The 144179-nt window shown below is 40.3% G+C and overlaps 2 protein-coding genes across 18 annotated transcripts; one reads left to right on the top strand and one right to left on the bottom strand.

The window, feature by feature from the left end:
• Nucleotides 1-12174: 12174 nt before the first annotated feature.
• phox2bb (paired like homeobox 2Bb) lies at nt 12175-16172 on the top strand. The gene is made up of 3 exons (XM_067517835.1): nt 12175-13256; nt 13867-14054; nt 14390-16172. Exons 1-3 carry the CDS (start codon nt 13016-13018, stop codon nt 14816-14818), a joined length of 858 nt encoding a protein of 285 aa, XP_067373936.1. The 5' UTR covers nt 12175-13015; the 3' UTR covers nt 14819-16172.
• Nucleotides 16173-17119: 947 nt separating this feature from the next.
• LOC137133842 (LIM and calponin homology domains-containing protein 1-like) lies at nt 17120-89540 on the bottom strand. Of its 17 annotated transcripts, XM_067517842.1 has the most exons (29): nt 89285-89526; nt 77369-77610; nt 66264-66334; nt 63559-63628; nt 58369-58475; nt 52347-52377; nt 48443-48553; nt 47485-47683; nt 43168-43423; nt 41473-41715; nt 38222-38614; nt 35401-35527; nt 34622-34779; nt 32271-32751; nt 30062-30373; nt 29422-29521; nt 29128-29225; nt 28944-29046; nt 28283-28357; nt 27073-27098; nt 26156-26269; nt 24073-24165; nt 23706-23870; nt 23447-23541; nt 22091-22249; nt 21451-21549; nt 20553-20661; nt 19862-19964; nt 17120-19015 (listed from the first exon to the last, which is right to left on the bottom strand). In XM_067517842.1, exons 2-29 carry the CDS (start codon nt 77378-77380, stop codon nt 18990-18992), a joined length of 3936 nt encoding a protein of 1311 aa, XP_067373943.1. In that variant the 5' UTR covers nt 77381-77610; nt 89285-89526; the 3' UTR covers nt 17120-18989. The 17 variants fall into 17 exon arrangements, with proteins under 17 accessions (XP_067373943.1, XP_067373939.1, XP_067373940.1 ...); XM_067517838.1 differs by lacking the exon at nt 77369-77610 and having other exon boundaries at nt 35401-35524; nt 89273-89539; XM_067517839.1 differs by lacking the exon at nt 77369-77610 and having other exon boundaries at nt 89285-89538.
• Nucleotides 89541-144179: the final 54639 nt, after the last annotated feature.

Genomic DNA, 144179 nt, shown 5'->3' on the forward strand with positions numbered 1-144179 from the left:
GCTGATGGTCAATAATTACCGTTAAATCTAGGTAAATAGCTCACGTTTTGTGATTTACGATAGCTGCCATGCTAAAAATGGCTGGCGACAGTGTTGAGACTGAAATGCTCCTTAAAGGGGCCATAAAAGCAAAAATGACGAGCTACGAGAGGTTTAGCCTGTTGTAGCTCTGTGGCGTTGCAAAGACGGTCATTATTCTTAGTGCGTGATGATACACACAACATCACATGCTGACTTTTGATTTAATGGGCAAAGAGCAGATTTATGGTGAGGATTTCATCATCGGTGGTCGGAGAATGAGATCCTCATAGTCCTCATAAGAATAGCGGAGCTTATGTTTCCGTGTGTGTGTGGTTACAGGCAAACAGTATCAGTGCAGATGGACGACTTATGCCTCACCTCACAGCATGCTGCTCATTACCTAATGCTCAGATCCCTGCACAGATTATTCATCTCTGACAGCTTGCTGCTCTACATAAAACAAACACACACATGAACACATACATACTTTACAGCTTCTAACATGCTGCACAGAATAAAAAAGACCTCAACACACACACAAACACACACACACACACACACACACACACACACACACACACACACACACCATATGAGTAATGAACAACCTCAATAACACCTCCAACTTTTCCTCCTCTCTCTGCTGGCTGTTTAAATTCACATCCCCCTTTAACATTGCTCTAATCTGATTACCGCCAAGCTAATGGCTCTCCTTCTGCTCCTCCCAGACGCTCTGCCCAGACCTTGAAACACACACAAACACACACACACACACACACAAGCACACACTCGCATACAGGGTGTGTGCTGTTGCTGCAGAGGAGCTACATCTGCAAAGAGGGGAAAAGAGCTGAGAGAATGCGAAAGAGGCAGAAGTTGGTGCATGGTGTTTATATGCATGCCAGTGTTGTGGGGCTGAGGAGGCAGGGGGGGGGGGGGAGGGTAAGTGTGGATCAGCAGCCAACTCCACTCTGAAACCCTCCCCTCACTTTCCCTTTCTTCTCTTCCCTGCAATACCACCACCTCCTCCCTCCTCCCTTTTGGCAAATCTATAGGGAGGGAAGGCAGAGACAGGTGCATTTCTCCACAAATTGAGTTAGCCAAGACATGCCACATCCAATTGGACTAAATTGATGTGAGAGTTTGTGATGTCTGCCGAGGGTATTACAGCAAAGGTCAGTGTGCCGAGACAATGACATCAATCTGGTCCACGTGGCCGAGCGTTCGGGCCCCTGCCAGCCTCCTGATTCAGATGCAAACCTGCAAACACAGCCAGGAGAAGCAGAGGGCAGACGAATGCTGGTTGCAAACTGGTGGATATTTTGTGATTGCTTTTGAATCGGGGCCGAACGCACCCAATCTGTTGCCTCTCAGGGTTATACGCTGCTAAAGGTCAACAAGTACTAGCTACTAACTGTTGTTGTGCACATTTATTCTGACTGTAAGAAACAAAAGGTGTCTTAGGGATATGCTTATCTAGATGGGCCTGGATATAAAGTTACAAACTTAAAGGCGGAAAATGATGACACCATAAGTTTATCTGAGCAGCATTACAGCCAGTAAGGTATGATGAATGTATTTTCAACAGAAACGTAGGACTAATCTTGTTGAAATAATCCTTTCTGCCACGTACAGGAACATTTACCCCATAGCACATGCAGTGAACACCGTTAATAAGTGAATGGTGTTTGCATGCTACAGTAATAAAACAGCCATGTGAACTGAGTTTGTCATAATCTGAATATGAGATTAGCCATCACTCTAATCAAGTTACAACCTGAATCACTCTGATTCCCTGAATTAATGTAAACTGTCATCACGCTTTCTACTAACAAAACAAAAATTGGATTTTCGTCACACTTGTGCGGGAGCCGTTGATGGCGGGGCTGGTCTCCTCTTGGAAGGTCCGTCACGATTTATGGTCGTGATTTACGTCACGCGACTTAACACATAATGACCGACTGACCCTGAGTCTTGCAAAATAGCAACACAGCATGTTTTACAAATTTAATGAGTCCAAGTTATCATGATATATAACTATGTATAGATCATGTCTATAAAATGGAAACCTCTGCTATAAGAGGCTGCATGGATATCACATAACGTAACTATTTGTTTGTGTTTGCTGCTCATGTATAGCTCCAGGTTAATTATCAGTATCTGGTTTTGCTAGTAAACATATTTTATAAAGGCTTTGCAAGTGGAGATTAATTACTGTCGATTGCTAATAAACCATTTCCCAATGCAGATTACTTTGCAGATCAGTTATAAGTCATTATCAATGACGGATCCAATCATATCCAGTCATGGAGTTATAAATGTTGGGATGACGCTAAAGCTTCTTGCTTTACCTTCAATTAAGTAAAAATTTGTTAAATTAAATTAGATGTTCTCCTGTTTGCAAAACTGCACCATAACATGAACCCTAGTGCAATTGTTTGTTTGAGGACACACTCGTATGCTTATTTTTATTGTTGTTATTTTTTACATAGATGTTTTTGTTTTCATGCTGCACATTTGCACATTTTGCTGCTGTCACATGTAAATTTGCCCACAGTTGGATGAATACATTTAGTTGATTTATCTTATTCTGTTGCTCCACTGAAATCGTTTGGGATGACTGAGAATTCCAAAAACTTGGTGATTTTTCTTACAATGGACCTTTACACTCTTCTTGTCCCCCTCCCCCTGCTGGAGGGGACTGAGTACTGAGCAGAACCCTGTTATTCTGGCAGTTCCTGAGGCTTCATAGACAAATCATAGCTGTACAGTTTCACATACTTGAACTTTTTTTTAATCATGTGAAAAACCGGAATCAGAGCTGGAATCAGATCCAGAATACGACAGTAGACAATGTGAACAGCTGCCTCGACAAAAATAACAACAGGACAGTAGTGTAATCACAACAGCTCATTTTGTGTTGGAATTTCTGTCTTTAATCAAAAATCCCAGTTGAAGGAAACAAGGAAAATAACGTGACTTCACCGTTGACAGCAGAGCCGACCTGAGCTGGTGGGTGCAACTACTTTGTGGGGAAACAGAGCTCTCTGTTTATGGTCAGTGATGACGGACGTGCTCAAGACTGTCCAGAGAAAGTCACTGGGACGCTTTGGGAAAGTCCCCCGGCAGAGTTGACAGGGAGCAGGCTGTCGTTTGATCTGGACACGATCATCCCACCAGTGAAGTTACATCTAAAAACAGCCCCTTTAAACTACTATCGCTGCTAATGTGGTTCTACCGCACTGAACTTCCAGTACTGCAGCTCACTACTCATAGATTCAGATGATGCTTACAACATATTTCTCCCATTTCCTTGACTCTGGGTTGTTGTTTACATAAAAGCCTGCAGTCTTGAAAAGTTAGACGTAATTCACCTCACAAACAAACGTCGCCTATCAATTTCATGCCCAGCACGTGGTGCCGTAGTGGTTTAGGGCTACTTTGCTTCTACTCGCAGGAAATCCAATAGAAGGTTCATCACGCTGTCACCTCTGCCAGGGCCTTGCAAACCCAGATATCAGAGGTATGGGCTTTCATCCCACCTCTATTCAGAGAGCCATTTTCTTTGATCACATTAGCTTTATTGCTCCTCTTACGGTTCCCTTCCGTCTTCTCCCTGTTACTCTATATCAGCCCAGGGCTATTGGTTTTCATTCTGTGGCTTCAATCTGGACCTGGATCAGGCCGAGCTAGACCCTCTTACACTGACGTTAATTCATATAAAAGCTATATGAACAGCCAAGTTCGAGTCCTAACTTCAGGAGCTCACTCCATCAACGGGACTTAACGTTTGACAGGGTGTATTAAAAGGTAAACAGAAATAATCATTTGTGGATGAATGCAGCAATAACCACACATTTACACTTTTCCCGGTGTTTCTATGGATTTAAGGTTTGTTTGAGTAATTGTTCAAACAAAACATTCAAACACAACATGTTGTAGATAAAACATGGCGGTTTTCATTCTGTCAATCACCCGTTGGGGTTCGTTTTATCACATCATTGTTTTTGCTCCAAACGGGCTGAAAAAAAAAAAAAACAATTTCACAATTTCTACAATTAAACAACCTCTACACACCAGTGGATTAAGGCCCTAGTCATCATGTGCTCTTTTGGACGGAGATCAATTCCATCCCCAGTCAGTGGAATCCCAAACCAGAAATTTGTCTGAGAGGCAATTTACTGTCATTTACCAGAGAGCGCCGGCCTGATGCATAAACATCGCTACTAATATGCCAATTCATCATCAGGCAGCTTGGGGATTCTGGGTGTGTTCTGATCAAATTTGCACCCAGCGATGATGAGGGGCATGTTGGTTTTTGCTGCAGAAAAGTGCAGATCCAGCTATTTGTCACGTCAAGCTTCCACAGGGAAGACAGACGAAGGAAGATACACAGCATAGAAACGGAAATGATAGAAAAGACGACCAGCAGACACTTTTTGCAACTTGGATCTAAGGATGCCAACGCCATTTGTTTCACAACATGATTGGCATGTATGGTTATGAGTGTCTCATCAACTGTTGGAGATAGTGTCACATTATGCCCAAGCATAATTTGGACTGTGTACAGCTGTGACTGAATAGCCCACTGCCAGGACACTGGCCTGCTGAGCTGCACTACGTTTCCTATTGCAATTCTTTATCTGGCAGCTTTTCTCCCTGACTTTTTGCTCGCTTTGTCCTTCCCATTGGATAAACACTACATCTAGCGGAAATATGCCTCCAGATGACATCACTTGGAGGAACCTTCGGTTTTAGATTATGCTATTTTGTTGCTCATACATTGAAGTTCGTAATCACGGTCAACATGCTTTTCCAGAGCTCCTCCAGATGACGTCATCTAAACTCCTAATGATGAAAAACTCATCCGGATGACGTCATCTGGAGTATTGCTTTAGCTAGAAGCAGGGAACTATTTTATTATAGGGAAGTCAGAGGGTAGTTTAAATGCATTCATTTACATTTACATCCTAAAGTCAAAGAAAGCAAGTTGAAAATGTGTGAAGTTGCGCTTTAAGAAAACCGACATCACATTCACTTTTTAAATCATGCAGCAGTTGGCTTTGAATGTGGAACTTAAGAGGGAGCCAGAGTTTTCCTGTTTACAGCCAATCATGTTTCAGAAAGCTAACTTCAAACCTTACAAAATACATTTGCTTTGCACTTGTATGAACTTGCTCTTTGTCGAATTAGGGCTGGTTTCGGTCTTCGGTGCAGGGAAATTGTTCACAGTGGGAAAAATCTAAAATATCACCAAGCTCCTTTAAATCCTGTCCCTGCCACATATCAGTTCTCTAAGCACTGCAGCACCCTAACATGCATTTTCTGACAGCATTATAAAACAATGTAAGACGCTCACTGTGTGTAGCAGCCAATTCACTATCCAAATGTATTGATTTCAGCTGGAATACTGAATCTAGCTTTCCCAGCTCTGTGGTGCAGCATCATCCTTCAGCGCATAGAGAGGAGCCTTCTGGGAACAGGAAGTGAATCAGAGTCCGCAGTGGACAGACCGACTCTGATGGCTCCCATCTGGCTGTTCTTTAAGGATTCTTTTCAATTCAATTAGGTTTGATTGATCAACAGGCACTACCATTGGATGGCGGTCATGGAAATATAAATCACTTTCTGCAGAAAGCTTTTCTGAGGAGGGGCAAGAGTGACAAAATGTGCATGAAATTCAAGGTAGTTGAGTCCTTGTGTTCAATATACAGTTAATTAATTTAAAGTTTCTGTTAGCAAGTAGAGAAACGAAGGGTTCAAAGATGGATGTGATTCAAAACAAATTATGGAAAAAGACATGTGAGAGTAGTAGTGAGTACAGGTCAACACTTATACATGGAGATTATGACTGACCTCAAAGTAAACCTCTGAAATATCACTGTTGTACAGTTTTTGAGAACAGAGAAGATTAAATTATGTCATTTTCATCTTTTCAATCAACATCAAACGACAGTATTTTTTCCAACTTGGAAATCCTTTGTTAAACATTGAAGATCTTAATTTAAAATTCATCCTCAAGATATTTTAAAATTTGTGTCATTCTTCACCATTTGTTACAACGATGAGCAGCTTAGTGTCCCGCCGCTTACATCTTACTACTAAAGATAATTCATTTTGGCAGGTTCTGTCAAATATAGCTGCACAAATAGGACACAAATAACAAAAAATGACAAAAAAGCAAACAAGAGCATGAAACTGAAAGGGCTCTTGATTATATAGTTCTCATAAAGAGACGAACTAAAAAACAGCCTAAAATGTTAAACATGTGGCTGTAATCATCACTTAATGCAGGTTTCAGTTTGTCCTTTCAGGAGACGCCACAGCTGAAAGATTTCCAGCAACCCTGCTTTTTTTTTCTGGGCTTGATGGCTGGGCGGGTCCACGCCCGGTGGGGTGGGATTTGAACCCGCTAAATACCAGTAGTTCTGGTTTGTGCAGGTGGAGTTAACACTAAGCGTGACTAAAAGTTAATGAATCTCAGAAGCTAAACTTGCTCTGAGTTTCATAATGGACATTTTTTGGACATGAACAAGGCACTGAAACCCCCCACACTAGTGCCGTCATCTATGTGCAGCTGTCCAGCAACAATTTGCCCAAGGGGATCAATAAACTAGTGATGATGAAGATTATTATTAATATTAGCATTACCCATGTGTGCTCTAGCCATACATTGCTAAAAGGAGGGTTCAGTTACTATCTACTGTACGTTTTTATTTAAGGCTGTAAAGCAAACTGAGGCTTGATGACTGAGTTTCTGTAGGGGCCCTTTCCAGTGGGCAATAACCTTAATGCTCAAAGAACCACAGAGGCTGAAGTTGTTCTAAAAAGGTAAATGTTAATCATGCGCACCTGTCATAACACCTGTAAAACGTAACACAGATTGTGGTGCAACATTGTTTGTAATCTAGTGAGAACAATACATGTCATGTTATCCAATCATTCATGTAACAGCACCACTTCCTCTCCCAGTTAGGAACGTGCTCAGTCCTTGACAAATGATTGGGTCTCACTTCCCATGTCTGAAAATGCATTAGGCAGAGCATCCTGTTGTGTGTGATGTTGACTAGACGCCCTCGTCGGGCATCTTTTGACTATATGGAAATAATAATTGGGCTGCCTGATGGTTTATGCAGATGGAGGCTGGGGGCAAAATACGGAGTCTAATGTACAAACCGAGGCCACGGGTTTGGTCATAAGGCATGAAAAGAATATGAAAATGAGTTGGGGGGTGCACCGGGCGCGACAAATTAGCAGCTTTGGAAACTGATAGCAGGTGTTTACATGTGGTGTGTTTTGCATATGATAATGCTGCAACAGGAGGGGTGTAATGAACATTACAATGCGCCGTATAATAATCAATAGAATTCACAATGACCTTGGCGTTTTATGATGGATTGGGAGACACGTCCTACTGTAATTGCTGCCCAACCCCCCACCACCCCGTCCTCGCTGCTTGCGTCCATCCTGACGCCTACGCTCCCACTGGCCAATCTCTCTCTCCCTCTTCTTTTTTTGTTGGACATTAAAAATCGCTCCATCATTCTCGATGCGCCGCCTTGTCGCCTGCCGCTCAGATGACCATTAATCGCTTAATTCCAGTAAAACCTACGTGCGCACAAAAGGCCGCTGTCTTCCGCTTAATGCATGTGTGATTAAGCTTTTAGGCCGACCACACGGCATTATTAGCCAGCAGGTCCTTGTATTGAGGGCCAAATGCCTTCAGGGGGCCCGAGGGTGGTGTGGGGTAGTGGAGGAGTGGGTGTGGAGAAAGAGGGGGCCAAGTTAATGACACTGACCCTCACTTCCCCAACAGCTATTGAATTCAACAATAATAACGGGTCACGCAGCTGATTTATGAGGCTGGGGCTAATAATTGTCAATTGCTAATGCGAGGGTGGGGAGGGGAGGGAGGGAGGTGGGGGCAATGCCAGTAGACTATGCTAAATAAAATATGCCCTGACCCCGCTGGGGTGAAATGCAGGAGACTAAAAAAAAGAAAAAATGTAAAAATAAATTTGACAGATGATTCATCAGACAGGTTCCCCCCTCAAAGCACGTTGCAGCTAAACCGTGCGCGCGCACTCAACGTTGGTTTGGTGTCTGCAAAAATAAGACATTCACAAAGAACATCCAGCTGCAGCATCCAGACTCAGGCCGGCTCAGGCCCCATCCGTCCGCCCGCACGGCTGCAATAAATTAATAACAACCAAACAATGTGTCGCGGAGAGGCGGATTCAATTACTAAGTTTATTTACAGGGAAACCAACGTTAAACAGCGCGGGATGAAACGATGACAAGAGCTCCGATAAGAATTTAATTCCATCTCATTTCAGACGATTTTATGAATCAAATTCTTGAACACTGGCAAGAGATTTAATGATCACATCTTTGTGAAATCTTATTTCAGAGGCGGTCGATGGCATTTCTCTGCGTTAATGTCGACTTAGAGGTTGGAGTAATTTAGTAATTGATTCCTTGCCTGGCTCTCGCTCGTGCCAAGGCCGCGTTTGAGGGTAATATGTTTCCTAATCTTATCCCCCGGAATAAGATTTTTATGTTAATCCACTGGCTGGTCTCCTGGTCACTTGGGAAGCGCGGATAAAGGCTCAGGGGGGACCCGGGGAGGCCAGGAGAGATGAGCCGGGCTCTGCGGGAGCTGCCTGCAGCATCTGCAAAATAACGGGATGAGTTAATGGGAGACAACGGGGAAATATCACACACAGAAAATATTACACAAACATGCTTTTTATTTCTGTGAATCTGCCACTTTGCTTAACTTCATATTTTATCATTTTAAGATTTAAAAGGTGCACAGACCGTACGTCCTGCATAAATAGAGGATTATGTTCCTCTAAAAACCCGCCGATCACCATTACAACACACAATAAAGACACATCAGCGAAAAATGACAACAGTCGTCTGATAACAAAAACAAGAACATGACGGAGCCTGCACGGACACAGCAGGTTGAAACAGCGCACTCGTCACGACGTCTTTTGTGCTGCACGCTTTTTCTCGCAGACAGCCAGAAAAGACACCAGCTTCTAATTGAATTTAGTTTCTTCTCCAGATGTCACTTTCCATCTGTGCGCTTGGAAACGTGATGCGCCTTTTACGCACGGCAACTTGGAACACTTTCCAAATGCGAAGCTTCAGAAATATAAAACCAGATTAAGATTATAGAATATTCTATATTTTTGTTTAAAGTCTGACTCTTCATAGTGGAGTTGCAGATTTGTTTCCCACCGTCTAATCCCACTCATTTTGCAGGTGAAAAAGCGAGACCCTCGCCATTATCCACCCTGTCAAATTGAGACATCACATTAAATTGCCACGAGAGCATCCCCAAAATGAATTTTTTATCCGCTGCCGAGCCCCTCCCCTGCAACACGCGGCCTTATTAATAACCGTTTTGATAAGCGTAGGATTTCCTCGGGCGTAGGAGTGAGACTTTGTAGGTGAAATGTGACAGCGGGACCCTCCCATCGCTCTCTGTTTCTTTGCCTTTTCGGGGGAGTGGATCCATCCAATCCATCCAGAGACAATGGCATTTTGTTCCTCCTTTTGTCCCTCCTGTCGACCCGCATTCCTATATCGCTGAGCAACGACAGTGCGCACTAAATGGAGAGGAGTTGCTGCTATATCCCGACTATTGTCCGGCACTTGCCAGGGGAATTTAGGGTCTTGCAAACATCGCATTTTCCTGATTTATTTAAGTGAAGGCATATATGTTGAAGTCCTCAATTTGCCACATAATTAGGGATTAACTACCACTTTACCCAAATTAAATGACCATTATGTTACTGTGAATCACTGTTTTTACGCACCGCTGCAGTTTGGAAATGGTGTTTAAATGAAAAGCGTGGCAACATGCACCCACCAGCCCCCCTGTGCCATCTTGCTAAATAAGAATCCCGAAAAAAGAAAACACAAGAAAAGCAGCCGCTACTGCACAATCGGATTCATTATTGCCACATTAAAATATCAAACTGCGGCTTCTCAACTCGCCCGAACCAGCTGAAAGAATTAAAAGATGTCGAACCTATAAAAGAGCAGGCGTTTGAATAGCTGGTGGACTATGGTGGACGGACTATAGAGCGCAAGAATAAAGAGTGGCTTCAGTGAAAGAAACCGATGGCTAAAAGCTATAATTGTATTTGCCTCGGCGAAATATCAGAAAAGACTTCTCGTTTCTTTGAGCGTTATTAGATTAATTCCCAGAGATGGTTTCTTTTCTCGCTGCCAGACGCGTGGAGGGAGGACGGTGAACCATTTGGCTCTTTGGTTTCAATAATCAAATTAAGCATTTGGTACAACTTTTGGGTCCCAGCTCGTGTGTAGAAAGGGGGAAATAAAGAAGGAAAACATTTACATAATAGGCACCGGGTTGTGTCAAGAAAGAATTAACTTTTTTTTTTTTTTTTTTAAACTCTCGTTGATCTCTGAAAAGACAATGAACACACGGAAGAAAGGGGAGAAACACACTGCAACACGTCAACAATTGTGGAGAAAAGTAATTGATGGCAAATGCGAGCGGGTTTTCTATTTTTCAGACAGATAATGTGGGAGCTGCACCTGAAGTCTGTGTAGAAAAATGGCCAGTATATTTGCTTTAGTAGAAAGCAAGTGAAATTATCCTCAGCTCACGTCGCTCCTGCCAGTTTGAACAGCTACACCTCAATAAGAAAAAAAAAGGTTCAAGAAAACGAAATTATTCACCAGCAGTGACCATAGAAAGTCACCTGCTTTCCTGAGGGAGACCTGTTATTTTTGTAATACCTGCTGGCCCCATTTTAAGAAATTAATATTTCATATTTTCCAGCCGTCTTTTGTTATGATGCAAAATAAGAACATCCAAGGTAAATTCCACTCAAAACAACTCTGAGCTTCTATAGAATAAGCAGAAGATCTATAATAATCATAAAGTAAAATGTAATAAATTGTGAGACAAAGTGTCCAAAATGATACATATGATAAACAAAACAACAACAACAACAACAACAAAAAAACACTACTGCGCAGCGTATCCTCCCCATATACTGAGAGGATATGGAATATTACAGAGGAATATTAGAGGGATTTCTCAGCGCAGAGCCTCAGAATGAGAACATTAGCACTCAGATCAATCACCGAAAGACCAACAAATCAGTCGCATCTGCAAAATTTAATTGATGCACTATTATTCCTGCTGCGCCGTTTTGTGATTCGATAATTTGGTGAGAAACAAACCCACTCCTTCGAACGAGGACTTGAACTATAGGTCCATTGGAAGAAAAAAAAAAGAAGAAGAAAAGAAACACACCGAGTGTGTAAACGCAATCCAAAACGCTTCACCTTATTACACAAACCAAATTAACCACTCAGCCAATATTGGGAGCCTAAGAGGTCCGATGACTGCCGCGCCAGTTCGTTACTTTCATTAGAAAGATGTTATTTGCCAAATAAACGAAATAATGAAAGTAATAAAGACAATTACAAACTCATTTGAATCATGAAAATATACCCGGAAGTTTTAGCACAGATTATGTTGCAGCAGCGCAAGGAAGGACAGGGAAGGACTCGGGAAAATGTTTTTTTTTTCTTTTCTTTTCTTTTTTTTTTTTTTTTTTGGAAAACAGGCCAAACTAATATAATGAGAAGGAAACAAGTGGAGCCGTTTATTACTGCGCATAAGGTTCGCTGTCATTTATCCCATAGAGACTATTTTTGACTTTCATTGCAATGTTTTAGCTGCTACACGGTCCAGAACCACCAGAAATTACTGTTGCGATGTAGGTCTGATTTGCTGTGAAGCTGCCAGGACCCTGCGGTGGTCGGCAGTCCCAAAGCGAGTTGTTACGGATGTGACTGGTGTGTGCACCGTAGAGAGGGAAAACACCTGCACAGTCAGTGCTAAAATCATATTTCAATACAAAGAAATGTCAGTCAACTGGACGAGATCATTAGTTTTGGTGCAGATGTGTTTTACCAGGTGCTTTTTTTAATATTTTTTCATTTTTTTGGTACCAAACACTTGCTGCAAAAAAATAAATAAATCCTATTTTAAAAAGCCACCTGCACTTGGCACAGGTGATTTTATTTCCCGGAAAACATGATTTTAACCCCCAACGAATCCGCATATCTTAACCACAAAAAAAAAAAAAAAAAACATTGAAAAAAAAAAAAGCTTCATTATACCTGATAAAACCCATTCTGCTTGTGCAGCGTCGGTGCAAAATAGCAGAGTCAAAACAAAAACCGGTGGAAACCGTCGGAGCGGACGGGCAGAAAGAAGAGGCAGAGGGGGAATACTATGTGAAATCCTGCCCAAGGTATACGGTTAAATAAAAGGCTTAAAAGCTTGGAGAAAATTGGATCAGGGAAAATCGTCACCCAACTTTCATTATTTCCAAGTGGCGTGATTGAATTAAAGGGCAAGATGGTGGTTGGAAAGGAGCGGGGTGGATGGGTAGAGGGGTGGAGGGGGGCGGCGTGCGGGCGGCGGAGGGGTGCGTAATGGCGTGGTATTAAATTCTAATTAGAGATGCAGGGGATCAATGATAGGGAGGTTGGACAGCCCGGGCCCCCAGTGCCAGCCCAATAGACTGATGAGTTATTGTCATGTAAAAAAGCGCTAGCAATAAGACCAAACGCTTTGCTATTGTCCAAGCGGAAAGAGCCAAGTTTATTATGAGGACTATATGCTCTAGAGACCTCGGGCTAGGCGGCTCTTAGGGGGCTTTTCATAAAACAGGGCTAGGTTCCTATAAAGGAGGCCAGTTTTGGAGCAGGCGCTGAGCAGCGAACATCTACCCACCGTCCAGCCTCCTTCCAATCAGTTCCAACCAAACATCCTTCCCACAAGCTCAGCTCGAGCCTTCTCGTCACTCCTTTTTTTTATTTCTTATTTTTTTTTTCTTTCTAACCCGCTTTTTTGGGGGGTGTTCTTTTTTTTTTTCTTTGACATTTTTCCTGGGAAGTGCAGCTTTCTAACGCCACCGAGCTTTCTCAAATGTATAAAATGGAGTATTCTTACCTAAATTCCTCTGCCTACGAGTCATGTATGGCCGGGATGGACACGTCGAGCTTGGCATCGGCCTATGCGGACTTCAGCTCGTGCAGTCAAGCCAGTGGCTTTCAGTACAATCCCATCAGGACCACGTTCGGAGCCACCTCCGGCTGTCCGTCCCTCACGCCGGGGTCCTGCAGCCTGGGGACCCTGCGAGACCACCAGAGCAGCCCATACGCCGCAGGTAAGCAGCAGCTCCGGAGCCTCAACCCTGCGTATTATAGGACGCCTTGATTGCATTTGAAAATGGAAATGTGTTTAGTATTTACCAAACGAAATTTGCTTACACAAATGAAAGAATTTATCACGTTAGAAGCGATTGCAGGCAAGCGGTAATTCGGTTACTGGGTTATACTATCCCAGTCACACCCAAAACCGCCAACAGAATTATCTTAAGCTGCCAAAATGATAGGCATAATTTATTTACTTTGCGATGAGACATAAAGCTTCGAAAATAATTAGATAACCAAAGACTAAAGCTCATTATTGACACCGAATTGGAGCTACAGTAGCAACAGGCAGGGCGGATGGGAACATTATGACAAGTTTTCAAACTGGAGACTCAATCTGAGATGCAACAATTAGTTTAACGGTACAATTAACCGCATCACAGGTCAGCAACGTTATCAACTAACTCACAGCGGCTCACGCATAATGTTATTGAAACTTTAGCCCAGCGCCCTTAACCACATTTTACGCACAATATCCCATTTGAATTTACTTCCATTTGACAGCATCACCTGTTTTACGATGACCGCACACGTCTAACGGGGGACATTTCAATTCGCTTACAGTTCCCTACAAGCTCTTCACGGACCACGGCGGGCTGAACGAGAAGAGGAAGCAGAGGCGCATCCGGACCACGTTCACCAGCGCCCAGCTGAAGGAGCTGGAGCGGGTTTTTGCGGAAACGCACTACCCGGACATCTACACCAGAGAGGAGCTGGCGCTGAAAATCGATCTGACCGAAGCCAGAGTGCAGGTACGCAGACGCCGGCTCTGCAACGGGCGCCGCCCGGCCACCGTTGTGCACGATTACGCACGATTAAGCATGAGTGCATTTATACACTTTTACATATTGTATCTAATCACTCGCACTGAACTGACCTTAGTGAATAAAAAGCTTTACTGTTTTGACACGAGGCACTAATGGCCTGCGACTGTTTTGTGGCTTTATTTTAAAAACATTTAAAGCAAAAACTCATTTATAGGTAAACGATTTACGAAACATTTCGCACCAGTCGCGCCCTTTTCAAGAAAGAACCCATCTACCCACAGAGCTTTAACCTTTCTGCTGCATCCTTCTCGACTTTTCAGGTGTGGTTTCAAAACAGGCGTGCCAAGTTTCGCAAGCAGGAGCGGGCCGCTGCAGCTGCCGCAGCGGCTGCCAAGTCCAGTTCCGGAAAGAAGTCCGACTCCAGAGATGAAGACAGCAAAGAAGCCAAATCCACCGACCCGGACAGCACGGGAGGGCCAGGCCCAAACCCGGTGCCCACCTCCAACTGCGGCGGACCGAGCCCCACCGGAGGCCAGGTCAACAACTCTGGGAACGGACAGGTAGACCAAGTGAAGACCTCCGTGTCCACCGGCATGGGGGTGACAGCACCGAGTCAAGGCTGGGCCACCGCCCCGGGGACCATCACCTCTATCCCGGACTCGTTGGGCGGGCCATTCGCCAGCGTACTGTCATCTTTGCAAAGACAGAACGGAGCCAAAGCTACATTAGTAAAGACCAGCATGTTCTAATGAAGCTTTTCCAGCTGGGGGAAAGAAAGAGAGCAGGGGGGAAGAGTTTCCTCCTTCCCCGGAGACTGAAAAGCAATTGCTCAAGACAGACTTTCGGACAATTAAAAGCAACTGTTTTATTTTATTTTTAAGCCTTGCGTCATTCCTTGTGGTCAGCTGACACATTTTTCTGTAACAAAAAAAAAATATCACATTGTTAAACCGTTTCTTAAATCAATATGTATTTTGCACAGGTGCGAGTCGGGTAAAAAAAACCATTTCCACTAGTGTCCATTCATATTTCAGGACTGAACACCCTGAAGAGAGTGCAGAACTAAGCATTTCACAGTGCGAATCTCGTCAAAATGACACTTCCGTAAATTCGAAGCAAGACAGCACATCGCATCCCAAAGCAACTAACTGTTCCACGTGATTTAAGAAGCAAAATACACATTCAGGACTGAATATTGGACAAAGCGACTCGTTACGACGAAAACTTTGTGGCACCCCCTTTTACGCAAACGCGTGCGCACTGGAAACGCGCAGTGCCACCGGTGAGCAACGGAGCCCAGTTCAGTCACATTACATGTCAGAGTTCAACAGCTGCTTTGTTTGGTAAAGAGCCACTTTAATATCAGTGACTGACGATGCTCTCTTCCAAATCCGTCTGCATAAGCAACACATATCCAACAAGACGCTGACGCAATTCTGCTCCTTTGTTTCCTACAGACACATCCCGCAGTGTGGAAGCAGCCTCTTACAGCTGTGTGTGCGTGTGCGTGCGTGTGTGTTTATGTTTTCCCTTTTCTTTCCAGGACTGCTGCGAGTTTAGTTTCTTTAAATTATCGATATAAACACAATTATTTCCTCGAAGAAAAAAAAAAGGCACAAACTACTGCAATGTTCACCTCTGACAGGAAATCTGTATGTTTTGTGTGTCTTTCTACGGCAGTGTTTTTGTGGCTCAAATTGTATAGTGTTAATACGTATAACTGTCTCCTATAGTTGAACCATAGGCCATACTCCCTCGTAGATTGATCATACAAGTCTTTTTGATGTTTTACAAAATTCCCTATGAAGAATTTATTTTGGGTAAAAAAAAAAAAAAAAAGGGAATGGATGCAAACATTGTATTTATTTCTCTATAATTTGCATGTTGTCTCTTTGTCTGATTTTACAATGATTTCTCTCCCATTTTGTGAGCATTATGTAACATGTTTTGTCCCGGATCTGAAAGTTATTTATATGTAGGTAATGAATGCTTATATTTAAGAAGGAAATATTTCTACATGTGCACATAGTTTTCCAGGTGTACCATTGAAATGGTTGTTGATGATAAAAAAAAAATAATAGTCCAAGCCGCTTTGTCATGTTTTCTTTAAATATGTGGGGGGGGGGAGGGGTATCAGTAAACTATGAGCTATTATTCGTGTTTTAACGAAGATTAAAATATTCTTTTAGTAGTGATTTTCATAAATGTGAAGTTTCGGCCACGATCGTTTGAGGCCCGAACAATTCCCGGTGTTTAATATTAATTTCTCATCAAAGAGCAGGTTGCTTTAAATTGACAGTTTGACTTTCTTTAAAATACAAACTGTGAGCCTTCCTGTTAGATTTAACAGCAAAACAATGTCATGCAGGAAACTATTTTTATAACGAAGAAATAAAAAGCAGTTGAGTTGAATTGGAAACGATGATGGAAATATAGAATATTGAGGGTGTTGCAGCAAAATCCGTGACTTGAAAGATTTTTTTCCCCCCCCACGCTCAAGAAACTCTGCTCGAGCAAATTATGATCAAACATGAACCATGTGCATCTAAAATGGAGGCACAATTTTAGGCAACACGGTTAGAGACGAAATCCTAATCAGGCCCCACAATTACCTGCAGCACCCGTCTGGTCATCACCTGCACCTGAACTACACCGCATTGGCAGCCTGTGGCTTCTACGATCAAAGCTTAATTTAAGAAGATGTCAACATCGGAATTAATGGACATCATTTTTTTTTAATTGTCCCTGCACATTCCTCGTACACTTATTAGCCATATTTTAGGCTTTATCAGCTGTTTGTAGTATTACTTGATCTGTATTTGTTTTTAAGAATGTGCCTTTCTAACGCCTCCTTTTTTGGGGAGGTTTCTCCTGCAAAATTAATTTGTATTCTAAACTGAACCGTTATTATATGAAGGGGTTATGTTTCCACAATGTCCACATACGTTTGCAACTTGCATTTTTCTGCCCATTTTTCCATAAATGCAAATATTGTGGGTCATGTATGATCTATACAGGGATCACTGCCCAAATGAAACACAAAAGCACGATTTAAATTTATAGAATTTTATTTATAAACATACAGTATGCTTTAAATGCCATTGCATTTAAACATCAAATTAATCTATATTTTGGATAGTGTTCAGGTGAATAATACAATAAATACAGAAGAGACGTAAAGGTTTTCATTCCCCAAGTATCGTGTTAAGAAGAGCGTCTGAATACAGCACTGTCTCAAAGATCCCCAGCCCAGATGTATTCATTAAGTAAATGAGGATTAAAAATAAAATACACAATCGAAAAACATAAGCCTAAAAATACTGTAGACCAGAGATGAACCCGGAGGAGAAGCCTGGCTATTTGGACGCAGTTCAGGAAAAGAAGGAGGCTGCTAGTTTACTTTCATACAGCAAAACATTTGGTTGTAGGCTTAAACGTGCATTTTTCCTTTACATCCACAATATGTAACACAGCTTGTCTCAAACAAGTTAAAAAAAAAAAAAAGACAAGCAAGTGATTTAAAATGTCCAGCTAGAGCGCAGAGCCTCAGTTTACATCCAACCAAATATTGCACAGGTGCAATTGCTGCTGGTATGTGTGTTCATTATACTTCTGCTGTTTAACGAGCTGCAAAATGGTGGTTTCTGGTTCTATAAATGAGACCTACTAATGAGCAATTATCAAAATTACCTCAAATTATCAAAATTACCTTAGTAGCATACATTAAGTCTATATCGTTCTAGAATAAAACATCCAAAATTAAATGAATGGTCCCCCTGCAGGTTATATACCGTAGATACAAAACGCATGTACGCATTCGTTTCCTTGCATTGGTTTTTCGCTGCAAACCACTGAAGAACCCCAGAGACATGAAACTACAGGTGTTGGATATGTGAAAAGAAACATTCCTCATCAGCTGAAGTAAAGTACGATGTAAGGGTGGGCTGCAGCCCATCTGTCTACCCCTAAAGGCAGAGAAGTAAAACACCACATGCTGGCGTTTCTTCCTGCATCACCTTGCTTTCCTAAGGCACATTAAAGCACTGGCTTTCCAAGCTGACTGGCTGGATGAGGAACAACCTGCTGTGACCCAAAAGCACAAAAACAGCTCATAAGTCATGTTATTGCCCCTAATGATGAAACCACATCCATGATGTGTTTATATTACAAGCTAATTTGATTCCCAGCACAGGGGAAGCATATAGGGTTTGGACTAACCTTTATTGCACTTTGAAGTTTGTGTTTCTTTTTGGACTTCACTGCAGGGAAGCAAAATTCATATTTTTCAAGTCCAAGTCCAACCTGAGCTGCCTTGCCACATATTCAGTTTTCAGTCTAATGTTTGAATTCAAATTGGTCCAAATTAAGCTCACGTTTCCTAAATGACAGCTAGATGAGCTACTGTGTGTGATATACTGCATTTCTATCATAAGGAACTGAATGGTCAATATTCACATTTGTTTTCAACAAGAAAAATAAATTCAGATACTAACTAATACATATTTTATTTTTTCTGGGTTCACGTTGACAGCATAGGATATCAACATATCCTACCTGTGTTTGTTTTGTTTGCGTTTTCCCAACATGGCTGCCAGCCCAGAACAGTCTCTCTCTCTCTCTCTCTTTCTCTCTCTCTCGCTCGCATGCTGCATGATGACATAAGGGTCTGTGGTGGTACAAGGACCAATGAATTCCAGATTTTACGCACACTTCAGATGACACAAAAATTGATATATTTTTTCAAAACATTGGACTGTCCCCAGATCCCTATTTGGCCCATGTGATGAATCTTCCAGTGCTTATTGAGCTGCAGAGAATGCAAAAGATCCTGACACGCTGTGAAGGACATGATTTGCTGATAATCGGGTTAAAGCAGGGATGGGTTTTCTTCCATGAGCTCAAGTGCTTTTCCGTCGAGCCTCACAATGTGGTTGGCTGTCCGGCCGCTTGAAAGGGAAAAAAAGAAAGAGGACGACCCACAATTTTTTTAAAACTGTAATTAGTTTCTAGGATTCTAAGGTCAAGAACAAGTGGAATGAAAGAAAAACCTCTTAATTTGACATAATGACTAAAGAGTCTTTTGATTTGAGTCTGGGATTTGATTATGTGGTTTTCGGATCCCTTAATGGTAACAGCTGTTGAGAGGTTATTCAAACATGAGCTAGAACTTCTGCCCTTGTCGGGGAAAGGTGAAAGGGATGGAAATGTACAGTTATCCTGTCCCGGCTGCTACATCACTGGTTTGTCTTCCTCCCTGCATCTGCTTCACTATTCCTATATTATAGCAATAGATTCCTATATCTTTGCGCTGGCAAAGATTTTTATATTAATACATACGTGCATTACCTTCTCACACAAGGGATGAAATAAAGAATCAAACTTAAAAAAAAAAAAAAACTAAAAAAAACTTTAAAGTTTTTCATCATAAAACAGCGTCATGTTTATTTTGAAAAAATAAATCATACCTTTCTGTTACCTTGTTTATGATGACTATTTATTTATTGTGTTTATGATTAAAAAGGAATTAATTAAACACGGCCAGCATTCGTAAAAAAATTACACCTTGTGCTTAATTTAATTTCAGAGTATGATTAAACTCCTTTAACAAGCAATATCTATGAATGAAGTTACTTCTTTCTGCCGGTTGGTTTTCTTAATTGTTAAAAATGATAAATAAATAGGAATTTTTCCATTTCTAAAGAAAGGAAGGATGTGACAAAAACATAAGAGACCCTGAGACTAGCTGGGGGAGTAAGGAAGAGATGGGATGGAAGAGAGGTGGGGGTACTTACAGCGGGAGCGGATGTAGCACTGATGGCAGTTGAGAAGGCCGTTTCTAATCCGGACGTCTGTCCCCGTGGTTGTATCTCCCAACTGTCCCTTACAGACCCCACACTGAGACAGAGAGGTCATTTTTGAATAATATTAGATATTCATTTGTTTACATTTGAACATATGATTTGATATTTTTAAAGGTTCAGTAATTACATCAAACAACTGGCTACTAGCTTTTAGGGGATGTACCCCAAGAAAGTATATAGTGCTTTGTTACGGACTATTTTCAGCTGTGGATAAACTCACGTTTAATGCTCCAGCTTGTTTGTATAGTATCTGTATGTTTACATGTTCATCATAATGAAGAATACGTCCCCCAGCAAAACAAACTGGCTCAGAGAAGTATTTATATTAATGAACTGTGACCTAAGTCTACTGCCCAAAGGAACAAAAACATATCAGACAAAACATCTGAACATAGTTGGGTTTTGTCATTTTAGAGGAAAATAAAAATGATCAGCTAATGCTTTGATATTATTTAAACAAAACACAACACCACCACTACTACTCAGCTACTCAGTATTAACAGAGTCATTCTTCCAGTGGAGAATAAAAGAAAGCGAATTAACCGTAAAACACGGAATGAGCTGGTATATTTTATGACAAAAAGCGCTTGTGTAAGCCCAGTTCTCCGTCTCTCACACTGACCTTAAAGCAGTGAATATGGAAGTAAAGGCTGAGGGTCTCTATGATCATGGCTGCCCCCTTCCCTAATGGCTGACCACAGCTGGAGCACAGCTTCTTCCCACTGACAGACCTACAAAGGGGAGAAAGAGAGAGAGACACAAACAATGTAAAATACTGTTCACTCCTTTTTGAGAGGACAGTTAACATATTACGACAGAGAAACGAAGCTAATAAGGCCTTTGTGAGTGGTCTTCTATTGGCAGACAGGAGCAAAAACTGCTTTAATCAACCAGGAGTGTTGCTGAAAAACTGACACGTACATTAAAAAGATCTCCTGCAGGAGGATTTCATGATTAAAAGTGAGTGATCCTGATATGAAGTGGACTAAAACCAACACAAATAAAAAAGAACTACTTTTTATTTAAAAAACAAAAGAAAAATAATCGGTCTAATGCATTTCCTTGGCTACAGTGTTTTAGGAGGAATCTTCTTCTCTTCTCTGCTATTTATTCTATTACGTTTTGTCTGCCATTATAAACACATGTGCTTTTAATTGTATTTTAATGACGTTTGGCTTTAGACTGCAGGCAAACACAAGAACATTGCTGACCCGTTGACAACTCTGGCATATTTGCAGAATGATTTATGAATGAACGGCCTGTAAAATAAACCAACAGATTAAGTCTTCTTCTTTTGCTCTCGGCTGTTCCCTTTCAGGGGTCGCCACAGCGAATCACGGGAATAAACCTCGTCTCCACCTTTCTTAGATCGTGTCATATTTTCGGAGAAGTTAATGCTGCAGTGCCACACATTATGAGATGGGTGGAAAAATGTAGGCAGCGTAGCAGAAAATGACAATGCAGAAACAAACCGCCCCCCCCCCCACTGTCTTTCATCTGGGCTGTTTGTGATGCAGTACCTGTTTGATGCTGGAGGCTGGAGTGTGTCTGGAGGTGGTGAACATGCTGTGGGGGGCTTTGATGAGCCGTGGCTCATGTTATTATCAATGGAAGCACTCCTAGAAATGGACAGCAACATGCAACATGATGATGACGACTCACAGATACAGTGGACCTATTGGCTCCCACAGTCAGACGTCAACTTATGCAGGCAGGGCAACAGCCAATCAAGTCAGTGCTTTCTGGCCAAATCCCAGGTAAACATAATTCTTCAAAATGTGTTGTATTTACCCGCAGAATGTGATTCTATTGAAGATGTTCAAAACACTTTTCAAATTTCAAGCTTTACAGATACTTGTTAAAGGGGAGCAGAGACTATGAGGGGAATCTAGAGGTGCAAGACGCCACCTGCTGGTCATGGAAGTGAACTGAAAAGCATGGGCAAAAGATTTGGTCTGCATCTGAAAAATGCAAAACTTGGTACAAATGTGAAATTTTTGAAATGGGTTAAACAGCAGAAGATAAAATGTTTGCAGCCAAAATGCTAGACCAGTTTTGCAATGGCAGTATTAAGAAAACATTAGAAAGACCATCTTTCTCAAAAGTACAAAATGCTTCATTTGAAATGCAGCTAGGTCAGAGCACCAGTTTCTCACACACCTTCGCTCTCCCGGAGGCCGGCTGGGTTTGTGGCTTTCTGCTGCAGGCTGTTGCTCTCTTAGCGGAGTCGAGCTTTGGGCCGGCACCGTGGGAAGCTTTTGGCCGTTCTGCAGACTGTGGCCGAGCTTCTCTGGCTGACTGCTGCTCTGACTCACCAAGCTGAGGATCACCAAAAGAAGACCATGCTTACACAACGTCTGTCTACTGCAGTGGATTGTGAAAGTTTGCAAACCCACTAGATTTTTCTCAATTTCTAAAACGTGATAAGGTTTTCACACAAGTGTTAAACTTCAATTAAACGTTTCCTATATCTGTTCATCAACCCTGGGATTGTAGATTCCTCCTCCTTGTCGAACAGCTTCTACTAGCAAAGTTGGCAGAAGATCTCCACACCTTTTTTTTTTTTTTTTTTTTTTTGTCCTTTCGTCTTATCCCGTGAGTTCAGGGTCACCACAGCGGATCATTGTCTGCATGTTGATTTGGCACAGTTTTTTTTTTTACGCCAGATGCCCTTCCTGACGTAACTCTTTTTGCGCCAATTTGTACCCAGCTCGGACTGGCACTGCACACCTGGGGAGGGGAAGGGGCCGTTAGGGGTTCAGTGTCTTGCCTAGAGACACTGAACCCAGGGATCAAACCACTGACCCTGTGCTCCGTGGATGACTGCCTTACCAATTGAGCTACAGCCGCCCCTATATCATTTTTTGTTAAAAATGAATTACAATGATCAATTCCTTTACTGCCAGATTTATTCACTTACAGTTAATGAACAAATTAAAGTTACATTTATCATTTAATGAGCACACATTTATTTAGTTTTGGACTTGCACGAAGTTGTGATTATATCTTAGGTTAGATTACCCATCCTACTGAGATAATTGATTTTTTTAATAACTCAAAAAAAGGACTCCAAGTTGCAAATTGCACAGACAATAAAAATAAATAAATAAAAAGAAATAAAAAAGCAAACTCGCACAGTTTACAGGTGTACATCCAGACTGAAGAACCTGCTTGGATGAGTAGCGAAACATTTCTAACGAAGAAGAAAGAAGTCCAGTTGACATGATTCAATCTTCCGATGAGCAAACCTGGAGGAATGGGAATCCTCACGACATGCAGTCTTTATGTTGTACTTGAAGTACATTTTTCTTTGGCAGTTTCTTAAACCTCTCTGAAGTTTGTGTGTATCTCATGTGGTTGATAAGAAACCATAACACCAGGGAGAGACATTGTTAAACTGGGTGTCACAGCAACAGAGGCTTCCCTCAAGTCACCGTGGATCAGAATTGCAACTAAAAATCCCTAGAATAAAGATCTGAATTATTGCTTCCTTACCCCAGAAGTCTGTCTACCAACCTTCTGCTTGTTTTCATGCTGTCTTCAGTGGTGCTGATGTCACTGGTCCTGTCGTTGTCTCTTCGCTTCCATTCCACACTTTCTGTCCTCCCCCTCTGTGCCATCCAACGAGAAATAGGAGACAGTTGACTAAACAACCAATCTCAAAAAACAGTTTGCTCACCTACACAAATCCAACGGTCACCTAGAGTATCGGAACAGATAGATAATTATACATGCACCCAACAAACTATAATCAGTCAACCAATCAGTTATTTACTGATTGCCTCTCCAGCACTTCCTGCTTGCGTTCCCAGTCAGCCAGTGAACGAACGATTGTGTCCTGGGGCTCCGACATGGAGGAGAACTCCCCTCTGATGGGAGAGGGCAGGGCTGAGGAGTGGGGAGTCAGCGGTGTCACAGTCTCCTCCAATATCCTACGCTCCTGTTTTGATGGAAGAGTTGGGTGAGTTATTAACAACAGGTAGATTAAGATAAGGGCCAGTTATTCACACATGTACAGAGGCTTACATTCCAAGTATTTTTAGTGCAAGTTGTGCCAAAACAAAAAAATTTTAAAAAATGAAACTGCGAAAACACATAATTGCAACACGTGACCGTACACACACACACACACACACACACACCTCCTCGTGGTACTTCCTCTCCTCCTCCGCCACCTCCCTCTGTGCTTTCTCCCACTCCTCCTTCAGCTTCTTCTGCTCGTGCCTGTACTTCTCCTGTTACCATGGCAACAGACACATGATAACAGTGCAGAGCCTCAACAAAGAGGAAGACTAAGATTCCTGGAGGTGGATGTTTTGGCAGAAAAACAAAGATGATGTGCAGACATTACTGGTATCAAACAGGCTTTGACGGGCTTTTCTAAAGGCTTCTCTCTTTTTCCTGAATCGATAAGTCAATGATAAAATCCCCTACGAGTGCTTCCTGATCCAAGAAAGGATTAGGAACTGTAATTGCTGTTGTGATAAGTGGTATACTGAATAGGAATTTCATGTGGGATTGCCCTCAGTATGTCCTGCAATATAGGATGTGACATAAAGACATAAACAAATGTAGTTTATTATTAATGTGTTACAGCTAAACCCCCAGGTCGGGTATTTGCTTGTTAGGGAAAACAGGAAAAAAAAAAAATGAAAAGAGAGATCATAAGCAGGCAGTGAGGACAAAAGGCAAAAGCAGCTTCTTGAACACAGGGTTTCTAAACAAGTTAAATTTTATAGCCACCACACATTTTTCAGAATTCCATGTGAATCTAGATTCTGGATGTAAACTTGTATAACAGTAATCTGGCAACTCACACTCCGACTCAAGATTATTCTACACCGTGACAAACCGTATAAGACTAGTTGTTACTTGTGTAGGAACCCCAAAACATTACTAAATTAACAATGAAAGATTTAGAGTAAAAGCAAGACAGATGACACACACAGATTAAGACAACACAGACACAACCAGGGAGGGAACAAATACATTGAGGCATCAGACAATCATCAATTTCAGTGCATCTCATCTCAAACCGACCTGCAACAACTGGACAGAAGAGAAATCTGTTGTCATTGCTGTTTTCAGGATTTATCTGCTACTGTGATAATATAGATGCATTTCGTTGCTTTGTGCTTGTACATATATAATGACAAAGTTGAATCTAATATAGATGAGTACAGTTTTATTATGAACAACAATGAATTATCTACATTTATAATAACATGCAGACTTGAGATGCAGCTTAATGTTTGAGGAGAGAGAGCATGATTTGGGCAGCAGCAACAGCAGCAACCCTGGACAAAGTCCCTGTCTTTGTATGTGCCATGAGATGGAGACACTGACCAAGCTAAAGGTTATTTCACAGTAAAAAACTGCCCTCTAGCGGTGGGTGTGCACATAGCAGTAGTTGGGCTGTGCCTTTAGGGGGGGTATAAGCTCAATACAGTGTATTGAGTGCAAGCTTTGCCAGTAGCAATAAAATGTGATTAATTGGTCTGTTTGCAAACTAAGCAGTGCTGTGAAACAGTATGGTTTGAAAGTACAGTCAGGGTTTGATGAGCAGCAAAACATATCCCAGTTAATGATTTAGCACGTTGCAGTTTCAGCGGTATTGGATATCTGGGCTAGATTTTGTTTGAAAAGTAAAAGACTTTTAGACATTTGGGCTGACAATACATCGCCCTGAAAAGTAGTCAGCGAGAAGTGGTTTTAACAACAGTGATTCTGCAACCTCGATGTTTAAGAACACTTTTATATGGGAACAAGCACCTAAAAGACTTCCTGGCATATAATGCCTGGCTTATGCATTGAATTATTAGTCAATTTTATTAGCAAGACATCAAAAAAAGCATGCTGCCATGGAAACCACAAACAGACTGCCTTAATCTAATGTGACTTTAACCCAAATTTTATCACGAGCTACTTACTTGCTGCCCCTACTGAAATGTACTATGAATTGAGGTCAAATTAAGAGGAAGGAGTTTTAATTATAGTCTTCAAGAACAAGCCCAGAGTGCCTCTTTCTACAGTGCATTCCACTGTGTTTCATTTAATCTAATTACTATTCACTACTGATTTGGACAACGAATCTGTGTACTTTACAGCGTATATTCTGGAAATTGCTGATGTCTTAATTTAGCCACTGAGCTCCATGAGGAAATTAGCACCCAACCTTGCAGACACATATATGCCATGATTTACTCTTTGAGCTATACTGTATACCTGCAGCATGCGCTCCTGCTCTTGCTGCCACCTTTCCTGACGCTTTCGCTCCTCATCCGGGTCCCAAGACCAGCGGTCACCCTGCCTGGCCTGGGGCAACACCGGGATTGACACCTGATAGATCCCAACACACACACACATACACACACACACACACACACACACACACACACACAAACGCAAAAATACACACAAGGCACAGAAATACATGCATACAACATCCAGCCACAACCAATTCTCTCACACACACACACACACCCACCCACAAAGCCAATAACAGATATACATGCCCCACAATACACACATACAAATCAATCAATGTGCACACACATTCACCACAGGAAAGGAAGAAAGGAAGGAAAGGGGACAGAAATAGTTGATCTACCACAACAGCACTACTCCAATGCTAGCCAAAGGGAGTCCTACTAAGAAGAGAGAAGACAGAGAAAGACAGAGATGAGCTCAAATAAAAACCAACAGCGTCTCAGCTGTCATCTACAGCACCTTCACCTGGGATGTCATGTTAATGGATGCGACATGTAGCTAAGCCCTGACAGAGTGGGCTCACAAACCTCAGACTACTTTATGATTCATTAAATTCTATATATGAAATGTCGTATCTGTATAAATTCTAACTTTAAAAGCCCTTAAAACTAACTCTGCTACTCAATATAAGTTGTTTTCATGTTTCTATTGCCTCGGGATACATTTCTGTTTAGGTAAAACTTTTTAAAAAGCTCGTGGAGATTTAAGTTCCTGTTTTTACCAGTAGAACCTTGAAATAAGTTTGGATTTCTTCCCCTAACCTTTCAAAATTAGAACATCAAACTAAACTACTGGTCCCTGCTATAATGTAGATGATGATTAGCCAGATGCAAAGCAGTAAAAGGACTCATCAGTCAAATGATGCTACTCACGTTTCCTTGGTCTTTCTCTGCCCCTTCTGTAGAGTAAATATGAGAGAGTTTGAGTTAAAACACTGACTGATCAAACTTACTGCAAACAGGCGATGAAAATATATGAGAAGATGCCAATTGTTAGTTTAACCACCTGCAAGGACAAATGCAATGAAAACCACAGACAAACCAGACTTGGGAGACAGAAACCAGTCCACCAAAAGCAAGCGGGGAATGAATCATTATATCGAATGAAGTATTATATCAGGAGGTGGTTCTAATGTTTTGACTAAACTTTAACTCCATTTAGAATGAATGTGAGAACATTAGAACCATCTCTAGAACCACTCCAATGCACTTCAGTACAACTCCGCCACCCATTATGACTTTAATTATAAACACATAGTAGAATTATCACTTTTCTGCCAGTTTCAACCTAAAAACGGATAAATTAAAACCTTGTAAAAGTCGAATTTATTGCCGAGCTGCTGTATTGGATTGCATTAGATTTTACACGTGTACCTAATAGAAGTGGCCATGAAATGTGTCTCTCATGTTAATGCAAGTGGTAAATACAGTAGAAAACAAATAATGATATAAAAAATATAAAATATCCCCTATAAAGAAATGGTTGTTTTCCAGCTGGTCTTAATATTAACTCGAGTCCAACTTATGCGTTAGACTAATACTCTTTCTTGGTCACTAAACGTTTTCTGCCTTCCACAGCGTCCGTACATTTCCACCGAGAACATGACTACACTTTAGGAAACCAGGGCCACGCTGCACAGTCCTTGTTCTGCGGGGGGGAGGAAAAATATTAAAATGCCCCTCAAAGGTCACCTGTGACTCATATGAGACTTCAGTGGTCAATCCAGCAAACTCAAATCTTCCTCTATCAAATTTACAGAGTTTTAAAAAAAATATTTTTCTCCCCAATAATCCATTGACTGCTATGATGTGTGGATACTGAAGCTGCGGCTTGTTTTCTTGTAAACGACCTCACAACTGCATCCAATATGAAAGAAAATGAAGTCAGCTACTATACAGTCAAACCACACACCAATATGTTTGACTTCAAACAACTTCATACGTGTTTCATTGTGCATGATCATTCATAATGGTTGGGAAATGAAAATCCAAAACAAGAGATGTGGCTGACGTGCAGTTATCTGGACGACCTGTGCATTCCGCACTCCAGGGCAGAAACTTGAGGTCTAATAAAGGGGTTTACCTGGCTGAGCGAAGAACTCCCAGCGTAACTTAGGGTTGCTGGTTGCCAGTGGAGACCTGACACTGTTTGCAAACTCTATAGTGAAATGAAAAAAATACGTGGGTGGAAGAGGAGGGAATGAGGGAAGAAAGGGAAATGATGAGGAATAGACAGATGTCAAAAGCACGACTTAGCAGGAATAGACTCTGAGGGAGTTGGTAAAGTCAAGTGTTTCACATTAGAGCTCCAGTGATATTATGGGCTAAATTGACAATAGTAAACTAAGTATTGTGAGTCTAAATAAAATTGGAAGTCTGATTTCTAAGGTTTTCAACAAAACACTAAAAACTCAAACTGCGTAAAAACTAAATAGAGAAAAGTTAAAAACATTTATGACAAACACTATTTGTCAAGTTTTTAGGGATTTTGTGCACGACTTCATTGTCAGTTTTTATTGGCCTGTGTACTGGTCTGGTCTCCTTTGTGAAAATTAAAAACATGACTGCATTTATGTGCCAATTCTAGACCATTTTAAAAGGCGAAGCAGGGTTTTTTTTTAGGTTGTTTATTTATAGAAAAGTGATAACAGACAGATTACTGACAATCTTGAAAAAAAAAAAGTCAAAGGAAAAAAGATATATGGAAGAGAAGCTTAGTTTCTGGATGTGACAGGTTCACTAACCTGTTTTTTCCTTTTGCAGGTGATATTCAAATGATCCTGGTGCTACTAAACTTGGCACATTCCCCCTTCTGTGTGACATTTCCTGGGAGCTGAGAACACTTGCCTGGAGATTAAAAAAGTTTCAGTGGATGAATGGGTAATATGTGTGGTGACACATGTGTTTTAGTTTGGTTACCAGCCTCACCTGTAAAGTTCCAGTCTGACTTTGCTGGGTGCTGACCCCGGACTTGAGAAAGTTGGAGGTCTTTTGATTAGATGGCCCAGCCTTTTCTTGTTTGGCTTCTACAAACACAGACAACAGTTTCATCATTACTGTTACATTGTAATAGTAAGGAGACATTGTTTACATTTTATGCTTAAAAACCTATTTTCTGATCACGTTTTACGAAGGTTCTAGGTCAATTTAAATTAATTCACGACTTGTAATGACAGATCTCAAAGCATCCACAAGGTGTCAGCACAGCAGCATAGTTCAGACCTGGTGTTTGTTGAGCTGCTGGATGGGGTTTGTCTTCCACTGGAGCGTTGGTGGGTTGGGCTCCAGTCTTCTTGAAGCTTTCTTCCGGCTTCTCTAATTTCTATAGGAGCCACAGGGTGTAACAAAGTGAATTTACAGTTCAAAAAGTGTGTGGTATACAACAGGCTACAGTATACAAACGTGTAAGAAGTTGTAAGAGATTTTATAGTACACGATTTATTCTCGAAACTTTGTTCCAAGAAATATCAACAAAATAGAGACTGTAACCGATCAGTCATTATAGGTGATTTTAATGATTTGGCTGATTTTAGATGTGCTTTTTTTTTTTTATGGAAGCACTCTAATTCACAAAAAATCAGGTGTTGTTTAATTATTAAAATGAAAGTATTTCAGTTGCTATTGTTATCCCAGAGAACTAATTTATTTGGCTGACAAATTTAAGAGTGGCACAACAAGATATTACCAAACATGAGCCATTAAACCCACACGGTGTAACACTTTGGCTTTAGTCTTTCTAGGGATTTCCTGGTTCATGTTCATCCTAAACTGCTAAGTAAAGTATGAATAGAAGAGCGTTTTATAAGTCAATCTACCTAAAAGAAATCCGATTTAGTGTTTATTTCAAGCTCCTCACTCTTACCGTTGGGAGTGAGGTTGGTCGACTACGTGGCGTCGACTGCTCAGAGACTCTCTCTTCTTGGACATCCTCAGATTCTGCTTCTCTACCACCTAGTAGCTCCTTGGCCTTTGTTAACAGAGGACTTTCTCCTCCGCTAGAGGTGTGTGGACTGTGAGTGGATGAGTCTGCAGACAAGGGAGCATCTACGGTGATGTTGCTGGTTTTAGAGGGGGATGCCTGGAAATGAGGAGGGGATTCTCGTCCTTGACTTTCAGGTGTGGCAGGAATGTCATCGCCTCCTATGTCGCCGTTGACTCTAAGCAAACCATCCGCCTAAATCAGTGGTAGACAGTTATGGTGTTAGCTTTATATGGGTCTTTTACAGTTTAACAAAAATGAATTAAATGATGAGGTAACTTAATATTAGGCGCTGTCATAAACAACTATTTTTCTATTGATTAATCTATCAACTACTTTACAGATTAGTCAATTAAGGAACATGAATAGGCTCTGCAGGCCTAGAAAGTCCAGTAACACATGAATAATGAGCTGCCTCAACACAAAGCAGGTATTTGCCCCGGAGCTCATGACCAGCACAACCAGCAAATGACAACAATGGTCTCAATACCCTAATTTTACCAGTACAATCAGTTTAGTACTGAAGGCTATAGCTTAGTTCTTTTTTCTTAGTTAGGCAACAGGAAAAAGACTATTGAAAACAACATTTTACATTAAGTCATGATGGAAATTTTTCACAGTGTAGGTTAATGTTCCACACATTCTGTTCATGATATCATGTTATGTTATTTCATATATTATAAAAATGTCTGATATTAGCCGATTATATTGCTGTCCACAGATTTTACTAATGCAAATATCTTTGCAGTGTCAGTGAAGCTGGTAGTCAAGGATAATATAAACTAAAACAATGTTTTGCTTGTCTACTTGACACAGCTTCACCTATCCAGCATTTCTACAGTGATGCTGGGACAGCGAGGCATCTCCAGAACCTTGTGTAAAAGTTTCAAAAACAAACAAGTTGGACTTTGCTGACTATGGCCCAAGAAGATGTAGAAATGAACCCTTTAAAGAAAAGTGTAACCACAGGTTTTACTGTTCAGTAATTCAGTAAAACCATACAAATAAATATTGATGTTGACTGATTTTCAGTTTTAACATAATCAATTATAGTTACAGCATCATCATTTTCCTTTCGCTTTACAATTATGTACCACTTTGTGCTGGTCTATCACATAAAATCCCAATAAAATATATTTACATTTGTGGGTATAGTGTGACAAAATGTGGAAATTTTCAAGGGGTATTGATAGTTTTTCAAGGAGCGGTAACCTAAGACACAGTGGTGGAGTTGAGTGAATACAGGCTCTCAGTCTGTTCCCCTCTGCCTCCACCTTCTCATCCCACCCCTAACAGCCTGTGTGGGCCCTCTTTGTCCGCTGGGAGCCCACTTCACATTGAGAGGGCCCTACTTGTCAACTTCTTAAGTCAATAGGGAACAGAGAGCTCCATTCAAATCCAGGCTCCACTCAGACTCCTGACAAGACATTCCAGAAAAGTGCTCTGCACCATTTGGTCTGATAATAACCTGCTCCTCCCTCCCTGCTACACTAAAACATAAGGTCTCATTTTGAAAATTCCAATTTGACAATTTTTTGAGAAGAAAAGGAAACGGATCCTGTTGAGAATATTGTGAGCTAAATTGAAACATTACATGCTTCGTCTGGAAGGCGAAGACTCGTGTTCTTTCCAAAAATCTCATCACTATGGTGGTTCTGTGGCATTTGAATGTAAATGCCAAGACAGCTGAAGGGAATTCTACTACCAGTACGTGAGAATGGTGACCAACCCTGGAAAATAACTTAATTTGAAGTGATCAAGACCTCAGCCATGCCTATTGCAGGATGGTTGTGGTTACACTAACTGCATGTACAGTATAAAGACAACTTTTAATCCCTGTGAAGGGGAACATTATGGGGTGTAGGCTAATAAAGTTTTAAATAGGGGCACATTACTCCATCACAACCTGACAATTGACAAGGCAATACCTGGCGTGGCATTCAGACAGGGAACAGTCACAGTCTTACAATATCTTACAAGCAAACATGATTAAATTGTAATTGCTGTGCTGTAAGTGATATTATAACGCTGGTTATGTTAGTGATATTCTTTTTTCTTAGTTTCCTAGCTGATACAACGACATGTGTCTCACCTTTGTGGGCAATGGCTCGGACTCTGTGGGTCGAGACTGAATGTAAGGCATGGGTGTCAGCAAAGGCACCGGTTTGGGCGACAGGGTACGGCTGGACGGTGGCTCGGATGAGCGTGAGCGAATCTGAGGCCGAGCGTGAGAGGACGAGTCTTTGGGAAACTCTTCGATTCGCGCTTCCAGTGTAGATGTGAACTTTGGAGATGGGGCGAACTGCTGGTGCAGGTACCTCATGGGTCCGTTGGGGTCCATGTCGAAAGGGTCAGGGGTTGTGGGGGAGGAGGCCAGGGAGAGGGAGAGAGGTGAGCAGGGGAAAGAGGGGTCAGCAGATACGCTGCGGTCCAGGAGCTTTGGCAGCTGTAGGCGCTCCAGCACGGCGTCATTGATGGAGAAACGCTGGGCGTAGCGCTGGAGGATGGCTGATGCCTCCTCTGGGGTTCTTGCTCTCCTGTATGCCCGTCGCAGCTCCTCCTCACGACGCTCCCTAAAGAAATGTGGAAAGGAGGAACAGAGCGGATGAAGCAAAGCAGCTGAGCAAAGCCAACTAACTGGAGAGTTTGGTTTACATCAAAAACTGTATCAACTTTGCTACGTTGGTTGGAAGTTAAAATCACAATGGATTCAATTGCTAGCCCCAATTTAATATTTACCTTGAGTAACTAAACAATAAGAGAATAATACACAATCCTAGGGTACAGAAAATATAAACCACAAGACAAATAATTTTGTCCAGGAGGAATCACTGTTCCCTTTGTGTTCACTAACAAGAATAAGCACTTAACTTTTTCCACACTTTTTTCAAAATGGACTAAATTCATTATTTTCCTAAAAAATCTACAAAAAAATACCCCATAATTACAATGTGAAAGATGTTTGTTTAAAGTCTTTGCTAATTAAAAAAAAAAGAATAAAAAAATAAATAAATCACACATACATTTATATTCACCACCTTTGCCATGACACATTGTGCATCTTGTTTCTACTGATCATTCTTGAGATGTTTCTACAACTTAATTGGAATCCACCTGTGGGAAATTCGCTCAATTGGAAAGGCATACACATGTCTACATAAGGTCATTCAGTTAGTACATCTCAGAGCACAAAGCAAGCCATGAAGTCCAAGGACTTGTCTGTAGACCTCCGAGACAGGATTGTATCAAGGTCCAGAACTGGGGAAGGGTACAGAAAAAATTCTGTGGCATTAAAGGTCCCAATGAGCACAGTGGCCTCCATCATCTGTAAATAGAAGAAGTTTGGAACCACCAGGCCAAACTGGGCGATTGCGAGAGAAGGGCCTTAGTCAGGAAGGTGACCAAGAACCCAATGATCCTTCTGAAAGAGCTCCAGCATTCTTTGTGGAGACAGGAGAACCTTCCAGAAGAACAACCATCTCTGCAACACTCCAAACAAAACAGGCCTGTATGGTAGAGGAGCCAGACGGAAACCACTCCTCAGCTAAAGACACATGACAGCCTGCCTGAAGGACTCTCCTAACACGAGAAACAAAATTCTCTGGTCTGATTAAACAAAGAATGAACTCTTTGGCCTTAATGCCAAGTGTCATGTCTGGAGGAAACCAGGCACCGCTCACCAACTGGACAATACGATCCCTACAGTAAAGCATGGTGGTGGCAGCATCAGGCTGTGGGGATGTTTTTCAGTGGCAGGAACTGGGAGACTAGTAAGGATTGAGGGAAAGATGAATGCAGCAATGTACAGAGACGTCCTTGATGAAAACCTGTTCCAGAGCATCTGGACTTCAGACTGGGGTGATGGGATCTTTCAACAGGACAACGACCCTAAGCACACAGCCAAGATAACAAAGGAGAGGCTACAGGACAACTCTGGTAATGTCCTTGAGTGTCTCATCCAGAGCCCAGACTAGAACCCGGCTGAACATCTCTGGAGACATCAGAAAATGGCTGTGCACCAACGCTCCACATTCAACCTGATGGAGCTTGAGAGAAACTGCCCAAAAATAGGTGCCAAGCTTGTAGCATCATACTCAAAAAGACTTGAGGCTGTAGTTGTTGCTAAAGGTGCTTCAACAAAGTATTAAGCAAAGGGGGCGAATGTACATGTGATTTTGTCTTTTTAATAAATTTGTAAAGATAAAAACAAAACTTCTTTCACGTTGTCATTATGGGTTTTTTTTTTGGTAGAATTTGGGGGAAAATAATGAATTTATTCCAATTTAGGAATAAGGCTATAACATAAGAACATGTGGAAAAAGTTAAGGGCTGTGGATACGTTCTGGATGCACTGTAATTCTTATCTGAGAAACGCCTACTTTTCAATGCAGAAGTGCTGTTCTGTACAAATGATTATGCTCATCCTGTTATTGTTTCACATACTTGTCCTCCACTATCTCTCTGTACGTCTTGACACTTCGTCTCCGCTGGGATGTACAGGGGTCTCCTGACATCAACTGCTCCATCATCTTCCTCTCCTCCTCTTTCTTGATTAGGTCCTGAGAAATACTCCTCCTCCGGCTTTTCCATCGGGCCAGGTCCTGAAACACAAAACAGATTGCAGAAGTGTGTCAGCTTTCAAATGAAACAAAGGAAGATGGCCTGGGTGAGCCGCAATGTGACCTTAAACACTGCTGTGGCTCTAATAAAATTATTTAAAGGGCAACTTCACCAATTTCCAACTAGCTCCCCAAGACATTAGGGTGTAAATATACAATAATGCCTTTAAACTTCTTTCTGATTTCCCTATATTAAAAATTATCTCTTCTTCTGGCTGATAAATGCCTCCAAATGATATCACTTTAAGGAACCTTCAGTTCACATTATGTCATCTTGATGTTAACAACATAGAGGTTGTGATCGTGGTCAATCTGCTTTTTCAGAGCTCCCCTAGATGATATTATATGAAATAAAAATGTAAAACTCGTCCGGGTGATGTTGTCTAGAGGCATTTTTCAGCCAGAAGAAGAGAAATATTTTAAAAAATAGGAAAGTCAAAAATTGGTGAAGTCCTTTAAGTTGTTTAACGAGGGTGCAGATGAGGCACAATTCTAATAGGATTTAATGTTAAAGCAGTAGAAATATATAACAAAATCAATCCTAATTCAAGATAAATTAATGCACAAATGAATTAATATCAATCTTAAATATGAGATACTCACATCCTGCCAGTGATCCTCGTCTTCTTTCATTCTGTTGTACTGGTTGTGCATCATCTCGTGACGCATCTGACTGTGAGGCAGCAAGATGGTTTCTTCCTCGCCACGCATGTCGCTCATACTCATACTTCTAGGGAGGAAAATGAAGAGACCAAAAAAAAAAAAAACTACTTTAACAAGAACTGACAAATGAATCTCTCTAGAACTTCTGTTCCTCTTAAGGGAAACATGTTATTCTGAGTTTATACCAATCCATCATAATTGAAAAGTCAGTCCCTCCAGGAATTTGCAACGCTGCGATCACAGCAATTAATTTAATCAATCTCCTGTGACTTTGCAATTTAATCATCACAAAAACATTGCAACATGCATCACCATATTTTCGAAAAGCTGTTGCAAAATCAGGCGTTTTACGTTGCAACGATCACAAAAATGCCTCTGAAATCCTGGAGGGACTGTAGAGTGATACTCAAATAAATATGCAGATGCCAAATTAAAAATGATTGTTTAAGGACATGGAAAAAAAACAAAAAACAAAACTGTACACCTTCAAGAGTTACCTCATGCTCACCCAAAAGGCAGAGCTAAGATTTTAGATCTAATGAAACTTCATCATTTTTTAAAATCCCCACTTGTTTTCTCCTCCAGTCTAATCAAATAGAATTTCTCCATCCAAAGTAACTTGGCACAGTCTTACCTGCATATTTTATTTCAACATTTGTTTTTAAAAGGAGGTACTTTTGTGTGTTAAGATGCCATTCAAGGGGACATTAAAAAATGGTTTCGGATGTAATGTAAGTAATGGGTGTTCAAGCTTTTAGAAACTTTATACTAACAGGAAACTAAAGTGTATCAAATTAAGAGATGACTGACGTGATGACCCAAGTTTTATCAGTGGGGTTGGTTAAAGGTAAAGGTGTAATATGTGGGCTCCTGTCCTGTAGTGTATGTCAGTTACCCATCCACTCATATCAAAACTTTAAAAACATGCATGGGTCATCCTCGGTCTATCTATCTACAGACGTACTATCCTTTTTGGATTAGCTATTAGCAGCAAAAGAGATAATGACTTTTCAACAATCATCCGTTTCTTAAAGTAAAAGTATATTGAAAACATAAAGAACATTAGAGATCAAGTGTAAAGAGTTTGACAGTGCACTGCCAAAAATATCTACCTTAGCAAGTATTTTGATTTATTATTTAACATTTAAATGAAAGTTCAATTCTGGAAATACAAGTAGGTAAAACATTGCTTAATGGAGAAAAACATTTAACACTAATAACTTTCATTAGGAATTAAAAAAAAATAATTCCTCTTTACATAGAACATTTTAATTTTTTTAAATTCCCCTTTAACCGATTCTATTTTCTCACTTGCATACTGAAAATCAAATTCTAACACTTAACAAACGATTAAATGACTTATTGAGCATGCTTTGCAGTGAAGAGCAGCACCGGGCCAGGCACTTTGGTCCGAGTGGTTAAAACGGCAACTTACTGATCATCTGACATGCTGTGTGGCTGATTGTACAGAAAGCAGAGAGCATGGATGGAGAACACAAATGATCACAAAAAAAAAAATAACGTGACATGAATATTAAAACATGGTAATGGAATATGGGAGTGTCAGTTAGTGGAAAACATATTGTGTTTGCAACAAGCTTATAATGGGTTAGTGATGACTCAATACAGAATATGTACCAGCTAGGGGAGTGTTTTAAACATCATGCTCTGCAGTATTGTTTATATGCACATCTGTATCCGTTTGTTTTTTCCATCTTAAAATATGAACCTCAATTCAAGCACAAGGGGGCAGTCTTATCCAAAACACAGCCAGAGAACAACACAAGGGAGTCTTGCAAGAGCACTGCAAACCAAAACACTACTTATATACAAAAAGATGCATATGGCACTGATCTTACAATGCAGCTGGAACTGAACTACTAAAAAAGCACATGCAGATTTCATTTGACAACATTATCGCGGATGTTGCAGCCAGTCTATGATCATCTCTTGTGAGTTTGGACTCAACCACAAAGGTTTTCAGACAGTATTTTTGGGGAGCTTTCTATGTTATGTTGAAAGTGTGTGACAGAACGTGTGGCCTATAGTTGCTTGCCATAAGAGGAAAATAACTACATTCAGAAAGAACTCACCAAAGGATGGCTCTTTTCCCTGTGGGATGTTTCAGTAAAATCTCTGACAAAGTTCTTGTAGAAGATTTCTGTCCATGACATAATGCGACTCGCATAAAAGCCAGTGTTGTCGCTCATTTTTTGTCATAAAGGGAATGACAATGTTTTTGCAACTGCTTAAGAGTCGTTGTGCCAATTCAAGCAATAAATATGTATATGGAGATTTATTTATTTTTTGTTAAATTAAAATTAAAATTTTATTCAGCATCCCTTAAGAGTTATTCCCTCACAGAGCAAAAGCTGCCAACTAATGTCATGCATAGTTAATTGAAACCAGTCTCAAAAGTTTTTCTTTTCCAAACTCGTTGATAATAGAAAAAAGCAGGGGAATTACTAAGGAATACTGATTTTTTTTCATTGTTTCCTTGCATTGTGTGCACAAAAACAAACTTTTAGTAACACTATCAATTTACATTCATGTTAAAAAATCTCATGCAATCTTTAAGTAGTTACGTCATCCAAAGGGGAACATGGCTGTAACAGGTCGTGGCAACATGCGGAGATGCAGCAGCATATTCAAAAATGATCATGTGAATATTTGACGCCTTTGGTCAATGCTGGACTGTGTAGATGTAGTTCAATGACGCAAAATTTTAGAAAATGTGGTGTAACTGCTGGACGGGGCTCACGTTGCTGGATGATGGCTGTCCAACCAAGAGGTCTCTCCTTGTGTGTCGGCACTTTCACTCTTCACCCTTCCCTTTCGTTGCCCTGTATCAGTAGTTTCTTTTGAAGATGTTGCCATGGCAGCAGGCACAGGGAGAAAGTGCGAGAGACTCGTGGTGGTGACGTATTCAGGAGAGGTCAGTATTTGTCGAGCCTGCTTCTCATCTTTTTCCGCACTTCCGTCTAATGTAACAGCGACCCTCTTCCTCCCACCTGCCTGCTCCTGGTCTGCTGTAGGTGGAGGTTCCACGGTGGTACTGATGGGGCTTGTTGCAACCACTGAGGCTGCCATGGTATTGGCTGCTAGAGTTGTAGGATGGTGGAGGAGTTCCTCTGAGAATGAATGAGCTGGAGTACTGCAGAAAGCAAAGCAAAACTAAAACATACTGCTGCCTGATTATCATCCTATATCATCAAACAGCATTCCTCTGGAGGAGCCTAAATAGAGGTTTCTGAAGACGTAAATCAAAAAATCAAAAAATCAAAAAATACAAAAGGTCACAAAGCCCTTCCGAGCCGACTGGCTGTGAAAACAAATTGGAGCCACAAAGCCAAAGCAAAATTCACTAAATGCTCTGCTGTTTGTCATCCTGTGATGAACAGCTTTGTCCTGGGAGGCTTATTATTGGACAGTAAATTCCCAAACATAGCATGGCAGGGAGGGAGAGACTGGCCAGCTGCCGGCAGTGAAAGGGCTAAGCTTCGGTTCAGTCCTGCTCGTGGTAAGGGAAGGAAGAAGGCCTCATTTCCTTACATCCTGAGGGTGGGCCACATGTTCATATTCCTGTGAAAGTGTTTTTTGTGGGTGGACACATATTTTAGTGTGTATGGCTTTGTATTTGGAGGTGGGTGCACTTTGTTGATCATTTTGAGGGAAGGTCAAGTAAAATATAATTAGAATCTAAAGGGCACTCAATTGTGTTGCAGTGGCCCTCGCATGCTTTATTTAGATTGTTTAAATTTAAAATATACCATTGCAGACATTTTATCTTTTCAGCCGGATATCAGTAATATCCACCCTAAAAGGTTTAATATCACAGTGCCACTCCTACTAAAGGTTAGCAGCTAACACACATGACCACAGACCTGGATGGCAACTCAACTCCTTAAACAAACTGATAAAACAAACATCTTAGCAATGTATTGCTCATAAAAAGGAGGTGACAACTCAACCTTCCTAGATAACTCCAAACACAGATGTTGGTGTGATTCAACCATTTTTGGAGCATCAACTTCGTACAACACTAAAATGCACAAATTCCAGAATTTGTTTCTCAAGAAAAAATGAAAACAGTTACCAAGTAAAACCCATATCAAGGCCTTTTACAGAAGCATTCTCCCTTTTCCTTGCCCATGCAGCTAGAGTAGTCAAATTTTTTCCCTGAAAATGACTTTTCTTAAGACAATAACAATCCAACTTAATGCCATAACATCCAAGCCAGATAATCTTGGATAATGAGGGTGCGACTTGAATAACACAGCATGACTGAATGAAATGTGTGCTTAATTAGGAAATAACACAGGAAGGGACTGGGTTATAAAATAAAAACAGACCTAAACTCACATTTTCTGAAAGGGACATAGCAACCAAACATCAGTCTCATGAAACTCCCAAATCTGCACCTTGTTATCTAACACCGAATGTAAAATGTGTGGCCCTGGGTCAGTCTGCCAGAAAAAGACCATGTAGAAGAACGAAGGATGGCAGTGCCAAAGAGTGCAACCAGTTGATAAAAACAGCAGCTCTGAAAACTACTTTTCTACCAAAGAATAAGTCCTGATGAAAATTGTTCCAAGTGAAGCCTGTGGATTATTCGATCAATGGGAAAATTGTTTCTGGAAATATGGGCTGCTGCGATTTTGAATTCTTATTTTTCAGTGTTTTGAGTGGCACATTAAAACACCACAGAAATTAGGGGTGAAGTAACATCACATGAGACACTATCAGACATCAACCTCTTATCTCTGGAGCCACAAAGGCCTGACATTTTTTCACATATAAAGTAGTACTCGTGTAAACGGTCTTTGAGGACATGCAAAAATGTAATGCTCAAGACTTTTTCATTATAAATGGATTATGCATTATAATTAAAACAGCGCAGTTGAAACCAGAAATTATCATACACTGTTACATAACCTTTTTTTTTTTTTTCACAGTCTCACATTAAATCAGACTAAACTGTTACTGTTTTGGGTCAATCATTTGCTAAATGCAAGAATAATGAGAGAATTTTTTATTACTTTCAAAGTCAGACATTTACATACACTACGCCTTTAAAACATTTGGTAGAGCCCAGATGATGATGTCGTGGCATTGGAAGCTTCTGATAGGTTAATTGACAACATTTGAGGTAATTGGAGGCACAACTGTAGATGTATTTTAAGGCACACCACAAAGACACTGCTTTCTTATGTGAGATCATGGGAAAATCAAAAGAAATCGGGTATCTGGAACAGACATGTGGATCTCCACAAGTCTGGGAACAATTTCCAGATGCCGGAAGGTGCCATGTTCATCGGTTCAAACGTTTATACAAGTATAAACACCATGGTAATGTGATTCCATTACACCGCTCAGGAGGGAGACGGGTTCTGGCTCCCAGAGATGAACGTGCTTCGGTGTGAGAATGTCTGTATCAACCCCAGAACAAAACCCAAACACCTTGTGAAGATGCTGGCTGAAGCTGGTAAGAGAGAGTCATTATCCACAGTGAAACGAGTCCTTACATACTCCAAAAGCAACAAAAAAAGGCAGATTACAGTTTGCAAATGCACACAGGGACAAAGCCCCTAATTTCTTGGAGAGATGTTGTGTTGTCTGATGAAAATAAAATTTTACTGCTTGGCCATAATGACCATTGTTACATTTGGAGAAAAAAGGGAAATGTTTGCAAGCCTGAGAACAGTTTAAGGTCAATAGCACCAAATATTAAGGAAATTCATTTAAACTTTTGCCTCATTATTCTGGCATTTAGCAAATAGAAATAATTTTAGTAATCCTAAATGACCTAAAATAGTAAAGGTTTAGTCTGATTTAATCTGAGACAGCGAGGAAAAAACCTTATGTCTTTTTAAACTGTTTATGTAAACTGGTTTCAACTGTAATTCTATAAGACCCCCTAACATTTGATTTTGTGAACCAATTAATTAAACAAATGTCTATAAAAAGGAAATTGGCGAGATGACTTGGGGTGTATGAAAAATGTGAAATAACCTTTGATCAGAGGTGACAGTCAGGTAAGTTAAAGTCTCCCTGTGGGGCTCTGCAGAAGGACGGGAGAAGTTGCAGGACACAGGCGCACTGCTCCTCCTCACACACACTCTCTGCTCTCCTTCCTCCTTGTCCATTTTACTTTGATTCTCCTTCTGTATCTGTTTCTGGGGTTTAAGGGAGGGGATGGCAGAAGGACTGAGGGACTCTGGAGGTTGGGCATCTATGCTAGGAACATCATTTGGACTGTAACATCACCCATTTACGCACACAATGGACAGGAAAAGAAGACACAATCACATTGAGGAAAAGTCAGCAACAGTGACATGACAATCACAGCATGACAGTCACAAGATGTGGAACACACATAAAGGTTGTGAGGGATAAATTCACAAAAGACAGGTACAAAGAGAAAGCGGGGAATCACCACAGCACACATTGATGGGGTGTGAAGGTAGAAGATGGAAAAGTAAAAAAAAAAGGAAAGCAATCAAATGCAAAATCACTCTTTTGGATGTAACATGATGGATGAATTTCAAAACAGAGGAAAGGACAGATTAGCGTCACACATATGGTTTACAACATAGTGTTCCCTACTTTATATCCAACCACCCACAGCAGTTTTGGAATGTGAACCTACTGAGATAAGACTGAGTAGCCTGCAGATATTTGGCTTATTAAATATCTTTTATCTATTGCTAAATAATGATAAATCCAGTCCACTCATCTGCATTACATGCACATCACCAACAGTGCTTTTACTGCTTAATGCAAATTACGGAATCTACTTAGACAGAACAAATGCTAAACTTCTACAGTGAGGTCCACTGACAATAAAAAGCTAAACAGGATCACATTTGGGATGCCAGCAGCTCAAACCAATAAATGTCAATAAGACATTCAGATGTGCCCCATTTTTGTTTATGCAGCATTCTGCACAGTTTTTCTTGGGTAGTCAGTAACAATAAAAACACACACCTGGCCTACATCAGTCACTCCCATCAATATGTAGTGGATAGGGAAAAATTATCCACAGCTAAAAGTTTTTTTCCCCAGACATCTATCTACCTGTACAGTATACTTGCAAAATACTTAAGCTACACAAAATAATCCCATTAGGATGCTGGTGGGTGCTAAAACGATGAATAAAAACCAGGCTTTTGGTTACTACATTTTAAAAGAGTCAAAGGACATGCCTTTACATCCTGATTTTGTTTTTTTTGCCATTACGCTCCTTCCTCTCCTGTTGAGCACCATGCAGTACCGTGACTGGCTCAGTACTGTTGGTCTAAGTACTCGTTAAATAATAAAAAGTAAGATTGTTTGAGCCTACACAGAGTTTACACTTAAGTTATGTAGGGAAACATGTTTGAGTTCCACATTGTCTTGGAAGATAAATATATAACTTTACCTGTTTAAAGTATTTAAATGTACTGCTGTTGACAGTTGTTGTACAGTAATAAGACTGTACAGTAGTTTTCAGTTTCAAACAGGATAACCCACCAGGTCTGGCCCCGCCCAGCCTTTAAGGACCACCTAGATGCCGGTCCCTCAAAAATGGGAGGGTTGTGGCAGAAAGGGCATCTGCCGTAAAAAACTCACGCCAAATAGACGTGTGGAACAGATTACGCTGTGGTAGCCCCTGAAGGGACAAGCCGAAAGAAGCCGATTGATTATGATTTGATTATGAATCCTCACCTAAGAGGTCTGTCTCCCCCTATAGGTGATGTTGCGGTACTCCAACTCTTTCGTCCTCCCTCTTCGTTATCGTTCTTCTTCCGCAGCGGCATGGGCACATATCCTATCTGGTTGCTTTTGTTGGGTAAGTACTGGTTAAAGGGCATGGCGGTTCGCGGTTCGCTGACAGACGTGCGCCGCGCCAACATGTCATCCTTACGAACGTCCGGCATTTTCCTGTGCGGAGGACCGTCGGACTCTGAGTCACTACCGCGGCCTGTGGAGAGGAGGAGACGGGGAAATTAAGGATTTAATCACCATAAAATATGACATTTAGAAAAGTACATTTTCCAATTCCAGTTTGTGTTGAGAAATTATTTTTACATTGACATTAACAAGTAAAATAGAATAAAATTTCTTAATGCTATAAAGCTCAAGCTACTGGTAAACATTATGCTTCCTTGTGTTCCTGGTGCTATAAGTAATTAACAGATTCATAAAACACTGAAGACAAAACAGGAGTTTACTTATTAGACAGCAAATTCATCACTACATGAATTTTATATTAAAATGTCAGCAGCCCATAGTGTGATTACACAGCAATATCTATACATGGACAAATGTCTATGTAGTATCCCAGAGTGCAAGAAGCACTCAGCTTGTTGAGTCATTGTCAGAGAGAGATGGGAGGAGAATGGGAGGGATAGTAACGGAACAAGCTGAACAGAGAAACTGTTGATTGAGGACTCTCATGGCAAATACCACAGATTTTCTAATCTCTAAAAAATAATATCACTGAACAGAATTTCTCCCCAAGCTGTATATCATAACGGCCTCCAAAAAATTATAGTGCTGTTACAGCGTTATTATAGGCAGTGCATTCCAGCGGCTGAACATAAATCAACTGTAAAGTTGAAGGCCTGTGTTTATGAAACAAAGCAAGTATAAATTCTCACTAAATTTGTGTTATGCAGCTTGCACTGCCTAAAGTCTGGCCTACAGTTCGGAGGATTTTTCTGTTTGGTGCCACTTCTGTCTGTATGTATTAGGTTTTAAATGCTTAGGTGTTGAATGTGCATTGCAACACCTGGCTTCAGTACATTACTGGTGTCTTACATTCCTCTACAAGACATTCTAATGTGATCCTCAGAGCACATACATAAAACGAAACCTAAGATCAAAGTCACGGAGAAGGTTACATTTCCAATTCCACCATATATTGTTAGCATACCTGTCAATTACAACATTTCGCTAATACATTTCCAGATGGAATATCTTCAAGCAACACAAAATTGATACCTGCAACCTTTGCTTTACTCAAGGTTTCCTAAAAATTCCTTTCCAAGATGTTCAGCACATGTGCCACTGGAATTCCCCTCCCTTTGGATACATGTGCACTGAATCTATGACCTATGAATTTATAAGTCAGTGTAAATATGTATGAACCAACACTTGAACCCCTCTTTTGGTTCTGAACAGATACATGTAGATAAACAATGCATTTTTAACTTGTTAAAACGTTTTTTTTAAATAATTTTTACGTTTCCTAAAAGACTGACAGGTCGAAGCCCAAAATTGGCCTTGAGGTATCTACAGTAAATGGTTCCGTTATGACTCCTAACCCATAAATTGACTTAAATTACAAACATGACAGACTCTACTATCCAGTATCAATACTTCAAGTACAACATACATCTTTCTTTGGGGTGATCTCTCCCTGCACATCTGTTACCACTGAAACTTGAGGGGAGCATTTATCAGGGGTCTTTTGCTGTACTGTACTATAGCTCACAGAAACCTATTTATGTCGATAATAATCAACATTCATTCATGCTAAATGAAAAGTAAAAGCCGTGGTGACTAACTGAATATGTTCAATGAAAAGCTGTTAAAAATAATATTCGAGTGATATAAATGATGACACTTTCTAGAATATAACTGAGATATAACACTAACACTAGTCAGGTAAATGGAGTACTATCGTATAAGCTGCAAATGGCAGGATGCCCAGTGAAGTAACTTACAGGAAGCAGTTACTTACACATCCTTAGCCAAATATATCAGTTCATTTTATATAGATCATCCTTGGGGCTGGAAGCATTGGAACTATTTTCTAGTACTAGGTCCAATGGCTGCATATTTGCAAGGATGACAAATTGCAACGGTTACATTCTTCGCTTTGTTTTTTGCAGTAGTCTTTGTACTAGGGTGGATTTTTTTATTATTTCTGTTATTTGAGCATCAACTTCCACAAAAACAACTAGGTTTTTGCATAGTTTGACTGCTGATGACAACAGATTAGGTTTTGGAAATGACAGTTTCCTTCGCACTTCTCTCAAAACAGTCTAACAGGATGCTTGGCCTCTCTCTGTGTTTTTCCACATGCAGTTCAGAGATTAAATGTTGATTACACCTTAAGTGTTGCTGTAAACCCTCACAGACTTTCAAATTTAACAGGTTCAAATTAATACACAGTGTAGCAAAATGCAGTTTCCAATAACAGCATATGGTCAGCTTTGCATTAAAAATAACTCAGCGCCAACAACATGCATTTTTAATGCCATTCCTAACTTCAGCACAATAACGGTTTTCAGCCGCATAGCTGTTCGCTTATATTTATCTTGGTTTTACTTAATATTGTGAGACTTGTTTTGCTACCATGTTGAATGCATAATTTATAAATGATAATCGATGGTTTTAAGTTATAAAAATCCACAAAGCAATAAAGTTTCTGCACATGAAGCCAGGTCTTATGTTTCCTTTTCCAGTAGGTTATAGTATATATGCTTTTTTATTTTTAATCATACCAGTGTATAGATGGGTTTCTGGTTCTGATAATTTGTCTGCACGATAGCTTAAATACATGGACATTTTCACGGTTTCTTTTACATAAGATTCCAGAGACCACATTATTTTCCTATTTAGAGGCAATATATTTGCAAAACATGATACAGCCTGCATTTCCTAAGTGGGCATCACCTTTGACAGAAGTTTCTTATAGCTGAATTGGCTAGTTTAAGCCTACCAACATTGTAACATGGTGTTAACATTTCCTATCAATCGTTAAACTAGCCAGCACTCGTTAAGCTCTTGCCTCAGATGCTAGTGTCATTACACTATGTGCAAGTTTGGTTATTACTATAACAACTTCATATTTAGGACTGTTTTCCCAAAACGAAAATTGGCACTGTGGGTCAGATGTCAAATAAAAAAACAATAAAAGCTACCATGCACACAACCACACCTTCATGTCTCATATCGTGATGCTTCATCTCTTCCCGTCTTTTTAGTGCCGTCACTCATCACATTCCAAAAACTAAGAAAGCCATCAAACAGCAACAGCTCAGGACAACAAGCTCAAGCAGTCAGCACCAATACGTTTGTGTCAATGTCAGTAGGAGATCAAGAAATACTCCCTGAAAGGTGAGGATCCTATTAAATGCTGGAGGTTTTATAACTTACAGAGTTGGCCAGTGCTTCCATAACAATAGATAAATCTAATGTCTCTAATGACTTCCCACAAATTCCACTGTAGGATTTCATTTTGGTGGAGCTTGTCTTAACATCACTCAACTGAAATATGTTTGAAAACCCAAAACAGATGTGACACGATCTGTTACTTTAACTGACCTTTTGCATATTTGTCATATATGCTTGATCCTAGAACTAGTAAGAAACATGTAAAAGTTCATGAGCAACTTTAAAAAAAACTGTACTTTCAATGTATCTCTAGTTATAACAGTAGTAACAATTCATTGTATTTGGACATTTTCTAATAATAGATTAATAACAGAGGAGTTTAATCCCTTCTTTACAGTATATGGACACTATATACTAAATTTGGCTCTAATTAATTCAGCACTTTTACGCTGTATTTTCATGCCTTTCACATGACATATCGCGGTGACTAAACAATGACCATAGAAAAAAACATCCAAAGCATAACTGAGGTCATTCATTTTATTCTTTTAAATAGCATTTGGCTAGACCTGGGTGTTGTCTTGTGAAAACACATGGACAAGAACAGCTTCACTACAGTGGAAATAGAAGAACAATGCAGGTCATTTAGCTTTAAACTATTTAAAGACCACAAATAACCTAAACAAAATGGTATTAAATTACTACCACAAGAAAATTAGCTATAACTAAAATTACACAAAAGCTACTGAAGATAATTAACCTAAGGGTTAATTAACCCTAACCCTAACCCTGCAAACTTTGAATTAAAGGGTGGTCATTTTAGCCACAACCCTACCAGTATATCAAAACTAGTACTGGCAGTGTATGATGTGAATATTAACAAAATGTTGCCCAAAAAAAAAAAAAAAATTTTCTTACCATCGCTGCTGCCACGTGCGACCAAGACGTCTGGCGACGGGGTTAGTTGTGAGCGTGAACCGAAGGAGTCCAGGCTGTCAAACGAGTCCTCACGGCAGTGACGTGGCGGAGAGAGAGAGTCGCTGCGCTCGGAATCCCAGCAGTCGATGTAGCCACTGTCCCGGATGCTGCGTTTAGGACTCTCTGCCTCCTCTGCCTCCTAATCAATGTACAGAGGCATGTAAAAAGCAGGTATACAACAGGAAAGTGAAATGGGATTTTAACCTAGTGCACTGAAAGTAATTAAAAAACTAAGATATTAAGAAGAAATTTCTTCTGCGCCAACAATTCAACAAGTGGGACTTAAAGTCTTCTGGTTCTCACATTCAAGTCCACTAGAAACATACCTCTTTGACACTTTAAAATCACTCTGTCTTCACCTCAGTGACCTCTTTTGTCTGTCTACAGTAGTAGACTATGTAGCTAATGGAAGGTGGGGAAAGGCCTTTCCTGTCTACTTGTTCCTGACCCCCTTGTACTCCATGTTCTCCCAAAATCCTGGATAAAGACTTCAATATGCTTTCAAGTGTGCCAGATTTGCAGCTTTAAAGAACAGCAAAGGGCTGTCATATTGTGAAATATATCCCATGTATTTGTGTGTGTGTGTGTGTGTGTGTGTGTGTCTTAGGGAGTACCGAATAGTAACATTTTTCCCTCCCTTTGGGTCAGTAGAGAGGTCAAACATAGGTCCAGACCTTTGGCACTTAAACCCAGTTTATTAGAGGTCATCACGGGACAAGGCTGGTAAAGGCTGCCTCAAACACAATTCTTCAGTTTAATAATTTAGTAGAAATTGTGTCTTTTGCTCAAAGACCTTTTGTGTGTTTACAAGAAAGAACAGCCTCCCTGCCTCGGTTTTTCCCTGTAGTATAATTTTTCATTTTAAGCCCAACATATCAAAAAATTTGCCTTAACAAACCTTTCGCATCTGTGACAGCAGGGCCTCAAACTCTTTCAGGTCCAGTGTGGGCCCACTGTAGGATGTACAGCTGTTAGCAGCACGACCCAACCAATAGATGGTGATTAAAACCTGAGTATAGAAAAACACAGTCAAGGCATCATGACAAAGGAGGGTGTCATTTTTTGTAAAAAAATAAATAAATAAGGAAATAAATCAAGGAAGGCACAGTACAATTTACAAATTTATACTAATACTATTTAAATTAGTATAGCGAGACGACATATGCGTGCACATGTACAGTGCATCCAGAAACTATTCCCAATGCTTAAACCTCTTCCACATTGTTATGTTACAGCCTTATTTCAAAATGGATTACATTCATTATTTTCCTCAAAGTTCTACAAACAATACCCCAGAGCTGTACCCTTCCCCAGATCTGTGCCTTGATACAATCCAGTCTTGGAGGTCTACAGACAAGTCCTTGGACTTCATGGCTCGCTTTGTGCTCTGAGACGCACTGACTGTAGGACCTTATATAGACAGGTGTATGCCTTTCCAAATCCTTTCCATTTGAGCGAATTTCCCACAGGTGGACTCCGATCAAGTTGTAGAAAGATGTCAAAAATGATCAGTGGAAAAAAGCTGCACAATGTGTCATGGCAAAGGTGGTGAATATTTATGTACGTGTGATTTTTCCTTTTTTTAAATTAGCAAAGACTTTAAACAAATGTCTTTTACGTTGTCATTATGGGGTATTTTTTATTTTTTGTAGATTTTAGAGGAAAATAATGAATTTGGTCCATTTTGGAATAATAACAAAGTGTGGAAAAAGAAACGCTGGGAATGCAAAAATAAGAAAAAATAAACAAATGCTAGAAAACTTAAGTTATCACCAAATTGAGGCCATATAAGCTCATTCATGAAATACTGACAGGGAGGGGACAGTTTACGCTCATACAAAACAACAGCAACACAAGTCATCCACTCATCCAGATTATAATCGTACATTTAAATTCCACACTGCAGTCACAACTCTGCATAATGACACCTTGGACCTGGACATACTGTCTGTTAGACTGTCAAGACAAAACATGTCATTTAAGGTACAATGAGAATTTCTTTGAAGCCCAAGTTACTGTAGCTGTTGCATGATCCAAAAAAAGTACTTGTGAAAATATTAGTAAAACAATTGCTTATTGCAATGTAAAGTTTTGAATGAAAATCACAAAACTCATTCCAGTAAATGCAGCATTTCAGGCCATAATAGACAATATTCAAGTACTCTTCTAAACACATACAATAGTGACTAATATTTGTCTTGTGGATGAATTATAGGAAAATAAAAGTGCGCAAGAAAAACACAAGAAACAATTCTCTACTTTGTTATTTTCCCTTTCCTTCTAAAAACCAACAAAAGCTGGTTTCCTGGCCATTACCTCCAAAGATGTTCCATTCTTAGTTAGGGCATTCTGTATAAACACGACAAGAATGTGTTATTATTCTAACCCTGAAACTGATCACAGGCAGTACCAGCTTGAGCGTTTATATTAGCCAGTACTACCCTTAGCTAGATTAACCTTTAGTCCAGCATTGAATTTTATCTTTTTGTAGCAGTATCCATGTAAAATCAGTACCTAACGTAACTGAGGTTGTGTTTTTGACTCTTGCTTGTAACCCTCCGACTTTAAGTTATGCTAAATATGACTAATAAACTAAATCGACTTTCTGTATTTATTGTTACCCACTCTAAGTCAGCCAAATGGCTAAAATGCTAAGTTGGCCGAGAGATTACACAAAGCTGCACCTTGGCATAATGATCTCAGCACTGTTGGTGCAGTGTTCCATGCTATATTTACTGTGTCCATGTCAACCAGCACTCCACAGGGACTGCTTTGATAAGAAAGCTCAGCATGGCTTAATGTGTTTATTTCAGTCATACTGTGTGTTAACACCCAGCGTCGCTCAAACGCACTGTGTGAGCAAATCAACTAGCCCATTGATTAGAAGAAGAATGTTCTTCCAAACGATACTGTGTAGACTCCTAAACTCAAGTTAATCTTTCATCTCAAAAAGAGTATGGCAGTCTTGGCTTAAGAAAAAAAAAAAAAAAAGTGACCACCAGACCACAGAGCTTAACTATAAAAATGTAAATCCAATTTACATTTCAACATTTGTCTCTATGTAAATTACCAGTGTGATGTCTCATTTGGATACTGCACAGAATTCCACTAATATACAAGTACTGTGCTAAAGCAGTACTGCACCTGCTGTCATTACGGTTCATTATCTGCAACCTTTTGTGCACTGAGGAGCCTCTGTCACCAGAGTAATGAAAACATGCATGACAGTTCTAAATGGAAGTGGGTCAGCACCAGACGTGTTTCAGTTGCTTATTAGTCACTTTATATTGATCCCAACTGCACAAGTGCAGGGAGAAAACATGCACCACTAAACCTACAACAAACACTCATATATAAACTGAAACTTGGACAAAAGCAGCAGGATACAATGGTTCAAAGAGAACATGTCAGTAGGAGTTTGACTGACAAGTCATGCATAGCACCAAACTTGCTTTGAGGCTTCAATTTAATCAGCTGCCTGCTCTGGCAGATGCGGAAAGACCTGTCAAAGAGGTTCCACTAAAAAAATAACAACCAGCTCTTTGTTTTATGTGCAAACATATTTGGGCGATGCATATACAGCAGCATGAATAAACACAAAATGCACCTACAGTACAAAGAGTATGTGTTCTCATTGTACTGTAGGTGCATTTTTGGTTTCTTCATGCTCCTGTGTATGGTTCATGCATGCACACATTTAAGCACGTCAGAATCGAAAGACTGTGGTACATTCTGAATCCATATTAGTCACCACTACATGTATATACACATGCATAACCAGACCCTCATATTCACACCTGCTTCTGCTAAACAACACTCTCCACTCCAGAAGTAAATCACCCGCCTACGGAATACCCTTCTATTATTATCAAATATTAAGTCCGTCTGTTTGCCAAAAAACACCTATATTACCACATCAGCAAATTCCTTTTGGTGCAGCGGATGCTTCACCTCTTAATGTGTGAAGTGCTGCACACACAGCTGCTTTCAAATCCTAGTCCTCAGCCTGAGTCTGCAGGGTTCATCCATAGTATAGTAGCATTTTGAAACAGCAGGTCGTCACTTAAACGCTAGCTGCTTGCAGTTTGTAGGCCATTTGTTCTTGCTATTGCTGCAAATGCTGAATAATGTAACTGACAATCCCTGTATGTAGTCAGTTAAACGAGCTAGCAGCCCAGGCCAGATCTGCAGCATGACACATTAACTTGTATAGTGCACAGCAGCATCAAATACAGAGCTAGAGAGAGAGAGAGGCTAGCACTGCTTTGACTGCAGAGTGGGCAGGGCTAAAAATGTGTGTTCTAGTTCTTAAAGCAGCATCCTTAAGAAGAGAGAATGTTGAAGTACATTTACGCAGACATAGTTTACTTAGCGCTGCACAAGTGAATAATCAAAAGAACAGCAGAGCTCGAAAAGGAAGAATGAACTAGAGCTAGTGAAATATGCAAAAAAATAAAAATAAAACCTACAGAACCAAACTGAGAAGTTATTAAAGATCAATAATCACCAAAAGAAGAGCTAAAGCTGAACTGTGCACATGCGTAGCTTTGAATGGTGAAAACTTTCAAGGGGGTTGGAGAACTTTCTAGAAACACTGAATTTACCCAATGCTGTATAACACAGTGATACAGAATTAGTGCAGGTTGAAGACAAATAACAGAGCTGGAAGAGATGGGATAAGAGCAGCTGAAATAAAAGATAGTGACAATCACAGTGAATACACTGGGCTATAATAATGTTTTTCATCCGAACAGGCATTTAGTGCACAAACAAACCCATTGTAATCCAGAAGTATCACTTACATTCTTGAGTTTTCGGCTGCAGTCACTTGCCCTGGGAGGATAATGACAAAGAGAGAGGGGAAGAGTGAGACACATATTTTTGACCATATTGAATAAAATCTCTTGCATAAAGATACCGGCACACACCTTAATGCTAACTACACTTTAAATATTGATTAAAAACACACCACATGCAAAACTTTAAAAGAAAAAAATTAAAAGAATCAGAACTTGCATATTATTTTTCATAGACATTATGTTCTAAGGTAGGAGACTATAAAATACAAAGATAAAGTAGGGGAATATTTGTGTTAGTGTCTCTATCAACAGCAATGGTGCCTTTTAAGATTTGCTAATTTGCACTAACTTCCATCATGCACAATAACACATCCCTCACATAAAAAGTTAGATGAGAGACATCACAGTGGAGTCCAGAAGGTTTAACTGGCAAGTGATGTTTGGGAGATGCAATGCAGAAACACCACAGCAGTGGCCACTTAGTTCCACGAATGCTACCAAAATGAAAATGCTTGGCCCTTATGGATCACAAATTCAAGCTATAAAAGAAAAGTAGAATGAAGCAATTGAAGCAGAAGTAGCCCCGAACAAGCACTCATGTTGTTGAAATACATACAATGACAACAAAATGGATGAGAAAAATGAATATTCATTACAAAGAACTACAATGTGCAAGATCTGGATTTCTCCATCAGCTCTCTAACTTAATACAATAAAAATACATTTTTGTTTTTTCATAACTTTACCATGAAAGATATGTGCAACCTCAATAAAGGTGAAATATCACACTCACACACACACACACACACACACACCCCTCACCCCATTGCATGTGAAAAACAAAGACAGAGTTGATGGCGAGAGGGACCTGCCAAAGTCTTCCTGTTACAGTCAGTGCACCTGAATGGAGAAGCCTGGTCATCCACATGGCTTAGCTTGGATTATGACCAAAAAAGCTCTAAGTCTGTATTCAGGTTGAGTGGGTTAAATACTCTGCAATAGAACTAAGCAACAGCTCAACACTAGCCTTTCAGGATACACAATTTCGATTCTATTTCAATATATTCTCTAAATTCATACTGTATTGAAAATAAAATAAAAACACAATGGAAGGAAGCAAGTGTGGGAGGCATGTGGAGTTTGCTGGTTCATGCTTTTTTGGTACTAGTTTTAAGGGCACTGGTTACAGTATTTTGCAATAGTGGTCAGATGTATGACATGGTGGTGGTCTGAATAGGTTTCTCTCTACCACTAATCAATCTCATATCATTCATACCAATATCAGTAAATAGAACAAGTGTTTTTAGATTTAAAAAAAGGATCGCTTGACTAACAGAATAGGCAGCGTGGTGGTGGAGTGGTTTACAGTGCTGCCATACAGCTATGTCCCCTTCCCGCTTCGAATCCCCGGCTAGCAACGTCATTTCTGCATGGTTAAATGGTTTGGATAGTCTGTGTAGGGTCTCTCTGTGTTGGACCTAAGGTAGACTGGAGACCTGTCCAGGGTGTATCCTGCCTCTCACTCTATGACAGCTGAATAGGCTCAAGACCCCCAAGACCGTAAACAGGATCAGTGGTTACAGATGTGTGAAAAACACATTTTCATTAACTACTATACATGAAATACAGGTACCCATAAATGGAAAATAAATCTTTTAGGAAATAAAGGTGTTATTATGACGCTATAAAACATATTTTACTCTTAATAGATAACACATCACATTATGTGGTTACTACAATGGTGAACAGATTTTTTTATATGCTACATAATGAAATATTATTCACAGTATATGCATATCAGGTGTGTTTCAAATTTCAAAGTACACAATTGTGATACAGTTTATAACTAGCTTCCAGAGCCTGTGGGTTACAAAGCCCAAATCAATCAACTCAAAAGTGACATCCAAATTACAGCTCCATAGGGTTTCCATGACAACAGTGAGCTGAGAAAAAAAAAAGGGGTGTGAGAGCAGACGAAGAGCGAGGTGAAAGTAGCTGGAGGGGATGATGTGTTAATCCTTGCCCTCATCATCACACACGCTTCGTCAGCTGACTAAACAAACACGGAAAAAGTTTCTCTGCTAGGTTGCCTTGTGAAAGGACACCAGAATGAACAACAACAGATTCCAAAAGGTATTATACAGTAAGACCATATTTAAGAGCGCAGTCACTGTAAACATCTGTCGGATTCCATCTTTGCCATTTCTGTCTGTCTCTCAGTACCAAGGATTTAATTCACACTTTTCCCCCCCCATTTATCAGAGGTGTACGGTTTCTCCTATTGACTCCTCTAATCTACAATAAATATAAAATATGAGGTTTATGTATGCATGTATAAATATAAAAGTGCATATTATTGCCGTAGAAATGCCTTTGCTGGTTAATTTCCCTATGGGATCAATTAAGTAGTTTGAATGTTGAATCTGAATCTTGAAGTATTGTAAAGTAGGTTTTGTTTTTATAACAAATAGTTCTAAATGGGCCTTGGATGTCCTGATTTTCCTTTTTAAACCCATCACACAAAAACATAATACTAGAGATGTCCTAGGTGTGACAGAGTTTAATATTTCCACATGTATTTTAGAAGAAAGAAAAAATATTTGACTTTACTCACTGGCAGTAAATAATAGTAGCATCTCAGTACTAATCAATTAATTAATTAATTAAATCCTTGTTCCCTTTTGGACTTGAATGCTGCTTTTTAGAATATTTACCAACCTGTAAGGTGAAATACATTCTGTTGCATTTCTTTTTGGGGATCACTACAAAGATTGGCTTTACAGCTAAATGTAAACAGCCTCTCGCTTCTCGCTTTAGTTCTGCTGGTGAACTGTGTCTTTCCATCAACACCCAGACAAATGAGATATTTTAGGCCTGAGCTTATAGTGTGCCAGAACCTGCCTGTCCTTAGACCTCCTTGTCCAAAGCTGTTTCCTGGACAAGTAAACACCTGTCCAAAGAGACTCAGGAGAGGAGAAGCACTGACACCGTATCCTGTCATGGGTACGAGCTGAGGAAATACCATCCTGTACGACAGGGCGTTATATAACCACTGGAAATAGCACAGGCCTCTTCAACAATGACACCAATGTTTCTTTTCAGGTTTGTGCCAACTGTCCTATGGATTACGTTCTTATTTCTGAGCATATCTGCCACTTATACCCTTTTGACATGCAGTTGTATTAACAAAGAGAAAACATTGGGTGTTTCCTGAATCAGACATCAATTCCAAGCCCTTCTCTCAAACTGAGACACACTGGAAGCCCATACAGTTTTGCAAGTCAGGAAGAGTTGAGTCAGACTGTACAAAGCATTATGCTTGAACGGGGAGTAAATATGTTTACAGAAAACGGGGAGCAAAGTCCAAAGTGACCACAACTACACCATATTTTAAGGATCAATTTAAAGGATTATTACTTTAAATAACTGCATTATGTCTTTTTACCTGGAGCTGAATCATTGCAAAAATCACTGGAATCATATTTATTTACGTACAATTTGCACACATGCCCAGAGTCAAATGCTGCATAAACAGTGTACTAAACACACACACACTTCAGTATTTTATAAGAATTCCTTGTCATGACAGAACCAGTCAAGCAGCTCCTTCTGAAACCAGCTGACACTGTCCCTTGTCTTACCCCCATCTCCAGCAGCACCTTTTTCAACCCTTTCGTGAATGAAACCTTGTTGATGCACAGCCAGCATGAAGACAGCACACAAAACACACAAACTGACACACCCACACATTCACAAGAAAAAAAAAAAAAACAGTATATTTAAAATTAACACATGCACTTGGCTTTGTTGCCAAGCAACAAAGTAGAAGTCGTGGTTCAATGAGAGTGTTGTATTTGGATACAGACCAGTTGTGTTTAACAGTTGAGCTATTGTTGCTTAACTGAGACAGACTTATGCAAACTTCGACGATCATTTACTTATTTGTGCTGGCACTAAATCGGGCGATTTGTTGATGCAGAGAATGGCAGAATAACAGAGAGTGACACAAACGAAACGCACAGTGACACAGACAAACTGTCTTTTGGCAATGAAACCATCTTTCGTTACCAAAATTTCTAAAAACACAAAAAATTTGCCAATGAAAAAACAAGCATGCAGTGCTGTTCGAATCATCTGTCTCGCTTCTGTATTTACCAATCGTAACAGAGTAAGACTGGATTAACGCAAAACCCTTCTTTAGGTCATAAAAATCACGCTTACTTGTCCTGTTTACTTCCAGTGGAGTGAAAAAGTGGACATCCCCATACGTAGAAATGGCAGAAAAGAGTGAAAAAAAGAATGTGATGTGAGGAACACTGTTCCCGCGATGATGGAAGCTTGCTGATGTTTTGGGGGGGTGTGTCTGCATCAGGCACTAGTAGTAGGAATTCTGAGTGCAGCCCCATATCAGTCAGTTTTAAAGCAAAGCCTCATACTAGACAAAAAGCTAGACATTTTAAGGTATTGGATCCTTTAACAAGACAATGATCTGAAGCACAAAGGAAGAGTTTAAAACTATTAAATGAATGTTTCCAAGTCTCCAGTCTTCACTGAAATGCATTTGCCACCAAACCAAGTGACTTATGAAAACACTAACAGTGTCAATGTGTTACTCACATGCAGCATCAGCTGATGTGAGCCATGCTTTGCAATGACCTATGATTAAGAGTTGTTAATTTGCATGTAGCTGGAAATGGTTACAAAGGCCTAGATTAGTCATCAGTCCACAGTTAAACATATTGTCTATAAATGGAGACGATTTGGTACTATATCTACTCTCCACAGACGTTGGTGCCCAGCCAAGATCACCCCAAAGGCACAACACAGAATGCTCAACGAGGTAAAGAGAAGCCTAGAGTAACAGCTAAAGACGGAAAGGATTCATTGGAGTTGATTAACATCTTTGTTGTTGAGTCAACCATGTGGAAAACCTCGAACAGGCATGGTATCCACGACAAGACACCAAAGAGGAAGTCATTGCTCTCCAAAAACAACATTGCAGCATACCTGAAGTTCCCTGCATACCAAATGAAAACATCATCCCCACAGTAAAATAACGTGGAGGGAGCATCGTGATTTAAGGCTGTTTTGCTGCCTCTGGGAATCATCATTTGGGAGAGGAAAATGAATTCTCAAAGTTTATGAAGGCATACAAACGCATAATGTTAGGATGGCTGTCTGCAAGCTGAAGCTCACAAGAAGCTGGGTGATACAGCAGGACAACGACCCAATACGTTAGAGTGAATCTACTACAGAATGGCTTTGGAGACACAAAATCCACCCTTTATAGAGGCCCAATCAAAGCCCAGACCTGCACCAAAAAAAATAAATAAAATAAAATAAAAAAAAATTGCTGTAAAGTGACTTTAAAGGTCATTGACATGCTCAATGCTCTCTTGTTTTAACATCAGTCCACACAAAGCTCCTTAGAGATATCTAAATAAGTCGCCTTCCACCATGGATTGTTTTTTTATTTCAGTTTTCATCTCTCCCTTTGCATAGTCACTCACACACAAAAAAGTTTTTAAAAATATAAAGAAACAAAGTTGGAAAGTGGGATTTTGGTCTCAATACCGTTAAAATTTGTGAGCGAGGCTTCTGAAATAAGTCAATAAAATCAGATTACCCTGCTGCTCCATGTATATGCAAAAACGTTTCTTAGGTGCATATAATTGGGGAACTCTGTTCCTCAATTACCTGAAAAAGCGGATTTCTTTTAGTAACCTGGTTACTTAAGTGCATGTGAGAGGTGAGAGGGCCACAAAGGAGATTTGTTAGGTTTTAAAATTAAATTTGATTACTTTATGTATACACCAATCCAACTCAATGTAATAACCTGTGAAGGCTGACAAACCCATTTTGTTTTGCATTTTTATACAACTTAATTATTAAAGTGATTTTCAATAGCTTTCCTATCAACTTAAGCCCCACTTGGTTTACACTGCACTTCATTGTGGTTTAGAACAAAACAGTACACACACACACACGTTTAGTAATAAGGTAACAATGAAGCTTTAAGACTTACTTGGTGGTGGGGCGTGTTGACGTGTCTTGCAAGTCTCCAGGGTCAAACAGTTGGGAGCCTTTCAGTCCCAACTCCTCACAACCTCGCAGAAATACACTGAGGTTGTCCTATTTAAAAGACACACAATAGATGAAACATGCTGTTGGCAGACACATGAAGTGAGGTCAGCTCCATTACTGCACATGGTCGCAAGCACACACATGACAGACACACACACAAACTTACTAGTTTTCTGATTTAAGTCCTGCAATTATTGCAGAAAAAACATGATTGGCATAACAAGAAAGCCTGATAAAAACCACACACTATTACTCTAATTACACATGGACATATACTGTACACGCATGACAAATCATCATTTTATTGAAAAACTTTAATCTTGACCTTTTATAATATAAAACCAATTCTAATCTAAATTTGAAACCACAATTAAAACCCTTTACAGCGATATGTACTGGCCAAACTGACCACAACTGTCATTACACATATGAAACAAAGATACAGGTCATCAAATAGTATCCAGTCCGAGATTAATAAGCAAGGTCAAGATCCTCTTTAATCACACAAGCATCTGAACAGCGCTGGAGATCTCTCTGCCAACTCAACACACAGAGCGGAAATGCACAGGTAAAACATGACATGTCAAGAGTCCAAACTATTTTCCTAATGTGAAAAGGGTTAACTGTTCTCTCCTATACAGCCATGCAAACACAGAAACACAATCTAAACGCCGCATGAAAATCAGGATACCTGCTTGGAATGGGACACCACCACGTTTTGTGGCCACCTTCTGAGCACCTTCCTTTCTCATATTACCTAAACTTTCACTCCTTACCTTTTGCTTTTTCCACGTTTTTGCTGCTCCTCCTTCACCTGCTCGTCCTCAAATTCTCCTTCTCTCTCTTATTTATCATTTACACTACCCACCCCCCCATTTTCTCAGTCTCACTCCCTCTCTCTGCTCTCTGACAAACTCTTTGTTGGGTGCAACCTGAGCTGAGCTCTCCTCTGCAGTTCCCAGGTTCTCTCTCTCTCTCTCTCTGTGTTTCTGTCTCCCTATCTTTCAGAAGCCCACAGCCAAAGCCCATCCCTCTCCCATTCTCCCTCTCTCTGAATCTGTCACCATTTCCTCTCCACCCTGATTGTCCCAAACACTCTTTCCCTCTCTCTCTCTCTCACACACACACCAAAACAAACACTATTCACTTATATCCACATACAGCACAGTACAACATATACAAATCTGAATAAAAGTGCCACATTGAAAATGCACCATTTCTAGAGCAGAAACACAGAAAACTAAGAGACTTATTTATACACTCTAGCTTAAGACTTCATGCATGGCTATAAATGCATAAACAACCACACACACACACACACACACACACTTGTTCTCACGATCCTTTTCCACTTGTTGCAAAATACCCCCTTCAAACCCACCCTGCAGCTTCCTGTGTTTTTGGGACAGTGCCATCTCTACTCTCCTGATGATGCAACTCCACCCACACATAAACACACGACCTTCTCCCTGGCAGAGGACAACCTTTTTGCCATTATTACTTAAGAGAGGAGAGACAGACACACGCATAAACAACACACACGCACAAGCACACACACACACCCTCATCAAGATCCATTTTGTTTTTAAAATAAAGGCCTTTCAGGCTAATTATACAAGGGGCAATCCCAATTCTGTGTTGTGGCTCTATACAAAGCCCCTATCCAATCTGTTGGTGATTTTTGAAAAATAAATTCTTCTTTTCCTTTCGGCTGTTCCCTTTCAGGGGTCGCCACAGCGAATCATGTGCCTCCATCTAACCTTATTATCTGCATACTCTTCTCTCACACCAACTAACTTCATGTCCTCTCTCACTACATCCATAAATCTCCTCTTTGGTCTTCCTCTAGACGTCCTGCCTGGCAGCTATCTTCAAAACATCTAACATGAGCTGTCCCTCTGATGTCCTCATTAAAGCTAAAATTAATTCGATGAGGAGAATTACCCACAGACGTCCGTATTAATGGCAAAACACTTACAATGGAAAAGCAGATCCTTGCAAAAAGAAATCTTAAGGTTTTGAAAGCAAATTTTGGGCAATGACATGGGCGTCTCCATCTCCAGAAGAAAGAGGCTCATAATACGGGAACAAGCCAAAAGGGTGACAATAAGTTCTTTATTGTAAGATGTCTTCATCAGTATAAATAATAATAATATACACAGTATACTTACAGTAAATTCATAGTTAAAAATATTGTAATTATAAAATATATAATGGATTGGCAATAGCTTTTAGGTAAACTCCTCTATCTCAACGATGTAGGAAAAATGGTCTTGACTAAAATTATTTTTTTGTTTTTTTATAGCCCTTTCATAATGAACCATCAACAGTGAATAAATCATATTACAAATGGAGCAAACAATCGGATAAATTAATGAAATTGTCAAATTAATAAAAAAGTCAATTTTATTTAGTGTGTGCATCACTGTAAAGTTGCCTTGTGGCCCTAATCTTCATGTCTGGAAAACAGACACTTTAGTAGCAATTCATACGCTTCATTCACCTTTCAATTCTATCTGCACTACATGTCTGTATACACACTGTAGAACATGAGTATAACAGTCAAGCCATATAAAGCTGTCCATCAATCATGCTATAAGCAACCTGTTCAGATGAACATTGAGCCATGAAGGCTGCATTTATTTTTTACCCTTTATTTATTTGGGGTAGATTCAGTGAGAAAAACACACACACACACACACACACACACACACACACACACACACACACACACACACACACACACACACACACACACACACACACACACACACACACACACACACACACACAGTCTGATCAGCAGTTGGGGTTAAGGGTCTTGCTTCCAGGGCAAGTGGTGCTGATTAGTAAAGAGACAGGTAAAGCATTTGACTTGCCCTCACCCAGATTTCCAACCACAAGTTCACTTCTCTAACCTTTTAGGGGACCATTGCCCCCTGCTTTAATTACAAAACTTTAAATTCCTCAGAGACTAATTTTCCCATTAGCCCCTAACCAGGAAGGGGAAGGGGGAGTAGCCTGTGTTTTATTATGATGGGCCAGATAAGACCAGACTTGTTGTTTATGGGTTTCTCGCCTCTCTAATTGCAGCCAAGGGGAAGAAAAAAAAAGCCATAAGGCCTGTGCTGTTCAGACACAAATGTAACAGGAAGGTTACTTTTTGTTCATTTAATTTTTTTATCTTTTTATATGTCTTGAAACTACTAATGTAAACATCTGTAGTGAAACTTAACAAAACTCTCATTAAATACCTACAAACCATATTTTCTTGTTATGCAGCAAAGGGGAACTGTGCCCTTGTAAATAAGCTTTTTAATATGTTCCAATAATATATCTCTCAACCACTGCCGATTCATTAAACTGATGCTATTATCGCACACGTGCTATTTGCCTTGCCAACCTACCCCACAGCCCAAACATATGACGATATGGGAGATTACTGTAACATGTAGTACCCAACCAGCACTTGCAAGAAATTCCTGCAGCTACCTTAATGTTGCTGTAGGCCTCGTGGCAGCCTTCCGGGCCACTTTTATTCTTGTTTTTTTCATCAATTGAGTGTAAGTAAAATCCAGTCATTTTAATTGAAGGTGTGTGCTGCTGTTTAACATTGATGCGATTTGGTTAATTCTGAACACAGCTATATCCATAATTTTAAAAAGGGTACAATCAATTATCCAGCCACCTTTTTTATTTTTGTTATGTTTTACTCCCAATATTTACATGCCCTATTTGGAACAGTAGCGGACTGAGTGTTGAGCAAGTCAGGAAGGAAAGAGAGAAGGAAGTACATTTACTGTGAACTCTAAGATGATCAACTTTCAGGGTGCCTGTATTTACATGTCAGTACTGGGCCTGAAAGGCCACTTCATCCAGATCAAGGTCTTAGGTCATCATGAAAGGGCTCTACTATACAGCACTATACTCTACTGAAATGTATCAGTGTTCATGTCTAATGAAATCCACACGTTCTGATTCAATGCAAGACAAAGACTTAAACTTCCTAAATAAAACCAAAGGCAACAACATACAATATACGGTCAAGTTCAGACAAATAGATAACAGAACATATGCTGCTGTGGTCATATACCCACAGGGTGGTATATAACATTACCATATATAATGTGTTCCGTTAATCTGTGTCATCACACATGGCTACTGAGGGACACTTTGGCTATCGGAACTAAAACTCCGATCTTTCAGCTGCAGGTAGCTATAATCAAACCCTGGTGGATTATAATGGTTTCTGTCTGACCCACTAAACCTACATGTGCCATCATGATGATTGTTAGTGCTCACAGATCAGCTACAACATTTAAAAGCAGCTGGTGCTTTTAAATGTTTGGTTGACACAGTTCAGCATGGGCAGCTACACGGCACCAGACACAGTAAACTGTGGTGCAGCGTGCGTTCTGACACCTGTGAATAATGACCAGTATTCACTTTTTACTTTTTCCTGCTGATCCTTGTTCACCACGAAATTAAAAAACAACTGGGTGGCAGATCAGTGCATGTCTCTAGTAGTTGCCTTGGGTGAAACCATAGTTCAATAGTATCCTGATTTTCCATTCCACATCATACTGGCAAAGAAGAAAACAGTTAACTACAATTTGAATGTGTGACCAACCTTTTTATTTTGTTACATCTATGGCACTCTGTTATTAAAGCTTAGGCACTGTAAGACAGGTATGATTCATTAAGAAGCTGCATCTGTCATAATACTCATTGATGTAGCTTTAATATACAGTACATGTTTTGACAAATAAATACTGAAAAACAATCTGATAAGCTGATATAGGTAAAAGTCTCACAGTGTATGACTGTGTTGCTTGCAGCACTTTTATCTAAGTTTTCTGATTTGGCAGAAAACCTGAGAATATAGGCATGAAAGCTATAATCTCAGGTAACATAACGGGGTTGCCAACCAGTAAAACAATACCGCTGTGCAATAAGTGTGCAAAAAGTGTACACTTTTGCACATAATGCAAAGAAAAAATTAGGTTACATAAAGCTTTTAACATCAGAGAGATGCAGCCACAAAGCAAAGCAACATGAAGGGACAAAAGTATGAGACAGATGACAAGAAGTATTCTAGGAAAGACACTAAACTTGAATGCAAATCACTTACCAGGCCAGCTATAGGTGTTGGAAGTCTGTTTATTTTCTTCACCAGACCAGGCTTAATGGAGCTCAACAACCTAGCAACACAAACACACATACAGAGCTGAATTTTGACATAAAAAAAGTCACAATCACCTGTAACATCAACTTTAAACTCGTCCTCATGACACGTTGAGCTAAATATTTTAAAAAGCTAACAACATTTTTGAAGGTTAACAATGACACAGATCCTAAATCAGATTTGAGAATCACCGCTGCTATCTGGTTCCAGTAGACTTTACAACACAGTGAACTACACGGGTAAGGAGGTACAGTGCAGTACAGTACAGTACTTTATGTCCCTATGTTGTCATTACTCATTGAAAATTGAGTACTCAAAATTACAGTATAATCCTACAAACTTTCATTCATGAAAAAGCAGTTTCAGTTCCCACTTTTCACTCTCTTCCTCTTTCTGTATTTGGTTTCATCTTTTGTGTGTGTTTTCATCAGGTGTAATTGTAATGATGCAGCCCTGTCAAGATAAAACCCACCCTTGGAAACTCTTACAGTATTAGATATCGGCAGTCCTGTGATGTTCATGACATTACAGCAGGTATTTCAAAGTGAAGTGCAGCTTTTTTTTCCCCCCACGTAGCCTGCCTCATCTACTTTATATGAGTTACAACATTTTCCTGCTGTACAAGAATAACTTTCAACTTTCCCACGATAGTGTACTACAGTGTACTGTAGTCAGCAAAAGCAACACTGAAGACTGATTTCCACTTGTGAAAAACTGCCTAGAAGGAGAATAATGTTGCTGGTCGTTTTATGTACAAACCAGAACTATTAACAAAGGCAGAGCTTGTACGTCACCACTGACAGAAGAGAAGATGTTATTTAGAAAGCTGTATTTCACGAAGAGGAGGAAGTGGGAAAGGAGGCGGCAACCGTGTAATTTATGCAGGAAAAAACCCTGTAGAAGAGCCGCAGCAAGCGTAAGCGTGTGTGAGTGTGTGTCATTTCAGCAGCTCAACTCATTATGAGTGAGTAGGCTACAGTTTAAGTGTCGCTCCAGAGGATGCAGTCTCTAATCGTTGAACCACAGTGCTGCAACAAATCAGTGTACTTCTGAGAGAAATACCTGTTTGACTGCTAGTGTTACTCCTGTTAATGTTGAATCAAGTGTGGTTATTATGGGCCTGATGGTCTTTGTTTTTGTTTCACCCAGGGACTGTCAGGAGGTTATAATCCCGAAATCAACACACTGAAAAGCCTAAGCCTGACGGTATGTGTATAGTAGAATCAGAAACACCCACGGTATATTTCACTAGTACTAAGCACCAGTAAAAGTAAAGCATTATTTTCTTTAAAAGTTAAATAATAGGGATACAAGCTTAAGCGACGACTGAATTACTAGAGAGTCATGGCCAAAAATATCGGCCTTGCAATTCTGTCAGAAAATTCAACCCTTCTCTTATAAAATTGTTCCAATTGCAAACGTTTTGGTATTCACATGCTTATTGTTTGTGTTTGCACTGAAACAAAACACAAAAAAAGAAAAGAAAAGTCAAACTTGATAAAATTCACACAGAACTCAAAAATGGACTAGACAAAATTATTGGCACCTTGTAAAAATTGTAAGAAATAGTTGCCCCTGTAATTTGTATTTAGACACAGCTGTGTCAAGTAACAGGTGTGGGAAATATAGTAATTGCACTTCATCACAACCAGTTAAAATGGAGGAGATGTAACTCAAACAATATTAATGGGCGATAAAGAACCCTGATTAACTTGCAAAGAAATTCAAGCTGATCTGCAGACACAGGGTACAGCAGTGTCAGCTCGCACTATCCGTCGCCATCTGAATGTAAAGGGACACTATGGTAGGAGACCCAGGAGGACACCACTGCCAAGACGTATGTGACAAAACTACAATCCTTTGGGGAGAACGTACTGTGAACAGATGAGACAAAAGTCGAGCTCTTTGGTAAAGGACATCATGGTTTGCATAAAAAGAAAGGAGGCTTTCAAAGAAAAGAACCTGTCCCCACATTCAAACATGGTGGAGGTTTAAAGATGTTTTGGGGTTGCTTTGCTGCTTCTGGCACTGGATGCAATGACTCTGTAAATGGTACCATGGAATCTGATAATAACCAAAGAATTTTGGGGCGCAACGTAGTGGCTAGTGTCAGAAAGCTGCATCTCCACCAGAGGTCATGGGTCCTCCAGCAGGACAATGACCCGAAACACACTTCAAAAAGCACTCAGCAATGGTTACAAACAAAGCGGTGGAGAGTTCAGACAGGGCCACCAATGAGTCCAGATCTGAATCCCATAGAACAACCTGTGGAGAGATCTCCAAACAGCAGTTGGGAGAAGGCATCCTTCAAATGTGAATGACCTGGTGCAGTGTGCAACAGAAGAGTGGTCCAAAATTCCAGTACAGAGGAGAAACTCATTCAAGGTTACAGGAGGCGATTGATTTCAGTAATTTTGTCCAGTGCCATTTTAGGGTTCTGTGTGGAATTGTATCAGGTTTGACTTCTCTTCTGTTTTTTTTGAATGGGTCCAGTGCAAAAAAAAAAAAACAATAAGCACGTGAATACCAAAACATTCGCAATTGTAACAATATTTGGAGATAGGGTTTCATTGTCGGACAGGATGGCAAGGGCGCCAATATTTTTGGCCATGACTGTATATAAAAAAAAAAAAGAACGGTTCAGAACTTACTCGCATAGCAGTATCCCATTCTCCAAGGCTCCTCTGAAATCTTTGTCACCAAAACATCTTCCAGTCACAGCCTACAAAGAAAAGGAGTGATTTAACACTTAAGAGGGGACTGCAGATCAAAAACAGAACATCAAATGATCACTACAGCCTCTAAATCTACAATCTAGACACACAAACACCACTTGGAAACAAGACATTAGTGTAACAACCTTTATCAACACTCCTTTCACGTCTTTCCTTTGCAGTAAATCTTGGGAATGGTACGGAGAAGAGCACAAAAAGCTGCTGGCCGTTTATCAAGTTTCTCTCTGGTTAACAGTGCTAAACACTAACAAGCTTGACATAAGCCGTAATCATCCTGACCAATTGGCTCTGGCAGGCTAATATGTTGTGACAGAGGATTTATTGGGCAAGAGTTGCTGAGACCCTCAGAGGAGGAGAAGCTGCCTGTTCACATGGATTTGCACAACTATAACACTTCATGGTGTCTTTTCTTTAGCAAATTGTCTGTTCCAAAACCTTTAAATCATTCTTGTTTGTTGTGAGGCCTTGAAGAGGGTAGGTGTTCCAGAAATGTTCAATCGCAGCAAAGTTTATGGACCAAATCTAATCCAAATGGCTGATTTATACTCCTGGCGTTTAAGCTTCAGCTCTAATTTTAACCTTCCACCTTTAGATATGTGAGAGAACAAGCCGTCTCCTAAACACATTCGACGTTTTGCAAGAAAACAAACAGCTTTAGTGCAAACACAAACCCTGACAGTGAAATAATTGCCTCCCACTCAAAATTATCTGCTGTTGCAAAACTTTTAGGGCCAGGCCCACTTAAAGTCCATTCCAAATCCATTTATTTTCACACACATTAGCAAAAATCTGGCCATAAAACAGAGAGGGGACAATTCTGGATGGCTGCTGTAGACGCCAAAAAAAATTATAAGATTAAATTTCTTGAGTTTCTTTTACATTTATTTGCACAGCTGTGGGGAAAAAAAAAGTGCAGAGAAGTAGAGTGTCTGGCTCTGCTGGGGAATTGTCAGCTTCTTGGCCGGTCGGGGAGTCTGGACCTGTTACAAAGGAAATGGACTGCCGTATTTCAGCGTGTAGGCTGACATTGGGTCTCATTGTTACATCCTGCAGCGTGCAGGAAGGCATTATGTTTGGTGCCCAAGAGTTAGACAGACAGACAGGCAGACAAATATAGACGCACAGAGAAATCAAAGTAGCAAAGTCTCAGTCTGCAGTATGCTGACATGCCACTATTCCCTACAGACGCAGCACTTGTGAACATGAAATTATGTATCTGGTGTGGACAGCACAAAGTGATGAATGAAGCCTATCAAGAAGTCTGTAAGGCTGCCACACAGTACAAACATATAATGCACAAAACCCATATTCTATAATTACAATTTAAGGACTTACTAGTCAGAAAGACATTTGTTGAAATAGACATGAATAAACATGATAAAGCCTGATTATATACGCACACAACATGCTTAAATCGCCACAGAGGTGATGACATAAAACCCAAGTCCCGTAGCCCATTGCATAAACTTAAATTTAGTTTGAGGCTTAACAAATAACGTGCCTCATGTAATCTGGTAATGTGCACAAAACCAATGAGTGACAACATGTTTATCTGGTTTTACAGCCTGCTTGCTGACTCTGCAATGTCCAATACTTGGTTGGGTTTATACTTTGGTGTGTTTAGAGAATTTATTAAAATTTCCACATAGAAATTTTTAATCAGTGAGCTTTAGAGACTCTGATAAATGGTTTGTTACTTCAGCCAGGTTAGTCATTGCCGGTTTCCATCTGTATTCATGCTAATCAATCCGCAGCCTTTAGCTACATATTCAACATAAAAGCATTGGAAATTAATTAATCTTCTTAACCAACTCTGGGATTGATTAGTGATAAAAATTGTTAATCTGTCAACATGTGTTTTTAAACAGATTCAGGCTAGTATTAGGGGTGATGTAAAGTTAGAATGCAAGACAGAAGCTAGGCCTCTGCATCTTGGCCACCGTTTGTAAGACTCTGCTTTTAACCTGCTGTTATACAGGCACCATCTTTTTTTTGTGTGTGTGTTTCTGCAAAATTTGAAGACAGTTTGTATTAATGTTTAGTGGGGACAAACACAAGTTATAGGTGTAAATAGAAGCTAATGAGCTTCCTTAAGGAGATTTAGCTAAAAGGCCATTGTGAATGCATGGCACCACCACTTCTTACCACAAAGAGAAAACCAGGGGACAGTCAGCCCTAAATAAGTTTTTCTCTAAAACTCGGGAGACAAATTAAGAGGAGGAAGAGAGGATAGGTAGCTAAATTACGAGATGTGAAAGGAACAGAAGAGGAGGGGGGCTCCACTGTTAGGAGTTTAGGGGATGCAGGTATACAGACAATGGGTCGTCTGCAAGCTGCAGGTGAACCAGCAGAGAAAAGCAAACCCAGAACATCCGGCTGGGACCTAGAGCAGTTAAAGAACTTCAAACATAGCCCATGTTTCGATCAAACTACCCATGGTGGGCTAAGTTCCAATTTCTGACATTATAGGTTTAAGCTAAGTTTTAAAGAATTTACTAAACAAAGCAAACAAAAAACTCGGAAACAGGATGCAAGGTGAGTATTTGGGAGCCTGAAGGGAAGTTTCAAGAGTCTCATGTAAATAATAGAGTGTTTGGCCAAAATGAGGGCTCCCGACAATTCGGGGAAAAGCAGCACATGCACAAGGTAACGCACATAATAAGGACGAGGACATTGCACTATGGGGCTTGAAGGACAATGTCGGCAGTGTTTCAGTCTGACATTTTGTTCACACAAACACCTCCTCCCAAAAAAAGAATATAATGTTCAATATAAAGCTGGAGCGCTGCAGAAGTCAAGAAGATATCCATATTTTATACACAATAACTACATTTCTAGTTCTTCCTTTACACAATAATGTTCTTTAGACTTGTACAAAAGGAAATAATATTGCCATGTGTTCACTGTAGCTCTACACTGTGAGAGATCAGCGTATCATGACCCGGATCTCAGTCAAGATTCAGTGGCCTAGATACTTTTATATCTGCAGCCTAAAACAATCTGCAGCTGAACAGAAGACCTTGATTTATGAGCTGCTCAATAAATGTGTCAGATTTTAACACTATGCTTGCTAAAACTGGATGACTTCTTGCTACTTTGACATGTAGCAATCAGTCTTATCCAGGATCCCTGATCATATAGTAAATATGGTCCTACTTTGATGTCTTGCTCACAGATTAAGATAAAACATGGTGACTGACTGAGTCAAAATGAAACTTGCTATTATTATTAAAATGAAAAAGTAGGTCACTTTTATGGAAAATGCGTGCTTGCAATTAAAAAATGAAATGCTTCCACAGGTAGTATTAACCAGGTTTAAGTTGGAAACGTGAACTGATCATACAGTACATAAATATTGAGCACACACAAATCTGTATGCATTTAAAAACATGATTTCATCCACATCCAAATTCAAAATTACCCAAACCTCCAGGTGAAAACTCGTGTATCAAATGTCAGGTCAATTCATATTCCCTCCTTTGGGGTTCGAACACATTGACATAAATGAATGTTTTTTTTCGCTTCAGGCTATTACACACTATTGTACTATTGTGAAGTGTAGAAAACATTTGGTTTTCTCATTATGTTGCTGGCTAGTTTGGCAATGACCATTCAAGAACTTGATTCATGTACATCTGTTGCTCCCATAAGTGTCATCTTTAGTGTCCTGTCTGTCTAGACTGAACGCTTAGTTGGAGAACACACATATTTAGGAACTATAATATGTAGATTCGATGTGTTTTTCTGGTAACAAATTTAGTGTGGATAGGTAAAACACATTCACTGGCCATGCTAGGCTGTAGCTGAACAAAATGTGCCCGGACAAACAAGATACGTCTTTAGTCACAGCAGCAACAGCTAAAAATAAAACACTTATTATGGTTTAAAAGATATGGTGTACAGAAAAACAACTCATTTAAAGTGGTCAGTAAACCCCAATTCCTTAAAAAACATCACCCAGACTAGTGTATAGTATGATTATTTTGTGATCACAAAAACTAAAATGTGGATAGGTAAGTTAGGATAACAACAGTCTATGATGACTGGGATACTGGAATGAAAGGAAAGAAAAAAGTTTTTTAATTAACACCTCTTTGGAAAGATGTGTTCTAAAATTGCTGGAAACTTCTGGATCCGAATGTGTTTCCAGACGGCTGCAGGGTCATACGAGGGGACTCAATTAAAAAGAGGAATGTGTCGCCTTTGTTGTGTTCAGTGGAATGTCACCCGCATTGTCTCAAAAACAATCAAACGACGCTGGTTGGCTTTTTTTCCCTCCATTTCACTTCCTTCCCTTGAAAACCCTTCATGTCCAGACCAAAGTTATTCTCATGGATTCATGTCCAAAGTGGCCATCATTATCACTTTTGTACCAACAAAGAAAGGAAGTCTGTTGGTTTAGAAATGCATGAATAAACTTTACAAAAGTTAACTTAGCTGTTTTGCCAAACCATCTTTCCCTGAGGGCGGCCTAGTGTGTTAATCTATTTCTTGCTTTAATGAATTAAATAGTAGAAAGATCAATTATGTTTGACAAATCGTGTCAGCCATGGACTCTTACGCAAGAAAAAAATAAGTAGTTTGAAAGGGATACAGGTAAAACACTGTAAATTCAATCACGAGTGCAGCCAGATTCCATCATGCATCCACTCAGCCCATGACTGTATCAGTACCCCCCCCACCCAATCTGAATGAGCTTAGTGTAATCCCCTCTACCGTGATAGCCTTCCAGTGGAAACAGATCTATTGCAATACAGTCGTAATCTCACTGGTCCTGCGTTGGATGGCTACTTGTGCCAAACTAGCAACCAATATTTCAAGGCTTGCAGACAAGCTAGTTTCCGTGGCTTGAGAAGAAAAGCACTACTTATTTCAAGGGCCTGGGGCGATCAGACTGTTAAAGAGTTGACAGCTGTTAGCTCAAGAGCTGGTCAACACAAACAGCAACGTGTGCTTCCAACTGCATGCCAGCTTTAGAGTCACACGCCTGCTTTGCATTCTGAAATGTTCTACTTTACAGGATGTTGATTTAAGTGTGTTGCTTAATCCTGACGGAATCCATCACTTATGCACCAAGTTCAGCAACAATCGTAAACACATCTTCTGGCATACAACTAATTATCTTGATAATTCATCTCGGCAAGACAGCTTAATCTGTAAATGCTTATGGATCTGATTAACATTACAAGAACAACAGTGTGCAGCCTGGCTGTTAGTCTGTTTTCTTCAAAGAGCTGAACAATAAAAACACTCGAATTGTTTAATACGTCAGTACATAAATCAACTGAGTCGAATGCCAAGTATTTATAATCAAATAAAATCTATCTTGTGGCTTTGTAAGTTATTAGATTTATTGAGGGGGAAAATAAATAATTAAGATCAAAGAAACTAAGTATTGAAATAGGTAACATCTAAAATTTCATATGAAGGGGCCCTTTAGCTGTGCGTACCCTAAACTCAAGGAGATTCAACGAGTTCAATCAAAGGTCAGGAGTTGTACATCCATGTGATCAATCATATGGACCCTGCCACTAACACAGGGATCCTCCATTGTGACTATTGTGAGTTTCAGAATGAGCTCGGCGTGTGGGTGGAAGCAGTGAGGGAGGGAAAGTGCAGTCAGGAGCTGGGGGACGTGATTGGAGCGAGTTGCATTATTATCCTCAGATAAGTGTGTTGGCATGAAGTAAAGGTTCCCAATCTAAACTGAACTGAAAAATCACTGTATGGTATGAGTTGAGTTGTATGACTTTTGGATGTTTTCCATTTCCTACACAGCATACACGATAATGTCATCTAAAACTGGATTTAACCAGTGTGGGATGATGGGCACACATCGGACCAGTCACACGTATGACCAAATTAAATGCAACTTTTAATCAGATCTATACATCAATTTAGATTCATTTTTGATTTGGGGTCTCAAATGTGAAGATTTTTCTGCTCAAACAAAAAATAAAAGTGACTTACGGTGGCTGTAGAAACATGTTTAGTGAACACTTGCAGACTGCCAAACTCTACTTTAGTAGAGTTTCTACTAAATACAAGGTCCCCCAACATCTTAAAGAATAAGGCATGGTATTACACACTGAAGAACGTGAGGGGGTGGGGTTTGTCTTCTATGCATTGAAGACAAAAACACACTTTGTACTGTTGCGTTTTCGTTTTTTCGTTTTGGTCAGAGAATGTTCCCATCCACATGGTGGATCCTGTGAGAGTCATCTGGCGTGGGAAACCTTACACAACCCCTGATTAGTCATGTACTGCTCCTGCTCAGCAAGATGCACTGGTTTCATCTTACTAGAGGCTGCAATATATTTTTATTATTTTGACAGCTCAATTAGATGAGAGCTGTCAACTAAACTGAACCTATAATATACTATCTATACTTATACCATACTCAATTAGATACAACTGTACAATCTAATGCAATCAAATACAGCATCTGCCATGAATTCTACTTAGGATAAGATAACAGATGTACCTAAAGAAGTGGTCAGTAAGTGCATTCATTTATAGTATATGATTCTTCTGGAATTATCAGAAACATACCAGTAAACTCAGCATACTATAAGAACACAAACTGAAATTAATTAAAACTTCTAGTTAGTTTCAAGCTAATTTGCAATCAAAAAAAATTATGACTCCCTACGGGCTACTGCTGTCAGCTACACTGGCCTGCAGGGACACAAATTTCCTCAAGGCAAAGCTGTCTTTAATGTCACACCTGTCTCTCTGGAGACAGTTACACTGTCAAGATAAACGGAATAAGCTCTGAATGAATGTCTGCCGTTTGTGTTAACACTGTAAATGCGGAGGCCACCTGGACGTCTGGTCCTTCTGCGCGAAATTCTTAAACATGTCACAGAAGAATATGTAATAAAAAACATCACGTTAACACAAACAAGATGCCAACACACAACGAGGATGAACTTTAATCTCAGTTTAACAGCCTCTTTCCTTATGTTAGCAGAACAATTCAGATATTTCTTTTCAGTAAACAGTAAGTCATCTTCTTCCTCAAACAGCCACAGCACCGCATGAGGACTGGCTACCTTGAAGAGTTAGAGGTTGTACTCTGGGGCATTTCTGTTCAACTTCACAGCACAGTAGTGCTGGCTTTCCTAAGTCTGCCATGTTTTAATATCCCATTGTTTAAAAAATAAATACGAATACACTCATAACACTGAGTTTTTATATATTACTTTACTACTAAACACTTCCCACCAGCCCCTGCAGATACACACACCTACAGTGCATGCAAAACCATCTGTCACCTGCACATGATTACAGGGAAATGTGCACACTTTGCACACATGCAGGTAGATCCTGTCATATTTAATTTAACACTATGTGAGAGTAATTCCCAAAGACAACTGAGGAACTTTTCCTCAGATATGTTTTCTAGATTTTTCTAGATTAAGCTCAGCTTTTGCAACTCATTTCAACAGAGCTATGAATCAAACACTTCTCAAGAGAGGAGAGACCCACGTGACACATCAGTATTAACAATGCTTCAGCGCGACATGTGTAAAGGTCAACTTACAACTCTGCTTTCTTTGATCCTTTGTTGCTTTGTCTCTTTTTGTATTTCTCAATAAAGAAGTGAACCCTAACAAAACAGTTACTACTAATTTGTTACTGACACATGTCGTCCAAGTATGTTGGGAATTTCCATTAAAGGGGCTCTCGCAAAGGTGCATTCTTACACTTTTCCAACATCAAACTTTACATATATAGTGTCAGCCGATGCCAAAAAGTGTTAAAACTCATTATCTCAAAATATATATAAATAAAAATAAGAATATAAGAAAACTGGGCTCTTAGACAAACATGTTCACCATCACAATCACTGGAAATCCATAGTTCAAAATCAAAGATTCTATATTACAGACCAACTACTTAGTTACAAATGTCCAGTCGGTAGCACTAAGTAATTAATACCATCTTAAAAGCAAAACTTTAATTCAAGACTCAGGACTATTGGCACTATAGGTTTTGCTGCAGTGGCAACATTCTCAAATCTCAAACCTGAGTGACAAATTATGAAAATTCCAAGGGGCCAAGAGTCTGCACTCAATTACAAACATAACGACAATTCAAACAATATATGTTTTAAATAATCTTATGATAAAATAATTGCAAGTAATGGAATGCCAAATAACAAGATTATTAAAAAAGAGTGTTTAGTTTACATCAGGCAACTTCCACAAATTTTGTACTTCAATGGGCAAAATGTGTTCATACGTCATACATAAGGAACTGTTCTGTCATTGTTAAAGCTCTGTTTGTGTTTCTGTGATTCTCATTGGCTTTTACAATAGTTGTTAGATTTCTAAATTTGGCTATGGAAGTGATTTTTGTTTTCTGCTTCCTTTCACATGAAAGATGAAAAGTGGAATGGCTTTATGCCAGGGTTCACATTAACCCACATCGTTTGATGAAACTAAAAACTAAACAAGAAGGTCAAACTTTCAAATGTCTCCAAAACAGAGCAATGTGTTTTATGTCAAGTTGTATATTTTGTCCACGCATTCTTAAGCTCATCTTTACTTTTAAAGAAAAACAATAATAGAGCATTCAATGCTAAAGAAAGGTGGAAGAGTGATGCCTGTATGAATATGAAAAGGTTTAATGTAACAGGGATAATGGCATTTGCTTTTATTCAAGGCATAGCAGTAAACAGACTTTATGAGTGATTTTTTTAATTTAAATTTTTACAATAGTTGTATGCAGAGTTCATGGAAAACACGGTTGAGAATACCAGGAGGGGATAGACTTGTCCTTGTATGATGTTGAGGTAAGAGAACTTAACTGTCCTTACATATCGCCAATTTACGTTAGATATAAAACTGATTGCTTAGTTAAGCAGCATTTCACTGAACAGCATTTCGTGGGTCATGAAGTCACATGCTGGGAATATTCATCTCCTTCCAAGAATAACACTGACACCCTTCTCCAGTGATTAACAGGTCTGACCCCTTTCATCCTCTATTCCATGTGTTCACAGAGTTTTCTTCTGTTGAGTAATATGAGAGAAAGGAAGTGAGTGTGTGTGTGAGAGAGAGAGAGCAAGCGAGCGAGCGAGTCAACGAGGAACAACAACATCATGACCTAGGACTAAACTATTAAATTGCAATATTTTTGCAATGTTGCAACTGTCATTTAACATGTGATTTTCTTAAAAATCATTTTCTGTAATAATCAGCCCAAACATCTGAAGCTTTCTTCATTCACTCTCACTTTCTTCCTCTGCAGGCAAGAGAGGGCAGTGTTTGAAAGTCTTAACTAGTCCTCAGATGTGTCCCCGGTTTTCAGCTTCACCCATTATTTTTAGCAGCAGTGTTGGACCAATTTTTTACCTGTACAGTGGATGGATGAGGATTTTACTGTACAGCAAGTCATACTTTAAGTACTACAGTGTTGTACTCATATTGCAACTCAGCACTGACAAGTACATAAATGAAAGAACTTCTATTTAGACTGGGGAGAAGTGGTATCAGGACATCCTTACTGAAAGTACTACAGGAAATGCTTAAATCTTTAAGAATCTAAATTAAAATGTAGTTTCTACATTTGCTAACAAACAATGTCATGTCACATAGAGAAGAATTTACATTCAAAGCATTACACCTGGCATGCAGACAGAGGAGACTGCTTTCCTCCAAACTTGTTTTTCTAAGAGTTTAAACAGTCTGAATTCTGAAGCCTGGTTCCTTTCCTTATGCTTCCCGTACCCCCTCCACTCTTGATAAGCCCCTCTGATTAAACGAGGCAAATTTCCTGCAACTAAAACAGCCTAGCCCAGAGCTAAATTTTAGTATTCCAGCCAGCCCGTCCCCATTTCCACCCTGATTAGATAATGGAACCATGTTTAGGTTGTGGATTAACCCCACTCCTGGCCCCCACTGGTGCTACTCACTTCCAGCCCAATGCCCTCCCACCTTTTTCTCCCCCATTTGTCTTACAGACTCTACAGGGCCTTGAGCCTACATATGATGGAAAGGAAGAAGCTGCCTTGGGAGTTGTCTTGGATAAAGTCAAGGAAAGGGAACCTGTGCTAAGAAGGACAAAGGAAACTCATGCCTTGCATGTGACTCAAGTCTCATGTGAAAAAAAAGAGTTTTGGGTTGGGTTAAAAATGATAAATGAGTCTGCTGCAGGCTCATCTTATTTCACATACTAGTCTCACAAAAGCAGTGTGCAAATACTGGATTTAGAGCAACTCGTCAATGTCAGGTGTTTCCGTTACAACGCAACAGCACAAGTGATGAGGTTTACTATTTACAGTGAGGTACAGGGGTTGGGGGGTAAACAGGTTTAGAGGATCGTATGTTTATTTGCTGCCATGTCCACTTGTATCAAAAGGTTTGACAGTGGGGAAAATTTGGAACAGGGTCAGTTTTTACTCTGTAGATATGCATCACTAACCGGGCCTATAAAGTTTTGATAACCCTATGCAGACACTAAACTACCAATAGGCAAAAGGCTGCTGAGAAAGGAGTTGGGTGAAAGGGAAATTGTGTGATTAACAACAATGTCCCTTTAGAGGACTTGGGGGACCATTAGGGTGAGACAGGGACACACAAGACCTTCATTGTGTTGGTTTAAAGGATGTGTGTGAACTCCCATCTGTGACAGATATGCTGCTTCTAACCACTGCCTGGGTGTGCAGTTACAAATCCTCATTCTGCTAAACCAGCTCACCTAACACACTTTTTGATTTTGAGCAAAATTAAACAGAGGAAGCAAATCTGTGAAGGACTTAATAGTAAATCACTGTGTAGACAAGCCAGGCAATGAAGAAAACCAACTGGGAGAGAGAGATGTAATTCATCAGGTGACATGTAGGGAAGTACTTTAAAAAATAGAAAAGTTGCTCATGGTAGAAACTTACTGCTTGTTGCAAAGATGTGAATTTTGGGGCAGCTACAAGCCCCGTTTATCATGCAAGTGCTTAGGGCTATAAGAGCTGGTCAATGTGTAAACTCAATAACCACCAAAGCAGTGCAACTTCTTACCACATTGTGCATTCCATGGCTACAAAGACTTTAGTGACAACCCCCCACAGTTTTGCAAGATCTGAAACAAAGAGCACCAGTTCACGGAGCTAAGCTTCCTAAGCAGCAGGGCTTTTCCAGGGACTTCCACTAGTCTCCAATATCCTGCCTGCTACAGTTTCCATGAGGCCAAGGGCAACATCCAGCCATCAGCTACACTGGGAGCCACAGTCAGACAGACAGCCAGACGCCCTGGTCTTGACCTGTTGGGATGGGGTCATGTTAATGTTCATTAGTGACAACTGAAATGGTCTGGCAACAGTGACGTTTGTCACTGTAAATTCCAAATGAAAAGTTCTTACTTTGTGGATGTTTTTAATTGAAGTGTAATTTTTCTGTTCACTGAGAAATACAAGATTTGGCCTGGCCATGCTCAGTACAGTATCCAAGCAACAGACCTTGGATCATAATAAATACAGCAAGGATGATTAGCAGATTCATCTTCATGCTGTCATTTAAGAAAGGGAGGCCTGTATAACAGCCAATCTAAACAAAAAGGAAAAAAAAAAGCCCCCCTCCAAATTTTCAAAATAAGATTCTGTTCTCTGCTGTGTACATGTTTAGACATGCCTCTCCTCTTCTCTTGGCAAAGCTTTGTCCTCAGCAAGACTGAACTAATCAGGAGCTTCACTGACACACTGTGTCAATACAGGAAGACAATGGGCTTAATCAGCATGTTTACAATGTCTTCTGCTCTGACAAACGTTGGATGTTTGAGACATTGGCCAGTGGTCCGATCAGCATGATGATAAGCATAAGAGGATTTCATAACAATTTGGTTCCCATTACACCCACACCATGCTACTGGCATTCTAAAATTTTGAAAGCACTAGAGAGTAATCCGTCGTTCAATGAACAAAAACACATAAAGATGAATACACAATGACATTTACTCTGTATACATATTTTTAGCATAGATTAATCCGCCGAATATTTGCATTCCTAATTTCTCAATTATTACAATAATTGTAATTATTTAAAATATGTAATTGTTGTAAATTCCCAAATAAAAACCAAAGATATGGGGTTGTAAATAAATGAAATGCAATAATATACAAATAAATGCACCATGAGTGAAACTCCTGTTTTGTCTTGAATCATTTCATTCTTCATTTGTTACTACAACTATTTAGGCCTCCAGATACTTTCAAGGGTCAAATGTTGACTTAAGGATTACACACAAGAAAGAATTAGGGATTGGACTGTTCAAGGAAAAATATCCAACCTATTCAGCTTGCTAGTCACGCTTTGAAGCAAGTGTTTACACAGAAATTTACTGGAAAAGCTTCCTGTGTATAGCCATAACCCCATGTAGTTGGCAAACATGAAGGGCAAAGTGTAGCTCTCACACAGTCTTGAAAATGGCAGGTCTGATTTGCAGTATGGGACCGGTACAGATTCAGTTTTAGCTATGACTTATAAAAAAAAGAAAATAGGGGATAAAATGGTGACTGTGTGCAAGCACTGTGCAACATGTGTGGTTTATGCTAGCAGCAATACCTCCAGCATGATAAACCATTTAGGAAATCCTCCCAGCTTGTCTGTTGACAGCCAGATATCCACACAGCATTTAAACTGCCTCTCCATGAAGATTCACACAGGGTGAAATTCATAGTAAAAGTATTGGGGTGTTTATGGTGAAATGCATATAGTTAAAATGTTTAAGTACTGCTAAGTACCTGTCGCTGTCACATAAGTAACCCAGTAATGAAAATTGAATGAACAGAGCAGTGTCGTTCTGAAAGTGTAACGTTAAAGGTTGTGTTTGGTTTCTGCTGCACTTTGATGATTTAATTACATTTATAATGTGGACATTATTACATAAAAATAACAAATCTCCATTTTTTGGTGGTTGTACTTACTGGAAAAACCTATTATTTTAAATAACATTTAAAGAGTTTGACAATGCAGAAGTGTTTAAATTCTTTATGGTCTTCTCCTGAATTTGTGGCTATAAAATAATATGGCAATTGTTGGTTCATTGTTACTGTATATTCATTTTTATACATTTCCTTATTGCTGTACATTAACACAATCAGCCTCAACAAATATTAGTTTGCCTGCTGAGGTGTGTAACAGCAGGAGGATCTTTTATTTATGATGCTGCCACTGCAGCAGAATTAAGAGTGAAGTTTTAAGTTTTATTGACTTTCTTTTGACTTAAATATTTTTGCATAGAAGTAACGATATTCCTGTTTCCCAAAGGGTAAGACCCCACGTCATCCCCGGGAACACGGGTATCTGTCAGACCAAGTTAACAGTGAGCCGTCATAAGAAAAGGAAGCAATGGAGCTATGGCTGGGTACTGTTAAACGATTTTAAATAATCGGTGCTGATACCAATACCCTAACTTCTATACTGATCAATACTGATTGATACCACTTCTAAAAAGTCAATTTTAACTGCAAGAAAATTACATTACATGACAAAGCTTTAGTTCTGTTTCATTCCTTCCGGACTGCTGGTGGCAGTAAACAATGTGGATTTGTCTCCTTGTGCTCCATGCGAGGTGACATCTAATATCTACAAAGTCATGTGTGTGACATGAATGTTTTGTGAGTTCAGAGCAGGGATTATTGTGCTGACCCCCTCACCAGCTATAGTAACTATGCTAAATAATTATTTTTGTGAAGCACAACTTTAGATAGAAGATGGTCATGAGCTGTACCCCAAATGGTCCCTTTAGGGAAGCACTGTAAGATGTTAGGATGCATGCAGCTCTTGTTTTAGAATAATTATAGCAATCAGCAAACATAACAAGCCTTCCTGAAAATCAAAAAGATGATAATATCAGTGTGAAACACACGCAATGGCAAACGGAACGAAATAATAGCAAATATTTAGCCGGGCACAAAAAAGGAGGAAAAAAGTGACAAGAGAAAACCACTGAATAAGCAATTGTGATGAATGTGACAAAAAGCAAAAGGCAGCCCCATGTGACTGCATGTTAAACCAAAGTCTGAATTGTTTCACAACAGCTTCTAGACCTATAATCCTAGAAAGTTCAATGCCCAAAGCTTAGGCTTTGCTCATAATGCACATGTTGCGTAGCAGCTGTTTAAATAACTGATTATATCACTGAGAATATGAACAAGAACTAAGTATATTGCTGAGTGAGTAAACAATACGAAACATTTAGTACAAAGTGTCTGAATGTGTGGGAAAATAGTGCGGTGATGATTTTACATACATGATCTTGTCAAGTTTAACAATACAAAATAGCCTATTTGGATTTATTACTTAACTTGCAAACTGAAATAGATTAAGTCAATCAGAAAAACTACCAACATACAATTTCAACAAGAGGATGTGAATAGGGCTGTATACAACACTGGAAAAAAGCTACATTGCAAAATTTGTTTTCTTTTGCTCATATATATGTGACAATATAAAATAAATAGGGACATTTTCACTAGATGACATGAATAACTTAATTTGGAAAGAACTGATGAATGAAAGAATAATTGGGGAGATGTTTGTAGTTGAAACACAAATGACCTATGCTCTGCCCGATCCCTGAATGCTCACTAAGGATGAGGGAGGTGGTGGCGGTGGAGTGTTGAGGCAATTCATTCCTCAACATTTATTACTACAACTATCTGGGCCTACAGGGCCTTTCATTTGTCAAATGTAGCCATGAACTTAACACACACACACACACACACACACACACACACACACACATATACAACAAGGCAAACACAAATACTGAATAAAACTCATGGACATGTGCTCAAAAGGCCCATAGGATATGCTGGATAATACCAAAGTTGGACTCAGGCCACATAGGAAAGCTGTTATTCTTGCTCCCTAAAAGAGGGGAGGGGCAGCTGGTGAGATTAATCAGATTTAGAGTTTATCCCCTGCTATCAGCAAGCTAATGGAGATGACAGCACTCAAGAGACAAGTACTGAAAGCTTTACCATTCCACTGTGGGCATGTAGGTTGACACTCTTAACTGGAGAGACTTGCAGTTACTTAACTGGTAGCATGTCAATCAAGCACACTACAGCGAGACATACTGTATATAACGTCACAGCACTGGGTCTAAGTAGGTATTTGTGTTCTACAAGTGCTGTTTCTAGCAGGCTACTTACCGTTTAGTAAAATAACCCCATCAAAACCAGTAGCAAAATACCCTTCACAATTTAACATTAACCATTGTGCCTTTGCTATTGTAGGTCCACTCAAAGAATTCCCAGTACTATTAAAGTGTAGATTAGTCAAAACAATGTAAGCAGGAACATTCAAATAAGAGAGGCCATTTAGGCAACATATAAGGACATAATTTGGCCTGTTGGACACATTTAAAATGCATTCTTGAAGAGTGTGTTTACACTGGGTTAGTAATTCAATAGGAAATGCTAAGTGCAAAGTCACAATTAAACAAATGGCCTCTCTGAATTGCAGGGCTGAAGGAGTGTGAGGGGACTTCTGTCTGCTGCGGTTGTTATGGGGTCTGACCTGCTGCAGCTGGAAAGAACAGGACATGTACTGTACAAGTCAAACAGATGCCATTTAGTGGATGCTTTTATTCCTCCACTACACTGAGTTCCTGTATTTTCAGCATGATTGCGTTTAGGAGAAATCCGAACCCTTCACACTGGCGTTAGTAGTACCAGGCTGTAGACAGAGCTGCAAACAATCGACAGCTGACAGTTTAGGACTACATGACACACTTGTAAACAGTCATCAGCATTTGACTGCCAAGGTTGACTACTTATTTCTGAAGGAAAAGAATATTTTTATTGCAGTATTGTTCGGTTCTCCCTATTTCTGTCTCTGACAAAAACTCACTGCATACAGCTACATACAGTATTTCAGTTAGAATTAATATGGTATGCTAAACTTAAACATACATTTTTTAAGCTAAAGGATAAAAAGAGCATACAAACTGGTGCACCTTCTCAAGTTTGTTACACTGTGTGTGTGTGTGTGTGTGTGTGTGTGTGTGTGTGTGTGTGTGTGTGTGTGTGTGTGTATTTATTTATTTGTCCTTTCAGCTTATCCCGTGAGTTCAGGGTTGCCACAGCAGATCATTGTCCGCATGTTGATTTGGCACAGTTTTTACGCCGGATGCAATTCCTGACGCAACCCTCCCCAGTGTCTACCGGGCTTGGACCGGCACTGCACAGCTGGTGAAGGGGAACGGGCTTTGACATATAGCCGGGACCGGGTCTGTGGACCGTGGACGACTGCCTTTACCAACTGAGCTACAGCTGCTCCTTTGTTACGATTGCGTTTACATGCAGTTAAATAATAGAGGTACTTTGAGAAATCAACTTTCTCAGGCAATCGGGGACCAGCGTTTACACGAAGTTAAGAAAGCCGTTTACTGGAAGTCTCTGTATACATATAGAGGAAGACTAACCTGATTTCTCCTCCACCTCAGACTTCTTCTGGATGACTGGCACAGATTTTAGCGACATATATAGCGACAGACAACACTGAAAACTTCTGACTTTTCTTTGTGTGTGTGTGTGTGTGTGTGTGTGTGTGTGTGTGTGTGTGTGTGTGTGTGTGTGTGTTCGTATTGTGGATGCTTTGCGCTGTCACTCTGTCTGAATTTGCAGGAGAAAGGGACTTATTTAAACTTCTATGAGACACTTTGTTTTACTTACATTTTATGTCTGATTTGCGACAGACTTTTAAAAAATGAGGCAGCATCACCCAGGTAACAATCTGTGGTTTCACTCAGCTGCATGTTCCCATTTGCAGCCCTTTGTTACATACATGCGCAGTTGAAGAAAGCTGATTAGAAGCCTTGTTGCACATATACATGACGAAGAATTCGATGTTCCAGCTCTTCCATTTACCTGACATTTAAGAAATCAGCTTACTGTAACCTGGTTACTTAAGTCTGGTAGGTCTGGACTATAGAGTCTACACAGAAATAAAGAGGTAAAATAATTTTGTAAACAAAACAAACTTCAGGAAAAGATTCCTTTATCCTGAACCAGCATTTATTTGATTCTTTTGATATTCTTCTCTCTTAAACTTCTAAAGTAGAAAACTAGTTGGTCTTTTGAAGATGGATTTTTATCTATTGATTTAATTTCATTCACATTCATTTAAAAAAAAAAGGAATCAACATTATATTAAATCAAGTATAATGCAGTCGTATAGCAAAAATGCCTTATCAGCGATACACAAATTCTCATATGAAATGCCATAAATACACTAGTGACAGCAATACTACATAATAAAAGCCAGTGGAGGCAGATGCCAGTCAGCCAAGGGATGATTATGTCACTTTCTAGAATGTGGTGACACCACACATTGTTGTTGAGAGGCGAGCAGCTGGGGAGCTTTCTGAGTGTGTGTCTAAATGGGATGGGGATTGAGTAGCTCAGGAATGCCGGGGTGAGTGGGCACAGAGTCCATGTGTATGAGACTGTGTGTGAGACAATAAACACTGCACCACTTAGTTCGAAAAGCTTCCATTCAATGCTGGACCTGCTCCTCAAAAGATCATATTGCATTTGCAATAGAACACTGCTTTCTAGATGCAAGGTGAAGAGGCCTTGATAAACCAACCTCACAGTCTACCATACAATACAGCTGGCACTTTCTCCCTTGACAGTCAGAACGAGCCCAGCTCCCCAGTGCCCCAATTCAGAAAACTAGGAAACCAGTTCAGCCTAAATGACCCAATTAGAAACATCCCCTGGATAGTGGAGAAACACCAGTTTCCGTCCTATTCACCAAACAATCGCATATGAAAACTAAGAACAGCTCCAAATGCTGTGGGGGTTATAGTTAAATTAACAAATCATTTAATACGTTTCAAAGATTGCTTATGTTTTGGTTGGAAAGGGAAATAACTTTTGAAAGAAAGCCGTCCAGCACAAACTCAGTCCACAACTACGGGCAACTAATTTGAAGTAGATGCTCTCAAAGGTAGCGCATTATTACTTAAAAGATATTTAATGGAGAAAGTTTTTCTGAGAATGGGAAAACTTAACTTTGTATTCAAAAGCCCACTGAACAATTAATAAATTTAAATTTAAACAGGATGTCTGGCAAGTGACCTACACTTCTGTAAATGAGAGCACCCACACTGCTCTAGAATTAGTGCAACATTTCTAATTCAATATTGCAATTTATTATTTATTTAATAGGAAAATGTTTTTTTAAATTGCACATTTTCTGTATTATTAAATGGAAACTAAAAAAGAAAACCCAATATAGCACAGAATCCTGTAATCTTACAAACTACTCGTTTATATTTGCTATGCACATACACACACGCCATAGGAAACACCAGCTTATTCCTTCAACCATTCTTTTTTTAAAATCTCCCTACATACATTTTTTTTTTTACCTCCAACTCCATTTGTCCTGCACACAAAGGTAGCCGGTGTTAAAAAGAATTGAAAGTTCCCACTAACAATGAGATGCAACTGGCCATCAAGATTCCAGTTCTTTCACATCAACAGTGATGTTCTCCTGACCACATACAAGAAATTATTACAATGAACTAATTAAAATTTACTACATTTTTTTTTTAAAATTCAACTTCATATGCAGTGATGCTCTAACACACTTCAGCCACTGATGCCTGTCATCTGATACCAGGCTCAACAGATGCAGGCATATGGACATCACCTTGTTTTTTTACATTAACTCATCAAACACAGCCCGGCTTTATTTGAATATATTTGGCTGTGAAATGAAGTAGCTGTGGACTTCAATAGATAAGCTGAATATATCCACTGTCATTACTGCCGGTGAGCAACAGACAGCAAATCCATTGCTCCTTTGAAACCTCTATGATATGAGGGACATTATACAAATCACTTACAGGCAGGGCCCACAAAAAACACCAGAATGGTTAAAAATTAGTGGTGTTGCTTCAACATCAGCTACAGTAGTACCAAGGCAGCTCTGGTCATCACTGGCAAACACTTCACTGCTTATATAAAAACAACAGATTTTCAGTAAGTGCAACATGTGGAAAAGCTGTGAATTGACGTATCTCAAATTTGGTAGTCTACCAGATGATCATCTTACAGCCCAAATGTCCATGTGCGTTAATAAAGACCTATCTGGACATTGACTAGCAAACTGTAGCTCCCATAAGAGACTAAGGTAGAGAACTCGCTAATTACTAACAAAACAAGCTTACAGTCTATACATTTATTTTTATTCAAAAGCTACAATCCCACACTGATAACACAGTTTGTCTTGAATTGAACCAAGATATGAAACAGATTCGGTATCGACATGATCATTTTAAAATGACATTATTACCATAGACACATTAACATTAACAGAGGGGAAGATCCAGCTTTGAAATGAGAGAAACCAAGCAGAAGACCTTTCTAGCTGACATAAATAATGTCCAGACTTAAATCTTAATTCTTATCCCAGGAGAATACATTTACCACTGTCCCTGAGCTTATTAATTCAAGCTACACAATGGATATAAAAGTGTCCTAGTCCCGCTCCTCCCATGAATGACACCTTCCTTTAAAATCTTATTATTCCAATTAGGTTTTGTGGTTATAGCAATGCATTTCATATGAACCAACAAAATAGCCTGTGGCCAAAAACAGAAAGGGGTGTTGTACTCTGTACCCTGTTGCTTTAATGATATCAAACCAAAAAAAAACAACAAACTGCATACAGTACTAGGGCATTTTATTTATTTATTTTTTGGCCAGCACTGCACAGCTGGGGATGGGAACGGGCTTTTGGGGGGTTCATATGCATTTTAGTTTGTTTACAGTGTTGTGTGCACTACTGTCTCCCCCCATTTGCTTAGCTTGGTTCCCCATTTTCTGCCTGTTAAACTTTAAGTTTCCACTAGAGTCACTGGTGGGGATCATCAAGTCTAGTCCTGTCTGGCACTTTAACCTGTTATAAAGTGTCTAATTCCAGCCAGATAAGGTCCTTATAATCAGTGCTTTACTTAGGTTGCAATTAATAAGCTTGTATGTTTGTTAACAGATTTTTTTGGCACTGTAGTCTATTGTCTTTCGGGTGTCTGCAATTGACCTTTACCAAAAGCATTACCACATTTTAGCATTGAAAATAATTCTTTTCTGATTAAGCTTTTAACAAGGCTGCATTTTGGTTTCAGCTCTTGTGCATCAACTTCCACATACATATTGCAGAGCTGCACACATATCAAAAGACAATGCAATAGGATGGATTAGTCTGAAAATGTGAATGCTTTGCGCAATGATATCAGCTATTCACATGTACAGTAGATATCACTCTCTCTTTCAGGCGTGTTTCAACCAAGCTTGTAATGGTGCCTCCCTTAAACATGTTGTAATTTTAATAGAAGGAGGTGGGGAAGTTCTGGAATTGGGAAAGACAATGAGGTGCTCCAACAATACATACCTAATGAACAGATGCTGAACAAGTTAAGGCCAGCTAGGGGAAAGGAAACATCTTTCCAGGAGATATTAAATACTGTAGATTATATACATTTACATTAGAGCTTTAACATTCTCAACATTGGTTGGGTGTCATGTACAGATAGCTGAATCACTATGTAACCACATAAAATCCCGTTCAAAGGGGATGACCGTAATCGCCATGAAGATTTTGACTTTAATATTTAAACTGTCTGCTCTGTGTGTAAATGACTGCCCACAGAAATCGAAAACAACATAAAAATTATTCTATATATATACTAATATTTGCCTTACTGTACAATTGACAAGTTCTTATTACACGGAAAGTTTAAAGACAAACTTTTTTGACAAGTTTTGGTTCACATCAATTCAAGTATTTCCTCCAGAAATGTTTTTATCATAAGGCAAGTACTGAAAGTATGCAACTTACAGCTCTTGCAGTACATTTGCCAGTTTGTCACTAAAGTGCGAATCCTCCCATCATTGCACTGTAAATTATATCTTTCTTCCTATAAATCACCTTCTAACTTGAATGCAAATTTTGCAGCTAACCAAACCATACAAGAGAAAGAAATCTGTTTTTCAGTAGCAGCTTCAGCTGAGTTCAAATTATGCACGTGTGTCAAAACACCTACAATTAATCAATAGCTACTGCTAATAACTTGGTGTGAAAAGGCCCTACAATACCTGCAATACCACAAAGAACGGGTCAAACATGAAACTTCCAAAAAACGGCTTATCTTTTTTCGTTGTATGTGTAACACACATTTGGAACATCTTAAAAGCCTACAATTAAAGAAGAGGGCAAAGCAAAGCCTGTGAACGTTTGTAAGAACGATGCATCGCTGATGAAATTCACGTAAAGCACACAAAGTCCACTGTGAAAGATGCTGGCTGGAGGCTTGTTGCATGTTTTGATTTGCCACTAAAAATACATGCCAAACAGCCCTTCTACGACTTCTAGAAAGAACTGCTGTCATTATTATAGATATGACGCAGCAATTAAATATAAACTGTCAAACACGTTGGGAATCTTATTGAGGCTTTGTGTTGTCTTCATTTGAGAACTAGTGACCTGTCTCTGGTTCCCTGAGGTGGCTCTAGGAATGTCACAGGTGTGTATAGGTAATGAAATCGGTCCCCCATGGGGGGGAGGGTGATAGAGGAACAACAACAGAGAACTGGTATCAGTTCCCTTCCATCTTTTCAGCTTTCACTGCTGATCTGCCTCAGAGATTCTAGGTCAATAATGGCTTTTTAAAGCTGTGATATGGGCCTCGGAGGAGCTTGGTCCTGCTAAATAGGCCAGTAATGGTGTCTGACACTTTTAAAGATGAGGTACAATACAGTTGGATAAGCACAGCATGATAACAAATACATGTCAGCTTATTAGTAAGATAGCCAAAAAATGCTAGTCACAAACTGGAGAGCTGTATAGTGTATAAAAATAACCAGAAATGTCCTCTTTGACAAATCATTCAGCTGTAGTGTCAACCTGTCACTATTTTTTTTAAACAGAGGATGGACTAATGACTAAAGTGTAGGTTGAACAGCTAATGAAGGTTAGCTGTTAAAGGTACTGTGCAAAAAGAGATACACAGAATTGTACCAGTAATTAATTAGTAAATGAGGCCCCATGACTCCTACCCACGTCCCTGCTACACTGAATCACAGTTTATAAAAAGCTTTGTTCCACAGTGGGCTTTAAATCAGATTTCTAAGCCTTTATGTAAAACCTACAAAGCTGTGACTGCATTCCACCAACATGCAGCAGATAATCAGCCAGTCATCAGTCTTATGAAGGCTGACAAGAGGACAGCTCACTACAGGATGACAAAGTCAAATGCAACAGGAGCAGGCAAGTGTTGTGATTGAAATTCTCCCAGAACAAAACCTCATTTGTGTGATTATTGTTCACCACGCTGGCGATGAGGCAAAACTCCATTCCACGTGAAGCATTCATTCTTTTCAGCCAAATATGCACCAGGCCCCACAGCAGCCACAGCCACTGTACAACAGCTCTCACATAAAAAACAACAACTCAACACCTCTTTCACATTTAGGAAGGTCTAGTACAAATGTGTCCAGTATCCCACTAAAGAAATTCTAGTGTTATTGTACATGGGCCATCATATGAAAATTAAAATGGAATGTTCTAGTTTGATGATATAAGTATAGCTTTTACCTCAACCTTTTGTCATATGCAAGTTATTAAATACACTTACAGATTATGACATTATCTGTAACCATCTCCTGGGCGACCCTGTAATCCATCATTTGCGCTGTCATTTTTCCAAAACAAGCGATTCAAATGATGTCCATCTGATTCACCTTTCAACAGGTGACTAAGCAATAAAATACTAACTGCTGTTTAAAGGCGAAGGCGCTGCAGGCTGCAAACCAGTAACTAAGGACACACATCGACAACACAACACCTGCGTGCACACGAAGCAACGTGGTGAGGCGTTAATACACTTTTATGTCTCCATGCTCTTACTTCGTAACTCACCTCTATCCATTTCTGTGCCTCCTGAAACGCGGAGTCTGCGGCCGACTCGGTCACAGGATGATGCTGATGAGACTGTCCTATATCTGCAACCGGGCTTGCCATTGGCGAAGGAGCTCTGCTGTTTACGAATTAAAGTCTGTTAAATGTGTAAAAGCAGCGAGGCGGGGCGTTATTCTACCGTGTCGTTCAGTCCGCGTTCCTCCGTCGGTTGTAGGTGTTGCTGTAGCAGCACCGGCGGGGGCTGCGGGGGGTGGGGTGGGGTGGGGTGGGGTGGGGTGGGGGGGGATCGAACTAGTTGCTGCTCTCTCTCGTATCACTCCTTTGGAACCTGTGATCAGTCATCCAGCGTCAAGTCAGAGTCTCTTAAACTGCTTCCGGTGTCAGCACTCAAAATAAAAGCCTCACAGAAGCGCAGCTAAGTGTAACACTAACTTATAAACCACTAAAGTGTCAGTGGTGGAAATACAGTCACTGTTCTTCTATTTCACTTCCAGTACAGTTCCAGACAAAAGGGGTTTCTCCACGAACACAACAACAGCGTTAGATTAATTTTTAAGGGTCGGTCATTCTAACATAATCCATATTTAACAAATCCAAGTAAATTACAAAAAAAAGCATATTTCACGGTTTCAGTAATATAACATGTTATCTGCATCAATATATTCGACAGTTACCACTGTGCAGTTTGGTAGCGCTGAGGTTTAGTAACTATAGCTTAAATCTGTTACGCTTTTAAGCTAACGACAGCATTGGACCAACTAGCATTACGTTAGTATGGTAGATTAGGTAGAACACAGTGGAATCACCATTTTATTTCGCGAACCCTATAGTTGGTTTTAAACACTACTAAGTCGTATAACGCTATTTTACAACAATAAGCAGCTCAAATCCGTCCGGTATTGTAAAACAGCCTGCTAGCTACAGTGACTTCCTTTATCTAGAGCCAATGTTACCGCCGAATCAAAAGCTAACTTTGGGGACCTGATGGTTGTGTCGGTAAAACTGGCATTGAGAGTTTTTATTTTGACCTCTAGGAACTATTATTTATTTAGAAACAGCGATGTTACCTAGAAAAACACGGAACCGACAAAAGTATCAATTTATCAGTTATCAATTTCGCGCTGGGTGACTTAATTCATATTATGCTAATTACGTTAGCCTTAACCATTGACCCCTCAAAGTTTCAAGTGCAGGTTTGTGTATTTCCTGCTACGTTAGCTACTCGTCATAACGTCAGAGTCAAGTCAGTTGCTTTAGCTATCAAATAAGTAACGAACGCACATTGCGGTCTGTTAGCTTATGTTGCTCAGAGATAAAGCGTAGCCGAACCATCCAGACTGAAGGCATTTCAAAATTCTCCCAAGAGTCATTCATCCATAATCAAATGAGAAAATATTCCAGGATCAGCGCAGGTAAATGGAGTTTGAGAAAATGCTTCAACATAAACAGAACCGGAAGTGGATTTGTGTGTCTTTATTTTGGCGGCACAAAGAGGTACAGAAATATTTAATAAACTATTCTTTGGACAGACATCAATAGTCTATAAATCTATCTTGATTATGTGGCAAACACATTTCAAGCTTCTTTAAATTGTGGATTTGAGACTAGTGCTATACTGTAAGTTGAATCTCTTTGGGTTTTGAATTGCTGGTCAAATAAAACAAAACATGTCAATACATCTCTATGGGCTGTGGTGAATTATTATTGAAATTTTCAGTATGATCTGAAATGTTGTAGACAAAACCAATAATTAAGGAAATAAGTAGATTTATTAATATAATATTATTACTTGCAGCCGTAGTAGAAATACTAAATATTATGGAGGTCCTGCCACACAAAAAAGAGGTACTGCCTATTGTTCGTTTATTTTTATTATTTGTAGCCAAATAATTTTATTTTAATTTTATATTTATACATATGATACTATATACTTTGACCGTGTTTGTCTTTCATCAGCCAACACACCAAGATTCCACACATTATTCACCTTTTTCTGGTGGGGAGCTAAAGTTATATTTTATCACTGCCCATTAAGTTCCACTCCTCTGCTCTTGATTATCCCAGCAGCCGTTTAAGTTCTATTTTGGATACAGAACCTCTTTACTTCCCGTAGTAATGTTGCTGTCCCTGGTTAGCTTGACACAGCTGCACTGACATGACTTGCACACTGCAGTATGACTCCCTCCAATGGCCAAAAATACACAGAAGCAGAAACAGAGCAGCACCAGTCAATGAGGGCAGCATGGCACCGGGGATTTCACTAAATGGAGAAACTAAGAGAGCAGAGCGTCTGCTGATTTAGGGCAAAGGCACACAAAACCAGAAGTCACCCCTGACGTCTAATTATTCAGTCAAGTAATCTTCATCTGATACAGTTAAGAATCTTGGTCCGTTTTTGCATTGCGCAATTTAGACCAAAATTCACTAGAATCTACTAGCTGGCAACAAAACATGAGCAAACTTGCACTGAAACCCCAGACATAGCTTTGTCAACTAAAGCCTGTAGCTCAGATCTGATGTATTGCCTGTAAACATGGTCTTTTGTATTTGCAGTTTCACCTCTGGAATAAATCATACTTTGCTGTGAAAGACATGGCTCACAAGGACTGAGGATAAAAAACAGAAATAAGGAGCAAATGTTTTGTCCCTGTTCAATTTATTTAAGTTGGTCTTTAAATTAAGGTATTTTAACAGAATTTAAAGTGAAGTAAAGTTAGTTTGTATCCTAAATTACTAATTATAAATGTAATGTGAAATACAAGCGCACTTTAGAAAATGAAAACCTTTGAAAACAGCTCCCCTTAGTTGGCAAGATTGGGCAGATTTTCAGAGAGAAAGGTCACACAAACATAATCTCAACATTTTAAGCTGTTCAAGCAATATTAAAAGCTATTAGTTTATGAGGGCTTAAGGTTGGACTTTTCCACGAACCATAGAGTAATGTTGTTTAGATGTTTGCAGATAGTTTTACGTCTTTGCTGACCTTGTGGAAAAATGCAAATGTGCCCAGTTGCTCGCCATTCCTGTCTTATGCTTTCAAGACTCCCTTTCCCGGATAGTGTGATTGTCTTTCATGTCAGGTTTCTCCCACGAGATCTGAGCCTAAGAGAAAGTCATGTTTTCTTTCAGGAGGCAGGTCCTTGTCATGTATTGCCTCACAGGAGTCACGGTCCCAGCTGAGTTTGACAGAAAACACTCTGAACCTGCAGGCAACAGGGCAGTTTGACAGGTTCTAAACCTCCAGTGTTGTCGTTTTATTACTTGCGCTAAAAATGTTTTAGCAGTTTTAGCACATTTTCTTTGTTATTTTGTTATTTTATCTTCTAAAACATAAAGAGTTGATATTAATTGCATATATATTTGTGTTAAAACTTCAATTATTTTAAAATGTATAAACTAAGGTGACCTTATACAGAAAGCCTATAAACTTTGTAATACATTTATGGTACTACAGATATAAATCATTAAGTTTGAAAACTTCTTTTCAGAGAAATAAAAAACTCTGTCTATATAACTGAAATAAATTGCTGTTTGCAAATCGCTGCATTGGCCCTAAATTTCCATTTTACACAATGCACCTGGATTGTACATCAGACATCTCATAGAGTACTCCACCCAGATAACTGTTAGGGGAATCGTGACCGTGGTCTGTCCGATAACCTTGAATTCTGTCTTAAATCAAGGTTCTTTATTTAATTTCCTTCCGGAACTCATCTTATCACATTCCAGGGGGCAGCAGATGTGTGTCTTATCTACAATTATCAGGGGAAGACAGGCCCTGAAATATGTTTGTGAAGATATGAGGGAATTTTGTCTAGAACGGATTTATCATTGAAAATAGTTAAGAGTGATGCTTAGTGAGAGATGGGACCACTAGAGAACAGTATGTAGTAAACAGGAGGAGACAAAGGGTCAGATGGTGAACTGTGCACCTTACTGGGCAGGACCTTATACAAGTCAATTAGTGAATCATTCTAGTGTTGTAAATGTAGTCAAAAACAAGCACATTAATGTTAAGTTGGTAACACAACCACAGGGTCACGGGTTCGGCTCCTGGTTACTCCTGAACATATGTTCTGTTGCTCTTCACTGCTGGATGAGGTGGTGGCTCTCCCAGGTGCTGGAGCTGGGGGTGCACTGTCTGTCTGCAAGCTCTGCTGCCCCCTGCTGGCAGGCAGATCACAGTGGCCTAGGATTGGTGATTATATAGCTGGGGTAGCTTCAAAACGTCAGCCAAGAAGGATAACAGTATCCTAATGAAACGACAGTCACGCTAAAGCAGAAAATTAACTTGGAACAAGAAAACAAAGTCTAATTGTGAATTTTTAACCTGTTAATTCACTCTTGTGCTAATGACCTAATAATACTGCAGTACTTTACTTTCCAGATGTGCTGGGCCCTGGAGAGGGGATTCTCTTCTTATCTGGCTGCTTTATCTTTCTGATCATGGGAAACCAAATGGCTGAAGATATAGGCGTGAGTTGTTGGGGTTCTTTTTTTTTTAGTTCCCTTTATTAACTTTAGAATTTCATGTCAGTAACAAAAGGATAGAATAATGCCAAATGAATTATTGTTGCAAACCTCTTTTTATTTTGACTTTTTAGAGAAATAAAATTATTTTTATATTTGTCTTCTACAAACTTTGATTCAAAGTTGTATTTTAAAGAAGTAATAAAAATATTCTTGCGATGAGGTTTAGACAAGAATCTCCATGGACTATGATGTTTGCAGATGACATTGTGATTTGTAGTGAGAGCAGAGAGCAGGTGGAGGAGAATCTAGAGAGGTGGAGGTCTGCTCTGGAAAACAGAGGAATGAAGCTTAGCTGCAGCAAGACAGAATACATGTGTATGAATGAGAGCGACCCAGGTGGAACGGTGAGGTTACAGGGAGCAGAGGTGAAGAAGGTGCAGGACTTTAAGTACTTAGGGTCAACGGTTCAGAGCAACGGAGAGTGTGGAAAAGAGGTGAAGAGGCGAGTGCAGGCAAGTTGGAACGGGTGGAGAAAAGTGTCAGGTGTGTTGTGTGATAAAAGAGTATCAGCGAGAATGAAAGGAAAGATGTTCAAGATGGTGGTGAGACCAGAGATGTTGTTCGGCTTAGAGACAGTGGCACTGAAGAAAAGACAGGAGGCAGAGCTGGAGGTAGCAGAGCTTAAGATGTTCAGGTTCTCTTAGGGAGTGACGAGGATGGACAGGATCAGGAATGAGGACATCAGAGGGACAGCTCATGTTAGATGTTTTGGAGATAAAGTCAGAGAGGCCAGATTGAGGTGGTTTGGACATGTTCAGAGGAGAAACTGTGAATATATCTGTAGAAGGATTCTGAGGATAGAGCTGCCAGGCAGGAGGTCTAGAGGAAGACCAAAGAGGAGATTTATGGATGTAGTGAGAGAGGACATGAAGTTAGTTGGTGTGAGAGAAGAGAATGCAGAGGATAAAGTTAGATGGAGGCACATGATTCGCTGTGGCGACCCCTGAAAGGGAACAGCCCAAAGGAAAAGAAGAATAAAAATATTATTGCTACAAATGTCTTCACTTCCTTCATTTTAAATGTGGTGGCCCAAACAACTCTTCTTATAAGGCTTTTACTACGACTCCACTATCCACCATAACAGAGAGTAGAATTATCACCTTTCTAAAATCGGGGGCCTGGTGGTACAGTGGTAGGGCATTAGGTTGGGATGCAGAAGGCTGGGGGGCCACCAGGTGTGTTTCTGCAAAACATACTTTATTTTTTGTACTTTAAAGTAAAATGCATGGATGCATCATTTTATCTTTAAATGGGGCATTTTCCAATTGCTGAATTGTTACTTTTACTTTGGTAAAACATCTCAGTCCTTCTTTCACCACTGTAGAACAGACAGTGACCACTGGGTGGCACCGTTTGCTCGTTAAAAATAAAACTCAGGCACTGACCTGGATCAGACATGGCAACCCTCACACCTTATTCCTGGTTTCAAAGACGGCACAGTTAACACTTGGAAACATCTTTTTTTAGCCTTTGAATCTGTGATGTAAATACTTTTGCCCTCTATTTCCTAATTTATGTACATGACCTCCAACAAGCTTGTTTTCACACACTGCCTCTCTTTCAGGCCCCAATCAATGTCCGTCTTTTGGAATAAAATACAGCCTAAGTCGTGAAGTTATCCGATATTATTATCCTTTTCACTTGTCTTCCCCAAGTGGATAATGTCTAAGAATCAGTGTTACAGGAGCCATCTTTAAATTCAGGTGGCATTTTGTGACTTTGCCTCTAATTGCACTCTTGAAGATTTCAAAGCAGCTAGAAAGCAATTACATGTTTTAGGGACAATTTAGTTCAGAACTTTAATAAATAATTTTTTTTGTACCACAACACTTTGAGACCACACGTCACACTTGTTACAAGACAGCACCACGAATGTTGTCGCAAACATAGAAAGATCTCTGCAGTTAGAGAGAGATGGAAAGAGAGAGTCAGGGAAGGGGCCGCACCTTTAGAAATTAGACATGGAGGTTAGGTAATACATGTAAAACACTGAAAATGTGAAAAATGCATTCAGTTTCAGTCTCAACAGAGAAAAGCAGGCAGTGGAGCTGGCAGAATTTGATGAGCCGCATAAATATTTTATAACATAATACATGGATCACTATTTGCACAGAAGGGGAAGTGCGGATTGCTTGACCGAAGGAACGAAAAAAAAAAACTGGTTTTCAGCAAACTGTGATATGTGTTTGCTTTTGTTTGCAACTAGCTGACACTGACTGCTGTCTGACCTCACTATCACACGAGTTTCAGTTCAATAGGAATTAATAGCATAAGAAAGCAGGCAACAGGAATGCAGCTTACTGTCTTCTCCCCAGCTGGCACTTCTTTTATGCAGAGCTGAGGAAGCATGAAAACCATCTGATTAGTATACAAAGCCAGTCTCACAGTCATTACCATAATGTACCAACTTTAATCCCGAATAAAGATGTGGACCATTTGGGAAAAAAAGGTGACACCCACACCGAGGAAGTGATTGGCTGCATGGAAGTAAAAGTGCTAAATATTATTATTCTAAATAAAAAATTTGGAGCATTTTGCTTAGAAAATAGCAGGTAGATCATAACAAAGATCTGAATGAAGGAGAATGTTTTTGTGCCTGTTTAGAATAAGTTTATATCTTCAAATCAGCATGTGTACAACAGTTTTTAAATTATAAACTGATATTCTTATTTATAGTAGAAAAGCAAAATGGTAAATTACAAAGTTAGTTTACTCAACTTTCTTTATCATGCTCAGAATTTGATTTCCAGTAGTGTAAAGAGACACTATAATATACTGTATATGTGAATGCAGGATTTAAACATGCAGTCGCTACAAAAACACACACACACACAGGTAGAGTCACAGGTAGAGTCACCAATTAACCCGACAGGCATGTCTTGCATGCAAGCTCCACCCACAAAGTGCTAACCACTCGGTGCCTGGCATTGAACCATTGCCGGCTTAATGTCAAAATGAAAACCGATCTCTACCATTCTAAATGTATTAAAAATGTAAAACAGGAAGTGAGTCAATGCATAGGTAATTAAGCATTTATTTATTTGGATTACTTTGTGGATATCTGTTTTAACTTTGCTGTAAGTGTGTGTTTTTGTCATTTGTAAAAAAGCAATATTAAATCTACTATGAGTCAATGTTATATATAAAAAAAAGATGAAAGCTTCCATTGAGATGAAAACATTTTATAGACACTGCATCTCAATCAGTTCATGCTTTTCACACGTTGGTGGATTTACTGAAAAAGTACACATGCATATTATATTTCTTTTAACCTGTTGTGTTGTTTTCATGTGGGTAGTTACATATCTGGCTGCCTTTGCCTTCAACTAAGCATAATGTACGAACTGATGATGATTTGCTTTTTGCACTTCAGAGATGCTGGCAGCATTACAGTCCTGTTTTCATGTCCCTGAATGGCTAGTTTGTGTACGTAATTACTCAAAGTAGACCAACTGTAAGGATTGCTCATTAGCTTTTATCACTATCTCAGCTCACGTAGTCTTGCAACTTTCCAAAACACAAACGTTAGAGACAATGACGTGGTCAATTTCTCGGCTGTCAGAGGTGATTTAAGATTTCCTCGCACTCCTTTCCGAGCAGGACGAGTGTGCACACTGATGTCCGACCGAATGTAAACACCGAGCTCTATGACCACCCCAACCTTTACCTCCTGCTCGAAGTTCCCTAAAATATAATCCCCATTCTAATGGGTTCAATTGCTGCCCCCCCCCCCCCCCCCCAGGCTGTGAACTGCACTCTGTTCTACAAGGCTGGAGAGCGGATGTAAACACTGCTTTCAATTATAAATCAAACACTAAAAGAGCCATGGTCCGCTGCCCTCAGGCTTTCTGCACAAAGGCCTTTACACCCAACCACCCCACAACGTACTGCTGGGAACTTATATTCCCCAGGATAAATTTACAACTGACAGAAACTTCCTCCATGGTGGCAAGTGCCAAAGCTATGCAGATAATGTTATAATGTAAAAGTGGAGTATAGCCCATTGACAGTAAGACAAGGTAAGATAAATCATTTAAAGTGTGATAATCTCTCTCCTGCTGAATCAGTAAGCGGGAACTCTACTAAACTCAGTTACAATGGCACAGAGCATCTGAAGCTGCGGTTCATAATTCCCGTTTAAAAAGAAATCCCAGTAAAAAGACACAAAACAACTGTAAACAACCACAGACGGATGCAAAAGGACTCTCAAAAAGTCCAAATGAGGCACCAAACTACCAAAAGCAGACGCACAAGGGGCTAAAAGAGACACAAGATGTCCAAAAACCATTGTAACATTACCACAAACAAACGTCTGTCCCCAGGATCCCATTGTGTCATAATCCCTCCACGTGTACGAGAAATCTGGACAAACTCCATGGATTACAGGGACACAGAAAAGGACTCGCCTTGTTGTGCTTAGGTTAGGGAACCTTCCCTGTCATTAATAAGAACAAAAGCCAACCGTACGTAAAGCTCACATTCAGGGTTTTTGCCGACAGTATCCAGCAGATGCATTTACATTTCACCAGGACACACAGTACAATGTGAAGCTCTGACCTACTGTCAGGAATGAAAGAGTGAAATGAACATAACTATTTGCTTTTTCTTTTCAGGGCAGATAAAAACAAATCTAGTGGCTTTACAGAGCTATTAATTCGTACTCATTGCACTGACTGACACACACCTGCCCAACGCCAACTGCCTCACATCAAAGCCGCGTAAACACTTGTTTACAGCGCAGTCATTTTACATTCACACCATGTTTCTTCAGGCAGTGAAGCAACAAAGCCTCTCGCTTCTGCTCACGGTTCATCAACTGGAGTGGGCAGAGCAACGGGAGAGAGGAGACTCTTGATGGCCCCTCCAGAGACCAAGGCACTTCTATATTTAGTACCCTGCAATAGCCTGCGACCTCACACACACTCACACTCACACACACACACGGAAATCACAGTTCATGATAGTGTTCACTCGCTTTAGGGTTGTGTTTAGACATGATGATGTGTCCTGACTGTAACTGCTTTTACTTGGACATGCTACTTCTCCAACATGTCATTTTGTCTGGAGTGGGGACTCTTTTTTTTTATACTGACTGCTTGTACTTATTGACTGCAGTTTTCTGCTACTTTGCTACTGGCAGTAAATTTCTTCCATATCCAGTTTTACTTAAATTAGGATTATCATTCCTGTGAGATAGTTCATGCATTGTACTTTGACTGTAACGACACATACTTGATGAAGCTAAGCGATGTTCTACTTCACTTGACGACCTTGACTTTCATATCATATTGATGAAAGAACGCTCAAGTTCGCTCCTGCAATCTGTGGTGGGATCTGACAAGGCGAAGTAAGTCTACCGCCTGACCCATACGTCAAACTACAACACACACACACACACACAGGCACACACACACTTTTCCTGTGGAGAGAGGGAAGATTGAAAGGAAGTGGACCTCCCACTATGCAGTGTCTTAAGAGGGCTGAAGCCTCTCAAAATATACTTTCTCTGCTCCAGGCTGAAGAGTCCTCCTGTGGCTGGGGTCTTTATTTTTGAGGAGAAGTAGGACATACTGCCTATGTCTTACACTTAAAGCATTAAGTGCAGCAATGTGGCACTGAGAGGAAATTGGACTAGCAGTCCAACAGTACTGTCTTCAGACATTTTCATTAAAGTGGTGACGGCAATGTTTATTAAAATACACACAAGAAATCAGACCAATTGTTGTGCTGTTTGGAGTAAATTTAAAGTATTTCATTTAAGCGAATTACCTAGAAATTGCATAATTAAGCAGCAACTGCAACATGTAGCACATTGTAAAAGAAATTAAATGGAAAACATTTGCCCACATTTAGGCAGTTTTAACTGTGACAATATGTGCACACGAAACTGAGCCTGGCATCGGCTGTCAGCCAAAGCCAATAATAACTGTGTGTTTTGTAATTTTTCTTCTCATATTGCTTATTGTGTATATGTGTACATCAATTATCATAATATAGTGACATGCCTTAAAGTGCAACCTCACCAATATTCAACTCCCCATGGCTTTAGTTTAGGCTGTAAATGTACAATAATTTTAACTTCTCTCTGACTTCCCTATATTGGATTATCTCTCTTCTTCTGGCTGTTCACATTATGTCATATTGCTGCTCACACTCTGGAGGTTGTGATTGTTGTCAATGTGGTTTTCCAGGTTTCGCCCAGATGACATTATTTGAACTCCTAATGATGTAAACTCCTCCAGGTGATGTCGTCCGGAGGCATTTTTCAGTCAGAAGAAGTCAGAGAGAGGTTTAAAAGCATTCTTGGATTTTTACAACCCTAAACTAAAGCCATGGGGAGGCTGAAGTTGCCCTTTGATTTGCATACTTCAAATCCCACCTAAACAGTCCAAGGCAAGACAAAATATTAACTTAGATACTGCTGTTTTTTTTAGGGAAGCAAATGTGTCCAAGCTCACTTAAACAAACCGGGATTGAACTGCAGCACAAATGACTGATTCGTTTATCAGTGCTGTTAGCATTTCAGCAAGTGGCAGATTGGTGCACAATGTCTGTATTGTTAGTGTTAAAGGAAAGAAAAAGTTGTATTTTGTGTTTTATCACCAGTCAGGAAAGTGGCTTCTCTTTTTCACTGACCACAGTACTTGTTATTCATGCGCTCAAGTGATGTGTTGGTGTCAGCGTTTACTTGTACCGCGGATGTACTTGATGTGAAGATGCAGAATGTTTCTATAAGAGCAGTTATTATAATTGGGACACGAGCCCGAGGGATTTGGCCGAGCCAGTTACTGGTGTGACCGGGGCCGCAGAGAGAGAAAAACAGAGATACAGTACAGAACAGAAATGGAGGGTCGATGAAGACGGAGGAGAGGGAATTCTGGTGGTGAAGATATGGAAAATGTGCAATTACTTCAATAAAGCTACATTGACAGGACGTCTTATTATCATTGACCTTTTATTTATTATTCAAGCATTGGCTCGTGCCACCAGGCTTGGGTAATAGATTGTGTGTGTGTGTGTGTGTGTGTGTGTGTGTGTGTGTTTGTGCCTCTATCCCAATGTTCATTCTGTTTCTCAGTATAGATTGAACTTGACTGTTTTATTAATGGATCAATTGTGTTTCTGCATCATCAACCTTTCAAAGTCCAATAAGGGTGCGATCGAATTCTACACAAAATACACTGAGAAAGCCGGGATGAAAAAAATGCAAATTAATCAATCTATAAATTAGCAGTGAAAATAGAAAAAAGAAAAAAAAACAGTGCACATAGTCTAGATAACCTACGTTATTCATAAATGGATCAAACACAGGGAAACATTTTGATTGTACAAGCATTAACAACATAAAAACAGAGCTGATTTACTGAAATAATTATCCTTTTGAGTGCATTTCCTAAATGATTCCTATTGTAATAAACAAACACACAAACTGGGCTTCAAAATGTGCCCTTTGGGCCAGATTTGTCATTAAATCTGCTCAAGTGTTTTACAGCCCATAAGACCATCACAGTAATACATTATGCTAATGTTCATAGCAGTTCAACACCTGTTTTTGTCTCCTAGATCCAGTCTGAAACCTCTAAGTGGCTGAACTCAGGGATGCTTGATTTACAGTAGATGCAATGAGTGACGGGTTCGTATAGTTTGGCGGCTTTTGAGTCTGTAGCTCAGACTATGATGTTGATGAAAATAAAAAAAAAAAAAAAGAAAAACATGGGGCTGTGGGTACAATATAGCAACTGTGGAACAGAGCTGTAAAATGCAAAACCGCATTGTCACTCCCTCCAGGAAAGACACAACACCGAAGCTCTTTGCAACTGATGGATTTATTCCCTCTTAATTAGCGCTTGTTGCTCTTGCTTTAGGTACTGTATATCCACCGTCGAACTATTAAACATATAAAACATCACATAGACAAATCACGTTGTACACGTAGTGGATAACATAAACATTAAATGCGTAAATAAAATGTAAAACGGGATGCAAACTTATTACACATACCTCGCTGGCTGCACATCCAGGAGAGAATGAATTAAAATAAATATAACAAAACAAAAACAACTTATGAAACTCAACACATCACGTAAGACACCATAACTTCAGCTCTTTAAATTACCGCTCCACATGTTCTTCTTTTACCGAGCACTTGTCTTAAAAAAGTGTCCGTGTGCAACAAGGAGAAAACCTATAGTTCCTACCTAAACAATTAAATAAATCACACAAACATCGAAACAATATGCAAACGACACAGAAAATTACATAAATAATATTTATGGCATTTAAACTCCCACCAAATCACATTATTGTGATTTCACTTAACAATTGAACTTTATCACTCTTACCTAAGCTAAGACACTGAGTGAATACTATATCCTTGAAAGCAAACATAACATCTACTCTGCTTCAAGCAGTAGAATAGTCTTGTACACAGGTCTATCTAGATACACTGGCTTAGAAGTACGCTTTCCTTCACTATTCAAGCTGGAGTCACTGATCAATAGTTTTACTTTCCTAACTTTTCCATCACTACTAGGATACACCTCTGTCACCCTTGCCAGCTTCCACTGAGTTCGTGGAGAACTATCTTCCTTAAGGATGAGAATGTCATTAACCTTTGTGTTTCTTCTGTCCTTTTGCCATCTTTGTCTTTGCTGAAGATTAAGGAGATATTCCTTCTTCCACCTGCTCCAAAATTCATTTGCCAAGAACTGCACCCGGCGCCACCTCTTACGTAGGTAAAGATCCTGACTTACAAACTGACCAGGAGGGGGCAATATTACTCCAGACTTCATCAAAAGAATATGATTTGGCGTGAGAGGTTCGAGACTTGTGGGGTCATTCAAATGCTCTGTTGTTAGAGGTCTGCTATTTATAATAGCCATTACTTCATACAGAAAGGTTCTGAGTGAGGCACTGTCAAGTCTTTTAGCAGACTGATCCAGCATCGCTGTGAGAACACTTCTAATTGTCCTTATCTGTCTCTCCCATACACCTCCCATATGACTGGATGATGGGATGTTTGTGATAAACTCACATCCATATGTTTTAAGTTGTTCTTGATTCAGGTCCTTCATTGCATTCATGAACTCTCTCTTTGCGCCTACAAAGTTAGTGCCTTGATCACTTCTTAGCTGTCTTACATTTCCACGTATTGCAATAAATGCACGCAATGCGTTGATAAAGGCATCTGTTGTAAGATCGTCCAACATTTCAATATGTATGGCTCTAGAGCACATGCACGTAAAAAGAAGACCATATCTTTTCAGTTCTTTCCTCCTTTCCTTCACATAGAATGGTCCGAAGCAATCTATGCCACAGTACGTGAATGGAGGTGTCATTTCCACTCTTTCTTCAGGTAAGTCTGCCATCTTTGGCTCCTGTGCAGTTCTTCTGTACTTTCTGCACCTTGTGCATTTATAAATGTGTGAAGCAACTGCACTGCTACATCCTATGATCCATATCCCATTGGATCGCAGTTCATTTACAGTCATGCCTCTTCCCTGATGATGTACTTTCTCATGGTAATGCTTAATAAGTAAAGAAGACACATGACTTGCCTTTGGCAAAATGACAGGATGTTTGACATATGGATGAAGGCTAGCTCTTGTCAAACGTCCACCTACTCGAAGCACACCATGCTCGTCCACAAAAGGATTTAATTTGTGAAGCTTATTGACTTTGTCCTTTGATCTTATTTCCTTGCTTTTTTCTAAACCTTTGATTTCACTGTTGAATGTTTCTCTTTGGACTAGTTTTATGATGTAAAGTTCTGCTTCTTGCCTTTCCTCAACACCTGTGGTTTCTTTTGGTTTTGGTCTAAGTCCTTTAATTTGTTGAGCAAAGCACTTAAGACGAGCAATAGCCTTGACGGCTCTATTCCAGTCAGAAAACTTTGTCATGCGGTCTAACAGTGTCCTATCTACCTTTACACTGGTGTTGAGCACCTGCACCTTCCGAAGTTCTGGATCATCTTTACTGACCTCTTCCACCACTGTACCTATGGGTAGCTCCTTTTCCCATAGAAAGTCTGGGCCAGTGAACCAGTTTGAAGCAACTAGTTGTTCTGCAGTTAGACCTCTGGAAGCATGGTCTGCAGGATTATCTTCAGACTGCACAAAATGCCATTGCTTAGGGTCTGTACTGGACTTGATTCTTTGGACTCTGTTTGCCACAAACACATGAAAGCGTCTTGCATCATTATTTATATATCCAAGAACTACTCTTGAATCAGTCCAAAAATGTTCTTGAAGACCATTTATTTCAAGCTCATCTCTAAGAACAACACTTGTCCTTGCTGCTACCACTGCCGCAGAAAGCTCAAGCCGTGGTATTGTGGTTATCTTAGTAGGAGCAACACGTGCCTTCCCCATAACAAGTGAGCAATGGACATCTCCGTTAGCATTAATTGCTCTAAGATATGTACACTCCCCATAACCTGTGGCACTTGCGTCTGAGAAATGGTGAAGCTCATATTGCCTGACATCAGTAAAGTTTACTGGTAAATAGCATCTTCTGATCCTTACTTTAGACAAATTTTGAAGGTCTTGTAGCCATGACATCCATTGTGTTCTGAGTTCTTCTGGAAGAGACTCATCCCAACCAACTTTATCTTGACACAGTTGCTGCAAGATTTGCTTTCCCCGTAGGACAAAGGGTGCTAGGAATCCCAAAGGGTCATAGATGGAAGCTACTGTCGACAACACACCTCTTCTAGTTAGTGGCTGTTCTTTGACAGTAATTCTAAATTGGAAGTCATCAGAGAATACGCACCACTGAATACCAAGGGCTCTCTCAAAGAGTGGTTCTCCCAAAGCCATATCCAGGGTTTTGATACTATCAGCACACTCTTCCTTTGGTAATGCTTGTATTACATCCTTGCTGTTGGAAACAAACTTATGTAGTCTCAGCTTGCCTGTACTGCAAAGTTCTCTAGCTTCCTTAATGAGTTGGATTGCCTCAGCATCAGAAGTAACATTCACCAGTCCATCGTCAACATAAAAACTCCTCTGAATGAATTTAACAGTACTTTGACTGAATTGATCTTGACACTGAGCGGCTAAATGTTTCAGACCAAAATTGGCACACCCAGGTGAGGACGCTGCCCCAAACAGATGAACCTTCATCCGAAATACTGATGGTGTTGATTCTAGATCATTGCTCTCCCACCATAAGAACCTTAAATAGTCTTGGTCTTCACGTTTAACATGGAACTGATGGAACATGCGTTCCACATCGCACATGACGGCAATTGGGCCTTTACGAAACCTACAAAGAACTCCTAGCAAGGTGTTTGAGAGTTCTGGGCCTGTAAGAAGATGATCATTCAGTGATGTGTCTTGAAATCTTGCTGAACAATCAAAGACTACACGTATCTTCCCAGGCTTTTGAGGGTGGTATACACCATGATGAGGAATATACCAGACTGGTTTGTTGTTCAGTTCTTCTTCTGGGACCTTTTCTGCCTCACCACGAACTATGAGGTCTTTCATGAAGTTCTTGTAGTCAGTGTAGTATTTCTGGTCTCTCTTGAATCTGCATTTCAAACTTGACAAACGCTGTACAGCACATGCTTTATTGTTGGGAAGGTTTGGCCTATCTTGTTTGAAAGGTAAGGGCATCTCGTAATGACCATCGTGTTTATGCTTTATTCCATTCTTCATCTTTGTGAGGAAGTTAAAATCTTCCTGAGAGAGAGTTGCTTCTCCAACATCTCTTTCACTGAAATCAGATTCTAGCATCTTGATTACATTATCTGGAATGGTCATTTCTTTGATTTGAGTCTTACACACATAGTGAACCTCACTTCTGAGTTTAACTATTGTTGTAGGTTCTGGTATCACCTGCTTTACAATGATACGATGACTTACTCCGATAGCATCACCATAGTTCTCACATGGGACACCATAGCTCACTATGCTCCAACCTAAATCTGTTTTTTGTGCAAAGGGTTGGTTTTCTTCTCCACTTACAACTTCTCTAGGTAATAAGGCTTGTGGGCAATTATAACCAATCAAAAGACCAATCTCACACTCCTTCTGTGGAGCTATGTGTTTTGCAAGATGTTCTAAATGACTCCATGCCTTAGCAGTCTCTGGAGTTGGAATATGTGTCCGATTGGCAGGAATGAACTCACGAGTATAAGCTGTTGGTACTGTGATCTTCTTAGATGAATGTAGTCCTCTTATCTGTAGACCATTAAGTCTTTTACAGGCAACAATTGTCCCTTTAGATGACATTGTCGATAGTTTTAGCCTTACTTGTTCTGTGTCCATGTTTAAAGCATCAGCTACTTCTTCAAGAATGAATGAAGAGTCACTCTGTGAATCTAACAGAGCGTAAACAAGTACTTCATTGTTTGGATCTCTTGGTGATGACACATACACAGGAACTATAGCTGAAGTCTGTACACTGTTACCTTCTTGTACAACTCTGTTGGATGTGATTTCTTTGGTGAGACTTTGTTGTACTGATTCTGTCATTCTTTCCTTACTGCAATCTCTCCATTTAGATTGTTCTCTTTTAGCTCCTTGTTCTTGGTTTGAGCGATCTTCATGTAAACATGTGGGATGACGTTTTGAGCAGACTTCACAAACCATCCTCTTGTTACATTTCTTAGACTGATGGCCTGTGCTCAAACAGCCGAAGCATAGTTCTTCGTCCTTAATAAACTTAATTCTGTCTGCAACTGTCCTTTCCAATAATTTATGACACTTATGCAAACCATGTCCCCTTTTCTTACAAAACAGACATGTAACTACGTTTCTTTCACTGATATTTGTTGTGAATATCTTGGTACCAATGGGTTGGTTCTTAAAAGGTACGGTGTTCTTGTTCTTTGTCTTCACCCTTTCTGATTCCAATGCTTGATAAGATGTAATAGGATTGCAAGCAATACTAGCTTCCAATGAAAGGAATGTTACAAAATAACTGAACCTTGGGAATCTCCCATGTTCCAGTTGATACTCTGTGGCCTTTCTGTTCCATCTGGTGCTTAGCCAGTCAGGTAGCTTGGCTGCCAGTTTCTGATTCTCATTTCCATCATCAAGGATTTGTAGACTCTCATTCTGATTCATAGCGCATTCACAACTGCACAAGAAGTCCACAAATTTCCTTAACTCAGAACTTTCCTTTGAGGCTATTTTTGGCCAGAAATATAGCTTGTCTCTGAAAGCCTTTGCAATGACAAATGGATGTCCATATCGTTCACTGAGCATTTTCCAAGCTGCATCATATGACTCTTCTGAACCAATTAGAAAATAACCTTCTAAGGCCTCTCGAGCTGGTCCTCCAATATATCTCTGAAGGAAGAAGATTTTCTCTGAGGTTGGAATGTTTTTCTGCTCAATCAGAGTCTGAAAGGATGCCTTCCAATGAGCAAACTTAAGTGGATCTCCATAAAAGACTGCAGGTTCTGGAATGGGAAGCCTATTTGCTGATATGGCCTCAGCCAAAACCTTTACAAGCTCTCCTGTTTCAATTTTGCTTGCACTGGTAGGAGCCTTTGGTGGTTTTGGTTGCTGATTTACATTGTTCACTTGAATGTCTTTCTGCGTAACTGTAAGATGTTCAGAGCTGTGTGCTACAAAACCCTTAATCTGATTGATTTCACCTTCATCGTAAACTTGAAGTTTTGCCTTGGCTGCATTTAGCCTTTTCAACTCTTCTAAGCGCTCAAGCTCCCTCTTTAAGGTTTCTACAGACCTTCTTCTTGCAGCATTCTCTTCTTGTTGTTTCTTTAAGAGAGAGGCCCTTTCTTTCTCTCTTTCTATTCTGCGTTCCGTTTCTTCCTTTTCTTCTTGCAGGCGATGAGTTAATGCAGCAGCTTCTTGTTCTGCAATTATCCTTTTTTCTTCAGCCTCAAGGTTGTATAGTCTCTGTTGATAAGACTCTTGTTCAGTCATAATCTTTAAAACGACTTGTGTGGCAGCATATTCAGCAGCAGCTTCTTGTCTTTTAATTGAGGAAGTATTAGAGTACATAGAATTAACCTTAGAACAGCTGGAAGCAGAAGGTGAAACACTGGATACAGAGGATGCAAATACTGATTTTGCGTCAGGCCAAATGATCTGTTCCTCTGCTCCTTGAATTTGAGACTGAGCGTTTTGCACTACAATCTCAGTAATTGATGTACAGTTGTCCATCTTGCGACGCATGTCATGAGCTGGGCGATCAATTTTTCTGTATTCATCATAAATACTGTTCAGCTCAGATAACTCTCTTTGAATGCTGACAATGTGCTCCTGTAGAATATCTCTGGGATCTTGTTTTATTACAGATTTTTTAGCAACCTTGGTTAAAGCTTTCCATCGTTCATATGTGCTGTCAAAGTGTAGCAGGAGAACCTTAAGTTTTTCTTTCTGAAATTCCTTTCCCTTTTCTGTTAATGTTCGGGCTCTTTCACTTCTACGAGGCTCTTCAGACGGTGATGTTGGTTGTGGAAAGCTTGACACATCCACCTCTTGTTCTATGCCAGCTAACACACTCTGAGCTTCTTTACTTGTATGAGACATTTTGTTACAAAACTATTTCAGAGTGATAAAGGCCCTTAACTACATTGGTTTGCAACTTCTTAAGCATATATGTTAATTAAACACATTACTGTTTCCAAATCGTTCTACTATAGTAGGTAAACATCAAATTTGAATAACAAAGTAACAATAATATAAACAAGATGCTTATAGGAACACTAGAGTGAACATTAGAAACATTGAACCGTAAATAACCCTTAAAATTCAATTCAATATACTTAATGTGGCAAGGAATACTTCTTTCAAATAATCAATCACTTTCTTCGCATTCAATACCTTCACAATATTTCAATTATTATTAATCCTCTAATATCAGTTATCAGTCCTTGTCACGTTCAAGACACACCTTTGGTGTCTATCTTATGAACATCTTCAGAAAACTGATGAACTTGGGTGTCTTTAACGTTTTTCTAATGTCTTATCTGAGTTCCGTGTCGGCGAGCAGTCGGGACTCTTGCAAGATCGAGAAGATTCGGCAGGTTCGAGTTCGACTGTCACTCCCTCCAGGAAAGACACAACACCGAAGCTCTTTGCAACTGATGGATTTATTCCCTCTTAATTAGCGCTTGTTGCTCTTGCTTTAGGTACTGTATATCCACCGTCAAAACTATTAAACATATAAAACATCACATAGACAAATCACGTTGTACACGTAGTGGATAACATAAACATTAAATGCGTAAATAAAATGTAAAACGGGATGCAAACATATTACACATACCTCGCTGGCTGCACATCCAGGAGAGAATGAATTAAAATAAATATAACAAAACAAAAACAACTTATGAAACTCAACACATCACGTAAGACACCATAACTTCAGCTCTTTAAATTACCGCTCCACATGTTCTTCTTTTACCGAGCACTTGTCTTAAAAAAGTGTCCGTGTGCAACAAGGAGAAAACCTATAGTTCCTACATAAACAATTAAATAAATCACACAAACATCGAAACAATATGCAAACGACACAGAAAATTACATAAATAATATTTATGGCATTTAAACGCATCTTTCTACTTTACTTCATCGTAATATGTGTAGTGACAAAGATGCACGAAGTGAAGACATCTTAAGACATGGTTGCACTATACTGGAGGTCATAAAAGCCCCCTGCTCCATGTCAGCATATATATATAGCCTTTTTTGTAGGTTTTCTTCATCATATAAAAAGGAGATGTGCTGCAGTCAACTGTTCTTAAAGAAATGAAGTTATCAGCAAAATGTCCACTTGAATATAAATCACTGCAACCATCGCTTATGATGGCTTCACTTCTGGGGAGCTTTCCTGTCGCCCATATTTGCCACTATTACCGTGAAGTGAAGTAGAAAAAGGTGATTTTGCATTTTACAGCTCTGGGTATTGTTTATCACACAGGAAGTGTTTCCAAGTAATAGCTGCAAATCTTTCCACATTGTTACCCTTGTGTTTTTTTTTTTTTGACGTCCTATTGCCTAGTTATTGCTTTAATATTATTTTGATATTATTTACATTCTATATAAATGACAATATAACTTATATTATATATCATGTATATATACATTATATTATTAGCATCATAATATGTTAATAATACTGGGGAGGGGAATGGGCTGTTGGGGGTTCAGTGTCTTGCCCAGAGTCACTTCGACATATAGCCGGGACCGGGGATCGAACCACTGTCCCTGTGGACGACTGCCTTACCAACTGAGCTGCCCCGTTGATAATACTCAGATATTAGCCCATTACTATGGTATACCTATAATTATATTACGTAACAATACATCGATGCTGCCTCTATATTTCTGCAGTATTACTGCTATATTACTTCTTGCAAAGCTATGAAGTGCTTCCCCAACCTCATGGACCTTATGGTGCTAAGGTCAGAAGATCACCAGAGTCAGCAGGAATCATGTTTTTGTGGATCTGTGTAAAATGCAGTACTAGAAAATCCAGTTATTGCCAAAGCTGTTCGGACCAAGGTGGTATATCAATTGAAAGACGTATCTGTGGACATAGGTGTTCAGTGTTTGTAGGTGTTAATAATCATAAAGTGCTTTTAAAGTGTCACGAAACCAGATTGAACGGGAACCAAATTACCTGATTAAAGCAATGCTATTTTCCCTGAATCAGGCAAACGTCCCTAAAGAAGTTTAACTTGCTACAGGATATTTCTCCAAAGATAGGATCCACACATAGCACACATGACCTCAAAATAACAGGCCGTAATGACCTTATTTCAAAATGGAGAGTAATTCCAACAAACTGCCACGAGTGGAGCCGAAATGGTTATGGAGCCGCTGAGTTTATTTCCCACGAGTCTTTTACCACTGAAGTAGCTGTGGCTATATTAAGCCTGGAAGCAAAATAAGCATCATGTGATCCATGACTGTTTTCATGATAGCTGAGCGTGCCACAGCATTATGGGAAATTTAAATCTGATTGTTCTTTCACGTTTGACCAACACGACTGACTAAGAGGTCCTAACGGTGTAATTCACTTCCAGGTCCTTTTTTTTTTTTTTTTTTGTAGTTTTATGTGATTTGTCTTGCGATTCCTCCGCATACAGCTGCTAATGGCTGCTGCGAATGCCTGATCTGATGCATGACAACCATCTCTTTCATCTTACTTTGAGAAAGGGAGACAAGTGATCCTCAATCCCTCCATGTAGGCGCTTGTTTTATAAGACCAGAGGAGGAGGCCACATTTGCTTGTTGTACAAATGGATATTTTATTAGGACACCGAATGGGCTTTGGCTCACAACAGCAGCGCAGCTGATCAAATCTCAAACAATGGAGCCGCTGGCTCAGGTCCAGCTCCATGTTTACTGATGTGAGTCCAGGTTGGTGGGACTGTGTCTGCATGTGGGTTTATGTTGGCTGGATCTGAGCCTGGGTGTGATCGGGTCCTGGGCTGGAGCCTATCACGGCTGTCAGTGAGGTGGGGTGCATCCTGGACAGGTCTCCACTGGATGTCAGGGCCATACACAGACAGACAACCAGTCACAATTACACTCACACACCTACAGGCAATTTAGTCACCAATTAACATGCATGTCTTTGGACTGTGGGAGGAAACACAGAAAGGCTAAGGAGATTATTAAAATGTAACATGAACGCTTTCTAGTAATCATAGAGTGATTATTATCAATTATTATCAGCAGTTTATACATAAATGTTTGACATTTTGTAATTTGACAGACTCTTTTCATACAAAGGGATGTCAACATGTGCAGCAACATAGATGATTGAACTGGTAGCCGACCCACTGAAACCCCTGAGGCACAGGGCACTCGAAGAAACAACCATGCACATTTTCTCAGTGAGAGATGATAAGATCTAAACCACTGTCATATGTTCTTTCAGTTTAATGCTAAAGCTTAGCTTAGCACAGTAAAAACAGGTGGGACACGCACAGGTCACACCGGCTGCAACCTGCAGTTCATTTGTTCATAATCAAACAAGAAATTGGTTCAAGAATCATATTTTTTTTTTTTTTTTGTCCATTTAGTTTCAATTTTCACCACTGATCGTTTAAAGACTCCTTTGTGGAGTCTGATTTGTAGTTGAAAATGTGTGTTCATGCAGTTTTGAAATGGGCTCTTTGACCTTCACAGTGTCCAATATCACCCAAAGCATAAAAACAGCATTTTATTTAAAAGACAAACTGTAACTGTAACTTATCGCTCTGCTACATTTGTTGCCGTTTGGTCATTTAGTTATTTAATCGGTGGCCATGAAAAGTAAAAGTCCGTGTCTTTTTACCATGAAACGCACAGTAATATCTTTCCCATCTATCCCCCTACTTCATGCTCATAAGGCTTCCAGGGCAGGCTGAGAGCAAAGAAGAAACCCCTTTCATTCAAAATGTTTACCTTTTTCCTCAGATTTATTGGAGCTCTGTGATAGGAAAACAAATGAGTCTGTGATATGATTGTGGCAGTGGAACATTAAGTGCTTCGAGGTTGTAAATCAGACACTGATTAAATCTGTCTGGGCCACAGTTGTCCATTTGCCTTGAGTGCAAAACTGACCTGATTTCGGTGATTTTCCTGACAGGTCTGTATATCACCGGGGGCTAAACTGCACCGTGGCACATTTCACACCATTAGGGCTATCTGTAAGTCTATTCTACTTCAAAGGTACAGTATCCTTGATAGCACTTACAGGACTCTGGGAAACCTCTCAACTGTAAATGTAGAGCTTCATATCCGTAGTTGGGTGCCTTCTGTCAGAATGAGGGAAATGCAGGATTTGCCGACATTTTAGCCTTTTGTCTGCCTGTGTGATTTTTTTTTTTTTTCCCAACAAAGGTTTTTTTCCCCTCCTGCTGAGTTTTCTGTTTTTGTAAAACATGGTTTAAATAACAGAGAGCACCACACACTTTGTTCTCTCCTCTCTCGCAGCGTTTCATCAGGCGAGTGCTTTTTCTTCCCTTTGAAAAGCCAGACCTGTCAAGGCCAGTTTAAAACTGAATTCTTTCCCCCCTTCTTCTCCCTCCCCTCTGTGCTGCAGGTCATTACGCTGCAGAACCTCCAGTATCAAGCAGAAGAGGACACAAAATGAATGCTTTAATGAGTTAATCCACTTATACTCTAAAAACATTTTCTAGATGTCATACTAGGAGCTTGAATTCATCTATTGTGCAATGTTACCTGCAGGTTAGTACCACTACTCTAACTGGTTACAATTTAAGATGCTGCATTTCTTATGTGAATAAAGCATCGCAAAAGCTGAATGTCGAATCATAAGCGGACATCTATTGGTTGATATTGGATATTTGGCACAGTACATGCTCTATGAATTGTGTGGATGATATAATATACACACTCTAGGTTGGTTAATTGATTACAATATGTATATAAAGGCCTTGGAAGTCACTGTGCATATGTCTCAGTTAAAAGCCCCAAACTTACAACTTAGAGATGCACAAAATCACAGAAAGATGCAAACTGACCCACAAAGGATAAACATCCACCTTAAAGTTTTTGAGAGAGGTGCAAGACTTAAAAGAGAAAGGGTGTAACTATAGCTCATTGAGCATTTGGAATCACACCGCATCAAGGTTTCACCAGTAGAATATGAAGCTCAACCTCTTTTTTCATACGCACTTTGCAACACATTATGATATGTTAGGTGGCCGTTCTTGTCAAATGCAGGCACCTCAATCTGCGGATGTTCAGGAAGACAGAGGCTTCTATAATTAGACCAATCTGCATGCATTCAGTGTGTTTTGTGCTGTTACTGCTTAGATTTAAGATGCAAATCGAATCCCACAAAGCCTTAGGAGTCACGTAACGAACCTCTTAATGCAAGCTTTGATTGCGTTGTACTTGTCATAAAAAGTGAAGGCTCCTCTGTCTGCATTAAATCTCCATAATGAAGCGAGACAAAAATGCCATGGCCATTAGCACATGGATTACAAATTTTAATCTGCTGAAGCTCATTATGGTGAGACTCACATGCAGGAGGGAGATTATTAAGAGGAGAAACTGCCATATTTCTGCTAATATTCAGCATAACATCTGTTGTTTACTACGATGAGATGGAATGTCACTGCATAGTGCTTTAGCACAAAGTACTTGGCAGTGTTCACACTGCCAAGTACCTTATGTGGTGTGAACTTTGCAGCATGGTAATATTTTCTGCAAGAATGGAGATGAGTAACCAAAGTTTCCCAAAGCTAAAAGGTGGCCCGTGTGTCTTGCCCACTTACACGCTGGGATAGGTTCCAGCCTCCCACGACCCTGCAAAGAATAAGTGGGTATAGATAATAGTGTGAGTAGATAATGGATGGATGATTGGATTAAATATTCTAGTTAAAGCATTTAGCAAAAATTAGACAGAACAATTGGAACAGTACAGCAACGTGCTGTAGCAAAAGAACATATTGGTGAATATTATATAAAATGCTCGAATCGTTGGTTGCCACACATTGTGCTCTTAGGGCCACTCTAAACATGACCAACTATTGCTTTGAGATGTCCACTAAGTGGCTAAGAGATTAGGTTCTGACAATATTTTTGAGAACATATGCTGTATGTTGAAGCTGTATAAGTCCTGGTATCTTCTATCTAAACTCTTCCGTCAAGTTTTCTTTTTCTTTCTCGTCCCTATGCAGCAGCTGCAAACACCCAGGAGGGAACAACAGCTGACCCTGAGGGTCTTGCCTCTTGACAGTGCACCGTGTCTGTCTCTATTATTCTATAAATACGAGATAAGGGCCATGGCAGATCCCATGTGTAGCTGTGTGGTTAATTGAGACCTAGCATCACTGACCCCCAGTGTATGCCAAAGCCCTCCACACCACCGCCTATCACTCATGCTGGGTAATTGGTAGCCGTGCACACGTAGAGACCTAACATCTGCAAAAAATGAAGAGCAATGACTAACAGAGTGCTCTTCAAGAGTCTCTTTTGGACAAAGGGTGTGTTTGCTGTTAGAGGATTAAGGAAGCTAGAAGGGGACACGCGTGCCTCTTCTGTGTCCTTTACACGCTTTCCCAAATGCACACGGAGCTCGACCGTTGCTTTTCATCGGCCAATATCCCATCATTAACACTAACCCACTGAAATGAACTGAGGCGTAGTTCCTCCTCCCTGCACCAAAATGAAACTGTAGCATCAAAAGTTTTTCAAATGGTGGAGTTGAAAGAAGGCTGTAAATGCTCCCACATATTGAGACAAAAAGCAAATGTGTGTGTGTGTGAGGCTGTGTATTGTACTGTATTGTACATTCAAACATTCGTGAAGTTAATTTGAAAAATTAAAAACATTCCGCCATAATAATCGAGTCCCTCTGCCCTTTGCTTGAATCCAATATTCATCAATCAATAGTTAATATCGTCCTTTAGATTTTCACTTTCCTTTGAGCACAGCAACTTTTTTTTTTTTAAATATGCGATATGACCCTCGAAAGAATATGCCCTCCACTGTGACTACGTTCACTTCATACTTTCTGAATGCCATTTCCACCCACAGGAGAGGTGGTGGTGGGGTGCAGTTTCCCCAGGGGAGGGCCACACAAATCTAAGTGAACAAAAACGCACCCATATTTGGCAGGGCCTTTGTCTCCCCTGACAGCTGAGTGTACTAAGGGAGATGGGAGGGGGGGGGGGGGGGGGGGGGGGGGGGGGGGGGGGGGGGGGGCACAAAATAATGAACTGGATTAAATGTGAAAGCAAGACAGCACGGATCCTCAAAGGCCAGAGTGGGGGGAGGTGGGAGGGGAGGTCAGCTAATGTGGGTACGGTTTTAACACTGATGCAGATCAAAGATAAGAGTAAGAGTGTAAGAGTGGTGATATAAAATGTAATTTCCCTATTTTTATGCTCATTAATCGAGCTTTATGGAAAGCGCTATCTCTGCTCCTCTTGTTGTTTGCCATATAGGAGGACATGGGAAGGCCGGAGGAAATTCCCTCCTTGATAAATTATATACACAGTAGCATATGTGAAGTGTGTAAATCACTAGTCCCACAGCCTGAGAGCTGATTACAACACCTGATACCAAACAGTGTAGTGCAAGACATGGACTTAATTTAATCAGCCATCTTGCTCATTCTATATTCCATTACTCAAACCAAAGCCGGTTCCTTTTATTGCTACACTTTAATGTATAAATCTCCCAAAGACAGAGCAGCCGTGAATTTGAATTCCATTTTATTAAGCTTCACATTTGTCCTGGGACATCGACGAGATGTGGATATAGTGTTAACGCTCTTAATGTCCACATCACAGTGAACCCTCTTTGTTTTTTCTGTGTAGTCTCCAACGGATCTGCTGTTTGTAATTCATTTCAAACACCCCTAGCTTGGGATGACCTCACAAAGTGAGAACACACGAGTGCAGTTTACACAAAGTCAAATTTTGGTTTACATTGTTTTCTAACTTTTGCAGAGCGGCTTTTAAATTTGCCCCAAATGAAGAATGTGCAATGGGTAATATTTAATGGCATCTAGTGGTGATGTTGCAGATTGCAACCCATCTGAATACTTCCATACACACTCCCAGCCCTCAGTTTCCAAGTGTGAGGGAGCCCATCTGGCAGGTGCCTGGACTATGATGGACAACAATACGTCAAGTGATGAGTTTTCTCATACAAAGCTAAAGCAGATGTGATCGACTTCACTGAGGTCTGAGCTAGTTTCCAGTCCAAAGATCCACTATAAAAGGCACCGAGGTTGTTTAAATATGGTTAGTATTTGGTTAACTGTACTCTTGACTAAACTGTAACCTAACAACACTATTTCTTTTGGAAAATAATATTATCTGCATCTTTCTTGTCTGTGTAGGACCAAATTTGTCGCTGTCATCAATCTTTGTACAAATTAACATTAACATTAAAATCAGTTTACAGTATGGACTGCATTTTTGGTCCATTACCTGAAATCATGTTAATTAGAACTGCATCCACATGTGGGAAACATCCACAAAAATTTCAACCACACGGAAGAAAAACCCATCTTGTTGTTTTGAGGTAAAAAAAATCAAGACACTAAGAGACACTAATGGACACTGACACCAAAACATATTCACACATGCTTGAATCAAAGGGAAGCCTGTGCTGAAAAGGTGGGAAGCTAAAAGAAGAAAGACAAACAGACCTCACGTAAAAGCTGAAGGCAAGAAAAACAGGATTCCATTAGATAAAAAAGGGATGAGTCTGCTGGCAGTTTGTAGGCTCAGCGTGTTATTATCCGTCACAATTTCACACATTTACAAAGTCAGACACATACGGTAACAACACGCTTTTTTTTTTAGGGGGTATTTCTTGGAGGAAAATCCATTTCTCTCTGTGCTAGTGTCTGGTGATTGACAGCAAGTGAACAATAACTTAATGAAGCTCTTATATGAGAACACCCAACCCAAACCCGAAACTTTGGCCAAACCGAATTACAGCGTAATGTTTCCTGTGATGAATCATCTCCCCGTGTGGAAGTTGTTTTTCATGTTGCCCGAGATTGAATGGCAGCTAACAGCTTTGCGTGATGGGGGGGGGAAACAACTATGTTGAGTTAAAAAAACAAAAAACCCAAAAAACACGTATTATGGCTTAATGCTATTCATCATTAGTGTCACATTTTAGCCACGTCGCTGCTGAGGAAAGCAGCTCAGCCTGTCTGAGCTTCTCTGACACTCCACACGAGATAGATTTAAAATCGAAAATACGTGTATCACTTGCAGATAAAGAATTCACTGGGGAAAGTGGGAAATGTGCAAATTAAATAAATGGAAATATTGTGAATAAATAAATGAAAATGAACAGAGGCAGCGAAGTGTATATTGCATTTTGTTTGTTAAATAGTACATAGTGTACAAAGAGGACAGAGGACATTTTAAGAATGTTGTGTCTGAAAATAGCATGAAGTGATTGTAGCAAACTAAAATCATGAGAACAAATCCCACTACGTGATGCTGTGTCCCCGAGGGGGGACGGGGGGGGGAAGAGCCTGACGATCTGACCAACGTGCATGTTGGCTGCTTCCGGTCTGCACGGAACGGCCTGCACCACAGCCGCCCGCTGGCGTCTTACCCCTGGACGCATGGCGAAGAATGCATAAGGTGTCTGTGACAGAAAACACCTATTTGTTCGAGTTCGGTGGGGGTAATGGCAGAAATGACACGCTCAAGGCCTCCCTCGACATGCTTAAACTAGGCTGGAATTGCATGATATTGCCCTCAGGCTGCAGCCCTCTTGAGAACCCCGAGGGGAACGCTTCTCCTCTGTGAATTTTAAAGGTTATGGCAGTTTCTTTCTCTCTCTCCCTCTTTCTGTCTTGCCACCGAGAAAAGAACATGAGCTGATGGCCAACTGACAATATTGTTTTCTATCTCTGGGCCCCTATAGTGCATTTCCAGCGCTGCCCTTGGAAATGCGTTGAAAGGCAGCTCACAGCATGACAAAACACACAACACGCTCTTGTTGATGCCCTTGGTGCCTCTCAATATGCACACCAGAGATAATGGCATTCACTTCACAGTTGGTGCCGACTTCCTCGCCCATCCTTTGAACGGGTACACTGCCTCATACTGCGCTTTGTGTTAGGCTCTCTTGGTAAACAATGAGAGCTGCATCGACGTTGAAGGAAACATGGATAATATTTAGACACCAGAAACCCCAGGGAGGATGAGCCTGGTTCTTTCTTAGGCAATAGTTTTTATTTTTTTCCAAACGCAGTGGTGTAAGGACGCACAGAACGCAGTTTGAATAAGCTGTAGTTGTTGTACAACGGATAACAAGCTCCACTTACCCATCGCTTCATCTCAGCAGAGGAAATAGGATACGCTCTCAGTTTGTTGACAGTCAGGTGAACTGCTCATTTACAGGGAGCTGGCCAAACAGATGGTGCCACATGCGGGGAGTACTGTTGCACAGTGGCAAAATCATTATTTTCATTTATTTGAGTTAAGTAAACAGTGAGCAGGGAAAAAAAGCAGGGAGCAAACATGGATGGATGGATGGTTTGAATCTGCTGAGATACACTGTTGATCTCATTTCTGGGGTTTTAACTGGTGCATGAGTTGCTCAGTTGCTTGATTGAACTACAGAAGTCTACTTTAAGCAAGCAACTCAGCAACTTAGCTTGGTCACTGTGGCTTTTTGCCACTGTAGTTTACTGTAGATCATGAGACACTGCAGACATTTCGTTTATAATGAGCTGAGATATGTGTTAGCAGCCACGTCCTGTGCAGCTGGAAATGAGATTCGTTTTTTTAAAGGGATTATGTTTCAATGCAATGAAAGAGTACATTTAGAGTACAGAGTACATTTATTAATCAAAAGCAGAGCAGAGCAGCAGATGTGTGATGTGCAACACTGTCGTCGCACAGACGGCCCAGTGTCCAGTTAATACAGAAAAGCACTTTGCTAGATTGTGGTTAAAAAGGATGCTAAACTTGTTCGGTGTGAGGGGAATGGCCCTCATTTACAGGTACTCTCTTGCTTGGAGAGGAGTCGCCGATTGATTTCATTTTCATATCTAAGCACACCAGCAAGTTTATGTCTCTCCCTAAAGAAAATGATGAAATAATTTGTGCTTTTCACACAAGCAGACTGGCTGTTTGCTTTGGGTCTTTGTGCTAACACGGGCTCTAGCAGTACAGCTGTTCCACAAGCACAAAACTGTTATCAGTCTCCTCTTTAAAGTCTGGCCAATGAGGGGATACTGTAAAATTAGCTATTTCAACTGAGATGAGACTGGTTATAAGGATAATCAGAGAGTAAATTCTAAAATATATTTTAATACTCACTGGCAGTAAGAGTAAGAAAAATAATTTATTTATGATGACAAATGACGAATGTATAGTGCAGTACTATACTGTATACTGTACTATGAAAATGCCAGTTGCTTTGAGTTACTATGAATACATTTATAAATAACTAATCAAAAGACAACATATTTACAGTGTGATATTAAATATTCATTAACTGTAGAAAATAAACGATGCCTTTTTTTTTTAGCATTCATTAACTGCAGCACCGGTTGCAGCTCTGCCTGAGGAGCTTTCGTGATTGTTTACAAAAGCAAGAACAAGTACTATGTGTAATAAAATGTGCACATAAATGTTCATGATTAGCTCTTGCAATGAAAAGACATTCATGCAGGACTACTGGGACAGACAGTGTAATCCAAAGGCAGAGTTGTAGATGGCATTAACAGTACATTCAGCAACACATCATACTTTATGTTGCTGTCACCTAATGTCAGGCCGATGATATGAGCAGCATTTTCAATTCCAGTGGTTGTTCAAGTCAGCAAAATGACTAAAAGCATGTTGTTTGCAGCAGCAGCAGCAGCAGCAGCCTGGAGGAATAACTCTGCTGGGATTGAGGGATAAACCCACACATGTATACACATGGTTATTTGAGCTTTAATGGTACTTACAGATGCAAAGTCTGTTGTTTAGTTAAAGTTGCTCGAGCCCGGATTTGCATCGAAAAACACCCTCACACCGTGTAATAAAGAAGACCATCACACCTAAACAAATTACGCACAAGAGATTCACTGCTTTCACCACAATCTAAATGTGTATATTACATGTAGTAGTATTCTCTGCGGAGTAAGCTGTATTTCATTGTAATGGATCTGTTGTCTCTGCTTTTGGTGCACAGCAGCAGGTTGCAAATATAAAAAGAAGAATGCGTGCACCTTGCAGACGACATGTTTCGGGATTTAGAGGCACTGATGCCGCTTGCTGACATTTGGAGCCGTATACTTTTATTGTTTCCCTCTACGCTTTGATTTCATTTTGTCGAGAGCAAACTGGCAAAACAAGACATAACTTTAACTTATGTGCACTGCAAGGAGTAATGATAGCGGCTAATTGAACAGAAGGGAATTACACTGTGAAGTTGACGCCTCTCACTTAATTGTCAGGGGACACACGCGCCATCTTGTGAGGATCCCCCAGCTTTACTGTTGGTGATTTGGGGTCTGACTTTTTTATGATTTGAAAAAAGTGCCACCACAGTAGGTCAGTAGAGGAGTGTCGCCTTACGTTTGTGAGTATGTACTTGAATTGGTCGGATCCTGCAAGGAGCCACTGGAAAACTTCAAGCTGTTCATATATTTATTCTTATTACTTTTCCAAATATATCTCATCGCCATAACAGTTACTGCAACTTTACATTTGTTATAAACACCCAAAACGCGATGTTGTAAAGAGAGTAAAGAATCGTGTTAAAGCTGGTGGACTTTTGAGCCTGAGCACCTGTGTGAAGGTGTGTGGCTTTATAAAGATGATCCTGCTTAAAGTACTCAGCAAAATAAAGATTTAATGAAGTAAAATAAAGTGAAGTTACTTTGAAGTGAAACTCATTTCTCCACCTTATATTCTACTGCGGCTGAATATTCTAATGAGAGTACATCTACACGGTTCTGAATGTGGTGTAGCCGCAGGGTAAGCAGGTTCACATTTAAACATTCATAGTGACTGACACTGGCTAAATAGCTGCTGCTTAAATCTGGCTCTCACAGGCTGATTGTTGACTGCAGCTTCATTTCAATATTTATCATATGCATATTGGAGCCCTAAGGGCAGCTTTTGAAATTACAACAGTTAGTCCGCTAATTGCCAAAAATGCCACACAAGCTTTGGGATCTAGATGTTCCATTTTATTATTAATGAGCCAGAGAGTGGAGTTTGACATTTATGTTGGGCCCGTGGATGCAAATGAGTCTGTCTAAGAGTCCAAAAATGAAAGTGCATGCGCTGGTAATCTGATTTGTGCTAAAATGGGACAGCTGGTTTAAAGAAATATAGGGTCTTTGTTCTGTTGGGGTTTTTTTCGGTTGAATGCTGATATTTAAAAATCTAATTATAATTCAGATGTTTGTTCCAAACTCAACTGCTGCAGAGAAACACTTTTTATACTTTGTATAAAACTAAGCGCAGTGAAAGAACAGAAAAAAAACAAAACAACAACAGCACTTTTTTGGATGAATGGACATTAGTGTAGAAAAGAAGCTTATCACTTTTTCTCCCAAATCTTTCTCCAAATTTAGACATCAATAGACATCTTAATCCATTCAGACTTGAACCACATCTAGTGTTGTGTCCAGAATGAGGAAATATAGCACAGACAGAGGGCTTAAAAGGTCATTTCTAGTGCAGTCTCTAATGGGCTTTCCATATGTTGTTAGCTCCGCCACCTGAATTCCATCAGGCCTGCTAAATGGGTGGGGGGTAGGGGGTTGGAGCCAGCCCCTTCCTTAAACATCTGCCATTAGAATTTGGGCTGCAGAGGGCAGGATTAAAGTCTCCTAAGGTTTCTGACAAAATCACTTGTAAAAGCTTGGCTGAGGGTCAGAGGTAGCACATATCAGATGAAGTGCATTCTCGCAGTGAACGGTCTATAAATCACCTGCAATGCTGCCGCCGCCCATTTGCACCTGAAGCTCCACTGTTTTTCTGAGCCTGAGAGATTCAGACAGATAAACCCTCCACTGTAGCTCGTGAACTTTGCAGCTTACTGAGTGGAGGAAATGAGGACAGGGGAGCTGCTGACACAGTGACATTGATAAAGCACTTCAACGACGCCTTAGACCACTACAATTTGGAAGAGATTGATTATCTAATTAACATCCGGCGCGGTGGGGAGCTCCACGCGTTCGGAGCGGCACTAACGAGATGCGCCCGTGCTTTCTCCGCACGTTACGCAATTCCCTGTCAGCTGAAAAGATGGTGCAGAGGAAAAAGGGTAAAAACAGCCTTCCCACTGAGTGCTACGGAACCCCCCACCTCGTGACCCTGACCGTACAGGAACTTTCACAGAAAAGTGTTACAGTCAAATGTGAGGCCATCCAAAGTCCGATTCCAATGTGGTTTCCTATATGTTAATAATCATTAATTCAGAATTGACCTTTGCCCTCTCTCCTGTAGCGTAGGCATTACGGTTATCAAGACGTCATCCTCTTTTATCCTAATTGAAAACGCACTTGATGCCACTATCGTCTTGAATTCTGCAAGCAGGCATTTCCGCGACAACCGCCAGAACCTACTGGTGTCCCTGCCTACGCGTACGTCCGCCTGAAAAATAAGATTAAGAGTAGTCCTCGTTGCCAGCATTCATTGCCGTGATGTCACGTTACACAGGTCATTAAGCTCACAGGACACGAATGGTTAGTTGAGGACCACATTTGATCTCCCCTCCGCTCTATTGTTGAAGTAAATTTGTGTCAACACAATGGCAATAAGCTGGCCCACATCAAGTCAGCCATTCAAAAACCGGATTTAAAGTCTATTGTGTTTCAGCACGCTTGATGTATGTGAGGGAATTTGGTTCAGATGTTCTTAATGACTTCCAGTGGTGAGTGCATGTGTGCACTTATTGATTTTATGCTTGCCATTCTACGTATTTCCATAAAAGCCTTTAATGGTGGAATCTTTTATCACTGCTGACACTTTGACAGTAATATTGATTTGTTTTGAATGCCAGATAAGTATTCACAAATAGTACTTTCAGTGCAGACTGACAATTAAGATACCCACCAATCCGAAACTGCCACATGCAATAAATATCTTGAAGCTACAGAAACGATTGTTAGCCATGTAAAATGCAACTTTTAAGTTATTGATTCATTCTGTCCTGGCCAGTGATTGCTATTATCAGCTGGTCTGGTCTCCATGTGCCCCAAATGACTTGGACTTTAAGCAGCACATGGGGTGCGACGTAACAGGGGGGATGGGGAGAAGACATTTCTTACAGTCCAGTATTTTGCATTCAGATTACCTTAATCCCCCCTTTTACACAGATACATTGCTCCTTAACCGCTCACCTCTTTCTCGGGGAGCAATTAATACACGCTTTTGATGCTGGAGAAGCATTAGCTGATTTCTGACATCAAAGGCTGAGCTCAAATATTCCACAGTGGCTCCCTCGCAACACACAGGCTTTAGTTCTCTTTTCTCTGATGCACATTATAGGTTCTGGATTATAAACACAGGAAATGTATTTGTAAAACGATTCACCAGCCCAGACTACAACAAATGTTGTTTGAGTTGTTCCTCACAGAACCTCTGGCAGTTTTCATATGTAATATGTTGTAGCCTTGGACGAGAGCCTGACAACTCTTGGATTGTGTTTTCACAAGCCGGTAGATGTTTAGTCTTTCTTCTAAACCCTTTAAATCAGGTTCTTTATTATTTTTAAATGCTAAATGTGCAGACACCGAAACACATTTAGCATTCATGATTTTGGTCTTTATAGCTGTGAGAAACAGTGTTGATCCAAAACAAAACAACTTAGTTCAATTCTTTTACAACTCTGCGTAGACACATAAACCAAATGAGACGTCTTTGGCCATGTGTAGCTGCATTTTCTCGAGCAAAAATGTTATTAGCTATTTATTTCATTTTAATGTCGCAGTAAATCTGCGCCATCTTTATAAAACCTCCAGCGTAGCATCGCTTCTAATCCCTAACATCCAGATGAAGAGCCTTTGAGTGCGAGAACCATAAGAAATTACCATCGGCCTTATGCTGGGACATTTGGCTGAGACTGGTGGCGTTTTGGCTGGAGGCCAGCGCTCATCTGTTTTTCTGGCCCCCTTCTAACAGTCACCTGTGGTTGGGAACAAGAAGTAGCTGTTATTGTGTTTTGGTCTTCGCTGCATTGATGAAAAACCCACTTCTCCTGCTTTCATCCTTTCCCACAGTTTCTAGAGGAGAACAAACATGCTGTTTCCCTTTGTTGTGTGCTTCCTCTCACTACGTCCACACCACTTCAGACATGCTACCGCTGATTAGGTTAATTGCCTGCCCCCACCCCTATCTTGTCCTCCCCCCCCCCCCACTTCCTGACTAAAATTCAACTGTTCCTGGAACAGCCATTTGTCTTTGTTTAATGAAATCCCCAGGGCTCCACAAGCTGTAGCACCCCATCGCAGGAGCTATTAAATGCAGAGACGCAGGTTTCTGCTGCACTCTTATCAGTGGCCTTCCTAATCCCAGACCTCTTCCACTCTGCAGCCCAGTTGACACACAAACGTAATAACCCTAAATCAATGAGATGAGCAGTGGGATTTAACTGGGAAGGGGTGGAGTGGGCTACAAACCAAAAAAAAAAAGTAAACAAACTGATGGAGGTGTGATTATATGGACAAGCTCTTGAATTTCAGTTGCCTGCATTTCTCCTGCTTATCTGTTTGGTAATTTGACGCCATTACTCGACCCTGGGAAAGAGACACTTACCAATGAATTGCAGAGGATGTTTTGACTTGAAGCACCAGATGAGTAGTGTGACCTGTACAAGCCCAATTTGGGAATTTACTTTCCGAGTAAACTTTCTGGCATTCAAAGAAGAATTGTTTGCTGTGTCACCGTTTTTGCAGAAACAAAACTGCTAACAGCAGGTTAGCAGTCAGTTTTTGACTTGTGTGCCTATAATTGAATTTAAAAAAAAAAAATGGGGCCACTGATACTTTTAATTGGGTTGGTCCAATTAAAGATAAGTAAAATATCTAAAAGAGGTTGAAAGTTGGGGAACTTGGACATGGCTGTGTCCCACTTGTCAGTAATGTGTCTGACTGGTTGTAAGATGCTGGTTTTACCATCAGCTCATTTAGATCATGAATGAGTAGCAGCGCTACATCAAGCAGCTGCTTTCTATAATGCAAGTGTGGAGGAGCTGCCACTCATCCAACTTTTCCAAGTCCTTCAACTTTAATGTTCAGTCATTTGCCTCTACCCTCATACAAAAAACAGGGTTCATTGTTGAAATAGATGTATTTTTATTTGGTAGTTTTTTTTCAATCCCCTTGTTTCATCTAAACTTTTAAAATGACCTAAAGCCACATACACAGGAAGCAAGGAGAAGTCAAATTTCAGTTTGACTTTACATTTAACTTCTTGGACCTTGTGGAAAATATCATTAGTCAGTCAGGACAACCTGATCCTCCCCTGATTTTATTAATGATCCATTTATGTCCTTGAGGGATAGTTAGCCTTTTCCATCCATCCTTGATTAGATGATAACAATGATGATTGTAATGGACTGTCTTCACTTCGCTAATTACTCCGTGCCATTAATATACAATAGTGAGCTCTTGCAATCAGCAGTGAGAGCCAAGCAGAAACTACTAATTGGATTTGTAAAATCCATCCCTGCTTTTTATATTCTGCACACAGAAGATTGGATTCAATTCATCAATTCAATTCAAGTCCGATACAAACACAAGCCGGATGATGTAACACAGTGGATTAACGCAGTCATATCATGGGGCTTAATCCACACCAACAGCACATAGAGAAACAGTGAAAATACGAGCATGCAGTGGGAGTGGTAATACACTTTGTAGTTCACTGTGCTGAAGTGGTTTTCCTGTTATGTGTATTGCACATTGTAGCCACCAGTATAACCCCCTGCTTGCTGGCAGCAGAAAGACGCCTCCTCTGAGCACTAGTGTGCAAAACATGATGGATGGTTTTGTAGTGTACAGGTATAAGAGGCATCCTTTCACCACTCGCATAAACAGAAAACAAGCTTAGCCCAGCACCTTGCAAATTAGCTGTTGTATTAAGAGGATGTGAGTCCAGCTTGTGGGCTGTTGTGATTTCATTCACTGATACTCAACGTGCTCCCTCATAAAGCAGCCGGGGTGCAGATGCCACATAATCATAATGAATTCAACGGGTGCTGGTGGTCACGAGGTGTTTATTTCATGGGCCTCCAACCCACTGACAGTCTACTCATATCTGGACATGATGTAGAGCCCTGACCTGGGGATATTACGCTTCTGGGGTGCAAAGATATCTCTTCCTTTTGAAATTCAGCAGACCAGCAAATGCAGGAGCTGTGAAGCGACTAACCCCTCTGTCTTGTGTTTCAGCTGTGAAAAAAAAAAATATGGGGGTGGGGGCGTAAGTAAAGTGTCATCAAAAGCAGCATAAGAGTTAGAGATTACTATGGTCCAAATAGGTCAAGCTTGCCTGGCAGAAATGGGAGTGTCTGGAAGCCATAGCTCATCCTCAACCTTCTGCAAACCAAGGTGATTTATTTCATATCCCATAGGGCGTTTAGTTTATGAATAAGGACGGGATTCTTTTACCTTTTAAAGGACAGGCTTTGATATCTATATTGTACATGATACTGCATGTTTAACTCCCACATTTTAAGCAATGCAGCGTGTTTCTGAGGATGACAAGAGACTTAATGGGATTTTGCATTTTGAGGGAAATATCTCAACAACCATTCCATGAATTGCCGTGACCTTTGGTGCACATTTTCATGTCCCCTCAGTCCCCCGATACGTCATCTCTGTCCATCATTAGATAAAACCTTTAATTTGTCCAATACTTTGGTTAATGACATTCGGATACGTAAATCTGAGGTTGGTGACCCACGAAAGCTCAAGATATTTTTAGTCAATCTGTGGATGTAACATTGTTTAGTTATTTGTGTATCATATAAAATGTTCAGTGTTTCCAGAGGTCTACATGCCATTCAAATTTTGCTCACATTATGCATTGTTGCGTTAAGTAACACACTGTAGGGTTACTGTGCACAACACACTGCTAATTGCATGCTGGAGATAGTTACCATAGCCCCACTGCAGAATATTAGTTTAGTTAGTTTACATACAATAAATCTTATGGATCAAGGTTTTGCTGTAGGCATCGTTAAGGTACTGTGCTGTGCACGACTGCAAATGCTGACAATGACGTAAGGCCTCTTGGACATGAAGGCTTTAACCAGGCTGTCATGGCTGTACATTAAACCTGACGAACATCAACAAGTTAGCATTTAGATCAGTTCAAGAAAGAATCCCCAGTTTGGCTGCAGACATTTATTATTGTGTGTTTTAACAATAAAAAATGATCAGTGACATTAAAAGGCACCGTATACTTGAAACAGTTACGGTCTGTTTTTCTGTATGAGCCTCAAATAGTCACTAAACCGTGTGTGTTACAATTCTCTCATGTGTGCAGGGCACAGCGAGTGAGCAGCGGGGGACGGTACTGTCCAGCCGCACCATGTCCTGCACTCCAGTGAAACGTCAAATCATGAGAACTTCCCGGTTTCTCCTCCCTCCACTCCCAGCTCACTGGTAATCCAATATTCATTCCAGCATGGAAATGAGGAGTAACAAGATTAGGAAACAATTTATATGAATCGTCTCATGTTCGCTCACTGTTTACGCTGTCTCAGGAGGGAAAGATGACTGCGGTCTCCATGGAAACTGGGGCTGGCCAATAGTGGCTGTTTTCGGCCTGACTATATGACGTGCTGCCTGTTGAGATGAGTATTGAAGTTGGCAGCTGGAGTGTCTGCCCGTAATTTTAATAGCAAAGAAAGTAGGAACCAAGAAAATTGCATTACCAGAGAAATGATTTTAGCTCCTCTTGCACAGGCTTCAAATGTTTGCTTTTAGTTGTGACCTCCTAGACACAAAATACAGAGACAAATTTAAATATAGCTGGCTTCACTGTTATCATCAAATATGAAATACAGTTTAAATATTCGTTTTTATGCTTATAAGTGTGCTGTGGCAGTGCATCTGCATGCATCTGTGTTTTGAGCCGAATCTTCCCTGGTTTTGTTTGTGCACGAACCGCTTTGTGTCGTAGATGCCCAAATAGTTTACACAAAAAGTTCGTTACATGATGTAACGAGGCAGATGCAGCTGAGCCCCCGGGAGAGTGTGCTGCTCCCTGTTCTGGGCAATATGAGCAGCGGCCTTGAGACTGCCTGTCGACATTGATCAGCTGTGTGGCGAGCCGTCTCTGAGATGGGACTTGCAGTTATTAGAGCGAGAGGCTGTTAGATGGAGCAGCTTGTTGTCTGCTGCCTCTGATGGCTCAGGTAAGCCCTGAGAAAAAAACCAACCATCGCCACCAGGCACATCAGATCTACCTATCAGTATAGAATTTCAAGTCAGCAGGCTGGTGTGATGTACAGGCTCTTGCCAGTGTGCTCCCAAGAAGAAATTGAATGGCCATTCAGCGCCGTAGCTGCGAAAATTAGGACATCGTACCATGTGGCTTCTGAAGGTGGCGAGAACTGTACTATGGCAAATAAAAGGCCTGATCACAGATGATACTGATGCTTCATCAGTTTTCACATCTGTAGCTACAAAAACATCCAATTTCCAAGTGAAAGCAGCGTGAAGTATTACTTTAATATTACTCTATTTTTCACGGTGACATGTTACCTTATCAGGAGACGTTCATTTTAGGTATGGGCTTGTAATTAGCTTACTCCTCTCTGCTATGAAAATATGACTGTATAATGTGCATCAATTACAGGCTATAATAGCTCAAGGGGCTCGAAAGAGTGTGTGGGCCTGTAAAAGAGGCAGGATTTGATAGCAAATTTAAGCACATACATTCAGGAAACAGAGCGAGCTCAGACCCATGAACCAGTGCACAGGCTTTTCTTATACAACCTGTTCATTTCGGCAAAACATATATAAAATCTCAGCACTGTAGCAAATAGCCAGAATATGGAAATAGTTGAGTCCCTAAATACTTGAGCACTACAAATAAAAATACTCGGTGCAAGCTTAGAAAAAAATGGGTGATAATGACAGACAGCTGCCCAAGAAACTTGCACTTTGGCTTCAGTGTCATATGAGCTCCCACCCAGTTTGTCTTCAGTATGAGCACAGGGGCCTGGTGGCTCAGTTGGCAGAACGTTTTTTAGGATTTATTAGCGTTGACTGTGAAAAAAGCAGGCTGTAGGGGTAAATTCTTTTGGATCTCAGAGAGAAATGTTACTGCCGCCAGCACTATGCTTTGAGGTGGTCATCAGGGATCTTATGACCCCCCCCCCCCACCACCACCAACGCTGCTCTACATTAAAGCTTGTTTTTCCTCCAGCACTGGTGCATTGTAAGCTCGTCTGTCACTACCAGACTCTAAAGGTATTTTAGTCTGTAAATGACAAATTTGCGACACTCAGCAGTTGTTCCCAGCTCATTCTTGTGGATTGTCACTATGTCTCTAAACCTCTTTTCATACTTCCCTCTTCTTTTCGTACTTCGTACTTTACACCCACCCAGCAGGTAATACCTCTCTGGGGCCACCAGCGCTAGTGTCTTTCACCCCAGAAGTCAGACAGCATCAGAAAGAGCCCTGTGTGTGTTCATCTATTTGCCAGGCCCCTCCACTGTAGCCCTGCTCCATCGAGAGGCGGGCACCTCCTAAAACTGGGGACCCCGTTTAATCCATGGCGGAGATTACAGTAGTCACGACCAGCTGGCGCCTGCTCGACATAAACGTCTTTGGTGTCTATGCGGGGACCTGTTGCCCCTTTTCCTACCCTGCAGCCCCCTTACTGTGAAGGCGAAAGACCACCAATAGCCGGCACAAACACTGCGGTTTTTGATTGACGCCGCTGTTGTGTCACATCTCTTTGAGCGAAGGTCACATGGTTTACCGTCACAAAGCCATCTTACAGTGCTTTGTAAGAGGGAAGTCGTGAACTTGGTCATTTGTTTAAGATCATACATGTTGTACTATTTGATTTAGGTTTGTTTTTCTGCTTCTTAGCATCATGACACGATCGCAAAGACAAAGTTTTGTACACATCTAATTTGCAATCATGCTGGCACTGTGTTAACAGGTCCACAGAATACAGCAAAATAACACGGTGAAAGAGAGACCTTTATGTTCCGGGGTTATTTTTCAGCAGCAGTCATTCTTAAAATATTCACGGTCGTACTGGGTAAACCTTGGGCTCCGCCGTTGCCAAGGAAGTGTTAATAGAATTTGTTTTCCGCAACAGCTGCTCGGCTGAACTCTGAGCACCACACAACATCGCTGCTGGGCACCAGCAGATGAGTCACTATGAGTGTGTGAAGTTGTTCAGTGGGTTGTTTGTGTTCATTCAGAGAAAAAAAAAATCAAACAAATTCATTTTTAATGATAGCCTGATGAGTGCCATTGATTTTTAAGGGAGCTGATTGAGAGTCTGTTTTTGCTGCGTGAAGATTATGTTATGTTTACTTTGTGCATAGTTGGGAGAAAAGTGTAACACAGTCTATTACATTAGATTGGAACGAACTGAACTGAAGTTTATGTTTGTACTATACTTATAAACCAGTAGTATTATTACACAAATCCTAGTAATTTACTCAAAGCTGCCACATTCATTATTTTTGTATGAGCAGCACTTAATAAGTCATGGGAGCTGCTTTTAGTGAGGAAACACATAGAAACTTCTGTGTGTTTTAACATCTTTAAAGTTTTTGCTTTGCTTCTTGGCTCTGGTTCATGCAGGGGCTTTAGCCAACCCTGCCCCACTGGCCTGCTCGTTTACCAACTATCCCCACCTCAGCCAGTGCTGATTGCCTGGATCGGGTGTGTTCAGTCAATGAAACACACCATCGTACATGAGCTGCTATCTTGACAAAGCTGCCATGATTCCTACTTACAAAAGTCTGCGTCCTCCTTGAGAAATTAATGAAAATTAACTTTCTAATGCACTAGCTGTTGCAAAAAAAAAAAGAAAAAGAAAATGTTTCATTCTTTTTGACATTTTAAAATGTCAGATGCTTAATTTTGCACCCAACTGTACTTATAAATACACAGCTACAGTGAGTACAGTTTATCTCACACGCAGTATCATCATTTCTTAGTGTCACTTGCAGTTCAAGTTAATTAATTCAGGAGAGAAACCAGTACTTCTCCAAATGTTCATAAACAGATAAACCAAGGCTGACTTGTGGAAATAATGAGTGTTTCCTGCTGCCATTTCTCTTGTTCATTATATTTCAAACTAAAAGTAGAAGATCAGTAGTGGTTCTTGCTAAACTGTCAAAAAGTTTCCAATAGGGCTAAGAATGAAGACATTCATAGTACAGCTAGAGCAAAACTTTATCCTGTATCGTAACAAATTGATGGAAAGACGGACGTGTGGACGTGGTTTGCATTCAATAGTAATAACTAGATAGGGACCAAATCAGGAGAGAGGGGCCTAAAAGTTACAAACAGCAGCTCCTGCAAATAACCTCAGATGACTCTTCCAACCAATTCTCTCCAGAGGGAATTTTCTGGGCAGGGGAACAAGCAGAGCCTTGTCTGAGCAGTCAGGTAAGCGCTGCACAGCTCCATGAATGTATACGTTATGTCCTCAGCCAGGTGAAACTACAATCCACAGGTTGTTCCTGGGCAGTTGTCCCCCCCCCCCCCAAATGATGATAGAGAGCAGCTCCTCCCGTGATGCTTTAATTTTTATGGGATAATTATTATCTTTGGCACAGAAACAGAAAAGCTCCAGAGAGGGTTGTTTGGTTGGGATGTGTCATGCTGCAAACTCTGCCATGATGTCTGGGTGTCAGTCATCTGTAATGTGGGTTATGTTGATTTGACTCTGTGCGTTTAGCATGCATCGTAGATGACCTGTCATGTCCTTGCAGACGAACAGTGACAGCAATGTTTTACTTGATTCAACACCTCTTCTTGGGCTACTGTACTGCTGTAATCCTACATACTGTAGCCATGACTAGATTAGCCTTCCAGGGATGTGGGCAGGTTAATAACTCCCCTACACCAAAAATGTGCTCCGGTTACCCTCCACTGCTCCCATATTCTAAAATTTGCCGTCTTAATTTGGTTTATGAAATGTCTCGGTCATAACAAAATCATTTTGCTCAGCATGTAATTGCTGAGGTGCGAGAACACCATCATGCACGGACATAAAATGGCACTGAGTCAAGAAACATGACGTGCTACGTAATCAGGAAGCTTTAAACCAACTTTCCCCGTCTCTACGCTGTCTCCTGAAAATTATGATCCCATACATATAAAATGCAAACTTGATAACGTTTTCCATTCTTTACGATTCCTGGGAGTATAATGAGAATATGCTGACATGTAACTTATAAGCCAAGTTGCAAATACGCTGATACTGAACACATCAGTAAAATGTTAACAGGGAATCCTGGAGTACAGTGTCCAGTTTGTGTGACTGCAGTGTTATTAAAGCAGTTTAGGGCTGTGTTTAGGTTAAAGGGCCTGGTTAGGGTCAGAGGAAGATCGAGGGGTAGTGTAATACCAGGAGCTCATTTACAAAACATGTTGCATCGGAACATAATGAATATTGTGTTACGTTCACTTCAAAAACACATTTGCAGTTTAGTTGTGGGGGAAGGTAATTTTTAGGAGACAGGGTGGAAAGGCCAGGTTAGCAAATTAGGAAAAAACAAAAAAGGCAAATTAAGCAAACTTGCTAAGTGATGCCAAGTGGTTATAGTAACCATGACCAGTCCAAACAGAAAGAATACAGCTTGAAATGACTTTGTGCTGGTGTTTTTACCGTGAGGATTACACGCGATGCATATGATGTCACATAATGTTAAGGAAGCTGCAATATCACGATTAACCATTGCAGTTTAACTAAGCCTAACCCTGTTTATTTGGGCCCTAACCCAAGCAAACCACTATGTTTGCACATCTTGTAATCCAGCATTTGTTAATGTTCACAACAAAACAATTGTGTTACGCCAGCTGCCATTTTAGTATCATTGTAAGAGACAGCAGCTGCCGGGATGGTGCCTGGTGGAAAAGAGGTGCAAATTGAACAGAAACCTGCTGCCGCTCTTTCGCTCTTTCAACACACACTTCATGTATGTGAGTGTACATGTTGAAGGGATTTTATTGTGTTTCCAGATTGAAGATTTAAACTAGGTAAGCACAGTGACACAATGGCTAAAACTACAGAAAAACACTTCTCAATGAAATGGACAGAACGTTGACTGGTGGAAATCAGAGCACTTAATATCAAACCCCTCAATTTTAACCTTCCAAATGATTAGATTTCTACATTAATTTAATTATTTCGAATGACACGCCGTGCGATTAATAATTGCTGCTCTAAACTGTGAAACTTAAAACTCAGCTCCCACGGGAACTGAACCCTGTGTACACGAACTAAGTAACTAAACTTACTATCATAAATATTTCACTGGGAAAATTGCTTTGAGTCATAAATACATCATTGCACGAGGGCAGCTGGAGACCAGCCAGCTCTGCTGTAACAGGCGACACAGTATGCATCACCTCATAAAAGGCACCAATTAACCAGACCCTCGTATATCAGGTCCCAGGCATTTACAAAGTCATTGCTTTCCTTCCTGCTCTCATTATCATTACATACAGTAGGCACCCACAAGACCGCACTGCACGGTAGTCGAAGGGAAGGGGTGTCGTTTTATTAGGGCACCTTTTACAGCTCCATTGTAGCAGGAGGAAACACTCATACAGCGTATGAATTTTCTTACTAAAACATATTAATCGTCAGCACTTATATACATCAGAACGTCAAACCCACCATGTTTACTGCTTAGAAACGAGGATCTCGTTCTCTTGACATGGGTTGGAGGTCGGTACCTCACCTAAGTCCAGACTCATGGTCCCCAGAAGATCAGCCCTACTGATTTTGATGATCCTGCTCTAGTCTAACTATTTGGAAATCTTTTATCAGCTACTGAAAACGCCATGAAAGCTGCTAGAAGTATCCATGATGCCTAAGAGATAAATTCTACTTTGTTGATCAATTTGTATCACCAGCAGCACGTCAATCTTATCAAGCCCAAGACAACACAGTGTCTTTTTATTACAGCTTCACAGAGCTGCAAGCACGGCTGTAGACTATTGTTTTCCTTTGGATTTGATTATTCAAGTGTTACATTATACTAGAGATTGAGTAGAGCACTGAAAGAATTCAATTATGCACAAATTCTTACAGAAGTCTATATTCCGAACCAAACAACAACCCACACTTGTGCAACTGCTGCCAAATGCCTTTGAAAACATATTGAAAACCTGGTTTACAGCTTGGTAAAAAAAAAAAAAATGGTTTACAGTTTTGCTCAAATGTTGGTGTGATGGTGAAGAGGAAAGAAAAGCAGCTCAGATTGAGACAAACAGTACTGTTGTATAGTTATAGCCCATATCTCCGCACAGCAAATGGTGCTGCACACCGTATCTGCCCCCTACGTTATGTACGCTCCATTTTTATTAGGGCAATCTTGACACGTGTGCCCGGTGATCAATGGGAGTGTTTTTTCATCCTGGTCCTGTCGGGTAGACAAAGTGAGCCGTGGGCTTAGGTCTTAAAAACGGTTAGTGCAGTGATGGGTTTTCGGTTTTACTGCCTTTCTTTAGATTTTTGTTAAACAGGAAGGGATGAAGGATGCAAAATGTGTCAAAACCTGAAGACTTTAGCAGATTACCTGAGGAGGAAGGAGCGTGTTGCAAAACCCTACAGGGGCTTTGAGCGTTTGAAATCACTTTAGCAAAGACCAAAGTTAAATATGATAGTAAAGAGATTGACCTGAGAGGGAACATGCATCCAATATGAATATGTGAAAGGGTCCATAATTTACAGTCAGATTCATTCTCTAAATACGTAAAATAAAAGTACGCGGGATTCTACTTATCCTCTGGTCAGTACATATTGTTTTTTTACAAAGTAAAAGCCCACCTCAGTAATACATATTTCTTATATTAGTGGCTGCTGAAATGTTTTCCAAATAGGTCTGACCTTGCTTTAGCTGGGGAACAAAGGGGGAATTACATATACAGTAACCTATACAGACTTCACTTGGCAAATAAGGGGGAATAATACATACTATGAAGCGCTGAAGATGCACATTTCAAGCCGCTAAGCCGGGGGGAGACATCCACATTGGTGAAATGTCAAAGCCTGAAATCCACAGGAGATACATTCCTGGATTTGTAAAGGGATTTTCTTTGAAGCCGATGCTGTTGAATATTAATGTCCAGAGGAACCGCGATTGTCTGGCTTTGTGTGGCTCAGAATGGTCACAACCGCATGGAAAGAGGCTGCACAGGTTGTATTCTTAAACTTAATACTAGAAATAACCTTAAAATTCATCTTAAAATGACTCCTTTGCCTACCTGAGGTCAAATTCGTCTCACTGCGTTCAGTCTATTCAGAGACTAACCAGAATTCTTCTTGGTGTAGAAAATAAGTGACGTTGAATTCGTAGTAGGAGCCAAGACATCCACTAATATTCAGCAACTGTAACAGTTGTGCACCAAAAAAATAAAAGGTGATTCCAACACTTTTCAGCTGTATACAAACAACACCACAGGTTTATGCATTAAAAAGAAGAAAGAAAGAAAAAACACTTTGCTCTTGGAGCATTGGAGCATTTCACATGCGTTCGGCCAAACACATTGATCTTTTTATAACAACTTTAAATCTACGGTTACAAATATATGATCAAAATGCCCAAACATACTCATCACAAACCTCCCAATCAAGATACAGTATGTAAAAAGAGAGAACACAACAAACTGCCTAAATATGAGCGCCCTGCCCAGAGACATAAATTAAGCAGCTTCGCCTGAGCTCAGGCTCTTTAGCCAGACCCCGAAAAGAAGAAACGAGAAAATCCAATGCAGGAAGATTAAATCAAAAAGTGTCTGCAACTGAATATTTAAGACTGTTAATTGGCAGTGAGAACAGAAGAGAAGCTATTGTTCAGAAGAAACTATCTTTGAAGTGCAAAGTGTCAAATATCTGTCAGACACGGAGCAACACTGTCACTGTTGTAGAGTTGTATCAGGAAAAAAAAAACAGGTTTAACAGTCTCTCTCTTTTTAGCTCTGCTTGTCTTCTTTATTCTCCACTAATTCAGCTTTGATAAAGGAATTTTATTGGACTTCATCAGACGCCCACTAGCTTGTAAACAGGGTCCACGATATCAGAGTTTAGAAGCAATGAAACAACAGGCTAAAGGAGCCTATGAAACCACATAGGGTAATTCTCACTGGGGTCGATGAAATGTATTCAAAATGCAGCCCATAGATTGGAAAAGTCCACCTTTGAACTGTATATTGATATTGTAATATTCAGTTCACACTCAGTCCTGCAGTCTGATCCCAGTGAAGAATTACAGACACAGCTTTCATTCCCAATAGAGCCTGTCTATTCTAAAACTGAGCATGAATGTGAGAGAACCTCCACTAACTGCTGTAAAATGTAGTTCAACTGTCTGTTGACCTGCGTGTAGTGAACACCTTTCTGACAAGGCTTCTTCTTCCTCTCGTACAATATGAGCAGTGTGATGAAAGCGAAGGCTCACTGCTTGGTGCCTGAATGTGAATTCCACACCTCAATCATTTCAATCAAGTGTATTATGTTCTGTCTCCGTCACCTCTTTAGGAAGTCACAAGGTCACACTGCCGTACGGATGAAGTCGTGACTCCAATTTATTTTCAATTTCATCTCGTCTGATTCTGTGTTTTTTATTTTTTTCTCTGATGGTGATGGCTCAGATAAAGAAATCAGAACACAGCCACCTTAAAGTCACTGATAGTTTTACAGCATACAACACATGGAAAATTAATTCGTGACATAACTCCATATGTGAAAAGGAGGCCACGTTTGAGATGGAATAAGATAAAAATGCAATACAGAACTTTCTTTAAAGCTTCCAACCTCTTACACCAGGTCCAAGTCACCTTGGACCTGCTTAATGGTAATAATATGTAACCAATGATGGTATGTGCAAGTGAATTTATCTTATTGAATGCTATCTATCTATCTATCTATCTATCTGTCTGTCTGTCTGTCTGTCGGTCGGTCGGTCGGTCGGTCGGTCGGTCGGTCGGTCGGTCGGTCGGTCTGTCTGTCTGTCTGTCTGTCTGTCTGTCTATCTATTTATCTTAACTCTATATTAATATGCTAACTGTGTTTGTTTGAAATGTCAAATATGTAACATTTGTAACATTTGTTACTCTAAATAGTCACAAATTAATCATAAACAGTTGGGGATCGGCAAAAGAGGTAAAAAAAAAACATCCTTTGCAGGAATAATCTACCGTTTTGCAACTGCTACATAATTCTATTGTGACAAAATATATGAAACCACCTTCAATGTGAACAATGTTAATAATTGTAGGTATTTCTGATGCTAGTGATTTATTTCAGCTTTAGATTTGCTCAGTTCTCCTTGTGCTCAACATTCTGAAGCACGGTCCCACCACCTTGTTACTCTGGGAGCGGGTGGCACGTAGGGTGGCCACCCCAGGAATCAGTCTCCAGTGCACAGGAAGGGATGGGTTTAAAGCAGCAACCATCATGGCTGAGCGGAGAAAGAAAAGTGAGACACCTACAGTACAAAAGCTTAAATTTGATGGTACGCCACAATGTTAGACAGACTAGTGATCTCTCAATGCAAAATTAAAGCAGGAAACCATAGCAATAACCCCCCCTGAGCATTATAGAATGTGCCCAAAACACCAAGTTTATCAGAGTAATGAAACTGAAATGAAGCTAGAATGGAAAATGAACAGATAACATGTCAAGGATTGAATAATAGCATTTAAATTAATTAATGCAGCAGTGGGAGACAAATAGCTTCGAAAGTCAAAGCCAGGCGCATTATTTCTTGAAATTTTAACAGCGAGTCTCTGATCACGAGCTGGGCATTGCTGCGGAGAAAGAAATAATGATCGAGACGAGGACAAATGGACGGCGCACTTATGCAGGCCTGCGCTAATAGCAGGAGAATGCACCGAGGAGAAAGACTGAAATAAGAATTTCTGTGATTTCTTCTCGAGTAGGGGGAATTGCCCGAGAACACCATTTGACATAATTGCCTCCATATGTGGAGGGGCTCTCGAGATAGCCGTGGTGCTGGGCTCTTCCTCCTCCATCAGATACCAGTGTCCAAGAAATCATTTCTGTTGAGCACGGAGACCCAGAGCCTCCTGCCTCTCCCGGCTCAAAGCATGTCATGCCGCTGTGGATAATGCTACCATGTGGACCTGGTTCAGGAAAAACACTTCCATATGTTGTGTGTGCATGCTTTCCTTTTAAGATTCATGAATGAATAGGTTTCAGTCGCTCTCACGGCCACTGACAGGCCCATGTTTGGAATTTCACAATGAAATCCATTTGCTTTTTTGCCTTGTGTTTGTCTGTGGTTTTACCAAAGAACTTTCTTTAGCTGTGCACATAGCATAGTGTAACTGATGTTCTTCCTCTTACAATTACTCTAAATATGTGGTCGCACTGTGACCTGGCTTTGATTGGTAACTGCAGTGAATCCAAAGACTTCACAAGGAAATGCCTAAAGAAAAGTTGTACTTCAAACATAGTTATTTAAACCATCCTATAATTTCTCTATGTATATGTCTTGTTCCTTCAAGCTATTACTTTGCATTCCTTTACTTTTTTTTTTATCATTACTGGGGACAGTACCATTAATTAATATTATAAAAATGTGTCCAATTAATCGCAGTCTTTGGAGAAAAAAAACCACACACACTTACCTGCAAGCAAAATCGAAGCACACATGTTGTTTTGTTTGAAATTGTCCTCCAAAATGACCAATGTGAGTGTTTCATCATGTGAATCCCGCATCTGGACAACATCAGTCAGGGCAGCTCACACTGTTAAAAGAGATTAATATGAGCATTTTTCTCATCTGGCTAAGTCTTAGTTGGATTTAGAGTTAGGAGAAGGTTAGAAACTCTTAAATAAGGCTGCTAAACAGTGGGTCATCGACTGCCGTTGCACAATAATGTTTCAGCGACAGGGTGTCTAAACAAGCACGGTAATTAATCAGTCACTTAACTGTCTGTACGATCGCTTGATGAAGTCGGATTTAAATGCAACACGCTGTATTTAGTTGACTTGAAACTTTACTTTAAATAAACGTTCTGCTGTTCACACTACACTTATCAGGCATAACAAGTACACCTGTGTCATTTAATCCAGTACGGTGGCTCTGCATTGAATTCTACTTTTACAGGGTTATAATTTATCGGTTTTTAGGTTGAAACTCTCAGAAAGGTGATAATAGTTAAAATTAATAGTACAATTAACACCTTGCTGACAGTCTCAACCTAAAAACTGAGAAATTATAACCTTGTAAAAGTAAATTTCAATGCAATTAGACTGCTATCATTTGCTGGTGTAATGTCTAATGTTGCTTCTTCTACAGCACCTAGTTCATATGCAAATACAGTAACACTGGCACCGTACATTTAAGTGGGGACTTAATATACTTGGTTAAGGTTAGGAGCTAATAACACCACTGACTGTTTTGTAAATGGGAGGCAAACATTGCTAACTGTCAGGCCGTCCATCCACCCAGGCCTCCTCTGCGAGAGCTGCTGCAGTTGCATAACAGCCTTGTGATACTTGAAATGACTTACTCTTGAAATGAAATCCCATGAGGAGCCAGAAGTCTTAGTCATTTGTAAGCATTTAAGCATTTTGTAAATCACTGATGCTGAGGTGTTTTTAGTTTTAACAGGATCCAGCACAAATGAAAATAATAACCTATTAAAAAGAAGTGGCTCATATACTACAAAGTCGCTCTGGCTAAGACAAACATTAATAGGCAGAAAAGTACTTTGCACACTCACAATTGAATTGCATCCATTCGCACTTTTCTCTTTCTCTAGTTAAAGCAATAATTACCTACTTTGATTTTTCTCCAAAAATGTTCTTTGCCTTGTGATTCTGATTGTGAGAGCAAAACAAGCAGTGATGCGAGGCACCTCTCAATGAAGCAGTTTGGTCGAGCAGACAGTGATGAATAGAGAGTTTTTATTAACACTGTGAAACCAAAATACATTTAATCCAAAGTTGTTGTTGTTTTTGTTTTTTTTGCCATCCTAACATATAACCTTTGCTCTCGTGCTTAGATGCCGCTCTGCGCTGCACCTCTTGAGGGCAGTGCACACAGTGAGCTCTGCGGACGAGCGGCCTCAGTCGCCACAAGCAGGCTCGCTACTTTTCTGCAATTGACATTTCCCGTTGTGCCCACACAGCCTGCATCAGTATTCACAACCTGAGTGGAGGAGGCCACTGGGGAGAGCTGGAAAGTGAGAGTAGGAACGAAGACAACACAGTACAGAAGTACAGTGGGGCATTGAGCCTAGATGGGTCACTTAACTCCCTTCCTGTTCTCTCCTTATTCAGTGTCGCTGTTATATTCTGACTGAAGTTTCCACTTTATCTTGGAATACGAAACATTGTATTGTGTTAACGTAGAAATGGGTGCTACGGTTCTTTGCAAAGCAGGAAGAAAGAGCCACACAAAGACATTGATTGAGATGAAGAGACAGGGATGTGGTTTGAAGGCTGGGGCACCATGTTGGCCCAGGCCGGCCCCACATCCCAAGGTCTCGGGAAGCGATTAACCCTCTTCAGATACCACAGGATAATGTGCACATGTATGTGTGTGTTGGGAGGAGAGCTTGTGGGAGTCCGGTGTGGGCAGCCAATCTCAAAGTCCTTTTCCTGAGGCTCTCCCTAAAAGTGGGGTCATCACCTTCTGATCTTGGAATTGAATTCCGATGATTCTGGTTTCCTCTGTGTAAATCCTCTTCCCTCAGGGCATCCCACCCACACACTGTGCAACAAGGCCTGTGTACACTGCAGCTTCGGCCTTTCTTCTTCTCGGTTTGATGTGAATTGCAGTTGTATTAGACACATTTTCATATCCTTAAATGTGTAGACGTTGTCTAAATGCTTTATTGGATGCCTACTGTACTAACAATCTGAGCTGATCCAGCTTCCTTGATTATTCCTAAGTGTAAATTATTTTAGCCTAAAAACCTCAAAAGCCACACAAACGTAAGCCGGCAGGCAATCAAAAAAAAAAAAAAAGATGAAAAGAATTTGAAATTCAAATTTTCTGGTAAAATGGTTGTTTGCTGTTTCAAATTGCTGAAGAGCAATTTGAGTCCAGCTCAAAAGCAATTGAATCATTTCCTACATGAAATCCCCAGCAGCAGCCAGACTATAATTCCAGCACCTAATTTCGAACCAGCAACAGTGAATCTTAAGGTGCTCTGCAGACAAAGCGGCACATTTTGCTGGCTTTCATTCACTTTCAGAGACGGAGAGGCAGATGTTTGTTGGGTAAATCTGCCAGACGAGGGCGCCCAGCCAGTGAAACGAGTGAAGAAATGCGTGAATCAGTTTGTTCACCACAGCTCCAAACATGCCGGATGCCGACCGTGAAGCGCCAAGTGCCGCAATCAACATGCTTCTAGTTTAAGTGGCACATGTAAATGGATGCAATTAAAGTTCCCTCTGACCTCCTCACATTAAAATATCTCTGGCTCCAGATGACATCACTTGGAGCAATCTTTAGTTTAGCTTATGTTGTCTTGCTGTTAACAACGCAGAGTTTGTGATGCCAACTGGTGGCTCAGTGGGTAGCGCATCAGGCTGGTATGCAAAAGCCTGCAGGATGAAATCCCAGCCCATGCACCAGGTGTGTCCTTGAGCAAAACAAGCCTGTGGCTGCCCCCTGCTCCCCCCAGGGGGGATGGGTTAGATGCAGGAAAAGAATTTAAGTTCACAGATACTCAGTGACAACAATAAAGATTCTCCTACTACCTAAAGCATGATTCATGTTTTTTAGGCAACTGTAAACTTGTGCTAAATGTTCGGGAATATTTTTCACTGGGTAAATTTTACGATGCCCTTTGTAATATTTAACCAACGAGGATCTTTATTTATAAAAGCTGTAAGCAACACTGACAAAATTGTCGCCTGATAAATTTGGCGTAAGGATTAGCAAGACTTCTCATGACCTGATGACTGTACAGCAAGTCCAGTATTCACATATAGAAGTTTTGTGTGAAAGTTTACAAGTCTACAGGTCAGGAGTTTTCTTGGTGCCTAAAGCAATATATATTAATCCAATCCTCCCGTGTTTAACCTAACGGTCACAGCGTGTACATTGTTTATGAGGAGAAATATGTGGGTCTTTAGCTGCTAAATGCACCGCTGTGTTAACCTAAAGTTGAAGAAAAATCTTCTCCTTTTCCTTTGGGCTGCTCCCTTTCAGGGGTCACCACAGCGAATCATGTGCCTCCATCTAACTCTGTCCTCTGCGTCCTCTTGTTTGACACCAACTAACCTAATGTCCTCTCCCACTACATCCATGAATCTCCTCTTTGGTCTTATTCTAGACCTCCTGCCTGGCAGCTCCAACCTCAGCATCCAGAAAACTAGTTAAGTTAATATACCACAATACCATTAAGTGGAAGAGAACAGCAGACAACACATACTTTGATTTGACTGGTTTGTACCACAAACTTGCTTTAGAACTTACACCATCTTCCACACATGCAGTGCTGTGCATGCACTGGCTTTCTATGAAACAAGGAATGACAATAGCAAAGTGAAGCGTGATGTTGGAGGTAATCAGGGTTATGTACATTTCCTTGTGCTTCTAACCTTGTCTACAAGGCCAGGCTTTGTCTAATCCTATAATCGAGTGTTGTTGTGGTGAAAGCTCTTTCAATTTGAACTTTAAAGCCAAAGGGACCCACTGTTTGTTTTCAAAGAGATTCTGTTGCTAAAACTCAATATTCCCTTCTGGATTTATCCTCGTTGTGGCTGAGCACAGCAGTAGCTGTGAGTTTTGATGCGAGGGTTCACATCATTACACCACTGCACTTAAAAAGGCGAGCCACAAGCTTAACAAGAGATTTTTACTTCACCTTTGACATTTAGCATGTCAATGAACCGCTCAGTCGCTCTCCTCTCTCTGCAGCTCCTCTGCTCATTACCCTCTTTGGCAGGAGATCACACTACTCTTCAGCTCTCTCTCACTTTTTCGATCTCGTTATCTTTTTCCCTTTCTCTCTGTCTCTCTCTCTCCTGCCTCTCCTTTTTTTTCTACAGCAACACAACCATTTCATTCGGCAAGCGACTGCACCTGAAGTCAACTGGAAAGAGAAGGTCTGCTCGCATAATTACACCACTATAGGGCTCTGTCTGCAGAGCCAGTAGTGCTTTACTCTTTACCCCGCAGGCTCTCTATGCTCAGGGTTATAAGCCTCAGCCCTGTTCTATTCCAACCTGGATAAAGTATGCTCAGTGTCAGCACTTTCTCCAGCAGCTTGGCACTCTGTTTATTTTTGCAAGACACAGAGCTGAATAGACTTTAATAAATACCGTGGCCTGAGAGTCAGGGAGCCATCTGAGCTTGTCACAACTTGTAACTTAGCCGGTGCACCAGTTCAGACCAGTGATTGGCTGTTCACTTAACGGATGAGTGAGTGCACAGCTCTCTTACCCGGGCCCTTTGGAAATTGCACTGGTCAGGACGCTGCAGGATAATCACGGCTGCACACACTTTCTGAGCCTCACGAACAGGCACACTTGAGCCTCGGCAGAGTTCAGGTTGAATGTTTTATATGTGGCCGGAGCTGGTTTACAGTCAACACACACACACATACACTTGAACACACACACACACAAACACAAAAACATTAAAACATCCAACACAATCTAACTTGTAATCAAAGTAATACATTCTTCTAATTAGTCATTACACAAACTGCACCTAAAATCCTAATTTTTACTGCACTGCATCAGGCTTCAATATTTTCCCCTTGTTCAAA

This window comes from Channa argus, chromosome 10 (assembly GCF_033026475.1).
Source record: "Channa argus isolate prfri chromosome 10, Channa argus male v1.0, whole genome shotgun sequence".
In the NCBI taxonomy this organism is placed as follows: Eukaryota; Metazoa; Chordata; class Actinopteri; order Anabantiformes; family Channidae; genus Channa; species Channa argus.

Excerpts from the sequence above, each read along its gene's own strand:
- phox2bb (XM_067517835.1), top strand. The coding sequence starts at position 13,016 with ATGTATAAAATGGAGTATTCTTACCTAAATTCCTCTGCCTACGAGTCA. Across the intron at positions 13,257-13,866 it reads GAGCAGCCCATACGCCGCAG|TTCCCTACAAGCTCTTCACG; the intron begins GTAAGCAGCAGC and ends ATTCGCTTACAG. Across the intron at positions 14,055-14,389 it reads TGACCGAAGCCAGAGTGCAG|GTGTGGTTTCAAAACAGGCG; the intron begins GTACGCAGACGC and ends TCGACTTTTCAG.
- LOC137133842 (XM_067517836.1), bottom strand. The coding sequence starts at position 89,386 with ATGGCAAGCCCGGTTGCAGATATAGGACAGTCTCATCAGCATCATCCT. Across the intron at positions 29,226-29,421 it reads AGCAGCTCAACAAACACCAG|AAGCCAAACAAGAAAAGGCT; the intron begins GTCTGAACTATG and ends CTGTGTTTGTAG. Across the intron at positions 24,166-26,155 it reads AGCAGGAGCGCATGCTGCAG|GAGAAGTACAGGCACGAGCA; the intron begins GTATACAGTATA and ends CCATGGTAACAG.